Below are 121,896 nucleotides of genomic sequence, written 5' to 3' on the forward strand. Positions count from 1 at the left end.
TACTTCCGCAGCACCAACGTCTGGCACCACGGGCTGCCACGCTGGTGTCGTCAAGATAACTACACGGGTGACGACAGCAGAGGCTTTTGACGTGCGCCGCACCTTTCTGCATCGCTTTGCTTTTTCCTCATCTGTGCGCACGCGTTCTTGCCGAGATGGAAGTCTGCGAGTTTCGACGGTTCGCCAACGGCCGAGCCGCCAGAGAACATTTTAATTAAAACGCAACGAGTCAACTGACCGAAAACGTCATTTTACACGCCCCAGACACCCAACTCCACCCCTGCCGCAAATTAATTTGCTTTATTTAGTCACCTTTGGCACTGCATTACACACCGCAAGCAGCCACTGGCAGTGCCGTGGATTCAATGTACAGTAGTTGATTATATATACTTATTAATAACAACAATATTCGTAGCAATGACAAGAGGCCATTTAAATAGACGGGCCACGTGGCCACCAGACGCCCTGGTGAGGTGGCCGAGGGACCACAGTGGTTCGATGGCAAAGAGCGACCTCTTCCCCACCCCCATCACCCCAACTTCTGTACGACCTCTGACCCCTCTCGCTCCACTACCGCTGCACACAGCAGCGTCCACCGTAGTTACAGGGGCGGGAATCAACTCAAAAGACGACGACGACGATGACAACGGTGACGACACAAACAATGGAACGACAAAACTACAAAACCTGTAAAAGACGTTCGTAAAAAAACGCCCCTCCCGCTCCGCGTTAAGAAGTCACGCTTCGGATCTCGCGGTGGGTTAAGATGCGTTACAGGGTTACGGGGTCAGATGACAGAAGAGGGAGGGGGGTCCTCCCCTACCCCCCCCCCCAGAAGGGTAGACGCAGACCGGTGGCCACTCATCTCGTGTTCATTGTAAACATAGAGTGCGGATGTCTTGCCGCTAGAGGACAGTGGTGGCAGCTGTTACTGCTACTGCCGCCACTGATCATGAGTCCCAGTGGGCAAGGGGCCTGGGGGGGGGGGAGGTGTTGCGGGGAATAGGGGGGCATGTGGTGGGGGATGCGGGGGAATCAACCTGAGGCATCGGTCGCCAGGGCTCCGATCGCTCCTCCTTCTAAACGAGCAACGGGGGATCTCGCGCATCATCCACGGCTCGCGTGCACAGCAACGATCAGAAGTCAGTCTTGTTTTAAAAACAACAAAAAAAGCAGTAACAACCTAGCCCCTACATCGCTCACCACCACCACCACCACCCTTCCTCCCCATGACCCAAACCAAAACACACAAACGACGAACCCTGAACTTCACAACGGCTGGAGGCTTGTGTGACACACAGACGGCGCCGTGCATGCGACGGTGCAGTGGAGGGTCGAATTGGAGAAGCCACAAGGGTGGCCACGAACGCTCCGTGATCGACGGTGCCCGGACAGGGGCGGGGGGGGGCGTCGGTCAAAATGGGGTCCCTTTTTTTCATTCTTATTTCGCGTGAGAAAAAAAATAACAACGAAGCAATAAATAGAAACGATAAAAAAAAACGACTGGTGGAAGGAAATACAAACGGTACAAAATAAACTGGAAAACGTAACTAAACAGAACTTCCAAACCAATGGGTTGTGCACGTCAGTTATGGTCCGAAGGAGCTCGAGGTTTGGTTGGGCATTGTGGGTGTGGCAGAGTAAGTGGACAAATAAATTCAGCACGACTTTCTTGACCAATGCCACCGGCCCGAGGAGTATGGGGCTAGCGGTCGGGCTAGCGGGCGGTCTAGCGGTCGGGCTAGCGGTCGGGCACTGCTGGAGGGGAGACAGTCCAGGCCTTGGCGCTGTGTGCGTGCTGACATTCGGGGGCTCCGGGTTGGGCAGGGCGATGGCCGGCGCTGGCAGCATTCCGGGACGGGGTAACGCAGCTCCCATCATACGTCGAGAAACTTGGAGCCGCCGTTCTTGGCTTGGAAGGGCTCGGACCACATGCGTCGCAAGTCGCCCTGGACAGCAAACAGCCACGCGCAAGCGCGGATGGGTGTTAGGTGCTGCACATGAGCATCGTATCATTGTTGATGAAAAAATGTTTTTAAACAAAGTGAGATTTCTGTACTGCAACGCTACTTTTCTGCACGCCAGCCAATCACCTTGCAAAAGGTCTTGTGCGGCGCCAACGTGCTCTCGAATTGGCAACGAGCGGAAGTTCACGTACGTGTTATGTAGGAACGAAACATTCCTTCCGCTGCTCTTGACATTTAACAGGGGGGGGGGGGGGGGGGGGTGGTGGTGTGGGGGAGCCCGGGAAAAATGACCGAGCGGAAATTACCCCTCAAGTCACTTCGCAGAAGCCGCCCGCCAGAAACGCTCGGCGGTGGCGCTACTGTGCCCGAGCGGGAAAGCTTTTTCAAGAGGGGGGGAGGGGGGGGGGGGGTGGCGTCGGGGGGGAGGGATGGAATTTCACTTGGGCCCAGCACGAGTTGGAGAGAGACTGTTACCATCCCCCCACCGGTGTTCCCAGGGCCATGCCTCCCAGAGCTAAAATGTGCTACATGAACCCTTCCCCAATTCCGACGACGTACGTCGACATCATCAGTTTCTCTTCCGATTTCGTTCAATAGAAATAAAAAAATAAAACAACTTCATCGGTACGCCTTCAGGGTCGGATGACGTACCGAAGATCCCACAAGGTCATGCGGGAGGGCGTGGCACAGTTTGGCGCCAGCTATCGCAGAGTGCAGCAAGCCTTCGGCACTTGACGTAGCCTCAAAGTGCACCTAAGCCTGGCGCGTGCGCCATGGTAACGTCGCCAACAACAACAGCAGCTGTTGCTGTTGTTGTTGTTGAGTGTGTGCGTTGTTGTTGTGCGTGCGTTGTTGTTGTGCGTGCGTTGTTGTGTGTGCGTCCAGAGTGAGAGCAGTCACCTTGAGATAGGCCATCGTGAGCAGCGGCAGCAGCGTGAAGGGCACCAGGTAGAGCAGTGCGGGCTGGGCGGCCCGGTGGATGCGGGACGCGATGGTGGCCGTCAGGAGACCTGAACACCACCCCCCCACCACCAACCCAGCCACGCACACAGAGGCCACCGGACACGCACGCACACCGAGACAATGATCCGACGATTGACAGGGCGTCCCCTGGAAAAATACACTCAATCGCCCACGTGTGTACAAGTGGTAGGGAGCGGTAGTGTAGCGGTCAGTGCGCTACGCTACGAACCCGGTCACCTGAGTTGGATTCCCGCTGAAAACCAATAATAGTGGCGAATATTTTAACCGGTCCTGAGCCTCGACTCAACCTCTAATGAGTACCTGGTGCGGTGTGTAAACATCGCCACTAGGGAGACAAAGGCGGTCGGGCGTGGTGCCGGACACCCACTCCCTGGTGTGACGTGCCGGCCTTCATTAGGCACCCGCTAACAGTACTTGCCCCAACAGTCTGTTAAGCGCCGCGGGCGCTCCCCAACATGCGATGCGGCCGGTGGTTGTTTGCCGAACGACGCGTCTGGACACAGAGGGCTCGCGATTGGTGGTGCGATGCCGTGACTCGCCCGGCTCGGCCAATGGGGGCGCGCGTCGAGTGCGCCAACGGAGAGTTCGCGGGAAGGTAATGGCGTGGCTGCCTCTCGATTGGCTGGATTCCGACACGCCCACCCAACCGCTCAGCGAGGCAGCTCCCTTGAGACCGTTAGCCGATGTCGCGATGCGCTCTGGGCTAGACTGGCCCTTCAATGGAAAGGCGCTCCCCCGAGGTGCTCTGGAGCACTGCTCATCGAACGCAAGCCCGCACAGCATGCTAAGTGCGTATTTGGGAGTAATCACTAAGAGAGAAAGAGAGGGTTGAGTAAAACATTTTGGACAGAACAGTGACCCACCAATTATGCCCGTCATTAAAGCCAAATAAATCTAGCGGGAGACGGGCAGCACGGGTCATGAAACGCGACTGACGAGAGATGGGAGACGACTTCACAGCGGAGAGGAGACCGAGGTAACAGAAGAGAAGCAGGGAGGAAGACAGCGGGAAACGCGGTAGCGGCGAAACGACATCGCAGAGTTCAGAAGCCGCGAATGAACAGGAGCAACTGGGGGAGAGGAGAGCGATGGGGAGACAAGCAGCAGTTGGAAGTTTCAGGCTGGCAACAGCAGCAGCAGCAGCAGCATCCACTGTTGGCTTCGAGCGGCGTTACCGATGAAGTATCCGATGAGGGTGCAGTGGAAGTAGGAGACACGCTGCATGCGGCTGGGGAACGCTGCGTCTGGGTCCACGCCGTTCGCCTGCTTCTTGTAGTTGTCGTAGCGCAGCACGAAGCACAGCAGCAGCCCGGGCATCACGATGTCGCCGATGCCCAGCATGGAGAAGTGGCTTCCGCTCGAACTGAGCACGCGCACACGCACGGAGATGCCACGTGAAGAAAACTAAACTAAACTATCTTCTTGACAGACCTGTTCTTCACCTGAGGATGGCTGCTTGCGTTGTGGCCGAAACGTCGTGAGAATTATTTTATTATGTTTTATTTTTATTATTTTATTATTACCATTCTACGTGACTTTACCGAAAGAACCAAGAAGATGAATCCCTGCAGTCACGAAAGCTTTAAATCGAAATAAACTAAACTATTTTTTATTTTACCAGGGAAGGCCCACTGACCTGGCTATCACAAATGATCGTTCAACGAAGTGGCTTATCATGTAGAAATTTATAGCACCCAAATACTCTTAATGTATGTTGATTCTAAATGTGGAGGGAAAAACCCAGAGGATACGGATAAAAATCCACACGACCACGGGGAGAGAGAATGCAAACTCCAAATATAGAGGCATCAGAATCCGAATCGAACCCACGACCTCCTGTAAACCAGGTGAGGTAGTTAACATCTCGCCACCATAGCGCCCAAGTCTGCTGTGAGCCGGCACTGCTTAGGTGTTGGGTTCGAATCCAGACTTAAGTCGCCTATGATTAACCAGGGTTGTCAAGCGTGGTGCGTTAATGATCTCGGCTCAGTAGTCATTGACTGTACAATTAACCCCCTTATTACACTGCATTCGCTACTGCACTTAATTTCACTGAATTTCAGGCCCAAGGATTAAAATATCAGGTCGAACGTAACGCGACGAGCATTTCCCTCGGGCAGAGTTGGCGGGAAAATAGCCGCCCCGTTCTCCATGAACCGGAGGTCACGTGAACGGATCTCAGAGGCAGCTCTGTGGTATTCCACTTCAAGGGGCTGTTGTCAAACACTACGGAGTCGCGCGCGTCGCTCCGTGGGCGAGATCTTAACGGATTCTTTGTCTCATCTGGTCCAACCCATGTGAGACTAGGCTCTAAGGAAAGCTGTCTCGGGTGTGGACCAATCAACTTCAAGGACATTGCACATTATCAGAGTTATGTTTTTTGTTTGCATTATGACTGCAGGTATTGTGGTCTATGCAAATATGACTCCTTGTAAAAAAGGTGTCCGTTTTGTTGCCAGACAGAAGGGTAAAAAAAAACAATTATCAAAAAAAACGAATTGTACTTGCGTCCAATTTCAATAAATCAATCCGCGCTGCCCATCAATGCTGCTCCCCCCAACCCCCCCAACCACCTCCCTCCCCCACAACCCCCAACCACCACCCCGCCCCCACCTGGGGAAGACGAGCTTTCCGGGCAGCGAGAGGCGGGGGCCATCACGCCCTCCCTGCGGGAAGTGCAGCTTGCGCGACAGCACGTCGATGGGGTTGTCCGCCGGCTGCGTGGCCACCTTCACCATCACGTTGCTGCTGAAGATGTACGCGGAGAAGAACACCTGCTCGCACGCACACACACACACACACAAGACAAAGATCCCCCATTAAAGCCTTGTTGGGGCAAGTGCTGTTAGTGGAGTAGCGCCAATGAAGGCCGGCACGGTACAGCGCCACGCTCGACCGCCTTTGTCTACCGAGTGGCGATGTTTACACACCGCACCGGGTACTCGAACTGGGGTTGTTGGGTTTGTAGTGTAGAGCGCTAACCGTTGGGCGCCATGCACAGGCACACGAGTCGCTACGTCACTCAATTGGGACCATACGTTGGGACTCTTGATACAAGCACCTCTGTTGCCCACGTCAGCAATTGTTTCTTGCTGTGGTTGTCCTACCTGATGACGGACGCTTGTGTTGCGCCCGAAACGTCGTGATTTAATTTATTTTATACCTACGTGACTTTACCGAAAGAACCAAAAGGTATGCGTAGCAATCATCGGACCCTTACTACTGGCAAAACTAATGCTTCAGCTGTCCCTCTAGCAAATGGGACTAACCGTGGTTTGGAGTTCCCGCCTGGTTAAACTACGTCGTTCCTCGGGTTCATATTTCACGATATATGATATATTACATTATATTTCACGGTGTGGCGATTGTCGCGATATCAGCTACATGGCCAACTTTCGCCGACACGCCTCTACTGAAAGAGACAAGCCGCGACGACAATTAACAGACCTCGACCAATCACGAAAAATCGCGGTAACGCCTCGTCGGTAGCGGTGCACGAACACGAAAAAATATTCAACGGAGACAATCGACGGGTGTACAGCGGCGTGCTCGCGAGGACACGGGAGGGTCGTACCCAGAAGACGTCGTAGATGAGCAGGCCGGAGAGCAGCAGGCAGGACACCTTGAGGCTGGGCAGTCGCACGAACGCGATCATCGCGACGCACAGGCCCATCGCTAGTGCTGCGCACGCAGACGCACGGGCGCAAAGGGAAGAAGAGGCATTCGCATCACCCCGACTCTCATGAGCAGGGCTGCCATAAAAGCTCGCATGCTGTGCAAAGGTTTATGTTACCATGAAGAGACATGATGGCAGATTTATTTTCACACACCTCCCCGTGTTTACGGTGTGTTGTTTAAAAGAACGTTTTGTATCTTTTTGGAAAAAGTGCAGTTGTTTCCGTAGTGCACTATGAATCCCGTGCTTTGTGTTTCGACTCCTCCTGGCGAGGGCGATCATCAGTGGCGAGTGATATCAGAACGGGTCCTGGACCGCACCCCACCCATACTAACCCACACTGACCAGCAAGGTCAAGTATATGGTCAAATAACCCACACGACTCTATGCTGTGTTACCACTATGATTTGATATTCATAGTGTAGATTACCCGAATGATTATACATCAGTGTGAATACTGGTAGGAACCTCCTGGTTACACCAGCCCACAGGGGATTGTTGTGTCCGTCGTGCAGGGAGGGGCTGGGTGGGGAGAGAGGGGCTGGGTGGGGAGGGTAGGGCGGGGTGGGAGGAATGGGGTTGGGTGGGGAGGGGCTGGTCACCCCGTGGTGCCCTTATAAAACTCAACATTTAACCTACACACGCCGGCTTGTGCCCGCCCTCACAGTCGGGCATATTTGCGGAATACACTACGCCGCCGTTGACCCTGGAAATTGACCGAGCAACCAAACGTTACTATCAGCTCCCTCCACAGGAATGTGTTTATTATCACAATGATTGTACACAGTGTTAATTACCCCCATGATTGGATATCACAGTGTAGATTACCACCATGATCAAATATCAGTCTTATAAGATTGGACATCACACTCTTATACCTCACCCCCTCACTCTCTCTTCAGTTCATTTGAGCCACGACCCCGACTGTCCCGGGAGATGTGCGTGGCTCGCGAGCTACCGTTTGGCCGCCCATGGAAACCGAGATTATATTTTCTGCCGCCTGTCAGGCTTAGCAGAATCGCCGCGGAAATTTTACTTTCAGGAAAAACTACTTTCGAGCCAGAGCGTGCGGGTGGGTAGGAGAGGGCCGGGCGAGTGGGAGAAGCGATTTGTTGACATTCCACGCCCTTCATGAAACGGTAGGTCTCACGGCGTTGTCCGTGGACTATTCACGGTGCGTTGCATGTGTTCTTCACAAGTTATGTTTTTAATGGGCTCCCATTCACGGAGTCCACCCGGCCCTGATCTGGTATCACAAAACAGGCGGCTGCCACCACTGTCGGAGTGGTACGCGTCATTAACATCAGCATCATCACCAGCAGCAGCTTTTATAGAATCTTTATCGTCTCAAGCAGCTGTAGTAACAGAAGTACCACCAACAGAATCATTAGCAGCAGCAACAGCATCATCAACATCATTTATTCCTAGCAGCGGCTTTTGTCTAGCCATCGAATAAAGACGATCACTGCATTGTGTGCTTTCAGATGCGCTTCTGTGGCTGTCTGGAATGCTGTTCCTTCCAATATTTGGAAGCCACTGGAGACATGCACTTTGACATCTAAATTTAAAACTCATTTTTTTGGAACTGCTTTTTGTGTTTAGTCTGTTGTCCTTCCAACGCCCCTTCGATTTAGCATGGTCGGCTAGGTATTGTGCTAAAGACGTTCAACATACATACAATCATCATCATCATCAGCAGAAGCATTTGTATTATGTTCATGGCCAAAATCATAATCTCCACCGTGAGGCCATTCGCCTCTAACAGGGAGCGCGGTGCGAGAAAGTTCCCAACGGCCTCTCTCCGTCTCTCGAGAGCGAGAAACGATACCGACAGCACGTGAAAACGACTGCAAACGGCGCACGAAGATCAATACCGTCCATGAGCAACCAGTGTCCGGTGAGCACCCAGATGAGGACGAGGGCGATGGAGAGCGAGAACGAGAGCAGCTCGGCCGTTGTGAAGCGACCGCAGCAGCCAAACGAGATCCTGCGGGGGGGAAGGGGGACAACGCACGGAAGACAACGCGGATTAAATCGGACCCAACTCCGGCGAGCGAGACAACTCAGCTCCGCACGCCAACCCATCTCATCACAACCCAGCGGCGAAGCCACCGAGTGTGCAGGCTGTGCAACTGCACCGGGGCCCAAGGGCGGGAGGGGCTGAGACACCGGGGCTATGAGCAGTGGGGGAAATTGGATTAATGGGTGAAGTGGAGGAGGGGGGGGGGTCCCATTCAAGTCCTTGCAGCAAGGCCCATGCCTACCACGCTATGTCACTGTCCTTCACTGACTGAGTGATACAGCGGCCACATCAAACAGAAGCCCGGTGGAAGTCGCAAGGTTCTTTTTCTGCATTGGGATGTTTAGCACGTTCATCAATGTGCGGGAAGAGAGAATGCGCCAAGAAATGTCACAGTGAAGCAAGCTGCCTTGCCTGCTGCTGCACTGCCATATCGCTTTTCGACACGTTGAGCGTCTCCCACACATGACAAGAGTTTGCGCGTTACACGCCTATTCCACCTATCACAGTGCGGGTTTACAGGCAAACGCCGCCACCGCCACCACGGCTGGCTTTGCTGTCGATACCCGTCTACCGCCAATAACGCTGCGACTGGCGCGCACACACTCGCATAACACTTGCGATTACCGTGTCGACATTTTTGGTTTTTACATTTTCCGCAAGAATGTTGTTTTACTCAACATTTGCTTTCAATTTCGAGAGCCATTAGCTTTCTTTGCATTCATCCGAGTAGGAATTCCGGACTGAGCTAAGCCCAGGATTTAATGTCTCCTTGGCAGGCCGACCTTGAAGAGGCGACAGCTGATATCGGCGGCGCGGGGTCCCGCATACCGATCCGCGTGCGACGCCTCCCCTGACCCATCGCGCGTGCTCCAGTCATCATCATCATCATCAGCAGCAGCAGCATCAGCTATGACCAGTGATGCACTGGCAGATTAAAGACCTCATCTAGCCGTTGCTATCGCTCACGATGTTGCGAAATAACGATCCACAGGGCACCTGCGCACGAGCCGATTTCATTGCTCATCTCTCTCTAGTGGATGTGCTCTGGGAATCGTTCCCTCCTTTGGTGGCCACTCCATTACTCTTCTGCCATTTGTCTCCTCCAGCGACAAAGTCGCACTCGAGTCCGCTCACTTTTGTTAACCGCTCGCAGAGTAATTTTCCTGCGTATGTCATCGAATCCATTCGTTCCTTTTTCTATCTATGAATGTGCATCTCCCCATGCGCAGTCAAGTCTAAGAATTTCGGTAAGATACTGCAATGCCATAATTGCCTCTCTCCACGCTTCTTTGCGCAGTTTTCATGCATTTTTTTTTATTGTAAAAGACCGTGTTTCTGAACGATGTGCACGTCACAGCGGGAAGTACGAAATGATTAAGAACTCTTCGCTCGAGGCCACATTGGTATGCGTTGCGGGCGCACAAGTGTGCGAGCACCAGCACGCTCGATGAAAAACGGCCTCCTGTAAAACGCAGGTCTCAACGGTTTTCAGACCGAAATCTCAAGCAGAGCGAAAAGCGGCCGCACCACAAGAGAGCCACTCGAGTGCATCGATAAAACTCGCCTTTGTATTTGGCAGAAAAGTGACATCTGAAATGACTTCTATGCAACGCTCACGTTGGCCAGGTGGGAAAAACGGGCTGCAGAGTACGGCTCGCGAGTGAATAGCGTGCGATTTCAAGATTCCACGATCCATCATCCCTCCCCGGAGTCAGTAAAATGAGTACCCTTTAGTGGAGAGTCAGCAGCGGCCATCCTTATCGAGGCCTGCGACCATATCATGCCGGAAATCTCTCCTGATCGTGTCAGATCTGAGATGCTACGTAAGGAGGAGCCAATCCTGAATGGTGCGTGGACGAGGAAGCGAGCAGTTGCAGGGCTGCGCCTTCACCGTTACCTTTCGCAAAATCTCCACCGGCTACTCGCAGCATGTCATCCCCTTACACGAGGGCACGCGCACACACACTAATCCCGAATCAAACCGCATCCACCGAAATCGCACATCTCACGCGCAGAGTAATCCGCCCGGCATGAATTAACTGAATAACTCACCCCATGTGGATCTTTTTGACCGCTCAAAAAGAATCGGAAATGTATTTTTTTTAAGAACCATGTAATCTTTTTTTTAAGGGATGATGGGAGATTTGTTTTGACCAGCAGCTGTGCTGGGCTGCTACCAAGGCTGTGTGAATCATCACGCCTGATGCTTTCGAGTCTTAGCCAGATCCACGGGATTACTAGGAGGAGGCAAATGTGGGGAGGAGGGTGGGTGCAGGAAACCATAGCATGCAGTGAGGGTGTGTTAGTCTATGGCGAGAGGCCTTCATAGACGTCTCGCTAACAGCACTTGCCCCAACAGTTTGTTAAGGCTATATGGGGGATCTTTTGTCTTTGGCGGCGAGTGGTAGTGTAACGAGTGGTAGTGTAGCGGCGATCCAGGTTCGATTTCTGCTCATGGCCAACACCAGTGACGATTATCTGAACCAGTCCTCGGGCTCCCCTAGATCGACTCGACCTCAATGAGTACCTGGTACGAGGTGTAAAAACATTGTCACTGGGGAGACAAAGGTGGCTGGGCATGGTGCTGGCCACCCATCCCGTCGTGTGCCGTGTCGTCCTTCATAGGTGCTCACGAACAGCACTTGCCCCAAAAGACCGTTAGAGGCTATACGGGGGGTGGTCTTTGTTGCGCGGCGAGAGACGATTGGAAAAGGTGCAGCCCTGCAGTTGCTTGCCCGTGCCACTGCTGGTGGAAGGGCCTCCACTAAAGGGAGCTCTAGAAAGCCACTCGAGTGGACATTTTGGCCTACTCCTCCATGGAGGCCAGGCGTCTTCCAAGAGACGGGAGTAGCTGTCGATCGACTAACCATGATGCACCCATTCGTACCGCTGGGTGGATAACAAGCGGCGGGGGCGGGGTGGGTGGTGGGGATGGGGCATGATTACGAAAACATGCACGATTGTTTTCGACTGCTGCGCCGGGAGATCAAACCAAAACTGGCGGACCAGTGAGATTGCAAGTCCAGCGGCGCTAATCATTACACCGTGGCAGCGTGTGATGGGTAGTGCACGGTACAGCGTGCGCGGTTGCGAAACACAAGCGAGGGAATTATTACGAAGGTCCCTTGACGGCAACAACAAGAGCCGAGAGTCGCAAATTCTCTGTCACGCAACTGTGAGCGAGAAGAGAGAAAAATGTTAATTTAAGAATCCAGCGCCAAGCGAAGGGACGGACCAAGGAAGGTGTCGGTTCAGCCGGGGGATGAACGGAAAGAGGATGGCGCCTCGCAAGGGATTCATCTCCACCCCATTCACTGTTCGCCGACCAAAATTTTGTAAAGCCACATTCGATCACTTTACATTTGTACGTGAAGAGACATTCATCAGATGAAAAAATTAACCCGTAAAAACAAAGTTTTTCACTATAAATCCTTTATATGCGTGGCATCGGTTTTATTTTATTATTCATTTCTGTTTTTCTTGAGTAAGAGTTTCATTTGTATCACATTGGTATTTTAAATTAAATATAAAAAAAAAAACTTTCTAAAAAGTGGAAAATTTTGGAAAAAAAATTTTCACGAAAATAAATTGTCACGCACAACGAGTCTGTGTGCAAAATGTCAGCTCGATTGGATCACGGGAAGTGGGTTAAAAAACGACCGAAAGATTTGCAAGCAAGCAAGTGAACTTAATATAAAGGATTTAAAAAGTGCATGCAGGCTGGAATTAAATAACGGTCGTGATACTTGGGATTTATAGACAAGAGGGCCTCTTGGGAGCTCAATGCTCCCAGCATGCCTTGCACCATCACATGACATCACCAAAGTGCATTATGGAAAAATCTATCGTGAATAATGTAACATTCGGATGTCAAATTCAATCAGCTGGGTGTCTGGAAAGCATAGGCGTAAAAGATATATTTTGATCAAAGCTAAAGATCTGACAGCACGAGCTCAAATGCCAAGTGCCCAGAAAGAATGGACGCTCGAGTGAGAACGGTGGGGGTTCGAGATGGTGAGCTTCTTGAACCAAGCCAGGTTTTACGCAGCGTTAACTACCTCTCCTTGTAGGTAGAAGGTTGTGGGGTTCAATGCCGACCTTGACGCCGGTATATTTGGAGTTTGCATGTTCTCCCCGTGGTAGCGTGGATTTTTCTCTGGGTCCTCTGGTTTTTTCCTCCATATTTAGAATCAACATGCTTCTTAGGAGTATCTGGCTGCTATAAATGTCCACGTGATGAACCGCTTCGTAGAGCTATCATTTGTGGCCAGGTGGCTTCTGAAAAAGAGCTATATAGCTCAGTGGGATTTACCTAGAAAAATAAAAAAGTAAAAAAATAGTCTCGTTTAAAAAGCCCAGCGGTCACCACACGTGTCACCTAACTATATTGACGGTCAAAATCCCAACCGAGCCCCTTCCTCAGGCTTTGTGTGCGGGTGTACCAGAGCGTGCCACCTTCCAGAAAGCAGGCATTAAAAAGTGCCTCCGATGATGTCCTGTATGACGACAGTCGGCATGATGTCTCTAACATGCATAAGTTCTCTAATCCCTGCGATTGCTCTTTCTGTCTCGCAGTGTTTTCCCAAGCGACGTGGACTCCAGCTCGAGTAGGACACATGCCACGGAAAGGGACGAGAGACAATGGCCAAGGCTCATGACGGAGCGACAAGCCGAAGCAAGAAACGTGCCCGGGAGGGCATCCACCACGGATGTGGAGCGGTGAAAGTCAGCTCGCGTGTGTGTGTGTGCGTGTGCGTGCGGTGCCAGGCAGATTGATGCATCGCAGCAACTTGAGAAAACGGGAATGGCTTGTGGAGGCCTTCATCCAACAGTAGATTTGATCGCGGTCGATGAAACGGTCGCTCTCAAAAAATAAATGAGGTCGTCACGCCGCCGGTGCCCTTTGCCAGCTTTCTGGAGAATTGCAAACGCGCCGTTGACAACGGACTGGTGTAACCATGGTTAATCGGATACCCGTTTCCAACGAGGTTATGAATCTCAATGGGCTAAAGCCTTGTTAAGTGGCATTTATTTTAAAAAAATCTGGATTATGTTTTTTTTTTACCCATCAGGTGTCAGAGATCAGGTTATAATAGATTCCACTGTGATTGTTTAGGCAGGGGGAGCACCCAACCCTTCAAGGAAATACACCTCCCCGACAGCCGCCTTTCAAGTGCAAAGGCAGGGTTAAACGCGTCGCATTGAACGTGTTGCGTTATCAGGGAGAAGAAAAATAAATAAAATGAATCAGAAGAGCGTTACATCTTTATGGGCAAAAATATAGGTCAAGCACTACGGGCGATGATGCAGGAGAGAGGGAGTGTGGGCGGGCGGCGATGAGTGCGAAGGTGTTGGAGTTGGTGATTAGCAACGGTAATTTTTCATAAAATTTACGGGCCACGTGCCGGGAGGAAAACCAATCAGCCACCCCCCCCCACACCCCCAAAATAATCCACAGAAAGGACACGGAACAAACTGGGCCGATGCCCACCACATCTTCCCAACGTACACCGTTTTGAAATTAAATCAACTAAGTGCCGAATGTATAATGTGTCGTTCGCTTTTGTGTTTATTCGCAATTTAGATATCGGTAGGAATTCCCGATTTCCTTGACCACCACGCAAAAATCCTAGCATTAGTGATTTGCGGATGCAATAATTCACCCCAGCCCAGTCATTTAATCAATGGTAATGATTCTGCTCTGCCATTGATAATAATAACACCACCAATTACACTGTGCAGGATCTTCTCAAAAATACACCCGAGTTTTCATTACGTTTCCTAAAATAATACACGTACAACTGGAATTACAGTTTACAAACCACAACGAGTGAGCGCGGCATCCACGCTCACACAAAGACGTGTTTACATGTCTTTGTGTTTACATGATCTAAAACTCCCAAACTTCTTTTGGCAGCTAAAATATCAAGTTGTGTGCATGTATTATTTTAGGAAACAATGTGATGAACATTCGGGAATGTTTTTCTGAAGACCCTGAAATGTTTTAGCCATGGGAATAAATTGAAAAACCCAGAGGAAACCAATGCAAAACAGGGGGGAGTACATTGAAACTCGACAAAGAAAGGCCACCCAAGTGAAACATCAAACCTAGGTTCCTTTATCCTGTAAGGCCACGAATGTTACCGCTGCATCACCCGACCATCTCCACTGCTCACGACCGATGATGATGCTGCTGGTGGTGGTGGTGCTGTAAATAACGTGTTTGTATATGCATAGAATAGATGTTTATTTGACGAATCGCTGCACCGCTGTTGCTGCGAGCGATTCGTACAAAACAGGCAAGGAAGGTTCAAAGGTCGTGCCGGAGCGTGGTTAGCGTGGCGATGGTGTCGGCGATGAGCGACGCTTACTTGTTCTGGGTGGAGCAGGGCCGCGTCAGGTACTGGCACATGGGCAGCAGCAGGAACGCGAACGCGATGGTCGCGAGCACTGCAGAGGGGCGCCGGTCAACAGTGGGTGCACAAAAACACACAAAGACAGACGCGTGCCGTTTAGACCAGGGGAACCGGGCCGCACTGCAGGAGGTGAGCGGTGAGTCCGCGCGTGGCCCGCCCCCATTGTTTTATTCACAACTTCCGTCCGCGCCTCTTTCCCGCGCTGCGCACTTGTCTCAGCCACAGTTTTGGTGAACCCACAAGCTGCTAACCCCTAGTAGCCACAGTGAGTAAAAAACAAACGTCGCTGGAGAGCTTCTTTGAAAAGGGGAAAAGACTCAATGGTGACCCCCCTCCCCCAGGTCCGTGGAAAAATTGTCTTCCACGAAACCGGTCCCTGGTGCCAAAAAGGTACCGCTGGTTTAGACCGACGGGGACGTGCGGAGGGGGGTCCAACCGAACGAGTTGGCGAGCCTGCGGCGCAGACCGCGAGCCACGCGCGCGCCACCACTCGCCACACACGCACGCGGGAGTTTTTGCTGTCGTTTCCGATCGATTTCCTTCATTGCTGTACTTAACCTCGTTCGGTTTTGCCTTCGTCGTTTCGGTGACCCAGGTGAGCCTTGCCAAACGAGACCCATCGCGGATCTCCTCTTGAGTTCTCGCCGCGGTCACACGACATCAAGCGTGACCTTGAATCGGACGTAGACCGCCACTCGGCGAGAGGGCGGCAGGGCAGGCGCGCGGGGGGGGGGGGGTTGAGCCGCAAAACACCGCGGGGGCCATCGGCAGCTCGCGAGTTTAGCGAAGCCGTGAACGGAGGGTGTCTCGTCGCCTGTCGCACGGACGAGACGTGCGTCCCCGAGCAGGTGGGAGGATTATCCCCGAGCGGCGTAATCTCCATCTCGCTCGGGCAATGGTCGAGGAAGAGCCTCGGGGATTATTAATTGCGGTCACTCGAGCGCCGGCTAGGGGGACTCGGGCTTCGGCGAAAGGCAGCGGAGGGCACTCTGGTTGTGTTGACGTATTAAAAAAATAAGATTAACGCTTACACAGGCACTCCTTTATTACCACTTTCCCTGTTGACTTTGTCGAAAAAAAAGTCGGATATATGTTTTAGCGCTTCAGTCGTGTTTTTTATTGCACTGTGGTTAAGGCTGCTTGGCTTGTAATCACAACGTTACGGGTTAAACCCCTGTTGGGAGAGGGAGGGATGGGGGGGGAAGTTGACCCAGCTCATCAGCGTATTGGGATCAATAAAGACACTACCGTTTTGTCGGAAGTCAACGGTAATTTTTTAATTTTTTGTTCTACGTGACTTTACCGAAAGACCCAAAGAATATAAAGTGAACGGTAGCCCGTCTTACAAAGAGAATGACCCCTGCCCTGTGGAAATGGGAATTAACGACGACTGGCTTAGGAGCGCCGACGAAGGTGAAGACGCCAATATGTTTTCGAATTTGTTTTTATTCATGGCGCAAACATTATGAGTTGGTGACAATTCTGTTTAAACCAGGTGAGAACCCGTGTCTGGGTGAACTGGTAAAAACAGCTGTGCCCACGCTCAACGCCTGGAGGAGGTTCAGTTATTTAACATGCATCTGTCCGTTGAGCTCAAAGCCAGCACTGCCATTAGAAACAAGCTGGCGAGCAGGTCCATTAAGGGAGGGGGCCTCAATTTGGCGAGGGGATTTGACTGCACTCACAAGACAGGCGTTTTTGCGAAAACACACAGACATACGCACAACCGGACGCAAGCATTTCGCGCACTTGCTTAAAAGAAATTAGCGAAAAAGGCGCAGCCCTGCAATTGCCCCCATCGGCCGGCTCTCCTGGCACCGAGCACCTCGCCAATGAAGAATCGAGCGAGTGAGCGAGCGAGCGAGCAGCCAGCGGACACCTTTATCTTACCCGCGGTGCAGATGGTGAAGACGACCTGCACCGAGTCGAAGAAGAAGAACATGACGAGCAGCGACACGGACGCGCCGATGGGCAGGAAGAGCGCCTGCGTCGAGTCTATTGTCTGGATGCCTGCAGACAGGGGAGGGGGGGGGCAATAGTGGGGGGCACAGTGGGGAAAGGTGGTGGTGGGTGGAGGGGGAGAGCAGAGTGGAGGGAGAGAGAGAGGAGATAGCAACAGGAGTAGAGAGTGGACACGGAAGACGTTAGTGGCGTAGCATGGCCGACTACCAGGATTAATTATCATTAATCACGAAAATGACAACACAGCTGCTTTGGCTGCTGTGACTTGGGTCGGCGGATATGGCGAGTGCATGGGCGTAGCGAGTCTGGAAAGGGCCCAGGTGTATTTAATCAAATGGGCGCCCCCCCCACACCTCAACGCCCACTACCCCGACCCCCCTTTCTCTCCTTAGCCCAGTGCGCCTTGGCACCTTCGGACCGCGGGGGGCCCTGGTGCAATTGCACCGCCTACACACTCGATAGCGGCGCCACTGACGGGACACGAATGCGCTGTCATCGCAAGGCGCGCGCTGTGCGCTGCAAAAGCAGGATGATGGGGAGACTTGTCGACTCTGTAAAAATCCCCGCGGGAAATCTACCCGGCAAAGCTGTAAGCTTTGTGAAGTCGCTCTTATCTGGATGGTGGCAAGTAATCACAGGAGGGAATGGTCCGAGTTGACTGCGAAGGGCGCGGGCACAGAGCATGACGAAGAACAAACTGCAACTCTCCGCCTGAATTACTCACGCGCACTGCCTCGTAACGGGGAAGGAAAAAAAACTGGGAATAAAGTTGGCTAATGTTTCACATGATGGCCAAACCCTTCGGCAGCAGCGTAGGGAGGAACACCGACTCAAACGATAGAGTTGCCGCCGAGACAGATTCTTCTGATCTAAAGCAGCGTCAATAATGATGGAAACATTGGCGAGGGCGTTTTGTTGTTGTTTTTGTCGTCTTGTGCCATCGCATTAGGGTCCACACCGAAGCTGCTCTAATTTATTTTTCCGAAAAATTAATAGGTTTTTTGACATTTTTAAATGTCTCAATTGTAGCGTCTTACATTTGCACAGAGCCAAACACTGACCGAGATTATGTGCGTCGGTGGGAAGGCAGTTCCTGCCCCATTCTTTTTTAACCCAGTAAACCCACCACCACCTGCGCAGAAAATAATAACCGGCCATTTGGCTTTGGTTCATCAGCTGTTGTGCATCGTGGCTTCGCGTCTTGTATCGCGTAGTGAAATGGATATCCTCTGACTTCACTTTGTATCATTAAAGGGTCCGTCTCACAGCTGTTCAGATAAGTTACCAGCCATGTAACAATGAACCCCCCTCCCACCCTCACGCCCAGTGATTGCAGTGGTCCCTCGGTTTACGATGCCATCGATTAACGATATTTCGACTAACCATCCGCCCTCCCATGGGGTCCCATTGTTTCTATGAGCGATACATTTCAGATTAACGATACGTTGACGATATCACAAGGACCCGCCAATTTCGCCCAAACGGAGCGCTCCTAAGTGGACTAGACAGCAGACCTCAGCCAATCAGCGACGCCCTTTTATGAGCGTTTTGAGAGCAATCGGCTACTAAGACTTTCAGTGTTTAATGTGCGTTGCTTATCGAAACAGCAGAAAAGGCGAATCAATCGCTTATCGCGGTGGAAGGGTACGCGGGCTAACCGCGGCGGCCACGAGGTGGCGCATGCCAATACGTCCCGCGATGATGTCACTTGCTAATCTTTTCGGCTTATTCGCGAATTAGAACCGCGGCTCGGTGACAATGCAGCGAGCGACAGCGGAAAATTAAAAACGCCGGCGTTAATTAAAAACACGCGCGGCGCAAAAACGGGGGAGACAAAGCAAAATCCGTTTCATTACAGATGGAATGAAACGCGATTTTTTTTCTCTTCTTACAATTTTTGGCAAATTTATTCAACCGCGCTTTCAAAGATACACCGCGAATGAAATTGACAACGTCGACGAAAAGATAATTGAAAGAGCATTCGCAGGATGTCACGTTACTTGGGAGGGGAAGTACCGTGGGCAGAGGGTGCGGGGCACGCCGTGCCGCCACAAAAACTCTCTCCGCGTCCACGTTCCGTGACCCTCACGGGAATTGATAATTGTCGCGATGGACTAAGTGACCGGTGGACGGCAGCATGGATGGAGAGACTATTTTCGAGGTGAGAAATCCGGCCGCTGAAGGAGACGTGGGGCAGAGCACGTGAGTGCTTGTGCGGTGTGCGAGTGACCGAGCGAGCGAAGAAGGTGAGTAATTGAGTCAGAGAAGGTGAGAGCGAGCGAGCGTGATTTTTTTTATGGACACCATGTGATGCTCGCAAAATCAGGAAACGCGCTCAGCTCTTTCACTGGTCGACTCAAGCTCTCGTAAACTCTTCATTTGCCCGTATAACCCAAGGGGCAAATGCTTTACCGTTCCTCCCGCAAAAGTGGCGATGCCAGCAGAGAAAGCGACTCGCAATTCAAAGGTTCGGGGGTTTCAAGTGCCGCTTGGGTGTCTTACTCGGCCCACCACATCACCCTTCGTGCAACACCTTTGTCAATCCACTGCTGGATGAAAGCCTCGCCATGCCGCATCGGTCGTTAGAACATGCTGGGCAGTGGGTTAATGGTGAATGGGTGGTAGTGGGGGGGGAGAGGTGGAAGGCCAGACCGATTCCGATAGCATTCTGCTACTGATATTAGCCGTGGTTGAGATAAAAATTCAGGTCGCCGGGTTTTTTTTTTGCCGAGTGTGCTGCTACCACTTACGCCAACGGTTTGGCTACGTATGGTGTGAAATAAGTTCACATACGTACATCATCTCCTTGTCCCGTGATGACTCGATGTCATATGTAGCAAAGATAAACAAACTAAAAGGCAGCTCTCACGAGGAGCTATTTTTACCTCCATCTGACCCATTCCTCTGCGCAACCGCTCGTCCGGCGTGGCGCTGCGTTTACGTTCCGTGCGAACGCCACGAATAAAACGGCACCACTCGCACCACTGGACCACTGGGGCCCGCGGGTCACGACGCGTGCGCATGAACGCGCAGTCACACGGGGCGGTGGGGGGTTAACCACGACGGCCTCCCTGCCGTGGTTGACACGAGGACCCCCGCACCAGCAGGTCGTCCGTGGCACGGCATTTTTTTCGGATGCTCGCGATTGCTCGCGGCTGCACGCCGATGCACCCGGTTGCTTGTGGTTATTTCCCAGTGTGTACGCGCGACGTGGAATGTTTTGCGCGAAGCATACGCTGCGTACTGTTGTTGGTGCTCGACGCCCCCGTGCAGTTGGGAGAGTGACCGCCGCCCTCTTTGTCCTTCTCTCCGGGGCCCGGCTCATCCATGTTTAGGGACCTGCCGGTGGAGAGGCGGCGGCACGGGAGAGACAGTGACACAGACGCTCCATTAACAAATGCAAATGCTCAGGCTTAAACAGATGCAGCAGTGAAGTGTGATGGATGAGTGGGGGCTGTCAAAGCAATGAGCAGGCAGTGTTGAGATTCAGGTCGAGTCTGGACTTCAGCCGCCTGTGATTACACCGAGCGCTCAAGTTGAGCGAGTTGATGGTCGCAGGTCCATCGCCCCGACTTCTGGCACTGATGCTCTGCTAACAGTCGTATGCACAAGCTGACGCTTAAACAAACTTGCAATGAAGTGGCGGCACGGCCCAGGTGTCAGAGCTGTGAGTCAGCACAGGTGAGATCGTGGGATAGAATCCTTGAGTTTCAGGCGCACTGTGATTATACCAGGTGATGAAATGCAGCAAGTGGATAGCCTCGGCTCCATCACCTAGTGACTGCAGTATTAACATCTGTATCAACAGCAGCAGAGCTGTTGTGAGTGCGCAAATGTATGCCTTGTCTTATGAACATGATGTACACCAAATAGAAAAATTAAACTAAATAATCTATAATATATTTTTCCAGGTAAGGCCCACTTGATTTATATAGCTTATTTTCAGAAGTGACCTGGCCACAAATGATAGCACAACGAAGTGGCTTATCACGTGAAAATGTATAGCAACCAAACACTTTAAATGCATGTTTATAAATGTGGAGGTGAGAAAAATCCACGTGATCATGGGGAGAACATGCAAACTCCAAATGTACAGGTGAAAGGGTTTGGGATATAACCCACGACCTCTTCCATACCAAGCGAGGAAAATTAACATCTCGCCACCGTGGCATCCTATATTGGGGACGAGACCCACCAAAGCATATGTACATATAACATGCATTAGCACAGCTTCAAAGGAGTTTAAATAGTGCATAGAGTAAAAATATCTTGCCAGGGCAAGTATAGCCAGACCACCTCCATACATTCAGGTCAAGAGTAAATATGTTCAAAAGACTTGCCCCCCCTCCCCCTGATACCCCATCCCCCCGAACCTCCCCCCTCCAACCTCCGCCTCCTCTTCCCTCCCTCCCCCACCCGTGCCTTCTAATCTCCACCAGTTCTGGGTTGAACCTAACAAAGCATATTTAACGTGAGAATTAAGGGTCAGTGCTACGCAAACCATCGGTAACATCGGTAACATCGCGTTCCGTCCGTCTGACAGCGGCTGACGGATGCAACTACAAAACCTCAAAGAGTGGAACCACTGGGACTGCAAGCGCACACACGGGGCGGAAAGTGGGGGCACAACACTTCGGGTAAACAGATTTGCGCACACTAATAGAGAGAGCATAGGGCTCACTGTGAACCAGTTCACCTGCTTCGCACAACGGCCTGCACAGGGGGACAACACAAATAAATCTCCCGAGAGGCGGACGCAAACGTTAGTTAGCGGGGCAAAACGTTCTCGAAGAAATACATGAACTAAGATGTTTGAATTGAAATTGGTGGGGAGGTGGGTGGGAGGGACAAGAGGTGGGCAGGTGGTTCAGAGGTTAGAACGCTGAGGAGCTGGCATTGCCAAAATCCTGGGTTCGAATCCAGGTTTCATTGGCCTCTTGATTACAACCGAGTTGTCAAGTGCAGTCAGTTGACGGTCTTGGCCAGGTCACCAATGACCGCACCAAAAAAACTAAATTTGGCAATGCACTGAATTCAACTAAATGTCCAGATGCGAGAAGAAATCATGAGTTTGATGGTCATGCGACGAACACTTCCCGCACCTCCGATTAGCACGGTTGACTACGTACGGTGCGGAAGAGGTTCAACGTACCATACATGACGAACAACACATGGCACAACCCGAAAAACGCAACCGGGAGCCAAGAAAACTCTGGGTAATAGCGTGCATGTAAAAAAAAAAACCCACCTAAATAATTGCGTCTAAATATTTCCCAATAAAAAGTAGAAGGAATTTTTTTTTCCCCAACACAAGCATGGCCCTTAATTCCCGAGCCAATGAGTATCACCCGCTCCGACAGAAAAGCATTTCGCATGGATCTCGGTGAACAGGAGGTTTAAACGGTTTCCATTACGCGGCAGACAGCAGGCGAAGGCATTAGTGCCCTTTGATGCCAATGGATCCCCTGTGTGGCGGCCAGCTGGGACGGTACGGACGGGGCCCTTGTCCGCAAGTCGCACACACAAACAGGGACAAGTCACCAATGCATACAAATCATAATTGCTCACACACGTACACATACGCACAACAACAGCCACCGTTCGCCACCGAGTGACGGAGATGTCACCCCCACAGCGATTGCGCCAGGCTAGGTGTGCTTTTTCGACCACGTGAGAGGTGTACAAATTTTACTGGCAGGCTACGGGGACAGAGCCAGGTGTTTAAAGTTAACGGAGATGAGTGAACCACCTGTACTCCCCCCACTGTGCCGCACAAAGACAAAGATCCCACGTAAAGCCTTCCCAGACTATTTGGGCAAGTGCTGCTAGCGAGCACCTTTGAAGGCCGGTACGGCACACGAGGGAGTGGGTGGTGGCCAGCACCCTGCCCGGCCACCTTAGTCTTCTTCGTGCTGATATTCAAACGCTGTACAAGATACTCATTTAAGACACATGCACTTATCAAATTTGCACACACATCCCACAAGCGAGCTCGCACATGGATGCACGCATACAAACAAACACACGCGCAGATGCACACAGGCCTGTGCGCACACGCCCCCACACACATGTGCACGCACACACGGCCTATTGTGCTGGAGCCCTTTTGATTAATGCCACGTTTTGGAAATTAAAAAAAGGCAGAAAAAAAACAAAAACGCACCATTGGAACAGGAGAGGGTTGGCTCTCAACATTATAGCTGCTGGTGATGATTACAGGCGCACGCACGACCCCCCCCCCCCACCAGGAAACTAGCTGCTATTACAAGCTGTGAATAGAAAGGTTTATGTAAACCCAGGAAACTAGATGCTATTATAAGCCATGAATTGAGAGGTTTATGTAAAGCAAGACTTTGCGGGACTGCGCCTGCGTCTGTGACGCCCGTGCAAAGTCAACGCGCGCGCGGTCCATGACTTCATAAATTAAACTCAACGACGGGATTCATTGAGCAATGGAGAGGTCCCCGCACAGCCTGACCGGGCCGACTAACTCGGCTTGCTTGAATTTTAGCGGTGGAGGTGTGGGTGGGGTGGGGGGGTGTGAAAAAAAAAAACATCAGGCATAGAAAATGTTCTAGAGGTCGGAAAATATGTTGCCGTCCCAAAAACTCTCTCTCCGTGTCCACGTTCCGTGAGCCTTTCGGGAATTGCTAATTGTTGAGATGAACTAAGTAGACGGTGGGTGTTCGGCGGCATGGACGCAGAGAGATTTTTCGGGATTGTAAATCCGGCCGTTGAAGGAGATGTGGGCAGAGCACACATGGCTGCCTGTGCAATGTGTGTTTGTGTGTGAGCGAGCAAGCATTAGTGCGCGTGAGCGAGCGAGGTGAGTGAGTAATTGCGTGAGAGAGCGAGCGAGAAAGTGAGAAAATGAGTGAGAGCGAGCAACTGAGTGTTAAGGTTTGGTACCTTGATCAAAAACCTATTTTTGTCGTCTATGCCACCGTCCACTGGACACGAGTTCGCCTCAACGAGCAAAACAGCGGACAGCAGCAAAGACAACGAAAAACGGCGAGTGAGTAAATCTCACCGGAAGCTCCCGTAGACGATGAGCAGGATGGAGATGAGGAAGGTGGACACCTGGCTGGAGTCCACCAACGAATATGCCCTGCGGAAACACACACACAAACATTGGTGTCGTCGTCGTCGTCAAAAGGACCAATGCCAGAAACATTACGACGAGCAAATTCATTGATTAGGAATACAACCTGCACAGTGGAAGGGGGGGGACGAGGAGGGTTGCCCTCTGACAATGATGGACCGAGAGCGATGATGCCTGCTGACGACGATCGTTACACTTGGGGTTCACGCATCGCATCACATCACGCATGTGTCAGGAGTTTACCAATTAAGCAAACGGGTAGGTGCGGGGTGGGGGGAGGGCATTGCTACGGTAAGGCTAAAGACACAATAAAAAAATCTATATGACGCTGGCTTACGATCGCGGACCCCCACCCCCCTCCCTCGAATCGCGTCCACGGAGGAGGTGGAGAATTGTCACAAGCATTTAACAAACAAAAAAACATCGCACAATAACTGCAACGTTACGGGAAACTAATCCGGCGATCATCGAAAAAAAAATAGTGGCGACTCTACTAGTTTACCAAACCGTTGTTTGCACACTTATAGCAGTCCTCCTCCAACCCCAGTAAATCCGCAGTGAGTGTTAATGCTTTTTTGTCCGCTTAATTAAGATAAACTAAAGCTGTAGCAAGCAGGTCCTGATTACATCCCTGTACCGCAGAACTATACCTAACAATACTCCAATCTCTTGTTGTTATTTAAGGCACCCAGAGCAGCAAACGGCGAACCCATCGGCCTTATTTTAACCAGGTGTGGGCTAATCGTGTCATCTTGTTATAGTACAATGAATGGAGTATGATGATGGTGGGAGGGGGGGGGTGAGGTAAAGGGTTTAAAAATTACTCCATGGGCATACAATCCTCTAATTTTGGAATTGGCCCAAGGCAGCCGGATACACTGGTCTACTCTTGAAAATTACTTCGCAGAGCCCTTGAGTTAAGCCAGTCAGCAGCCAGTCCATTGAGACAATGCTTTTCTTTTCATAGGAGAGGCCTGGGGAGCTATGAATATAGGGGTCGAGGCCACCTTTTTCTAATGCAGGAAGTAAAATCCCCTCCCCCAATTATAATCCATTTGTCCGAACAGCTTGGGTAGGCTTACACCCCCAGAAGAGGATTTGGCCACGGCTGACGACATCGAAGATGATGTTGATGATGACTCCATTTGCGTATTTCGGTGTTATTTCTATCCTGAGATGAAATAAAAATATATATATATACTGTTGCCATTCTTGCAGCAAGCCGTGTCAACAATCGCCCTGGAAGAGGACATTATTGGACTACCGTACTTCTCGTGGTTTCTTTTTGGTGCAGCAGTTGGCAAGTGGCTTGAGACCATCGATTCACTCTGCCGAAGAACAGAGCCTATTCAACAAGGCATCTTAAAAAAACCTGGATGCGAATCTAGGATCTCAGAAGCGTGGGCCTCATTGCTCCGACGCAATATTTCGCACCTCTCACACAATGTATTTATTCAGCACGAAAAAAAAGAACAGCGGAATAAATAATGAGCACATCAGAATTGCAACAGGGGGCCACTCGAGGCTTAACGCCACTCTCCACCCCCACACGCCGACAAACCGCAGCACACTGCACGGATGTGGCAGCTGCAACTCAGGTGGCAGCGCAGGGGTTAGAGTTTAGGGACGGCGAAGGTCGCCACCGCCAGGCTCGCGGTTCGACTGGGGCCACCAAAATCGTTAAATCGTTCCCGTCGCCGCGGCCCAAACGCGACGTCAGCAATGGTATCCAATTCATCACCCGCGCTTCTGAAGGGTTCTCAATGCGCAGGCATCTAACATGCCTTCACAACCCTTCACCCATCCCCAAACCCATCCCACCCACCGCCCGCCCCACCCCGACAAGAATCTTGAATGTGCATCTCCAGCTATGGCAGCGAAAATGTAACTCGTTTCATATACCAACGAAGTAGCGCTCCCCACGACCTGATGACTTGTTACAAATTCGGTGGGGGGGGGAGGTGGTGGGGAAGGGGGGGGGTCCACGATTCGATTACATCCAAAAACAACTTTCAGAGGCAGAAGCCCGCAAAGAACAGAAGCGACGGCGGGAAGGGTGGAGTGGGAAAACCCATCAATCATCCACACAGCGGCGCCATCGGCCGCACGCACGCGGCCGAGAAGGAAGAGCCCCCCCCCGCGTGGTGCCAACTCATCCCTCTGTGAAAACAGGTGGAGGGCTTTGTGTCAGGCAGGGCCCTGCGGCATCGTCACATCTTGCCTCTGTCACAACCGGGGTGGTGGTGGTGGGGGGGTCGCCGTCGTCTTGCTAGGTTTACCTGCTGCATCGCCGTGACGACACCCACAGCGGACATGTCAGAGATCACTGTGGAGGTTTTAGCGTTTGCGCTGCGGGGTCCGGCTCTCCACCCTGCATTATTTGGGTTGTGCCGCTTTGTTGCTGTCATTGTTTGGCACGATGTCTAACGTTTCGCTGCACATGCCAGCGGAAGAGTCTTGATTCAATTCCCGAAGCTATAATATGCCTTCGTTGCCACTGACCACAACCTTTACTACGGGTCAATTAAGTTGTCTTTTCTGTTGACTGCTTGATGTGAGATATAAAAATAAGTTTTTATATAAACAGAGAAGAGCCCGTTGAGAGCAGCAGTTTTATTTTCTTTCACGGAAGATCTGGGTCAAAATGTATTTATTGTAACAGCAAGGGGTCTAAGAGTGCAAACAATTCACAATTCAGAAAATAAAGAAACGATATGGGAACACAACGCTGAAACAAGACAAATTACTGATTCAAAGTAACAGAATACATTCAATAAATACTTGGGGGAAATACCCATGACACAGAAAACACGATGATAAAATCGACACAAAAATAAAAATGTAAGCGTGGGAGCATTTTGTGGAGGGAACACACTGCCCAAGAGGATACGCTCCGCGGAGATGTAGGCACTGAAATCCGCTGGTGTGTAGGAGCCATGTGGATTGGTGCATCGCGAGAGACCGTGAGAAATGGCGATGGCCTGGGAAGGCTCCATCCGCGTACTCCGAAAAAGGGCCATTGCCCAAAACGTCGCCGACCGTATAAGATGTTTCTCATCAGGCCACAGCGCTATTGACGGACTTGAGTTTATGTTGAGTTAATCGTGGAATGTGACACCACTGCCAACGCAAGATCACCAAATAATTTGTTTCATTTTCATCCAGCAGTGGATCTATCCATCATGGCTGATGACGACAAAGGGCATTGTGACTTAACACAAAAAAAAGGCGACAGGCCACGTGTGGTTTAGTAGTTCTGTCAAATTACGTAACATTATTAGAAATATAACACACCCACACAAACACTGTTTATTATGGCATGATGATTTTTATCGGTTGCATCTTTCGATGTGTGCGTATATCTGCAAATGCGATTCAAAACGTGAGGCGACCAATGTTCCGCTCTCGGATTTGCAAAAACGGTTCGTTTTCCTACTGTAGTACAGTATTTGCAAAGGCGATCCCCAATAGTTTTGGTGACTGCATGCGGTTTGTCTCCATTTCACATCTTCCCGTTTAGGAATTACCCAAGAGAGACGATGGACAGACACACCGACAGATAGGCACACTGACACAGAGACAGATACCAGGAGAAAAACACCAACAGATACACAAATACAGCCTAAACAGACTGTTGGGGCAGGTACTTCTGGCGAGCATCTAGGGAGGCCGGCACGGCACACCTATGGCAATGTTTACACATCGCACCAGGTGCTCATTTGAGATTTAGGCGTCCTAGGGGAGGCCCAGGACAAGTTCAGATAAATCGCCACTGATGTTGGCCTTGAGCGGGAATTGAAACTCGGATGTGGTTGGGTTCGTAACGCGCCGCGCCGTCTTTCCACCCACCCACCCACAGGTACGCGCTCACAGAGATAGACACCAGCAGATGGGCAGCGTCGTAATCGGCCAATCAAACAAGAGGGCAGCCTCATTGAGCTACAGTAAACCATGGCGTGAGAGCCTCGCGTGTCCTTTGCCCACCAGCACCTGCACCACACCCGTGCTCCGCTTCACGTAATCAGACGGGCCGTGCCAGGTTGTTTGGACTACGGGTCACAAATCCACGTATCGTAGCGCGATGCATCTCGCCCATCAATGCCGTGTCCTTGCACGAACCGTTGTGCAGCCATCCCAAAACGTTTGCTCAATCAAAACCAATTCCGCGCGTTGCTGTAATGGTGCGCACGGCAGGTGTCACCATGCTTGATTTATGGACCCTGCTTACGCACGCTCTGACGAGCCCAAGTCAGAGGAATGCATTAATTATGATACTTCGATTCGTCGATTCAAGAGCCGCTGTTATGCCCACCACGCATGTATCAATCGTGCGCAACGCGCGAACAAACCGAGCGTCGAGTTTGGCAAGTTCGGCAGGGTGGCGGCACGGTGGTTGTACCACTGGTGTCTTAACCACAACAAGGGCCTGGGTTCAAATCGCAACTCGTGTGGAGTTTGCATGTTCTCCCCGCTGTTTTGCGTGGGCTTCCAATGTGTTCTCCGGTTTCCTCCCATCGTTAAAAAAAAAGTTAAAAACACACACTCACACACATTATGTAAATGGTATTAGCCAAACATTTCAATGTTTAAAGATTACCTGAACACTACTACATTGGAATAGGACGTGGAAACTTTGCTGACTAATGCGAGAAAAAAGGCCGAAAGAGAATCGTGAGATCCAGCGAGGTTTTCCTGGGTAAACATGCATACATAAAATACAATACGTTGCAGGTAATGTTGTTCATATGGTCCCCTGCAGCCACTAGTGGTGCTACATTCACCACAATGTTGACAAAAATAATAATATTAGATTGACTTGAGATCACTAAAACGTGAAACATTACCAAATTACCAAGTCCAACTTCAAGCGAAGGGATAATGGAAATCGAATGGGCCGAGTGTTAATATAAACCTTGGATTATTCTTACCCTATCTCCACGTGTTAGATCCTTTTGTAATGCATTTACCCAGGTAAGCCTCTATTTTTTTTTTCACCAGGTAAGACCCACTGTGCTGTATAGCTCTTTTGCAGAAGCCACAAATGATAGCTCAACTAAGTGGTTTATCACGTGGAAATTTAAGGGAGCCAAACACTCTAAAGAGCATGTTGATTATAAATGTGGGGGGAAAAACCGGGGGACCCGGAGAGAAAAATCCACACGACCACGGGGAGAGCATGCAAACTCCAAAAGGACAATGACGTGTCAGTGTCAAGGGGGCGACAGATGGTTCAAGCCGTGGCCTTTAGGGTAGCTTCTGGAAGCCACGTGATCGCTGGCAGCAACAAAAGATGGAGACTCTTTTGAAGGGGACCCACATGAGCCACTCAAAGATGAACTTGTGTTACATAAAACCAATTACTGAAACTATTTTTTTTAAGTCGCCCTATTACCATATTCCATTACCGCCATTGCTGAACAGCCGAAAGAGGGTACCATTCCCCAGAGGACGCGCACCATGGTGATGGAATTAATTGACAGTGGCTCAGCATAACGACCACAAGAAAGGTTATAACATGGCTTATAACCAGCACCGCACTGCCTCCTCCCCCCACACCGCCAAGTTGAGTGGCGAATATCTGAGAAGGTACTGGGCCTCACCTAGTTCAACGAAAGCATTGAATAAGTATCCTTTGCATAGTGTAAATGTAGGGGTGTTACGGAGGAGCTGTATGTGTAGGGGTGTTAGAGAGAGAGCCGTTATGCATGGCAGCTTATGGGAAACAAACACAGTGGGCGGGGCTACGTGAGTGCACGGGGGGGGGGGGGGTGCTCTCAACGACGTCCGCACCAGGCAGCCCGAGGCCCCACCCCTCAGCGGGGTGGAGTATAAAGGGGGATGTGTCAGAGGGCTCGGGGCAGAATGTTTAAGTAAACTCTTGAAGACCGAAGACTGCCTAGCTAGAGCCCTGGACTCCCCTGGGACGCCGCCCTTGTCAGGGCCGCGCAGGACCGAGCCAGCGGCGTGGTCCCGTGAACCAGAGCCAGGACTCTGGGACTCCGGGTACCGTAGCCCGACTGACCAGTGTCGGGCCAGACAGCCTCCCCTATCCGGGTGAGGGGGCCGATACCCCCTCCAGTACTGTATGTCCCCAGTGACTGTTGTGAAATAAATACGTGTGCCTCTACTCGGGTGTCCACGCGTCCTCAACGGTACTACATAAACATCAGCACAGGGGGGGGGGAGGGGGGATACAATTGTGGAATAGTGCGGTGCTATCCACACCACCCCCGAGGGCATCGTGCCAGCCTTAATTTGTGCTTGCTAATAAAAAATATGGAGGGGCGGGGGGGGGCCTTAATCTTCAGGAGGATCAACAATTACACATTGCCCGCCCACTTTAACACAGCCCCGGCCCACATGTGCACTAGTCGCCTCCCACAAAGTACGAGGCCCTCCCCCTCTTAATGGGCACCGCCTACTCCTCTGCCAACCACGCCCACTACACAGGGTAGCCCCCTTGCATATCCATCATCGGCTGGGCACCAAGCCAGAAGTTTTGTTTAAACGAGGACGAATTCTTGAAACTGGAAAATGGTTTGGACTGGGCACGTTCCGGCCAAAACAAGGGATCTGATATAGCTTTAGCCAAGTGAAGGTGCGTCCTTCAGGCGCTCACAGATCATGGGGTCAGACCAAATATTTCACCTGTTGGTACCACCGGAGATGTAAAAACTGAAGTCGTACCAACAAATTTAAATCACCAGTGAAAAGTGAATTGTGCCATAACCTCATTTCATAACCAATTTGGAGTAATAATACACTTTTACAAGTATAAAAAAAAGGAATATATAATTACATTCCACCCACCACCATTGTTACCGAAATCTATGCTTGCCCAAGGGCTACCAGTGACTCGTCCCCAGGGGGTGGAGGATCAATGCGGGAACACGTCATAACAACCCGGTTTAAAACCAGTGCCGACTTGCTTGCTTGTTTGACTGTTTAATTTGCTTTCCGCCTCTGTCGAGCGTGCCGCCATCATCCCTGCCGGCCAGCATGTCCGAGCCCAAGCCCGCCGCTCTACTTAACTCAACAGCCAAAATTATATACGTAAGCTGCGTGTGGCGAGCTCTCGGCCTAATCCGGCGGTTCCCAATGCATGGCCCAGCGACCCGCTGGCCCTCCGCAGCGAGCCGGTGGCCCGCAGGCCTGTTGCAGGTTTTTATTCGCATCATGGTTCGTGAAAAAAACCCACGTGTGCCCCTCTCTCTCTGTAAGCCCTGAGCAGTCATCTCGGCATGCTTCTTTGCGCACTTTTGAGCTTTTTATATTGCTATATTTATATCTATTCATACACACCCAAAACGCTAAAACAGCAAACAAACCCTTTTCTTTGGACGACCACGGCCTCGCAGTGTTTTCATGTTGCCAGTTCAGCCGTCACCCATAACCCCTGTGTGTTTACTATCGCAATTGTGCAAGCCCAGCGACTCGGGCCTAATCCCCAATAAGCTTAGCAGCGATTTGTGCGTCCGCCACAACAACAAAAATAGGTGGCAACGGGAATGATTGATCCACAAGACCACGTTCTCAGACGCCGAGATTGGTTTTGCTTCTTTCACTCGCAAGAGTCCCCAAGCGTTTTGTCCCAGGCTATGCGCAGATACGAAATACGTAGGTTTAAATGATGAACGTATAGCTCTCATCACGAAAGATACCAATGTATGGGAGGAAACAAATTGTTTGTGTGTTGGACAGGGGGTGGGGGGCAGCGGGGTGGTTGAGGGGGGGGTCTTAGAGGGAATGAGATCCTGCCGTTGTTTCACGTAAATGTAATTCGCGGGACAAGCCAACGACGATGCTAGAGGAACTTAGCTTTGTGCAAATGTCAGGGTCAGCATGAATCCTATTATTATCATACGTTTGCTTTTAAATTTTATTTTAAGATGACACATAGCTGCGTCAACACTCCATCGTGGCTTCCTTCCATATGCTATCTCCCTTCTCGTGCGCAGCTGATATTGGACCTCCAAAGATCGCTCTTAAGAGCCTGAGCATCACCCCCATCTGGCTTTAGGTCTTCTCCTTCTTATGCAGTTTAAATACAGCTCTTAGTCTTATCTAACATGAATACATGTTGAACTTCTTTCGCACCATATGGAGCCAAATGTGCTAATCGGAAACGTGTTCGCCACCGGTTACAGAAGTTCATAGTTGGAATCCAGTGGCCGCCACGATTATTACCGCGTGTTTTTTAACCATAATAAGATTCTACGCCGTCAAAGGTCCACGGACGTCGTTCGCAAGAGTAGGCCATTGGTGTGCCGGCGTCAGGGTCCAAATTTTCCAAGTCAAATGTCACTCAATTGATATTGTACATAGCAATCATTGCCCACTACCTACAGACTTGTGGTCACTCTTACAAAGAATAATAATCCTTATCTCTGGAGTTCTTTCCTGCAAAACAAACTGGAAGCTCATCGCCACCAACGTCTGGCCATTACGGAATTGCAGTGGCATCTTCGGGTGGCACTCCAATTCCGGTCTTGGTAACCTACCCTGCTCCATCCATATGTAGAGGAGTAAAATGGGGACGTGACGTCAGGTGTGCCGTTCAGTGCGATGACGTCACGTCTCCTAGGGTACTTAAGGGATACCCCGTGACGTAAGCGGGGTCACTGTGGGAACGGGTAGAGTAAGCAGGGTGAAGAGGGAACCAGGGGTAGAGAGAGTGATCGAATAGTGAGTCTGGGGAGAAGCCGGTGGTAGCCATAGAGGTGCTTCTCTCTCCGGTCGGTGGAGTCGGCAGAGTCCACGATCCGACACGAGAGAGACCGGAGCTAGCCGGCAGGGACCCGGACTCAGAGTAGGACCCCTAGCCCCTGGAAGTTGTGTACCCTGTGTAAAATATTGTAACAGCTTTAATAAACCCTGGCGAAAGCCCTTAACTTACCTCCGTCTCCGAGGACGTACGTCAGGAAGAGACTCAACAACTGGTGTCTGCACTGCCGCTACCATCGCAACCGCAACCTTCCCGATTACATCTACAAAGCTTGCCTGTGCCACTGTCGTGCTGTGTGATACATTATGGTTTGTAAGAGTGCTTTTCCGGCCTAAGGCTTTTCATGCCGAATTCCTTTCATGGACTGCATCACGGCCAATGAATGCTTTCAAATAGGAACAACTCCTATTACCCCAACACATTCAACAACCGCTGTCAGCCCTGGTTTGCACCACATAACTCTAACCATTCTCCCCCAATACCCCCCCACCCCAGTGCCCCAGCCCATCCCACACACATCTGAATCACATCCAAGTGACATTTGCAATGAATCGAAAATCAACCACATTATGCTCCACATCAAGGTGTGCTGCTCACAAACAACAAGGTGGCACAAATTCCCATCCATATGCCTTGCATGCATGTCAAGTGACCACCACATGGCATGTGCAATGCTCTCAGAGCATTGCCCAAGTCACCAGCTGGGATGAGCTGCTGGTGTTACTATTTAGGCCACAAACACAACGAGGGTGGAAAAATGTGGCCGTTGCAAACTCGCCTAAATTTAAAACTCATTTCTTTCGAAATGCTTTTTGTGTTTAGTTTGCTCTCCTTACCTCGCACAGCATGGTTTGCTACGTACGGTGCGAAGGAAGTTCAACCTACACACATACATCTTTGAGTTGGTGGCCTAAACAACAAAACAGCCAGACATTGTGAGCTCTGTCGAGCTTCTGGCTCAAGACAATGGCTGAGAACATGACACACTCGCAAGGCCTATGGAGTGGAAGTCGTGCCTTGCTGCTGTTTGGAAGCAGCAGCAGCACCACCTTTTGTGTGCTACCGAATAAAAATGTCTGAAGCCCAAATGCAATTTCCCACTGCGAGGGGCTTTCTCATCATCGACAGAGACAGCGTTGGGAGTAGTTAGAAAGCCGCGCGCTCGACAAAGCGAGGCTCTGCGATTTGGGGAGATGGAACGGCGGTTGATTTTAGACAACTCGCCCGATGACATTCGAGCCGGCCGCATCCGTTTTCTTTTGACATTAATTCTCACCATTGACGGTGGAACGACAACATCTGGCTTTGGCCCCACTTGTTGAGATTTTTTATTTACGGTTAGCGCATTTTCGTTTTACAATGAACATCAAGTGGGAACCCGGATGTGGTTATATGATTCTTTATGACTAATGTTCTTGCCAAATATTTGTCTTATGGTTAGGAACGACTGGAGGTGTTTTTAAGCTTTTAAGAGCTAAAAAAAAAATCGCCTTTATTATATAAAGCACTTTTAATATCGAAATATCTCAGAGCGCTGTAGCATTAAAAGATAAACACAAATTTATATGTGCACTCACAAGTATAGGTACAATCCAGTAGAAACAGTAAAAGTCGATAATAATGACACTAATGATAACTACACTCACAATACAGATAGAATGCAGCAAAACTATGATAAAAGGCATGAGTAATGATAATGATTACACTCACAGTTATGGAAAAATCCAATTGAATGATAATGATTTCCAACATTTTGTCAAGCTAATGCTGGATGGTTTTCCCAAGCCGTGCCACGGTCGTAGGGTTAGTTTGACCGTACTTCAACAAAACGCTGGTTGTGGAAACACAGTTTTTTTGCCGAGGAGAGGTATCAAATTTATGTTGCCGGGTTTATAATACAGCGCGCACTTGCTAACCACTGTTGCCAGCAATCCACCAGAACGTTTTTTAAAATTATATTTTTCCAATCAACTATTAAAAAAATATATATTATTATATATAAAAATATATAAACGTTCTTTCAATGTTGTGCAACCACACAGCAGGAGTTGAAATGTGACAATAATGCCGATCCCGCTAAAGCACAATGCCAACATTTGGTAAAATCGCATGCCGTGGCAAATGGAGCTTTTTTTTAGTCTCCTGTAAAACAAGAAAATCTCTAAAACCATTTACTTCTAGACTGTGCCCGAGAGCCAGAAAGCCACCACCCACAAGATAAACAACAAACACAAAGGTCAGGGCGTGACACGCAAGGGGGCCTTCTCTGCCTCCTGGTCGGCCTGCCCTCCAGACAAGCAATAATATAGAAGGGGCCTAAACTAACCTTGTAACAAAACCAGCCAACTCACTTACTAATAATCCGACCAACCAATCAACTAATTACCCAACACCAAACAGCTAATCAAGCAAGCAGATAACCAACGAAACGAACCAGGCAACAACGTGTGTGTGTATATATTACAACCAACTGTCAAACCTAGTAACCAACCAACTCAAAATCCAATCAAACAAATTAGCCAAACAAGCAACCAGTTAAAAAACCCAATAATCCAACCCGCCAACTAATATTACAACCAGTCTGCCAACCTTCTCACCAATAATGCAGACAACAAATCAATTGGCCAATCAGCTGACCAGTCAGCCAGCCAACCAACCAGACATCCATCCACTGTTATGCACGATTATATTTGCATGCATATCTCTAGCAAAGCCTCACTGAACCTCACTGCTCTTTTTCAAAAGGGCTCCTGTCGAGTTTTCACAGTGGGGGGGGAGGGGTGATTGCTATGCAGAGTGCAACCGAGTAATAGATTATTTTAAAATCTGGACCATGAAGTCGGTACAATGGCCTACTCTTGTGATTGACGTGACGGGAGATCGTTAACATCCACTGTGAGAATGATGGTTTAATGCACCGGCAGTATTCATCACTCTGGCACCTTGGGCAGAATGAGTACAACAAATAAGACACTTCCAGGTTATTGTTCCAGTGTTTTGAGCGTCCTCCCCTTGTAGGTGTATAGTTTGAACTTGCGGTCCCAGTTTGCAATCGCGTGGAAAAATAATTCGGAAGATTGGCGGTGCCTCCCAACACAGAACCAGTATGAAAAGAAATTGCCTCGCTTAAAAATAGTAGTCATGAGTAAACAACGACTGGCAAAGCGGTAAATTATTACACATTCCGAGAATAAAACAATTTGGCCTTTAATTAATTTGAGAGACTCGCGTTACAAAGTTGAAATCAGAGAAAATTTAAAATTTTCATGGGTTTTAAGTCAGCCGCAGTGTTTGTCATTGAAATAAATACATTACAAAGTGATTCAATCCAGGCGAAAAAATTTGCAACTTAGATGCACTTCTAGCATCCATGGCTATAATGTAACAGTCAATTCCATTAGCCACAATGCTGCTGTTGCTTTCTCTCCATATCGTGTCATCCTCCAAGCTGGGGCTTGATGACTATGACAGATGCTTTCCATCTTTTGCGATCTTGAGCGTCTCTCATGGCGAACTCCGTCCGACTGCTCACGCCGTCCCACCAACTCTCTCACGCCGTCCCATCACCATCCCACTAACTTTCTTACACCATCTCAGAAGCAAATCCATTTCCTTCGTCTTTCCCACCTCCTTTCCATTCTCCCTTTGCAGAATCACATCCGTCTATCCTAATTGTCACCTTCATTCTCATCGGTGGGGAAGTCAGCAGTGGTCATCCTATAAATACTCTCCCCTGTCATAGGAATGGGGAATTACCACCACTAAGTCAGGGGATTAAGCACCGCATCTATGCTCATTTGAGCAGAAAATCACTTTGAAAGGTATTTTTTCCCTTTAACATTCTTATCACATTTGTTAGCAATTCCCGCTTGTTGTCACCCATTCTGTCTCGGCAGCTGTCGCCGTGCACAAAACTGTTTCGCGGGTACGAAGGTGCAGAGGGCGACCGAGGTAGCATCGGGCGCGCGCGCAAATGCGCAAGCGGAGCGAACGGCGAGGCCCACGTTGCGATGAGACTCGCTCGAAGGCCATCACGCGCCGGCGCTCAGACGAAGACTGTGTCGCCCGGGTCCACACACGCGGGGTATGCCGCGCGCGTCAGCGCCGCCGATCGCTTCCAAGCGAAAATTGATTCGGCGCTTCGGCAAACAGCTACAAATCAAGTTTGACGACTTACGATTCAATTAGGTGATTTTAAACCGATAAAGGGCTTGCTCTCTGTGTTACAATGCATTACAACACGGACGAAGAGGCACAAACAAACACACGCACATCTTCCAAATCCATTTAACCCAACAATACTATGGAAGGGTTCCAGGTTTTTTTTCGTAATCCAGTCCTTAAACATCGAAAACAACCAAGGGCCCCAAAAGCCAGCTGTGAAATAATTCGAAGATTAGATAATAGCAACAGCACTAGGTCTATCTCAAGCGCAAATCTATCCAGTTTCTCTGTCATGGCCTGGCGAGTCCATTTTATTCTATACTGTCAAGCAGCACTCAAGAGCATGCGCGGTGAATGACTGTAAGGCCCCCCACCCCCCGAGTGCAGACGTACAATTTATTGAAGGACAATGTGGCGAGGCTGTACAATGACCCAGCCCAGGCACGCAACGAGCGTAAACAATGCGGTCCGGCAAGTCGCGTTCGCGCTGGCAGCACTGAACGCCCAGGCCGCACACGGTGGCGGCGACCTCTCACAGTGTCTGGCCCATCTGAAGGAGATGCCCCCGAAAAAAGACAAACATCCCCCGTATATTCTTGCTTCTGTCGGTAAAGTCACGCAAATAAAAAAAAAATTCATAAACCCACGACGTTTCGATGGCAACACAAACGGTAACAGACTTTTGGGGAAGGTGCCATCAGCAACCACCTATGCACGCCAGCATGGCACACGAGAGGGGGCGAGTGGCCAGCATCATGCCACGATCGCCTTTGCCTCCCGAGTGGCCATGATTAGACACCGCACCAGGTACTCATGTGAGTCCAAGTCAACCTCGGGGAGGCCCTGGACCGGTTCAGATGCACGTTCAACTTGTTTGATGCTTTTAAGCAGATAGCCAACGAAGCGGCCAATGAACCCAGCCTCGCAAGCAACCAACCAATCAGCCTCGTGACCAACCAAATAATAAAAGCAACCAGTCTCGCAAATAACTAAGGCCAGCCTAACAACCAATCTATCAACGAAGCAACTTTCCTCTCAACTAATAAACCTGTCAACCAACTAACCTAAGAAGCAAATCAACCTGCCAAGCAACCACCCAACTAAACAGCCAAACTATCTTAACCACGAGCCAGCCAACCATCTAGCCGGCCTAGTAAACAACGAACTCAATCGACTATGCCACCATGTGACAGAGGCCCCCCCCCATCTAAAAGAGGCATGCCTGGAAAGAACTGTCATCGACCTGTTTATTTATCTCCATCAGTTTGCCTTCCTGTGCTGCACGCAACCAATGCGGGAGGCAGCACTTGTCCAAGGCGCGGCTAGGGGGGTCAAGGGGCAATGAAAGTAGGCGGAAGTGGAAAGGTTGCATCGGTGCAGCGAATGCGACGGTAAATGACAATACAATTCAGATTTACGCGTGAACGAAATCACCGGGAGAGCACCACATCTCATCACGTCTCGAAAGCCAAGCAGGTTTTTGAGTACCAATGCTTGGCAGGGTGACGGCCCCTCCCTCCCGATACGTTCCATTCATTGGCTACCATAGTCTGATGAGCTCCCCCCTCCCTCTCCTCCCCCCCTCAACTCGCTTTTAAGGGATTACATCTTGAATCATTGCCTCACTTGATGCAGCTAATCTGGCTGTGACGGTCCCACCTGATGACGGAGACTTGTGTTGCCTCCGAAACGTCGTGATTTTTGTTTTTTTATTTTATTTTATTTTCATTAATTTTGACCTACGTGACTTTACCGAAAAAACCTAAGAAGAAGAACACGCATAACAGTTTGTTATTGTAGGTACGTTGAACTTCTTTCGCACTGTATGTCCCCAACCACGCTAATAGGAGGTGCTATTCGGAGGTGGGTTTCTTTGTCGATTCCTAGGCTTACACAAGTCGTTCTGTACTCAAGCCTCAGGGCACCATTATAGCGTGCTGGTGATGTCACCGTGACATCATTCCCGTACATTGTAATGTCAACAGTGACATCAATACAGCACTACGACTGCGATTTAAACTCCACCGCCCTCTCATCAACGAAGCTTACAAAGTGTGTTTTGAAAGCCGTGGGGCAACTCAATAAGATCTGTTTGTTTTTTGGTCGAGTCTCCCTTTTAAAGATCACCTGCGGTGCGACTGAACCAGTGTGCCACGTGGAGAGAGAGAGATGGCACCCAGCGATCATGGCCAGTGATGCGAGGTGTTGATGACAACGTGTTTGTCAAGTTCTGAGCAAAGTATCTCACCCCGCGGGGTGGCTTACGATTGGGTCATTGTCACCATATAATTTATACGTGCAATTGTTTCAGACACTTTAAATTGCGTGTGTAACTATAAGTAGAATCATGTCGTGACCGATTTTTTGTTTACTTTGGCACAGTATGTCAACCACCTTGCATTGTAATTTGGACAGAAACAATCTGTCCATCTCAACCGATAAGCTAAAATAAAAACATATTTGTGCTTGATTTTACCAGGTAAAACTCACTGAGCTATGTAGCAATTTTTTCAGAAGCAACCTGGCCAGAAATGATCGCTCAACAAAGTGGCTTATCACGTGGCACTTATAGCAGCCAATGTGGAGGGAAAACCCAGAGGACCCGGAGAAAAATCCACGCGTCCATGGGGAAAGAGAACTCGCAAACTCCAAATATACAGGCGTTGGGATCGAACCCACGGCCTCCTGCATACCAGGCGAGGTCATTAACCTATCGCCACCGCAGCGCCCCCGATGAGAGTGATACATACTATGGTGTCTGACGTACACAGACACAGTACTTTTTTTTAACCAAGCTGCGAGGGTGGCTTTATTTTTGTGTGCGTGTCAAGCCAATAAATTATTTAACACATGGCCTATATTTGATTTAAAACAAACATATATAGATACATTACTACCTTGGAAATGTCAGCCAACGTATTATCATGGCGAGTTTGGGACTGTTGCCTATGACGTTACCAAATATTCAGTAACAATAAAAAAAAACACGTAACGGTGAAAATGAAACAAACTAAAAATAATCAACTCCCAAACCCAGAATCGTGTCAATTCATCAAATCGCTAGGGATGTGTAACGCAAAATAATCATTGCGTCGTTACGGAGAATATAAAGAAACAAAATTATGAGAACGAATAAGCAGACAATACTGGGGATGTAAAGAATTACGCAGCATCATAATTTCTCGAAAATACAGCTGACCTTAAATTTCGATTTAAAGCTTTCGTGACTGCAGGGATTCATCTTCTTGGTTCTTTCGGTAAAGTCACATAGAAGGGAAATAATAAAAACAATACAAATAAAACATAATAAAATAATTCTCACAACGTTTCGGCCACAACGCAAGCAGCCGTCCTCAGGTGAAGAACAGGTCTGTCGGAAAGACAGAGTCTGAATGACTTTCCTGTCTTTCCGACAGACCTGTTCTTCACCTGAGGACGGCTGCTTGCGTTGTGGCCGAAACGTCGCGAGAATTATTTTATTATGTTTTATTTTTATTATTTTATTATTTCCCTTCTACGTGACTTTACCGAAAGAACCAAGAAGACAGCTGGCCTTGTCTCCTCATCTTGGCCCAATTAACAGAGAAACAAAGAGATGACCTAATGGCCACTGTTTGTGCGCAACCTGGCACAGGGGATCCTGTGATTTCATCAACCCTTGTTCTTGCTCAACCACAAACCTGGATGGACTCAAAACACAAACAAATCCCATTATAATTCGTCTGCCAGTGTCAAAAATGTCGGCCACGGTTAACAGTTGCCCAAAGTTATTCGGCCTTATCATGCGCGATAAGACGCAGTGGATGAGGTTTCAGGGGGTGCAGTGGGTGGGGTGCAGGGGGCGTCGGTGCAGCGTGTGTCACGGGCGCAACACAAAGCCGCGAGTCTCGTCCCGGTGGCAAAATACTTTCGCCAAATGTCAAGCGGCCGTCAAAAACGGCGGATGAAGTATCTTCAGACTGCAAACGGACAGCGGCAGTGGAATAAGGCCAACGAGATTGTGGGGTCGAGCCATGGTGTAGTGGATGATGCACCTTTGCGGAACCCGCGATGCAATCGATCCCGGCTGGGGCATTACCCGACGTGGTACGAATGCGTGCACGCTCATTGTTCGACCTTCGCGCTACCAAAAAAAAGGCGAAGGGTAAAAAGGTGCATCCCTGCAATTGCTTGGTCATGCCACCCAGCTGTCAGAAGGGCCTCCCCAATTCAGAGTCAGAATCAGAAAATGTATTTATAATGGAGGAATCTAATGAGCCATTACAGCTCTTTTACACAGATATTCATTAGGGGAAAGGGGTCAGAACGTTGCAACAAAAAATACAAAAACACGATAGGAGTGCAAAGTATAGGAAAGGTAAACGAATAACCTAACTTCAAAAAAAACAAATAAAAATTTTAAAAAATTGTAATCTTACCGAGTAAAGCCCACTAAGGTATTACCTGACATTAACTTACTTTTCAGAAGCGACCCGGCCACAAATGGCACGAAATAAAACCGAGTCTTACTTCCACCCCTTCCACACGGGCAAGATGTCTAGGGGAAGAGGTAGGAGGACCCACACTTTAACCGCACGTGACCTCCCAGTCAACTAACTATAGTCGTACCCACTTAGACCACTCGATGGACAGACGAGGTGGTGGGGAGGGGCGGGGGGGGTCAGGGATTTAAGAAAAGTGCGCAGTTGTTTTAACCGTCACTTTGGGAGCAGTGAGAATTGTTTCATTTTATTATGTTTTATTTTTATTATTTTATTACTTCCCTTCTACGTGACTTTACCGAAAAAACCAAGAAGATGAATCCCTGCAGTCACGAAAGCTTTAAATCGAAAAAAAAGCTATAAGGTAGTCTTGTTTTCCGAAAACGCGTGTTTTCATAATGCGAATGGGATATAACGCGACCGAGTGAACACAACTACGACACGCCAATAGGAATAAGCAGTTGTACGGCTGCCTCGGCATAGCATCGCGCAAAGCGGGATTGCTGCTGGATGCTTCAGCCTGCATACGTATCTCACGTGTTATCACGGACTGCGCTTGACCCTGAATTACATATTATAACGCGATTTTTCCACAACACGGTGTTCTTCAGGAATGCAACTACCGCATTATAGGAGAACAGACTGTATGATTGTATTCTAGATTTGAAGCTTTCGTAGCTTTCGTGACTGCAAGGATTCATACCCTAAGTTTTTTGGTAAAGTCACAGCAAATTTATCTGTGACGGTCCCACCTGATGACGGAGACTTGTGTTGCCTCCGAAACGTCGTGATTTTTATAATTTTATTTTTTATTAATTTTAATTTCATTTTTTACCTACGTGACTTTACCGAAAAAACTAAGAGTATGTATGATTGTACCTTGGTGAAAAACGTGTTTTTTACTAGTCGATCGCACCGTCCACTGGTTGCTAGTTGGTCATTACTCAATGTGCTCACCTTGACGCCACGTCAACATCCCTCGCAATAAAATACCCGACGAAAAATCACAGCAGAGGTGAATCCGCCTTTTAAATCTGGACTGAAATCTCATTTCTTGAGAACTGCTTTTTTGTGTTTAGTTTGTTGTCCTTCCCCCGCACCTCCGATTGGCATGGTTGGCTACGTACGGTGTGAAAGAAGTTCAAAGTATGTACACTACAATGCGCATACCATGGCAGCCACAGTTCTAATTTTAGTGCAGGTGCATGAATCCATTGGGCATCCGAGAACCAAAATAGATGCCCTGGCAGGAACCGTGTTCTTTTCTGCATCCAAAGGGTGTTCTATTTGTGAATGTTTGCACCAACACCCCCCATGGGTCCTAACTATACATTTTTCTTTATACTTTGTAGCGCGCAAAGCTTTTTTAAAATCCAATTCTCTTTCCCTAGCATCGTAATTATGATGGATGTTGTGAAATACGATGAAATAAAAGATATAATTACTGGGTTTTCATCACTTTCCATTATCATCATCATCAGCCATGGTCTATCCCCTGCGGGAATAAAGTCAACCCCACCCTCCTCCTCCCAGGCCCCTAGGCCGTCATTGCCCACACGGCCTTTTGGGATACCACGATCCAACTCCCTCATATCTCACGTCAGCTGAGCTCGACGATCCGTCTCTGTGGCGGTCACCGTCTCGGGCGAGTTTCCCTCCTTGGGCTGCCATTCGGTCACCGGCCTCTCTCGCCTCTCGTCCATCGGACTATTTTCTAGTCATGACCTGTCCTGCCCAAATCCATTTACAGTAAAACCTTGGATTGCGAGTAACTTGGTCTGCGACTGTTTTGCAAGACGAGCAATTTTTTTCAACAAATATTAATTTGATAAACGAGCGAGGTCTTGCAATACGAGTAGTACGTGTATAAGCTTTGTCTGCCGAGCGTCACGTGATCACAGCTGATGTACGAGTGCTTTGGATTACAAACACGTTTCCGGAACGAATTATGCTCGCAATCCAAGGTTTTACTGTATATCCATTCGCCTCTTTAAACTGGCCTTTACCTCCAAGGTCTGGCCCGTTTACCCTGGATTTGTTTATTTCCTGCTTTACATGCACACGGGCACATTGAGATCTGTGGATGAAATGCGCCCTACAAATGGAAAGTATAATAAAAATTACAATGTAAACAAAACTATAATTCTAAAAAAAGCAAGATATTGGGCCACCAGAAGGCAGTGCAACAAAATACATTGTTGTACTGTACTTCTATGCTTCCACATCTGGCGCCCCCCTCCTCAAAGCCTGCACTGACCCAGCATGGTAAAGTGTGGTCAAATGACCCCCTTTGACCTGCACGGGTGTGGTGAGGTCCTCATCCAGCAGTGGATCAAAACAAACAGGGCAGCACACACATTGCACCCGTGTGCGAGCGAGACGGCGACTCCACTGTGTACTTACCGCAATATTTATCCATTTCACGTTGTTCTTCACCCCTGAATAATAAACAGTTTGGACAGAAACCCATAAAGAATTTGGCGCAGGACTGGCCGAAACGTGTTTGGGCCACGAGCCCAATCACAGCCCACATCGCCGAGCAGGAAGGGTGCTTGACAGCGAGAGTGGGAGGGGGGGGGAATGACCGTCGAATCGTCCCAACAATTATTCCACGGCCGAATCATGCGTCGAGTCACGCGCGGATGAGGAGGAGGAATCCATACGTCACAGAAAGAAAGTCCACGGGGAGGTGGGGGGTGGAGCGATGGAATAGGCTGCAGGGTAGACGCTCGGCAAATCGCTACATTGTGAGAGTTGGCGGACAGCTTTAGGGGAAGTTTTCATCCAGCAGTGGATTGGCCACAGCTGACAATGATGACAAAACGTTGGACACGAGGTGGAGCGAGGAGTGGCGGTGCAGTGGTTAGGGCACGGCGCTGGATATCCGACCGACCCGAGTTTGATTCCTGGCCACGGCTGGCGTGTCACACGAGCGACATCTGAATCGGTAATGGGAGCTCCCAAAAGAAGCTCCCGCGATCGACGCGGCGTGCATTAGCAGATTGGCAAATGGCCGTAAATGTATTCGTAATTATGTTGCAGAGAATGCATTCATGTGTCTCCTGCAAGCACTGAGAGGCAGCTGTACATGCATTGGCAACAGTGCAATTGAATCGACCATGGGAAATGCATGGAATCGCGGGATCGGTGAGGGGTAGTGGTGGAGTGGTGAGATGGTGAATCATTCCACCACTGCTCTCCCGAGATGTTTGTGGAAAAGACACAAAAACACAGATAAACCACACTGCTCGGGGGCGGCATCAACAACATTATTTACTCGCAACACAAAGGGCCCCCCCCCCCCACCATGCAAATAACAGTGAAATACAAACAAGATGACAATCAACAGCACTTTCCGGTGGATAGTGGATCTTGCCTAGTTCATCATTTGTGTGACAATGTGGAGCCCACCAAGACTGCAAACACAGCCAGAATTTGGCATTACCCCAAGCAGGCTGCATATTTTGGGTGCCGTCTTCACGAAGGGGTGGGGCGGAGGGCACAGGGCAGAGGTGTTGGGCGCGCCGTGCGACGACCGATTCTTGGCTACGGGCTAACATCGGTGGTCAATGATTCTCTGAACTCGGCCATGGCTCCACATACCCCATCGCCAACCGGCACTGAACCAGTGTGGAGAAGTATGGTCAAATATCCCCTATGACCAACATCGTATGGTGAGTAAAAAGTCTGACTTATTTTTACTTGTAATGTTTGGGTTTTATCTGGGCAATCTGGTTCCCTCCAAACACAAACAAAAATGGCCAGACAACCGAAAAATAGGGGCCTGTTGAACATGCGTCTCCATGCCTCAGTGAGTGTTATGGTGATGGGTGTTATACACTTCGAGCAAGAGACAACTGTTTGCGACTGCGAGACTCTCGCAAGACGGACATAGGCACAGCAACATCGCTTAAAACCTTCCGGGGTTCGTGCTGCTGTCACCATCCTAGAATCTCATCGGACAGATCCCGGAAGAACGCTGCTGCTGTGCGAAGTGGAACAACGCGGATGATGGTCAAGAATAAACACCTCCTCATTCCAGACCCAAACATCATCGCACCTCCTGCTGTGCTTTGACAATCCTACCCATTATACACAAAGTGCTTGCTACAAATGATCCACAACACCTTGCTCATCTCGTCAAAAAGCATAGAAAAATCATGCAAACTTCGGTCATCCTCGCAGCGGCTTTTGGCTAGCCATCGAACGAATTCTGCATCGTACGCTTTCAGATGCGCTTCTGCGACTGTCTGGAACCCTCTTCTTTCCGATATTAGGAAGCCACTGGAGCTATGCACTTTTAAATCTATATTGAAAACTAATACTGGTAGGAACCTCCTGGTTACACCAGCCCACAGAGGATTATTGTGTCCGTCCGTCGTGCAGGGAGGGGCTGGGTGTGGAGGGGAGGGTGGAAAGGGGCTGGGTGGGGGGTGGGGCTGGGTGGGGCGGGGCTGCTCACCCCGTGGTGCCCTTATAAAACTCAACGTTTAACCTACTCACGCCGGCTTGTGCCCGCCCTCACAGTCGGGCATATTTGCGGAATACACCACGCCGCCGTTGACCCTGGCCATTGACCGAGCAACCCAACGTTCCTACCAGCTCCCTCCACAGGAATGTGTTTTCCTTAGAAATGCTTGTTGTGTTTAGTTTGTTGTCCTTCCCCCCCACTTCCGATTAGCACGGTTCAACATACATACATCAACAGGCTGATTCACACATCTCCATCATGGATGGAAAATTAAAGACAAGCCACAGTAGTGCGATTGTGGTCATAGACCCACAGAGATACAGAGAGACTCTTTGAGATGCATCGATATCAATGCAGATGCATAGAGATACAATACAGACAAGACAGTGTGACTGGCCATGCAACCCAAACTATGGACCACGTAGTAAATCACTGTAGTCTGCGCTCATTCAACGAAGGAAAAATGGCAAAACTACACGAATCCTCTTTAAGCCCTTTTGTGGGTAGCAAATCTCCACATTGGCATATAGCTCCTGAACATATTGCCATATGCAAGGACAGACTAGCCTTATAAAACAGGCATCTGATGGTGCTAAAAATGACCATCCAGCCATTGGCTAAAATACGGTTTTTGTTGGTACCAGCCAGGGTGGCAAATACTCAAAATGATGTAACCTGAATAATTTTATCTCAAGCTAACACCTCTACAATGTGACTGTGGCAGCCTTTTTGGAGAAAAGGGTGATTAAAGGAGAGAATGTAATTTAATTAACAAAAAACTGTACATCACACCAAACATCCAGAGAATATGAAAACAAATTAGAAGCTTGCACACGACAGGCAGAATATATACGCAAATGAGTAAGTTTCATATTCACGTACCTGTCAACCCATATGGTCTACCCGTATCTTTGTACAGGGAAATTTAGTTCAGGTCTATACGGCGTACAGAAGTTTCAATACAGGCAAAACAAATGTCTATTTGTTTGTGTTTCTCCCCTTGTGATGGGACTTTGTAGGATGAACGTTGATATTTATAAGGGCACGCGGTGACCAATAAGTTCTGAATTGGTCTGTAGTAAGGTAGGCACCAGGAAGGGGTTGACAGGTATGTATTTAAACATTTTTAAGGACAATTTAGGATCCATTTCACATATTTGCATCGTTTCCATTGCAGCAACTGTGACATCACTCCGACGCAAAGCAACACCAATTTTGGCTGTAAAAGCAAGGGAAGCGATGTCACATTAGTGACACCAATTCGGGTTTTCTTATTCCGATAAAAAAAATTCGATCACCGGGAATTTCATAAATAGGCCCGATTTTAATATGAATCTGAAAAAAACGGGCAACAACATCCCTAATATATGCCACCCAAGCTTTCTGCCCATGATGGACACTACCCATGGTGCATTATGGGTAGCATTGCTTCCCCAAGTGGTATGGACCACACTCCTTGGCTCCTGGGAGGGGGGCAGGGGTCCCCTATGGTATCATAGGTAAGGAGGGCACCCAAGTGCCTGTGAGATCTTTCTCGCTCTGCAGAAGGCTAATGTGCTAACAAAGGCTGGGCACCGACAGGTGAGAAAGAATTTGTTCTCAACATGTTTTCACCCGGTTCTAAATAAAGGACACACTGACGTTGAAACTGGGCCACCTTCTGCATTCAACATTTCTTCAGAAATGATTTTCGAAAGCCTAAATTGGAAAACAACAATCTTGATTTGAAGCTTTCGTGACTGCAGGAATCCACGTAGGTATAAAATAAAAATAAATCACGACGTTTCGGGCACAACACAAGTGTCTGTCATCAGGTGGGAAAGCATGATTTATTCTATTTTATACCTACGTGACTTTACCGAAAGAACCAAAGCGTATGGAAAACAACACTAAATTACTTTCGACGTTTATAGTCCACGCAAAAGCAATATCAGCAGTAGTTACTCAGCGTACAGGTGGTGGTAAAGGTGCAGCCCTGCAATGTCTTTCTTTCTCCACTGCTGGAGCTCTAGAGGATATTTGGACGACTTGTGGGCGTACCCACACTTTACCCCACTGCATGCGACCTGCCCATTGACAAACTGTGGTGGACTCATTTATTACTGCTGGGTGGACGAGTTCCGGGAGGATTTATGAAACTTGCACCAGTCTTAAACTGCCGTACCAGGTACACTTTATGCAAATTGCATCTATCAAATTTACAGCTGTTGCAATATGCCAGCAATTGAGATCAAAATGTAAACATTTACAACGAGTGCCTGTGGTACACTAAGGTAGACTGTAAATTGCATTTCGGGCCTTTATTTTTTCTTTTGTTGCAGGTTTATGGCCTCTTTAATCTTTTATTGTATATTTAATGTTTTCCCTCCTCGTGGTAACCCCAGGTCTTTCTCAGAAACGAGGGTTCCATCCCAATACAGAGGTTATGAATAAAACCCTGCACTGCAACGTTCGTCCTCTTCCTGCCATTGCTCTTTTGAAATCTCCCCGCTCTTCTCCTCTTCCTCTCCATCCCCTGTTCACCGCTTCTCCCGGGCGCGATTGTATTGCCATGCCATTGCACAAAGTCCTTGGGGAGATCTCGTAACATTCGAGCATTAACATAACTCTGCTGTGGATATCACGGAGCTAAAGCTGAGGTCCCCCCCCCTTCAAGTGACCTCTGATCTACACGGTAGGGGGCAGCGCTTCCTTGCCCACTATGCAAAGAAAGATTATTGTCCGCCACATGACAACCAAACCTTCTGTTTCAAGAATCCATTATCCCAGCGTAGCCAGCTCAGCGCATTGACCTCTGAGTCACTAGGACGACTCATTATTCAGGGAATCGGCCAGCGGCAGAGCCGTGATCTGTGCTGCTGGTAGCCGGCGACGACGGGCGAAGGCCTTTACAAATGTACCAAATGGCATGGCTCTAAGCAGTGCCCCCCCCCCCTATTTACCCCATTAGGGAACGAGGCATCAGTACGCCTCCAGACGTCAATCCAATTTGTCCGAACGGACACTCTGCGACCCTTAAACAATCCATTCTCTTAGACGGCATCGGATATCACAGCAGGCAGGAGCAGCATCGCCCATTAGCGTGGCTTGAGTTTTTTACATTTTATTTAATTCACCCTCCCCCTACCACGCTCAGACCACAGTTTGTTTTTGCACCGAGTTAAAAACAAATGACAAGACAAACAAGGCGGGGGTGGGGGCGTAGGGGCTGAAACGATGAAAACGCAGAATTATATTTACAAGGGTGAACGCATTTGTGAAGAGAGGTCAACATTTCGCGCTAATTGCCCGCGTTTCCGTTTCACTCCGCGTCTGCAGTCCGCCCTCGAAATGCGTGCAGGAATTTTGCTCGCCACGTTAAAAAATGAAAAAAGTATTCAACGGGGTTGGGGGCACTGAAGTTTGCCCAAACATTTTCACAAGGAGATTAAAAGATTCCTGCTCGCTTAATTCCCAAGTCAAACATACAACACCGCTTAATCAGATTGTGGCTTAACAGACTGCTAACCCCCGAGCACTTGAAGCAGGGAAAGGACTCTCCATAGACATATAGTAATGCAAAGCGACGTATAAAACACAAAGCTAGTAAAAAAGCAGTAATAAAGTGTTTATTTCAATACAGCAAAACTCCATGCTCTGGAGACTGTCTAAAACAGGCATAAGAGGAACAGAATGTTGGTTAATGTCAGTTACCTATACAAGGTAATGCTGGTCGGTAGGTAAGCGATAGTCTTGTTCCCGTTAGGATGAATCATCACCAGATCTGGACGACAATCTATTGTTTTTTAGTCACATCTGTGCAGTTTTTTCCGCTCTCGTGAAAAGAACATGCACGTAGCATATTTATATAATACTCAAAACTCTTAAATACATTCTTAAGACGCACGATTCGATACGTGAAAGCAAGAATCAATACTAACTATTCATGGATTAATACCGAATCTTGCGCTAACAATATACATCGATTCCTGTGCCTAAGAATCAAGGTATTTTTTAAATATCTGTGTACACTGTATTGTATGCGATCGATAGCCACTAGGTTGTTGTCCTTCCCCCGCACCTCCGATTAGCATGGTTGGCTACGGTATGGTGCAAAAGAAGTTCAACGTACATACACATTACAGGAGATGATGCCATTCACTGCAATGTCAAAATAAAAGACTGAACCGTCGGTTCCGATCACAACCCTGTATATCGTGACAAATTGCAGGCATGCAGAAAAGGCATCATTCTCCACGTGATATTTAAGCCAAATTTGACCTTTGAATGCCCTCATCAAAGGATTACAGGATGCCGTGTGTCACAGTTGGCACCTTCCACTGCCACCAGCAACAGCAACAACAACAACAGCGGCAGCAGCCACATTTTCCACCAAGTGGCAGCGAGTTCGCCCACGACGCTTGTGCCAGCCAAAGTGCACCTTGAGGCCACGTGAAGTGTCGAGGATCTCGCTATAAAGGAGGTTATGGGAGAGGCTCAGGTGGCATGGGTTGTCAAGACCCAGTGCACGCACACACACACACTGCTTGGTCGCCAAGGCCCGGCTGCCTGGCACACGTCCACGGAATTCCCGAGATTGCAGTCGCGTTTTCCGACCATCCCTCGCTCTCCCCACGGTGCCAAAATTGCGGGCTCACACGCACATGTGCACATGTGCATCGGAGCAGCGGAAGCAATGTGTGGACCCAGTTCTCTCCGTCTCTGTCCCTCTGTCCGACGACTCGCACACTCGTATTTTCAAGATGGACAACACTCGTGCGTGCGCGCGCGCACACACACACGCACAACAAAAAGATCTCCAGTTGTAGCCCACACCAGGCTGTTGGGGCAAGTGCTGTTAGCAAGCACCTATGAAGGCCGGAACGGTGTACACGAGGGGGTGGCGGGGTCAGCATCACACCCGGCCGCCTTTGTCTCCCTAGTGCTGATATTTATACAGCACGTAGGGTACACGTTTAAAAAAAAAGTCAACCTTGTGTAGGCCCAGGACTGGTTTAGGTATTTGTCACCGATGTTGGCCATAACGGAATTCTGGTTGAATGGTTGGTAGCGCGGTAGTACCGCGCTCACGCACACACACTCGCACACGCGCTCGCAAACACACAACGCAGAGATAATGATAATGCCGACTCGGTGCAGCCTGACTCTCCCGAAGCAGCGTTTAGTCACACAGCAGGACGACAAGACATGACCGACACTTGGGGAGGTATTAATTTTCAGCAGCGGATTGAGCATGGCTGAGGAGCATACCCACGGTGTGTTGCTGTAACGTAACGTTTTGGCCGTGGTCTCCCTTGCCAGGAGCACTTTTGGAATTTATAATAATAAAAACGTAGTCCTTTGTCAATCCACTGGCCTCTACAGATCGTGTTAGTCTCCAAATAGCAATAGCATTGAGATTAGGCGCAGCTCGCCGGCAAGCTGAAAAGCAACAACGCAGCCTCATAGAATGAAATTCAATCTTACTCTGGCTATAGACATGTAGACGTGTGCGTGTGGTCAAGGTCTGTTTTTATAATTTATGCTCATTACACGGTAATATTCCATTTCCGCTAATTGAGCAAAATGGCCAAACATCCATACGCAGAAACATCTTGAAAAAAAAGTCAGAAGACTTAGTGAGGCTTTCCAGAGTAATTAAAGGACATTAATACTGTAAACACAAGCTTTTGCCTGCCAAAAACCTACCTTATCAGCAGTAACCATCAAATTTACAAACAAAATATGTACTGTATACAGAATTATGTTTAGTTTATGTCACTTCCACTGGGCTCACACATTCTGCCAGTGCTCGAGAATGGTTATTTCACCATCACCAGCCACGATAAATCTACTGCTGGATGATGGCCATCGACATCTCTCACGGTCCTGCGCGATGTAGCAATTCACCTATAGCACTCGCACACGAGCAGATGCCATCATTCCATCTCCGCAGTGGTCATCATCATGCGTCAACCAGATTGAATTGAATTAAATGATGACGTCACCCCGATGCTGCTCTATTTAAGACCGGAAGCAACAGGAGAGCTTCACCATTCTTGCCCGATGAAGCTGATTGTAACTATCAGCGAAACGTCGTACTCACATTTTAAAATGCTGTTGATTCTCTCTTCAGCACACCGGTGGGCTAAAGAAGTCAATTAATTTGTCCTTTGAAAACGTGACACATTTTTTACTGTTTGGCCGTGTCGGGTGGTGGAGGGTTACGACACATTTATAAATAATGCGATCTGACCTAAAAACCTATATTATGAATCATCATGTGTGCGAGCCTTCCCTTTTGGCTGGCACTCCCAACGTTAGTCTCTAAGACCGACCACCATCCCTCCATTCTCAAGTGACGAGTCCTGCCCAAGCCCACTTACTTTTCTCAACAATAAACGTGGAGTCTCAAATTTGCGCACGCGCTCTTCCGCTCTCCGTGAAATACCGGTGGCAAACAAAACTTTTTTTTATTATTTCATCAGCAAAGGCCCCACTGAGCTACATAGCTCTTTTTCAAAAGTGACCTGGCCACAAATGATAGCTCAACGAAGTGGCTTATTATCATGTGCAAATGTGGATTCTAAATGTGGAGGGGAAAAACCAGAGGACCTGGAGAAAAAACCCCCAAATATACAGACCTCAGGGTCGGGATCGAACCAACGACCTCCTGTTTACCAGGCGAGGTAGTTAACATCTCGCCACCACGGCACCCCAAACAACGGCAGCCACCACAAGTCGTTAAGCGAAGAGGCGAAGGTGCCTGCAACATTCCGATCGCCGTGCCAGCACCGTCGCCGCCGTAGGTGACGGGCGATGGTTTGCGTGCTGCTAACCGGAGACGTTAATTTAAGATTGTATTTACTAGTCACGGGGCTTTATCGCTCAACCTAACGGCCAACCCTGGCAATGACAGATGCAGCAACGGCGAACTATTCAAAAACTATTTTGATGGTTAAACCAATTATAATCATAATTTCTAACCAGTACAGAAAGGATTGCTGCTGTGGTATAAAAGTTAGCACAATTAGGCTTGCAATCTGGAAGTCATCGTTATAATCTCGACGCGATAGTTGAAACGGTGCAAATGTTGACTTAAAGCTTTTGTGACTGCAAGAATTCATATTCTTTGGGTCTTTCGGTAAAGTCACATAGATAGGTTCAAAGAAAATAACAAAAAACTACGACGTTTCGATCGCAACACAAGCGGTCGTCACCTGATGCGATCGAAACGTCGTAGTTTTGGTTATTTTCTTTGAACCTATCTACGTGACTTTACCGAAAGACCCAAAGAATATACAATGGTGCAAGTTGCTTAAATCCCACCACCCTGACTCGCCTCTGTCCATCCAGCAATATACTGGCAAGATGTTAACTACCTCGCCTGGTATACAGGAAGTTGTGGGTTCGATCCCGACCCCGACACCTGTATATTTGGAGTTTGCGTGCTCTCCACGTGGTTGTGGGGATTTTTCTCCGTGTCCTCCGGTTTTTTTCCGTCCACATTTAGAATCAACGTGCGTTTATAGTATTTGGCTACTATAAATTTCCACGTGATGAGCCACTTCGTTGAGCTATCATTTGTGGCCAGGTCACTTCTAAAAAAAAAGCTATATAGCTCAGCGGGCCTTACCTGGGAAATAAAAAATAGTAATCAATAAATAGTAAATGTCAAAGTAGTCTGGCCAACGTGGAAGAGTAGGCCAAAAATATCCTCTGAGAGGGGGCTCTCTAAAGCTCCTGCCAAGTCGAGGCCCTTCTGCCAGCAGTGGCGTTGAGCCAGCAATCGCAGGGCTGCACCTTTTTACCGTCACAGCGGTGATTGTGCTACGACTGGGGCGGTGTCCAAGACAGGAACTTGGAATTTACGCGAAAAGTTTCCATGTTGGAGAGGACCTTGGGCCAAAACCTGTTTAGAGACTCTGAGATGATTAAAAAAATACAACTAAACTATTTTGCATTTTACCAGGCAAGGCCCAGTGAACAATATAGCTCTGATCAAAACGCGACCTGGCCACAAATGATAGCTCATCGAAGTGGCGGCTTTATCATCATGCGGACATTTACAGCAGCCAAATACTCTAAATGTGGAGGGCAAAACTGGAGGACCTGGAAAAAAATCCACACGACCATGAGGAGACAAACACGCAAACTCCAAATATACAGCAGCAGGCATCAGGGTCGGGATCGAATGCACGACCTCCTGTATACCAGGCGAGGTAGTTAACAGCTCTCCACCGAGACTTGTGAGCAGCCGCGTTGTTTCCGCACACCCTGGTGCTCTCAAGATATAATTCAGACGCAGCAGAGGGCATCATTGCAGAGAAGAGGAGCTCTCGACTTCGAGAGCTGGGACAACAGCCCCCCTCCCCCCTACCAATGAGTTTTTTGTAGGCTATGAAAATGCTCGTTCAAGACGGTTTGGGTGACGTCTTGGCCATTGCCCCCCTGTCGACGCCGTCCAAGTTTTTGAGGCGATTTATTTTGTCATAAACATTTTGAGGAAGTTTCCACAATTCTGCTAAGCTTGGAGAATTTGAAATGTTGCCAAAACGCAACGAACAAAACCACAATCAAGTTCTTCCCTTCAAAACAATACTTTGTTTAAATTACAACGCACTGCTGACGGAATGGCCTCCCCACAAGAGGGGGGTTGCAGGGGGAGGCCTGTATTCGATTTTTGGCCTACTCTTCCACACCGGCCAGACCGTCTTGGAAGAGGTGGGTGTACCTCAACACTTAAGCCCACCACGCACGACCTGCCGATTAACCAACTGTGGAGAACTCATTTTTATACGAGTGAGGGAGTGAGTGTACAGAGGTGGGAAGGGTTCACGAAAAACTTGCACCATTGCCAGTTTCAACTGCTGTGCCGCCGGTTCCAGCTTGCAAGTCAAGCGCACCGACCCGTCACACTGCGGTGGCGTCACACGGCACCTGATTTCCGTACAACTCGCGTAAACCACTTTCATGCTAACTTTAAAAGTTGTCTTTCTGACGCTCGTTTCTTCCAGGTGGATCACGTGACATCAGGGTGTGGTCAACAGCAGAAGTAATCTTAGTCGGGAATAGTTTACTGTGACCGTGCGAGGGAGATCAGCTGACCACACCTCCTGCTCACTACAAGACTACAAAGAACACGCGCCTTGCTACTGACAGGTGTTTAAATAGGAGCGAGATGTAATGCAAACGAATACGGTCTTCGATATTTTGCTCCACCTCACGGGATCTTCATCGTGAAACCGGATATTATTCAGGAATATTCACCACATTTTCTTCAGGAACATTCAGCTCATCAGGAAGCTCCCTGCACGCGGCACGAAAAGCCAGACTTCACGACGAACAACACGCAGTACGGCAAAATTGAGAAGGAGGTCCAAGCAAAATGAAGAGTCATCTCCATCCGTGACATCTGTACGGAATAGTGTTTGCCCCCTCGCACGCACACGTTTTCTCCGGTTGTTCCGGGTTCCTTCTACATGTATACAGTCGCATTAATTGGTTGAAAACATCTTCGTACAAAGAGGACCGCAGAGCTTGGGCAATTACTGGCACCGGCTCATCTCTTGGCTGCTGCTCATCTCGCGTATCTATGGTTCCTGCGAGTCACGCAGTCTCTCCCTCTCTCCCTCTTCGAGAGCAAATAGTCTGAAATTCGGTATTATTTAAAGCAGTCTGATTTATTTATTTACCATGCACTACCCGAAGACACATTGGGTAGCTACCCTGATCATCTAAGCAAAGCATTGAGAATTTATATACTGATACGGGTGCCGACACTAACGGCGAAGTATGTATAACTTCGTGCCGTAAGTAGCCAACCGTGCTAATAAAAAAGGGGGGAGAGGGTGGAGGGAAAACTGTTAACTTTGATAACTGTACTCAGCCAGACATTGGGACCGGTTGCTATGACTCACCTGTATGAAAGCCCAAAAAAACGCGATTTTAAAAACACCTCCAACCAACCAGCCACACACGTGCCCGTCCCTGTGGTTTCCAATCAAACCAAATCAGCCAGGCATTGTGCCAGGCAAACGTCGCAGCGCTCTCGTAAACTGGAAGCGTCGGCCGCAAACCCGGAATCGTGAGCTGCAACCAGCAACAACCGGCAGCAGTGGCAGCAGTGGCAGCGGGGGGGAGAGCGGAGGGGGGCTAAATCAGCACCGACAACGGCCAGCCGGCACACACCAGGCACGTGCCGTGGCTGGTGCTACCCGTGGGACGCGCAACACGCCGCGGTGTTCAATTTTAACGGTTTAGACGCACGCACAGTCACACGGGAAGGTGGCGGGGGTGGGGGGCCTGAGCAGAGTATTTCACTGCGTCAGGGCCACGGTGGGGATAAGTTGTTGGCAGAAGAAGGTTTTGGCAGCGGTGCCATCGCGTTCGCAGAATGCGTTCTCTCCCGCTTGCTGGCATGGAGAATTTTCCTCAGGAAATGAGACCGCGAGGGGACGTCGACGGCTTAGGGAGCAGGCCTCAGGCCTTCATCAAGCAGCGGATGGGGGTCATGGATACTGACGACGATGGGTTTAGAAGAGGGAGGCACATGGGTAAAATTCAAGTTTTCAAAAGAAGCTCCCAGCGCACCGAGCCAAACGGTCAGAGGCATCCCAAAGTTTTTAGTTTTTCTCATCCACGCTGCCGCTTGTGCTTAACTGCACGCCCATTCTCGGCGATGGAGAAGCGCGGCGATATTCTCGAGGCCCAGCCGTCACCATCAGACTCGTGCAACAACAGCTGGGCCCATTTGCAAAAACGGGTTTTGACCATGCACACAACTTGCGGCACCCAGAGGCGTTGCCTCCCTGCCAAACTGTATTGGGCGGCGCTTGTACTCACGCAGCAGACGAGAGCGTCATGAAAGATCTCTTTGTGCCGATACGCTCCGCTGAGACGCCGCGCTTCAAAGAGTTATTCTGGATTTTCCAGTGCGATCTTGGTTCACTTGCTCTCATAATGTGCCGTCGTGGTCGCCCACTTGACACAGGTCGGTGTTGTAAAACAGACTTGTTTCCTTTATTGATTGAATTCTCACCTAGTGAAATAAAGTCAATTATTATCGTTATTATGGGGGGGGGGGGGTGGGTGTGCTGTGTACCCAGTGGTAACCGGAGTTTGTTCGATTCCCAGCAATGTCATTAGTGGCGAGGGAAATCTCAACTGGACCTCAGCACGCCCTTATTTAGCCCATGCCAACCAGCATGGCGAAGTATGGTCCAGATGAGGCCTAACACAAAAAGGCGTTGGGTGGCCTTCACCCGGCGACTCGAGAGAAGGGACGCTGCCTACTAAGGAAGCCACGCCGAGGAATCAGAACACGCAACACGTGCTCATCGTATCGCAAACAACGGAAAGGCACGACTCTCATCCATATTGCTTTGCATGCATGTCACGTGATTACCGTGCTGCTGGTTACAATGCTGTCCGGGCCTTGTCCAGACCACCAGCTTAAAAATGGCTGAACGTGTGGCCACGTTATATTGTTGAGACCGCTAACTCGGCAAGCTGAAAATGCGACCAAATGTGAAGTCACGCTTACCCAATGTTCCCGCGGACACAAGTTTGCAAGGGACCCTTTTCTCTGCCGGTCGCTTTTAATCATGGTGGCCATAAAACCGCGGGGGGGAAGAGAGAGTCGGAGTGACCCCCTAACAATAACCAAACAGCTATAACCAGCTATTACTGCTTTTACACAAATTATGGGGGGGGATTGGCTAACAAAACCGTGCCGACCACAGGAATGGACCGCATAGAACACGGCGCGAAAACTTAGAGGAGCGCCACCTTCCTTCCCCCCAGCCCCTGCCGCGCACAGCGCCCCGTGCACGCTGGTGGTGCGTCACAGCGTACGAATATTGAGCCTGTGGCATGTCGTACATTTAACTTTAGCAGGAGTGGGGAATGTTTTCCTTAACAAAGGGAGAGGGGGAAGTGCCGTATGGGATTTCCAAGTACCTTTCGTGGGCCACAAATTAACACACTCCTTAGCGTGATATAAAAACAACGCGAAAAATAACATGCCAGTCCGATGAGTATGAACATGCCCCTCGCAGCGATAAAAGCGACAGTATTTAAATTAGAAACGCAGGTGGTGCCAGGTGTAAAATTCTCCCTCCCCTTTCTAGCTTCACAGTAATGCGGCTAAGATGCTTGCTGGCGGTGACAGATACATATATGTTGTTTGTGGGCCATTTCGAAGCGGTAGGCCCTCACGTGGCCTCCAGCCACACACAATGAAGTCTCGGCTCTTGTCAAGCTCACGAGCCTCCGGGTTATCCGCCCCCGAACAAAAGCGCATCTCACATTCTCTCTTCTTTATTTACTCCACAGGTTTTTGGCGGTGGTGCTGTGCAGCTCCTCAACCTGCACTCGGGCTGTGCCGCGTGCCGATCGGCGCGATTCCCCACGTTTTCGCCCCCGACGCGCTGGGGGGAGCTCCTTCAGGGAAACCGAATACAAGCAGGCGATGTTTCGGACACCAAGACGGACCAACGTGCGGCACGGTCCGAAAATACAATCGGAGTGCCCTCTATTTCTTTGACCAACTGTCACCACGTGGAGTTGCGTACACTCCCCGAGCGGACGACTCGCCACCACCACCACCACCACACCATGCCGTCCACCTCAAGGGAGTAACATGTGCCCATACCACACATTCCGTGTAAATCGAGTGCACAACCGATCGCCCTGTATTCGCCACAATGTGACTCGGTGTAAAACGAACACCGCACAGCTGCCATTGATGACATTTAAGGAGAAGGCCACATCACGAACGGACGTTTCTTTTTTTTTGCGGCAAAGTACAATGGCGCTAGGAAGGATGGTGATTTTTCTTTCTCTCAAATCCATTTTTAGCTGTTGTTCAACCTGTTTTCTTGCTTCGTCACAGTTGAGAAACGGTTTAAATTCCAAGGTCATTTGAAATAGCTTAAGGTTTGCACACACACACACACCAAGATAAAAAAAACCCCCATATAGCCTTTTCAAGCTGTTGGGAAGGATATGCTTTTAGAGAGCACCTACGAAGGCTGGCACGGCGCACAAACACACAATATATTCTAGCATTGGCACCGCCGCTCTGCCACGTTTATGATTTAGGTATGGCTCATAAAGCGCCACATTTTTGCAGTGGTCTGATGATGTCACAGCACCTTTGCTTGTGGAAAAAATTGGTCTGAGGGAATTTCTTTCATCCCTCCATGCTCCTGATTATAGAAATGCGACGACGCGGTGTATGTTACCGAGCGCGCAAACTTAACGTAACTTTTTTTTAAAATATACGTTATCGCACTGTACATAGTAAAGCATTGACTGCGATATTCCACAAGTTTATAAATGCATCCAAGGCGGAGCGCTGACGCAGTGGTGACACGGTGCTAGGCCGCGACGATGACGAACAGGAGTGGACGGTTATCTGAATCGGACATGGGTGCCCCACAATTCACCAGTCTATGGTGACTAGCGTGGTGAAGTATGGTCAAACCAAACCACTATGAGACAGGGGCCGACATCTGGTGGGAGAATGACATGCATCCATCAGCCTAAAAAAAAATCCCAGAAACAGTCACAACAAAGTCAATGGCAGTAAAAAAACGTGACATTTACAAATGATCCCCATCCATAAATGTGCGTGTTCTTTACAGCTATATTGGTACGTGATTTAATTGGTCCAAGTGCACAAGGAGGCCAACCCAGATCGTCTGTCTTGAAATTACCACTCAAGTTACCAGCCAGGCCACACCAGGCTGCGGTGATTCACTGCACACGGATCTGTGTAATCCGACACAGATCACTGAACTCAATTGAAACGGATTCCCGTCATCGATTCCGATGCAAAAACCTGGACGCATCTCATGCAGAATCATCATCTTATCTGATGCAGAAACCTTTGTCGTATCCAATACAGAACCATCAACCCGTGCAAAAGAAAATCCGATTCATCCGATTTGGAACATTTGGCCGATGGCATAAAGAACCCCTGTGCAATCTGTGGCCTATTATAAAAATCACTGGAGCGACGTCAGTGGCATCACCAGCGTGCTATAATGAGGCTCCAGCCCACAATTTTAAAGTCCCTTTATTCCCATCGTTGAAATGCAAGCTCGTGCTTGACGACCTACGACACACAGGAATTCATGTGATACCAAGCTCCGAAATTGAGATTGAATGTGATACCAATTCGATTAGCAGGTTGACTATGTACGGTGCGAAAGAAGCTCAACCATCCATACATATCGGTGATTGTAAACAATTTTGCTCCGGCAGCCCACTGGTCCACACGCTCCCCCACACCCCCGAAAAAACAACGAAGCTTGTTCGGACGACCATCCAGAGATCATGCGTTCACGCGTTCAGTCAAAGCAGTGTCACGAAGGCATGAGTTTCACGCTGTGTACGAGCGTGTTATCGCCGCAAACACGGCACCGACGCTCCCCGCGCACACTCAGAATATCTCCTGCACAGGATCCATGCGCCGCTCTTTCTGGTGGGTGGCGTGGAGGGGGCGGTTATGCCACACAGGTTGAGAACCACTGGCGATGGAGGTTCTCTCATGGCTTCATTCGATTCTTAGAGAGAAAACCCTGGAAGCTGACTGACGCACACAAAAGCCATGCGCTATGACCGACTTTGCCATTGCATCAGCAGTGGCTGCATGGATTTGCAATTTACAATTCTCTTTTAAACTGGGATGGGAGGGGAGACAAAATACCTTAGCCAGCTGGCTGGCACAAAAACAGATTTCCCTATCAGCATTTTGGCCATACAAACAAGGACCAACCCAGCTACACTTTTGTATTACATGAGAACATTGCAATTTTCCGCTATTCTGCAATCTCTTTCCGCCAAATTGCAGCCCCTCTCCCTCTCCTGCCCCGCACGGACCGCAAATCACATAGGGTTGTTTGTAATTGCATTAATTACTGGGATTCAAAGCACCTGTATAGTGATTTGAATATGAATAGCAAGGCGATGATGTCGATCAGATATTCAGTTGAAATATGCAGAGGAAACGTGGTTGCCGACATACGAAATGGAACAAAAACTCACAAGTGGACAAAGAAGCGGGTGACAGATGGTTACTTGGGATTACAGTGAGACGAAGACACACCCTGGATTACAGACCACGCACGAGTTAATGATATCGTTGAACATTGTGAAAAATTACGCGCGGTGGTCTTGAGCAACAAACGTCTTGGCTGGAAGGGACGGTGGCCGATGGTCAAGAAAATTCACGGAGCGCCAGACGCGGAATCGAAAACGTGCGACAGTGCGAGTCCGCCGACGATCCAGAGCGATGAAATCGACTCGTGCGCCGGTGCTGGGTGGATCGTTACATCGCGGCCGATTGCCGAGGGCATCCATCCAGCAGCGGATCGACAAAGGTTAACGACAGCCGCACCCAAATGACGTCTTATACAATTTTTTTGATCTCATTTGGACAAAGAGGCGAGGGACGTTTCATGTTTAATTCAACAAGCGCGGTTTTGCGTCCCACACACAACACACGCCCTATCGCCAGGGTTTCACGTCGACGTGAAATGTCACGCTATTAATTTCAAAGTCTGCTTACAAATTACGACGTTTAGCGAGGCCCATTCAGCTCAGGCGAGCCATCAACGTCTTCCTTTTCAGCCACGATGGCTTATTAAGCTCCATTTAACCTGCCTTGATGAGGACCCGGTGAGTAATCGGCTCGCCACCGTGCATATCTGTTGCCGAATGACACTTTAATTGCCGTGTAGTTACACCGAGTGCATAATATACAATACTACTATAATGAGCCAAGAATGTCTGTGTGTCCCGCGCGTGACGTCACTCCACGTCGGCCATCCCCCCTCATTAATAATCATGAGCAGGTGACGTCACTCCACATGAAGCACCCTACATTAATAATCATAAATAGGTGACGTTTTCCAAATGGACACCCCCCCCCCATTAATAATAATTAGCGGCTTATGTCGCTCCACATAGGGGGGCCGAGGTGCCTCCTCACTACAAAGGCAGAACCCTCACGTCACGCGATCTCCGTAACGCTGTTGAGACATTGAAGTAAAAAGGACGTCATCTAAATTAAATAAGTCTGTCTCACCGTGGCCTTACAAATTGCACACTAATAGATGCAATGAATATCACGTCTCGGTCTGCTTTTCGCTTTCAAGTTTCAGATTTACTGCAATACACCCGTCCTTGGATGGGCAAAAGGCGAGTTAGAATTACTTAACTACTCCCAGGAGAGCCGCATAGGGTTCCAAGACTCTTTTTCAGGAGGGTCCTGCAATTGGGATGTTTGGCCAACACAAATTGCATTGTATCTGTTTTTTGCTATATCGGAGGAAACCAGAGAACCCCGAAGGAAATGCATGCAGAACACGGGAAGAACACACAAAAGTCGCACACACAAAAGGCGCCCAAGTCGGGGATCAAACCCAGGTGCTTCTTGCTGCGAGACTCCAACGTTATCACCACTGCGTGCCACCCTGCCACCATAGGCCACCGAGAGCTAAAATCACAGATGGAGGTACTGCAGGAGGGTGGTACGACCGACTAAACGGGCACACGCGCGTGTGTGTGTATGTAATCCAGGTGGGCGGCGCTGTGGTGAGAGCGCGTGCTGCTCGCCATTGGCAGCTCTGCGGCTTCAAATCTGGGTCATGGGACGATTTTGAGAACCATTCCTCCGGCATCGTCATCATCACCAGCCATGATCTCTCCAATGCTGGATGATGCACAGTCACCTTCTCGCGGTCCTGTGATCCAATAATCCAACAAGCGCCTGCGGAATGGCAGATTTCATCGGTTCATCTCTGTGGCTGACATCCTCTCGGGAGTAGCGCAAGAATTGCGCTCATTCAAAAATTACACGACTCATGAAAAGAGATCTGTAACATTTTCACAGGCATCCACATTCGCTGACCTAGCGACGCTCGTGTGGGGCCATTTCATGGTGAACAACTGCACACGAAGAAATACAGAAGACAGATGTGTGAGTGGGGGAAGCTCGTATGCTGCTGGTTACATCTAATCCAATTATGGAGATTACTGTGGTAGGGGGTCTCGTCTCTTATTTCACTGGCCCATAATTAGGCAACAATGACATCTAAGTCTTCACAGACCTCGTAATACTGATGCCTATTCGCCACGCTAGTCGAGGGGTGTGGGTCCCCCTAGTAGAACCCCCCATGCTCGTAGATGTCAGGGGTCCAGTGAAGTATTGGATGCTGTTCTGAATTGGACTGAACCCTGCATCTGAGATCATCCAGCCAATAGTTCCATGGTCAGAAGTGGAAAATGTACATTCAAGTGACAATGTTCAAGCCAAGACAACTGTGTTGACTTGTAGAGTTAAGCCGACTTTGTCTTCACCAATAAGACAAGTGATGAATAGATCGGTAATGAAAATCCATTCCGAAAGCAAACATAATTTCATCAAGTCGTGCATGTGAGAGTCAACTATGTATTCCAAATATATACAAAAGACAGGTTGTGGGCAGATTACAGCTCAAGCAAAAAGGGACCAATAGGGACGGATTCTTGAATGGGATTGTGACTGCGTGACTTGGGGCAATTCATCGAATCCTCTCGCGTGGGTGTTTGCGATTGCTCCGCACGGCGTCCGCTGCACCGCGTGCACTCCAACACGATGAACGCTTCACTCCCCGAGCTTCTTCAGGAAGTTAAATCAGTTCCTGAAGAAGCTGCAGGATCAGTGATGGGGACGCTGCGATGGCGAGATGTTAACTACCTTGCCTGGTATACAGGAGGACGTGGGCTCGATCCCGACCCCGACACATGCATATTTGGAGTTTGCGGTGTCGAGCTCCCCGTGGTCACGCACATTTTTATCCAGGTCCTCCAGTTTTTCCCCTCTCCATTTAGAATCAACACGCATTTACAGTATTTGGCTGATATAAATGTCCACATGATAAGCCATTTGATTGGGCTACCATTTGCAGCCAGGCCACTTTAAAAGAGAGCTATATAGCTCAGTTGGCCTTACCTGGTAACATAAAAGTTTTTTTGTAATCCGGGAGTGGGGGAGGTTAATCTTTAACTACATGTGAACCCCTTTGGCACATTCCCAATGCCACATTCCGGGACCCCCCCACCCCACCCCCGGCCCCACCCACGAATCTCCTGAAACCTTTGCGAATCCGAATCCCTGCCCCCCCGTGGGTCCATAAGAACCTGATTAGGTCGCTACGATTCGGGCACAGCTACCTACACCTTGGATGTTTAAATGCCAGTCTGCCTTCATTGAATTTGCCAATATTCTATATTCCCATGCCGGTTGGATCTACAACATTGGACACACTTGACTGAGCTGGTGAACATTCGACACTGGAGTTTAGGGGCGAGGTGTGGGTCATGCCCTGCCTCACGAAGATCAGTGGGCAGATAGCACTTAACACCCCTTATTACTGCACATTCATCAGTGGCTTTGATAATGGACTAAATTAAAGTTACTAAAGTAATCATTCACAGCTCTTTGTGAATTCACTGTAATAAATGAAGGCTTCCCCATTACTCGTGGGGTTAGTAGAACTATACTTCACCAGTTTGGGCTGGCCAGTGCGTGTTGCTGAAAGAGAGGTCCAGGAACCGATTCGGATATCACCCGCCATTGATGTTAGCCGATGCCAGGAATCGAACTCAGGTGGCCTGTGTCAGTGCGCTGTGTTAAACACTCTTGTCGTTGATCCAACCACCTGATTGAACGACTGCCAGCCATGAAATTGAACTCCAAAACTATGCGGTCAAAAAGCAGTCTTCCTTGCAAGCAGCTGCAAAATTCTACAGAACTGTACATATGTTCAGTCTTAAGGCCTTGTTTGTGTACGATGATTAATGTAACGTACTTTTAGAGACTGTGCTTACGCATCAGCTGTAACACAGTCTCTCATATTTAATTACAAAGATTAATAAATGTCCAAAGGGTTGTTATGGTGTATCTTGGACAAAGAAGGTCTATTTACAAGGTGTCACACACATGTGCACACGCGCGGAAACATCTTCGAAACTAGGGCTATCCCAGGTAAAAAGTCCGACAAAGTATTTGTTTAAAGACAAAAAATACAACAAGACCCTGGAACATGTTTACGTATCGCATAATAAAACGGCAAAAGAGCAAGGTTTCATTCGGAGTAAAATAATGCATCAATTATGAGCTTACAGGACTTGTTTAACAATCAGCCGCTGGACAATGGCCTCACCACGCCGTGAGAGCAGCAACGGGGACAATTGGACCCGACTTCACCACACTGAGGGTGGCCACACAAGTCACGTGATTTACTGGAGGCTTGAACCTCTTTTGATACACGGTCAAACATCGCAATGGAGGAGTCTTGAGAGTGGGTGTTGATTTCCTGGATAGACACATTTATTCCTTCATTCATCCATCGACGAGTCGTTGACCTATAAGGCGTTCGTACGCAACTGCCAATTCTTCACCCAGGGGGTGCCTCGCCGAGTCGCCAACGATGAGATCATCTCACGCGCTGGCCGTTAAGAAAAGCGGTTGCGAGTGGGACGGACCGTGGGAGAGGGCAGGAAGCTCTGACCCGCGTGCCCTACTGGACACCTGTCAAAAAGAGCTTCCAAGCTCATCGGATTTCTCCAGGATAAATAGAGGTTTTGATTCTACGATGGTGCAAGATGGAGGCGGATGGTTTCCCGCTTGGGGCAGGGCTTCATCCAGCAGTGGGTAGATCATGACCAATAACGTTGTAATGTTGCTAAACTTCCTTCGCACCGTACGTCGCCAACCGTGCTAATTGCAGGTGCTAATCAGAGGCGATTGATGATGATGATGATACTTGAATCTGGTTTCAGAATAATTTCACTACAAGCAATGCTGGTGGCGGAGGAGGGGATGAGGTAACGTTGGCCATGATTCTACAACAACAACCGTTGCAGCCTTTTGTACCGAGAACACAACGTTTAACGTGGCGAAGGGATAACGTGACTGGGAAAGGAAATAATCCGATAATGCGAAGGCTTCTCATGTTGCCACTTCAATAAACACTCGCACAGACCTGTCAGTGATTCCGAGTACATTTTCAACGTCGTTACCACAACAGAACAACCCTTTCCACCACCTGCCCCGCACAAGAAAAAAATCCCCTCCCTTCCCTCGTGTAGCCTCTATGGACTGCTGGGGGCCAAGCGCTGTTGGCGAGCACCTAGGAAGGCCGGCACGGCACACGAGGGGGGCGAGTGGCAAGCACTACTCCCGACCTCCTTTGTCTCTGCAACCAGGTACACATTTGAGGCAGAGTTGACCTACGGGAGGACCCGGGCCGGTTCAGAAAATAGTCATTGGTGTTAGCCGTGAGCAGGAATTGGAACTCTAGGTTCATAGCGCAGGCCGGCGGGCCAACCAGCCAGACGACAGTCAGCCAGGCAACCAGTCAAATGGCTAAATCTACTGCACCCACGCACCCACACAAATATCCGTGCCAAGCTTTTATTACCTAATGGAAATGGAGGCTGCAGTCAAAATTACAGCGCTTCTAAATTATAGATAAGCCCTTCACACACTGCTATTGAGCAAAGGGGAAAATACCCGAGGGTGGAATTGAGGACTTTGGGATGCTTTTTAATGTTTTCTTCTGTCTATTTTTTTAAGATTCAGTCTTATGACCACATTATCATTGGACATGTCGGATTTTTCAGGGCATTTGTATCTGTGTGTGTATGTGTGCGTGCATGCGAGTTCTGCGCGAGGGGTAGTGTAGCGGTTAGCGCACTGCGCTAGACCGGTCCTGGGCCTCCGTGAGGTCGACTCCGCCTTAAATTAGTACCTGGTGTGGTGTGTAAGTGTAGTGGCATTTCAGAAGCGACCTTTCCACGAATGATAGCTCAATTAAGTGGCTTATCACGTGGACATATCTAGCAGCTAAATATGTTAAATCCATGTTGATCCTAAATGTTGAAGGAAAAACCAGAAGTCCCCGAAGTAAAATCCACACGACCACAGGAAGAATATGCATACTCCAAATATACAGACATCAGGGTCAGGATTGAAAACATGACCTCCTGTATACCAGGTGAGGTAGTTAACATTTCGCCACTGCGGCATCCCGGTAATTTAAGGACTTCCTACTCATGCGCCAAAGTTCACCATACATACCGAATCGGATTCATCTGAACGAGAAAGGCGCTTGTCAATAACATTTCAGCTTCTTACACGCCGCACTTGGAGGACTGAACGACAGACAAGCAGGAAGGCAGCCGGCCGGTGAATCGGTGCCAACAATTTCCAAAACTTCATGGTCCAATATACATGAAGATATTTGCAGCCAAGCCAAATGTCTATGTATGTGGGCAGAAAATGAAGTGCCTAGGGAAAACCTCATGTGTGCAAGGGGGTAACATTATCCCATACAGATGGAACAGATGTAGTCCACATAGGCTGTACCCCCTTCTCCTGGCAAGCCAGGGGTATTGCACCTCTTCAATACCCACTCACAGTAAGGGAGTTTCACAACATTTGAAAAATGCCCCACGTGACGCGCTAAGCAATTAACGTTGCGTCACCTCCAATTAGCACGGTTGGCTACGTACGGCGCAAAAAAAGGTTCAGCATACATACATGGAACACGTGTGCTCACACTGAGATCTCAATCATAATTTTAATCGGTCCCATTACCGCAGACAGCGTTAATTGCTTAGTGGGTTTTGTCGGACGTGTTTAACAATAATCGAGTGCGTGCAGCGTGGAACGAGTTCATTTGTATTTGAACGGGGGGGGGGGGGGGGGGGGAGTAAATTGGTAAGCGCTGGTGGGTCATGAGGAATGGAGTTTGGGAAATCCTGAACTGCAGGAAGGTTGCATCAAAGACCACACATGCTGAAATGACCTGGCGGGCTACCCCAGCATTTGGCCTGTGCACCCCATGCCACAACTGGAGCTTTGTCCGGTGTCCCAAAATGCGTCACAGTCACTTCAAAGCGGCAAACACACGCGCTGTGGAATGTGGGATGACTTCGTGCAAGCCTCAGAAAATCACCATTGCAGAGATTGTCGTCTGCGAATCGCATAGGTTCATTCGAGTCCAACGCAGAAAACTATTTGGACTATTTTTTATTTTACCAGATAAGGCCCACTGAGCTATAATAGCTCGTTTTCAGAAGCCAGCTGGCCACAAATGATAACCAAATTAAGTGGCTTGTCATGTGGAAATTTAAAGCAGGTAAATGCTCTACACGCACGATTCGAAATGTGGAGGGGAAAAACCAGAGGACCCGGAGGAAAATCCATGAGACCACGGGGAGAACATGCAAGCACCAAATATACAGGCGTCAAGGTCGGGATCGAACCCACGTCGAACCCATGTTCTCCTGTACACCACGCCACCCATAAGGAAGCAGCACCACCACTGAACAATTAACTGCAACAGAACTGGCGCACTACAAAGAATGACCAACGATCAAATAATCATTGGACAAACGCAGGAAGTAACAACCAGTCCAGAGTTTGTCTGCTTCTAAACGAATGGCACTGGAACCCACTGGAACAAAAAAGACTGCAGGCTATTTGACTCGTATACAGCACTCGTTGATTTTTGCATGGCTATAAGCTCTTGTTCATTTATTATTTTGTTATTTTATGCACAAACCACTACAGCAGCACAGAGTAAATTATGCATGGTTTCGAACGTTTAGATTTATGCGGTTGACATCATCGCTACCACCTACGTTGAATTAATGCCGACTAACACCCAAAAGGCCGTGCAAAACATCTCGCACATGCAATTCAGCACAATCAGAGTCTAGGAACCTCCATTCGAGATAATCCACACAGAAAAAAACCACAGGCACCCGACTTGCACAGGCCATGCTTAACACAAGGTCCCGCCGCCACTATAATTTATTCTCGTTTTGAAGTCAATGTCTGACAGTGCATGGCCCCGTGTCATTGCCCTGACCACGCTTTGGAACAAGACATTCCACATTCCACTCGGGAGACATGCGGGGTGGGGGGGCAGCGCTTCCAACGAACCACTAACCAAATTTAAGGCGCAGGCGAACGGTAATCAATGGAAGGCGACGCCCGGTGTTGCCGCTGGGACATCGAAATCTGCCTTTACCACATACCACATCCCCAGAGAATATCATACACCCCCCCCAACACCACGAAGGCAAGCATGCAGAAACACGGCAGCGCCTTGGAACCCGATGCGGCCGACTAGAACAACGGGGTCGTTGCGATTCAGCAAGCATCCAATAAAATACTCACGTAAATTTTGGCAGACACTGCGAACGTATTTGCTGGAGTCTAAAAACAAGCGAACGACAATTGGCGCACCGGCGTCTGCTCATGCGCTTTTTTCCCCTTAACCATCATTAGCTCCGCTGCCCCAAGAGGAAGTCGCATGGCGTTAAGTGTCCACGTCGCGTGGCAAGGACGCGCCGTGATCGGTCAACAGGTAAAGGTGCAGCCCTGCAAATTGCTTGATCAGTCCACTGCTGGCGGAAGTGGCCTCCGCTATAAAGGAGTTGAGTGAGGCCCTCCAGAGAGGGTATATGTCAAACTCTTTCAAAAATGCTAGACATCCTAGAAGTGGTGGCGGTGGCCCCACACTTTACCCCACCACACACGCCCTGCCGATCGAGTAACCGTGGTGTAGCCACGCTTTATTGACAGTGGATGGGGATTTAAGAAACCTGCCCATTGTTTCATCGGGAGATCAAAGGGGGGCAACCTCTGGCTTACAAGTTCAGTGTGCTAACCATTGCCCCGTGCCAGCATCCCGCTTTGGTTATTACAGCAGCATTCCATTGAGCACAGGTGTGTGGCTATACTTGAATGTGGGGAGTCGCAGCGCACCGTTTAGCACACCGCACTACAAATTCAATGGCCAGAGTTTGATTTCCAGGCACGTGGACAAGTGATATCTTAAGCGGGCATGAGCCAGTCACCCCGACACCATTCCACAGACCAGTGGGCTCATTATGGTTAAAGAATCATGTTGGTAAAAAAGCATGGATAGGCCTTAATCCTGAAAGAATATTGACAAAGCACTGTAAAATATTATTATTAAATAATCTTCAGCTTCATAATGAAGGTTTTTTTTGTTATATCGCGTAAATATAATTGTGTTGTTAAACCCGCCACCACCCAACACAGCCAATTAGTAAGGTTTGTCACGTAAATAAGATGTGCCAAAAAAACTTTTATGGACAATATTGGTCACGAAAGCCTACGTGTAAATCTCCACCTTGCACACAACCTATCTCTCGTTCAGCGTTCATTCTCAACGAAACTCTACAGCTCAGCATGTTTTTACCCCCTACCCCCAATCTACCAAGGAATGCAACCTTTGCCACAACCACGGCTCAAGCTCTGTCAACTGCGATTATTGCAGAAAAGGAAAAACCAACCATAAAAACGATCAACTATTTTTACTTTACCAGGTAAGGTCCACTCAGCTATATAACTCTTTTTCAGAAGTGACCTGGCCACAAATTATAGCCCAATCAAGTGGATTATCATGTGTACATTCATAGCAGCCAAATAATTTAAATGCACGTTTTTAAATGTGGAGGGAAAAATCGGAGGACCCGGAGAAAAATCCACCCGCTCACGGGGATAACATGCACACTCCAAATATACAGGCGTCAGGGTCGGGATCAAACCGAGGACTTCTTGCATATCAGGCGAGGTATTTAATATCTCACCACCGGATATCGATGGAAAGCACATACGGAGAGGCAGAGGTCGTTGGGGCGCCGTGGTGGCAAGAGGTCAACTCCCTCGCCTGTTATGCAGGAAGTCGTGGGTTCGACCCCGACATTGACACCTGTAAATTCGGAGTTTGCATGTTGTCCCCACGGTCGCTTGAATTCTTACTCCGGGTCCTCCAGTTTTCCCTCCACATTTAGAAACGTGTGTTTTAGATGTATTGGCTACTTAAAATTTCCACATAAGCCACTTCATAGAGCTATGATTTGTGCCCAGATCTCTTCTGAAAAAGAGCTCCATAGATCTGTGGGCCTTACCTGGTGAAAAAAAAAAGGTTTACTTTTTTTTTTACATTCAGTTCAGCCTCTACGAGATGCACCATCAGACCCGGGCAGGGACGCTCCATCACGTCACGTGGGCTAAGGTGCGCACCCCGGTTGGATTCACTCGACCCAAATTGACAGCACACGCACGAGCGCAGTGGCCCGTCACGCCCCGCCGAATGGCCCAACGTGACAGGGCCGTGCATGGGATGGATAGAGAGAGGGGGTGGGGATGCCTAAACTGTGTTTGGATGCTGCATTTTACACCAAATCCATACGGATCAGAGGGAGAACGAGCGGCTCGCGACTGGAAGACGCAAGTTGAAATCCTGGTAAGATGTTGGCAGGCCAACATCGTCCCTCTGGGGGTTCATATCATGAGTACCAGGTTTGTGGAGAAGTCAAAAGCGTTTGCCACGTCATAGGAATGTCGAATTTCCACCATTGGGCTGTAAACCGCCTCAATAAGTCACTTTGGCTTATCTGGGGTGGAACACCCAGTTCCTGCCTCACTGTACGTGACAGAATGCAGCCAAAAAGCAGTAAAATTGATTGACGATGCATAACTCACCAATTCACTCCAGGCACTCTTGCCGGCGGGCATACGCCTGCTTATAATTCTTCTATCGCTTCTACCGTGGTTCTGTTCACACAACCTTCACTTCTTGATTCTGCCACCTATGCCGAGCACTCGTTCCACCAGGCTGACTGGTTCGTCTCATCCACACCATTGTTCAGCCACCACACTGCAGGACACAACACTTCTCTCCTTCAGCTCATTCCTCACAATGTTCGACTTTGGAATTCCCGCCCATCCTCTCTTTTGCCAAGTTCTTATATTCGTGTTCCAATTTTTAAAAGAATGTTGTTACTCTTATTAAACCTTCAGGAGCACGGTGTTGTTGGCTGCTTGGCGTTTTTTGGGCCGGTGCTCAGCCAGCCAGAAGGTTCATTCTGATCGGGGTCAACTCAGACCCTCATTCCTCCACTGTCGATAATGGTAAGTAAAAATGTGCTATTCCTATTCGGCAGACGCAACTTACCAAAGCAATCTGACATTTCTACCAGTAGCTCAGGGCTGTGATGACGAGCATCTTCCCCCAAATACATTTGAGTGGGAAACAACTTCTGACTCCTCGATAATCAAACGAGATATTTGAATATTACTCAATACACAATGCAACCGATGCCCTTCAAGGCCTTTTCTCTGTTACGACATAGACGTGTGTACATGTGCTAAACATAGGTTTTTAAAGGGAAGAGGGGTCTGTTGCTGCGAGTCGCACATTGCATTATGGATCTGATCACCCGAGTTTGATTTCCCGGCCACGGCTAACATCAGTAGAGAGTGATGTCTGAACAGGTGCTAGGCCCCACATCACCTTCACCAAACCTGCACTGACGGGCATGGTTAAATATTGTCAAACAATTCATATGAAGGACCTGACTGAGGGAGGCCTTAATCGGGCAGTGGATTGACAAAGGATAGTAAACATGTAAAAAATATATATGATTCTCTGATATAAAAATATAATGTTCTGATAATGGGTCTTCCTTCCAAGTTAATGCATTCCCTGCAATATGCATTTGCAATGTGACAACATTGTACAAAACTCATCATCATCATCCCCTTTATTGATCAACCAGGTAAGAACCCATGTAACAAATTAATAATAATTATGGTTGACTTCCCTTTTGGTAATTTCAAATGATATGGTGATAATACATTTAGATACATGGCACAAACAAACCTGTACAACGAAAGTAAAAACAAGAAACAGCAAAAACAAGATGGTAAAAATTACGGCAAAAAATAGATATTCTTTAACCTAATCGTAGCCCTGAAGAGCGACAATTAATCGAATCGCCAGACTGATCAATCATTACACCCCGAACACAGTGGCTACGTACGGCGAGAAATAAGTCCAACATACATATGCCAGAGATTGTGTTGGAAGAGTTCCTTCATTTGACCACATTTCCCTGAGCGAGCAGGTGATAACAAAAAACAATCATTTGTTTGTACGTCATGAAAATAGTTTTTTGCGCTCCCATTTTTAAAACAACCCTCAACAGGTGAGCCACGTGACGAGGGTGACTAAACAAACACCTGGCGTGAGGAGTGACAGGTGGGATTATCTCTTGTCTATTCTAAGTTCAGATTTGTTTCTATTGTTATAACGACTCAAGCTTGAAGAGCCAGAAAAGCCTCTCAGTCTCGAGACTATTTCTAGATTTGAAGTTTTCGTGACTGCAAGGATCCATACTCTTTGGTTTTTTCGGTAAAGTCACGTAGGTGAAAACAAAATAAAAATTAAAACGTCTAAATTAAATGACGACGTTTCGAAACGTCGTGATTTAATTTAGTTGTTTTCATTTTTATTTTGTTTTCAGTCTCGAGAATATTTACTAGGAAAGTCATGCCATGTGTTTTTTTGCAGTTGGGGGCGATGTTTGCTTCGTGTAATCCCGAGTGAGTTAATTAGTCGGTTATATTTCAGCATGAGGATGTTTGGCCAATCCAGGTTACACTGTGGATTTAAAATAAATACGACGGAAGGAAAGCGGAGAGCCCACAAGAAACACACGTAGAACATGGGGAGAACATACAAACCGCAACACAGAAAGGTGCCCGAGCCGGGAATCGAACTGTGCTCCTTCTAGCCATGGGGCAAGGAGAGCCAATCCACAAAACCAAACAAAAAAACAATCCAGCAGCCTTAGGAGGGAGACAGGGGAACAAAATGGAACATGGATCTTATGTTTTGAATTTCCATCAGCAAAGAAGGAAATGGCATTTTCTCAACAGAGCCGATCCAATTCCACAACACTGCCCCTGCAACAAATCTAAAAAAGGACAACTCTGGCTCAGACCATTTATGAGCAATATATACAGCATACAGTACACAGCACACAACTGCCTGATGAAATGAAACCATCCTCCTCAATCACGTTCAACAACTGTCATTGGGAGAGAAAAGACCCAAATAATACACAGCATCGTTGCAATTAAGCCTTATTGCTAAAATGCGACAGCAAGTGAGGATTCTGACGCTGATATATCCTGCTGTAGGTGAAACGTTCCTTCCAGCTGGTGCAACGATTATGGGATTAACCGGACAAATAATGTCACCGATGAATATTCTCATTGAACCTCAATCGAGTTCAGGCAAACTTTCAAACGCAATTTGAAAAATATTTGTGTGCCGTGAGCTCATTGTACTGGAACAGTAAAGCAGGCTCAGACACCCATCCCTACGAATACAGCACTAGAGACACATGAATAAATTATAATTTTAAACCCTTAGTGAATTCCCTGATACATGAAGGCCTCTCCATGTAATGTCGGTCGTGGGGGTTGTTTGACCATACTTCACCAGTACAGGGTTGGCAAAGGGAGGGTAAAACAGGACCAGTATAGCTATCAATCACCAACCAGCTTAGTCGTGGTTGAAAATTGAGCTCGGGGTGGCAGGTATTACAATGTGGTGTGCTAACCACTGTGCCACCACTCCCCTTAAATTGAGCCGTATTATTATAAATATTGATACATGCGGCTCAAATTGGTTCCATTGGTTCCACAAACCACCCAAAACCCTGAGAATGCCGTTTTCTGGCAAATGGAATTTAGGACGGGTAAGTGAGAATCAATTTAGCATGCAGGCTTTGTCGCAGACACTTGTAATACCAGTGTGGTCTTCCTGAAGATGCTCACAGGAGTGCATGCCAAAAGCTTCGGTGAAAATATGCTCGGCACACAATCTAACGCGTGACATGGCCAAGTGGTAGCACGCTCGCCATAGAAGTTGACGGTTCGAATCCAAAGGCCGCCCTGAATATGACTGCGGGTGTTAATAAAATAATCTTTATAATGTGCGCCGCCTACTTACCCAGCGGACGATAAGAAGAGGAGGCCATCGTGTACCGGCGTCAGGGTCCAAATTTGCCAAATTCCAAAATTACACCGGAAAATTGGACAACAATCACCGCTCTTTTACAGACAGGCTGATGCCCCCCCCCGTCACTCTTGCAAACAAAGCTATCCTGTTCTATCGAGTTCTCAACGGTAGTAAACAAAACAAAAAACCTTGAACCTCACACTTTGGGTAATTTAAAAAATCAAAGACGGTAAGACAAGCAACCAGATGAAAATACAATAAAGTAAATACAAGGGTTGGGTGGGCAACTAGATTACATGGTGTAAATTGTTGTACATGGCATGCAAATCACGATCATTGGAAGAGATAACAAGGTGGGGGGGGGAGATGCCTAAACATCTTATGCTATCCGCTACACACACCATTGACAATCGATAGTAGTTGCTTCTCCACAAGCCGGGCAGCCTAGATCAGAAGTGTGCACGCACACCTCAAAAATGGGCCAATTTGTACCAAAGTCCACAGTTGCATTCCTGGCAACGTCAAGGTAATTTGGTAATGAGCACTGTAACGTGTGCACGAGCTTGCACGATAGGGAGCCTGTGATCATTCTTCACAAGGGCAGCTCAATGCTTGTCAGTGTCACAGCAGAAGATGAATAAATGATAGAGCACCAGTTGAACACCTGCATTGCAAGCCAGCCATGCTCAGGTGAGGCGTAACAAAAGACTGAACAATGGGAACCTCACGTGGTCAAATACAGGGCAAGGAATTGAATGGAACGTCGGCAGTTGCCATGATAGCACAATTCAACTGCCAGATGGAGAACTTAAGATTACTATTACTGCATTGTTCACACAAATGACAACCCCCCCCCTCTGCCCCACGAACACTCCTCCGCCCCCGCAAAACGCCTCAAACAAAACAATTAAAACACGGCACCCATTTGCACAATATCAATGGCACAACTTCGCAAAATGGATCACCGAATTAATGAACAACAAAATGAAAACTGTGCTGATTTACGATGATGTATGTGCTGCGTTCCATGATTTTCAGGAAAAGTAATGAGAGTATTACTTTTCACATTTTTAAAAAGAACCCTTTCTTGACATGTAAACCCCAATAGTTTCGGTTGGTTGTGTCATGGCTTGGCAAAGTCAAGAAATATAACTCCAATCAAAACACAGTCAAGCGTAATTTAATGCTTTCCCACCCAAGCCGAGAGAATTAATGCATTAGCTCTGTCCGTCCGCCTGTCTGTAACATGAGGTAGATAGAACTCTCCTCATAATGATATGTTATGAACAAAACGTGTGTTTCACGTTGTGTTGCTATTAGAGATTTGCTCTGGTGAAAATCGGCCAAGTTGGTCAAAGGGTTACTCAAAAAATTGGGAGACAGAAACCCGAGCCAATATTGCTTATTTGCCCTGACCGGTACACATCAGTTTTCATCCTGTGAATTAAACGCTTCGGAAGACAAATTGCACGTTGGAAAGTGTCACGTAACCCATGTGTTTATATAAGTTTTGTCCTTGCTTGAATTTAACTCCAGGAGTCTGATTCTCAGCTCGGGCTAATATCAATGTTAAGCAACATTTCAACCTTTTCCTGGCACCCACTCTCCCTACACCAACCCATTCTCACCGTCTTGGTGAAGTATGGTCAAACAATCCCGATTACAAACATGACTTGGGGAGGCCTTCATTCAGAAGTGGATTGCCAAACGGCTTGACATTATGATTACATTACATACAGAATAATAGCTTATATTTCATTGTTATTTCATATACTGATAATCAGTTAAAACGCCCAGTGAAAAGTCGTGAGCCCTCAAGGTAAAGGGTCATTAGATAATTGCATAATGTTATCAGTTTAGTGGCATCCTTATTTAACCATGGATGGCATCATTGCTATTTAATAGCTCTCATGCAAAATGATCTGTCCGTCAAACGCGCATTACATGCGGCACCTTATAGCTTGTACATTTTACATACGGATAATTCTAAATACGTAACATTTGGTCCGTCATCATTGGAACAAAGATCCATTATCATCACGGGTTTGACACCTGGCATTACAAACTGCACAAACAGGCAATGGCAATGCAGGACCACGGCCCACGGATTGCAGCTACAGGGCAGTTCTAGCAAAACAACTTTCAACCCGAGGCACTTCTTACTGAAGGTAGAACAATTAAAAGGTGCAGCCTTGCATTGTATATGACTCATGCCCACTGCTGCCAGGAGGGCGTCCACTGGTGGGAGTTTAACAGAGCTCTTCTAGAGGAAGGTACTTTGGCCTAGTCTTCCATGCTGGCTAAACGTCTTGCAAAAACGACGAGAAAAAAGTATTCAACACTAAACAGGAGAATTTGTCTGGCTGTCGCCTGATGGGGCTGGCTGTAGCCTGATGGGGCTGGCTGTAATTAGCGGTGAAACGTCGTACTCGAATTGTCAATGTTGTGGGTTTACTCTCCAACACACCGGTGTGCTGAACTAATAACTAACTGCATGTTTTGTTTAATTGACTAACCTTTACTAATTGTCTGTCGGGTGGTTGCAGGTTCAACGACACATTTATATTTACACAATCAAACCCAAAAATCCCTATTATGAACAATAATAACGTGTACAGCAATCCTACATGTATCCGTTTAATAGCTAATGAGTCAAAAGACTAAATTTTAAGAGGGGCCTGCTGGCATATCTGTGGCTGATTTAAATGGGTTTGTGCCTTTTTTTCTGTGGCTTAGATAGGAAACTAGTGGAATGTATTGCACCTCTAGTTGCTGTATGCAACCGTCCTCCGTTCCCTAATCGATTTTTTTATGCACGTGGGATGCAAATGGAGCGTCAGAAGAGAAACCAAATTTATCGAAGACATGCTCAACTTCATAGATTCCAAGAGACGGTGACAACCATTCCTATACAACCGCGCATGGGCCCTAGTAATTTTAATTCAAATACATTACTGTAACCGGTGCCGACAAAATAGCTTTTACGGCTACTGCAGAGACGCGTAAAGGCTGTTAATTGTAGCAAAAACAGCCTTGGAAAATCGATATCACAGATAGCATACCTCGCTTAAAACAACGTAGAGTTTGCATACTGCGCAATGAAGTATGAACCCGGTGACCTGAGTTGTATTCCAAGCCACGGTTAGCATTACAAATACAACAGCGGAAAAATGAAATATGAACCGACCATGCAACCCAACTCGCACGGACCCAGCACATTGAAAGTCCTGTTGCTGTATGGTCACACATCCAGCAGTGGCTTGACGGAAGGGTGCGAAATATACCATCGTGAAACAATCGTGTAACATACGTCCCACTGGTATTTGGCAATCCACCACTGACTACACTGTACACGGGCAAGTAATAATGGTGATGACAATTATCATTTTCATAGCGGTGGTAATGATGATTATTATGATAGAGCTGATGTCACTGCTACGGAATAGAACGGTGACCGTGGTTAATGATGATGATGACGATGAGCGTGACACGATTCTTACCCGATTCTGTTGTTAAATATCGTCGTTTTGCTGCTGTTTAACGATTATGATGGTGGCGACATTGTTACTCATGCTGACGGTGATGACGGTCATAGGCCATGGCCACGGTGAAGATGAAACTGCTGCTGCTGATGATGATGGTGGTGGTCATAGCTCTGGTGATATTACTTCTGAGTAATTATTGCTTCTGAGTAACGACTGCTGCTCACGATTGCCGCTATTGCTCCTGCTGATGGTGATGGTCACGAGCAGTTGACGAATTTGCTGCTGTTGCTGCTAGCTGATCACCATAATTACGATCGACATTGCTAATGATTGTTGCTGCTGATGATGATGAAGGTGGTTTTGGTCATAAGCGCGGCGATTGTGCTGCTGCTGCTGCTGACGATGATGATGATGGTGGTCATATCTATGGTGATGTTCCTTCTGAGTAATGAATGATTGCCGATGACGATTGCCGCTATTGCTGCTGCTGATGATGATAATAAGCAGCTGATGAAGATACTGCTGCTGCCTGATGACCATCATTACGATGTTGCCGATGAAGATGTGTATGGTCATAAGCACGGCGATTGTGCTGCTGCTGCCGATGATGATGGTGGTCATATCGATGGTGATGTTGCTTCTGAGTAATGAATGATTGCCAATAACGATTGCCGCTATTGCTGCTGCTGATGATGATAATAAGCAGCTGATGATGATAATGGTCACGAGCAGCTGATGAAGATGCTGCTGCTGCTTGATGACAATCATTACGATGTTGCCGATGAAGATGTGTATGGTCATAAGAACACGGCGATTGTGCTTGCTGCTCACGATGAGTGTCATGCCAATGGTACCGACGAAGAAGAAGATGTTTGCCGCGTCTCTTTGCTTACCACGAGTACGTCTGCTCCGTCATCGCGATGGTCTCGAGTCGCGAGGGATCCGCGCTCGCGATTTCCACCGACGCCGCCACCACCACGACGGACAGAAGTCCCTCGCAGACTTTACGCAACCATGCCGCCCGGCTTCGCTTATACATCAATAAATTAAGAATGCGGCAGTCCTACTGCTCCTGGTGATTAGAAGATCGAGTTGAAAACAATGACGTCTTGACCGCACACGGAACTCAACCCTAAGCTCCTCCGTTCGTTGCTATCGCATTTAGACGTTTTGCTTGGGCAGTGTAGCGTCGAGATAATGAAGACGGACACCTATCAGCTAGTAATGTTATCGTTATAGAGACCGTATATATTGACGGCTTTACTATAACAATAACATTAATAGATGTCCCGCAACATGGCGATTAGCGAAGGCAGTAGGCCTGACCCGTCCACCCGACCCCTTTGCAGCCTGACGCCGCCTCCGACAGAGGCGCGCACTGGCCCGCAGGGTGTTCAGGCAAGGGGCGGTGGTAAGCCCGGCGTACGTTCTCGTCTCTCTCTCTCGATCTTCGTCGTAACTACGAAAAAGACAGCCGCTCGAGAGAGACGGAGCCTGCGACTGCGGAGACGATTGCAAAAAAAGACGTCGCCGGCCTGATAAAGCCTACGGCGAGAAGAAGTCGGGTCCGACTCCGCGGTGTCGGGACTGCCGGGGTCGGCAGCGACTGCGGGGAACGCGAAGCCGAAGGCGGCGGGGGCTTCTAGGCGAGAACGAAGGCTGAGGCCCGCACCCGGGAGGGGGGGGCAACCTTCAAAAGCGGTGTCTTCAATATTTCACCTATGCTTTTATAAAACAATAAATAATACACCAACGCTTCGTAGCATTCCGTATATGTTCTATACTCGGTACATCGCGATAGAAAGGCAACGGCGAGAACTGGAGGCTGCCTTTGATTGCATCCCGAATGGTGACGGCGATGATGATGGGGTGGTGGTGGTGATGGATTCCTTGCAGACGTTTGTCTCCTTCAATTAAAATCAAAACCGCGATTCTCGAGTTCTCTTCCACTGTGAGCCGGGTCGCGTCTTGCCACAGCTGCTGCCTTGCTCACGAAGCCATATTTGTTTTCTTCACGCATCCAGCCTCCCTCCCTCCTCCTCCTCTTCCAGCCACAGCCGCTCACCTCCCTCTAACGCTCTCCTTGCTGTTCTTTCTCCCCTGCTCGCTCTCCGTCTCCCTTCCCGTCTTCGAATCCTCTCCGCGAAAAGCGTCTCTCCAGGTCACCGGGCAGGCGACTGTGTCTACAGCATCACGTCTCCTCGCTGTGTGCGTGTGCGTCTCTCTCTCTCTGCGTGTGTAGTAGCTCTGTGTGTGTGTGCTCCTCTCCCCGTCTCTCTCTCTGTGCCTCTCTCTCTTTGTTGTGCTGCTCTCTCTCCTCTCTCTCCGTGCTCTCTCCTCTGTCTCTCTCTCTCCGTGCACTCTCCAGCGCCACCGCTGTAACGCACGCCCTCTCTCAAACCCACCCACCCAGTGGATGTGATGAAGGAGGGCGAGGTGACGACGCGTTGCGTCACAGTTTGTCGCGGGGTTGTGGAGGTAGGGGGCAGGATTATGAGATACCCACCATCGTTTCTGTGTTTTTTTTAGAAGCAATCAGATTTATCAGCCCCGGACAGCTCCGGTTGAGACTCAGCCATGAATGTGTGTTGAACTTCTTTCGCGCCGTACGTAGCCAACCGTGATAATCGGAGGGTTTTTTTCTTTCAGTTTCATTGATTTGGTAGAGCCATGTGAGCCAGTCGGCTTTTGAATCGGGTGCAACTGCAACAAACTGAAGTGACGTTGCGCAAACAGAGGGTGGGGAGGGTGGGGCTGGGTGGGGGGTGGGAGGGGAGGGGCTGGTCACCCCGTGGTGCCCTTATAAAACTCAACATTTAACCTACTCACGCCGGCTTGTGCCCGCCCTCACAGTTGGGCATTTTTGCGGAATACACCACGCCGCCGTTGACCCTGCCCATTGACCGAGCAACCCAACGTTCCTACCAGCTCCCTCCGCAGGAATGTGTTAAATAATGCATACATCATGGCACACCAGTGATGTGTTGAGACACAGTGCCATGGCACAAACTGCGAACTTGTTCGGCAAGTAACAATGTAATAACTATTGTATGGTAATTGAGAAATTGTAATTTTAACCAAAAAGAGTCTTCTTTGTACTTATATCTGCCCCACTGATTCACGTTCAATTAAATCCAACGTTAATATATTTGAACACTAAGTTCAAAATGTACCCATAAAAGAGTTGGTTATGCTTTTTGCAGTTCAGAAATGATACGCACACGCTCTTCTACGATATTTAACCGGCTTGGGTCATTGCCAGTAATGCAATAGAAAAATATATATTATATTATCTTTCATGACAAATTAGCTGTCAATAGTCTGTACAACCTGAGGATTAGTGCAATTCTTCCAGGACCCCAATGAAAAGGAACTGGAAATCGCAAAAGATTGTCCTAGTCTAATGAAGTTTTTATATCTTGTAGCTGCGTTAGAATATAATTTAAAAAAAAACTGTTCCGGTAATACTGTATTAATAATTTTCTATTACCGGTATTTAGAGAAAAGTTGTAGCTGTGATGTGCAAGTGTTGCTACAGCCCCACGGTAAATGTTACATAAAATAAAAAAACATGTTTACAAAAACAATCCTAATACATACATTTCAAATATATCCATATATTTCAGAAAATGGCATGATTGTCTCATTAGGATCCCATCTGGTTATGAAAATCACGAACATACTAATTGATTAACATTCTAACACCGGTCGACATAAATTCCAATTGATAATTAAACTATCATGAACACAACCAACGTAGTATTTTTCAAAAACTAATATGCTATTAAATCAATATGGCTATTTGTCAACAAAATTTGCAACTCGCAATTGTCAGCTCGCGAAATTAAAAAATGCGTGGACTTCACGAGGGGGGAGTCGAGCTTTCGTAGACTGCATCGATTAACAATGCCTGGCCACACCCATCTTCCCCACCCTCCCCACGATACGATCGAGAATTCTCCTCCCATTCCATCCAACTCGTGAATGCTTGACCGAGGGGGTGGTTCTTGAGCGTCTCGGAGGAGAGGAGAGGGGGGGTTTCTCGGTGATGTGAGATCACAGCGGTAGGTTTTCCCTCTAAATCTCTGAGGTTTTTTTTGTAGGCTAATGCCGCTCACTAGCCAGGGAGAATCCCCATAAATTGGTGAGGAAATAAATAAATATATACACGTGTGCTGGCCAAGCTTAAAATATAACTGCAAGCTACGTTAGCTCATGGAAATCGGCGTTCGACAGCTTTCATATGCAGCGTTGAAATGTCAGCCAGGGGATTGCAGAATTTTGGTTGCTTGGGCCAGGTCATAGCTATAGCAGCGAGTTTATTAAATGTTCCTTCAAGCACAGGCCTGCTTCGAGATGAAACTGGTTTTCATCTCTCTTGATGGAAAACCAGTTTAGGGGCCGTCCATAAATGATATCACACACCTAGGGGGGGGGGGGGGGTCACACATTTGTGACGATGTGTGACGAGGGGGGTGGGGTGAAAAATGTGACTTCACATCAAAATGCGCAACTTTAAATAAATATAGACAACACGTTCTACTTAATTAAATAGGCTGTTTACTAAATGTGTTCTCCTACAACATCAGAATGCAGCAGTACATTAAATACGTACTACAATGAAAGCGATTTGAAGCATGTTTATTTTTTTTGGGGGGGGGGGGGCAGAGCTTTGTGACGTCATATTTGAGGGGGGGCTGACTTTTTGTGACGATGGGGGGGGGGGGGTCAAAAATCTTCCATAATCACGTGACGTCAATTATGGACGGCCCCTTAGCTGGAAAACCGACTTCAGCAGTTGTTTCTTGCTGTGGCTGTCCCACCTGATGATGGGCGCTTGTGTTACGATTGAAACGTCGTGATCTATTATTGTTCTACCTACGTGACTTCACCGAAAGAACCAAAGAGTATGGATTCCTGCAGTCACGGAAGCTTCAAATCAAGATTGACCCTCATGTATACTGGTTTAGACTATCACATATGTAGTGTTCTACACTTAATTGCATAATATATGTTTTCTATCGAATGATGAAGTGGAAAAAAGAACACTCTCCTGCTTGTGACTGCAGCTAAGAACACCAAACAATGGACCACGTATTTCGATTTAAAGCTTTCGTGACTGCATGGATTCATCTTCTTGGTTCTTTCGGTAAAGTCACGTAGAAGGGAAGTAATAAAATAATAAAAATAAAACATAATAAAATAAAAAAAATTCTTTTTATTATTTTATTACTTCCCTTCTACGTGACTTTACCGAAAGAACCAAGAAAATGGACCACGTAACTTCGCACCGTTGGACCAACGTTTAATGTTTACTGGAACAGCCCAACATATAATTTTGAAGGCATGCGTATCTACAAAATCATGAACTCTCAGACAAAGCAACTGAATGGCTAAACGCTGTCATGTAAAACTGGTTGCTCTTCAAAAACCAAACAAAGCAAAAAATGTAATTTTATACATTTTTTTATTCGGATATGCCTAGCAACGGGTGGGGTCTTCACAATGTTTGGCGTGTCCCCATCTCCTCCTCCACCCCACCACCAACCAGCTGCATGAACTGCAAGAACTGTATGGGAAAAACGCCCAATGCAGCCCCCACTTGGCTGAGGTGACAGGCGACTAGCCAATGGAATTGCGCAACCGGCGAACAGCTGATCAGCAAACGCCCACGCGCGCGCACGTGGCCATACAGGGAAATTCCAGGGTCGTCTTATCCTAAAAGTCTCCTGCTGTGTAATCTTATGTGCTCAGCATTAAGATACTGTTCCTTTTTTTTCTTTGGATAATCGCAATTCAAACCGCTTTTTTGTTGTTGTTACTACAACTTTTTCAACTTCGTTCCAGAATTTTTATTTTTTTTGTACCGCTTACGTGAGCTCGACTTTCCGGGGTCACCTTTCTCCACTCATACCTGTCCTGGGCCATCCGTCTGCAGTCCTGGTTGAAAGACTTAGAACTACCCTGGTGCTTCCATGTTCATTACCTTTATGGGTTTCTATATACGTCCCATGGGGGGGGGGCGTCCATAAATGACGTCACGCGATTTTGGACGATTTTTGACCCCCCCTCCCCCCCTCGTCACGCGGCGTCACAAAAAGTCAGACCCCCCTCAAATATGACGTCACAAAGCTCTGTCCCTCCCCCAACCATATTTCCATTTTGAAAATAAAACATGCTTCAAATCGCTTTAAACTATTGTCATTGTAGTGCGTATTTAATGTGGCGCTACACTGATGTTGTAGGAGAAAACTTGTGTAGCGTCATTATTAAAGCGCTACGTGAACGTTAGCCTGCTATTACGCCCATAGGGGGCGGATGGGAGGCTTAGTAGGTTGAGTGGCAGTTAAGCCAAGGTATCTCGTGACCGGAGGAGTGGACCCCGACTCGGGGTATAAAAGCCGGTCCCCTCTCTACGGGACCGGCAGTTGTCGTCCACTCGAAGAACCGAAGGCATCTCAAGCCTCGAGCCCTGGGACCCCTCAACCGAGGCTCTTGTCAGAGCCAGGTTCGAGTGGGCCAGGGGTGACAGACCCAGAGACCCTGGCAAGGTCGGGTCAGAATAGCCTCCCCTAGGTCCCGATAGCGAAGGAGCCGATAGAGGAGTGTAGTCCCGAGTTGAATAGGACACGCTATTCTGCATATCGGGTGGAAGGGGCCGTATCCCTTTGTGTCAGGGACAACTGTGATTGCGTTAACTGTTAATAGTTGTGTTGCCTCCAAGAGGAAGTCTCCTACAAGTCTGTACCCACTACACACGTATTAAAAAGGTGGCGTTGGAAAGCTGAAATTTTGCATGAAATTCACTTGAAAATATTCAACGTCTAACTAAAACTGCAGATGTTCAGAATATATTGAAATTCTGTTATAATTATAAAATATTAAAAGTAATTCTAACTATAAAAAAAACTACTTGAAACTTTGTAGTAGAACGATGCAAGATAGAGAGTACAATTATAACAATCACATATTAATGCCACAAAATTAAAAGCCCTGGTAGAATCATTAAAATAAAAATGTTGAATAACAATCATTCAAAAATATTTCAAAATGTATGCTTCTCCATTCTCCCATGGAGAAGCAAAATGCTCTTTCATGGAATAAATAAAAGGTGAACTTAGTAAATGTAAATAATCAAATAGTTAATAATGAAAAGTAATCAAAATTAGTGTTGTTATAACAATTCTATGTAAGTAGAACGTGTTTATATTTAAAGTTGCGCATGTGACGTCACATTTCTCAAACCCTACTCCCTCGTTCCACATCGTCACAAATGTCTGACCCCCCTCCCCCCCCCTAGGTGCGTGACGTCATTTATGGACGTCCCTATGGGGTCGCTTTGTAAGTCGAGGACATCTGTATAAGTGTACACGTACTGGTATGTAAAGTTTGTGTAAGTCTATGAATCTCTATTCTTTATGGCATGTCCCACTGTTTACTATTTTAACAATTTTTCTTATTTGACCAGATAAGGCTCACTGAGCTATACAGCTCATTTTCAGAAGCGACCTGCCCACAAATGATAGCCCAATTAAGTGGCTTGTCATGTAAACATTTATAGCAGCCAAATACTTGAAACATATGTTGATTCACGTGATCACGGAGAAAGAGGGAACATGCAGTCTCCAAATATACAGGCGTCAGGGTCGGGATCAAACCCACGGCCTCCTTGTATACCTGGCGAGGTTGTTAACATCTCACCACCGTGGCGCCCATATAGAGATCTGTATTCCTGGTTATCTCTACTGACTGCACGTTGTATGTCATCATCACCTCGTCCACTCCAAGTCGTTGCCTTCATATCATGCTTGACCGCCTCTCTCTCTCCAATGCAACTCTTGGATTCGATAAATATAATTTTAAAAGTCGCGTGCATTGATATTCGTTCTGTATTTTTGTTCTTTTCTTCCAGATCTGCTGCAATCATTCATTTCCCTTGAATGTGCCTCTCTCGCGTGATGGGACCGCCTCCACAAACAGGACTAACTTCACTCTTGTCATGTGAATAGCGCGCCAGGCAGATTCGTATAACCATTAAGCTTAGGAAAAAAATGGAACGTGCGTGACTGCCTTTATTAACTTGATTTGCCTTTATAAAGATAATGGGAAAAAACGATCTGGAAACAGTTAGAGATCAAAATTGTAATTCGGTAAAAAAAGAAAATGTACGCGCACGAACCTAATTTTAATTCTAAACTATAAATCTTGCTCCCAACTATACAATGTGACTCGTTTTAAATACGTTTTTCTTCAATGGGAAGCACAGTACAAAAACGAACGCGAACATCTATTAAAAAAAACCGAAAAGGTAGTTTATTGATGCGCTTAGCAACTCTGTTACAACTGAAGTATTCTAGTAACATCAACACGAATCCCCTTCATACATCGCTGTGAAATCAAAACAAAGTCGCAGTTTATTATTATTCACATACGCACACCGCGCATTTGCAGTTACTCTGGGCAAATATCCGAGAGCGGTGACATGGGTTTGACATTATTACCGCAACACGCCAAACACAAGGCACTTTGTGAGCTTTCTGATAAAACGACGGGGGGGAGGGGGGGACCACTGCCTTCTGATACAGACACTGCAAGTCTGATCGCCTGTGGAATTAGCCGAAGCAATGTTACGCTGTATGGGCCATTACGCAATTGCCTATTCCGTAAATGTGCCACTTCCCTGCCGTTTGATTGAAACGAAATGCCGCAAAACACAATGCTCAGCACCACTCTTTCTCAACTCGTGACTAAAGCCGTTATGGATTCAGGTGTTTGGGATTTTTACCATAATTGTTTTTCTTTCTCCCCACTCGCAAAAATCACTGTGGCAGAAAACGAGCAGAGGCACACTCAATGCGTTGTTAAATGAAGTGCACACAAACTATAGACAGGGTGCTTCAAAAAAATGTTAACACTTCCGAGAATTTGCAACAATACCACAGGAAATGTGCCTTCGCGCTCTGGAGACCACCTGGAGAAGATTCCAGGCCATGTGTTGACAACGATGGAGACTGACTTTTTGAAGCTATTAACATAGATTTGTTATCGTGTTACAGTGTAGTATTCGTTCTTTTTCCAATAAAACGATAATCCCATATAAGTGTTAACATTTCTTGAAGCACCCTGTATTTTTTTTTTACAAACGGCGCAATTGTTTTGTACCCCAGTGCCACGTCTTCCAAAGGCGTCTGGAGAACATTGATCGCACCTTTAGCATCCTGTGACTTTCCCAAAACCAGTACAGTGGTCCCCTGCGGTTTACGATGACATCGATGAACGTTATTTCGACGAACGATCCGCCCTCCCATGGGGTCCCATTGATTCTATTAGCGATACATTTTCGATGAACGATACGTTTACGACATCACGTGGACCCGCCAATTTCGGCCAATTGGCAGCGCTCCTCGGCAGAACTCAGCCAATCAGCGACGCACTTTTGAGCGTCTTGAGAGCCATTTATTCGTTAACCCATGTTTCTATTAGAGTTAACGCCTTAATGTTCGTCTAACGTGTATTTATTAAAATTGCGTGTTTAAATATTATAAACTATCTTTTTGGTTCTTTCGGTAAAGTCACGTAGAAGGGAAATAATAAAATAATAAAAATAAAACACTAAAATATTTTTATTTTATTATTTCCCTTCTACGTGACTTCACCGAAAGAACCAAGATAGTCACGAAAGCTTTAAATCGATATTATAAACTATGTTCATAGGATGAATAGGTTTAACTTCGGATCGTCTTGGAACAAATTAAGCCTTTAACAAGTACTTCCTATATTCGATGAACGATAGTTTTCGTGGAACCAATTAATATCGTTAACCAGAGGACCACTGTACTGCGGAAGGTATCGTCTTACTGCGAGTCAACGGGGAGAATTGGGTTCTCGCATTCAACATGTCCTCTCGTGAAGTTTAAAACGACAACAGTGGCTTCATCGTAACGCACTGAAATGCAGGATTCCCTCGTTATTCGCGAGAGCAGACTTTGCGGAATAATTCGCTTAATTAAAAACGTAAATAAGCTCTCTCTCTCTCACGTAACTTTATCTCTTCTCACTTTCTTTGTGCAGCCATGGAGAGCTGCAGATGCGATTCGCAGATATCAAGTTTGTGAATAATGAGGGAATACTGGTACCAAGTTTGGAATGTTCATAAAATAAAATGGGTGTTCCACCCCGCCCACCGCTACTAATTATAGTTCCTGTGGCCACCACGGCAGCCGCAACCACCACGCTCCCGACTGTTCATGTCTACCAGGCGTAACAGTTGCGTTTGATAGACGTTCATCACAATCACCACGTTCGCCCACAAAATTGGCACGAGGGGCGCGTTCGTGCCACACCTGATTTGCCAGACGTGTACGGCCATGCCGGGGCGTGGTGGTGGTGGCGGCACGATAACTGGTGCCGTCACTGAAAAAGTACAATTACTTGAGCAAACAGCAGTAGGTTTCTCGAGTTCACTCACTAAAGTCGCCCTGGACACCGACGCAAACGATAAAGTATCGTGCACAAAAAAACTACTTCAAACTACGTGTTGAATTGTTTGTCCTCCAGTAAAACTAAACTCGCGGACATGTCTCGAACAAAACATTTTTTGCGATAAAGAATACAAATCAATTAGTGAAGCCTTGGGACACCGTAACCCATGACGTTTAGAGCAGGGTTCCTAAACTGGGGTTCCTTCAGTCAGATGTGGCCATCAAAGGGCTCTCAAGAGTTTCCCCGTTGAGCAATAGTCCTCGTGAAAATGTCGACTCGCGAAATAAGATGTAAGATGAGAAGAGTAATCAAGGTGGTGCAATCCACGAGTGGTTATACGTACAGGCATCGAGACGTCACAACCCCTTGTAATATCATAACTTACGTCACGTAGCCAGAAGACGCTTATTTTATTGCGGTCCGCCGGAAAATAAGTTGAAGAACTCAGACCAAAACGGGATAAATAATAACAAACACGCACAACGGACATCGAACAAAAAATCCGAGACACCATCGTCGCAACTGCCATTAAGAAAAACAATTGAACTTGGACGGAGAAATTTGAGTATAGCTTGCAGGACACAACTGGCATCAGCATGCCTTCAGTCAACAGTTGACTGAGAATGGCTGACGGTAATGCAGTCTCTAAGGCACATGGCACCCACGTTGCACCAGCCTCGTGGTTAGTTAGTTCGAGTCCGTTTCGCTTCGGCTTTTGAGTGGGATCCGTTAACCATGCAACCGCGTTCCCCCGTTTCCTACGTCGTGTATACACAATGAAATGATTACGGCCGTGCTCACAGATGCAGTGTGCACAAATGTGAAGAGCGTACGACCAATGTCAGCTGTCACTTGAACTATCTTTGGAAGGAAAAAATAACTGACCCTCTTCAAGAGGTGAAATTGCTCTCAGATTGCTGATGCTTTTGAAGGGGACTTCAGGGGGCGGCAAACCATAACATTTCGTATTGTCTCGTGCAAGTACACCTCGGGCAGTTGAGCTAAGACGCGTCGTTAGCCATCATAACGTCTCCTTTTTCACGATCCATAGTCGCTCCATTTTAAATACATACATAGCACGCACAGGTACAGGCCTGCATCGATTGCAAGTAAAAAGACTCAAATTGAAGCCGGGCGCTTCCTTCGGCGATTTACGGTAATGCTTCACGCAGAGCGGGCGAGAAAAAACCAAAGCATGCATTTTAACGCAACTTCTGCTACAGCACGGACACATTCTGCGTCACCGGCTATCGCTAAACGCAAGACGTGCCATTAACCCAAATCGTTCGACAGATGGCCCAATGCGAGCGCTAATAAAAACCTAATTCACTTCGCGATCCAAAGCAACGACGCCGATCGTTCCGATACGGCGAACGTTGTTCACAGCCGATAATGTAAACGTAACTATTGTGTTTTCACGAGTAGCTCGGGTCCCACGACCAGTTTATTATACGGAGTGTTAAGCGGAGAAGGGTCGTAGTGCGGATAACATTGAGCGAATGCGTAATGGCTGATTTGATTTTCCGCGTTGTTTTTCTTCACCGTATTTTTCCCCCCGGGATATGCGTTGTTTTAAGAGGCGGCCCCTGCAGCCGCCCAGTTTTGCGTGTCAATCGTAATTCGTTCTAAAGACAAAATTGTTCACATTTTATTCCGAGAAATATTTAAAAGCTACAAAAAACCCTCTATTACAGACAGAGAGACCTCTACAACAACAACAAAAAATGCATTTTCCATATTTCGTCAACGGAGAACAGTCGTGAAGCTCCCATTGGAGCTTTTCTCCGCGAATTATGAATATAGTCGATACATAATTTCAACACATGGCTCGCTGCCATTGAGCGTACAGTATTTGGCATCGGATGGCTGATTAGCGTTATTATTTTTAAATAAGTCTGCAGTCACTTTTCGAAATAGGGTAGGTTGAAGAATCGGAAACCCTTCTTCCCCTTGACGGCGCAGACGATGAAGATTACGTGATAGACTGTGGTGTTGGAACGGGTGGTGGGTGGGGGGGGAGAGATAAAAAAAAAATCACATCCACAAGACACTTCACTGCAAACATCGGGAATGCTCTTCTTGGTTCTTTCGATAAAGTCAAGTAGAAGGGAAATAATAAAATAATAAAAATAAAACATAATAAAATTCTCACGACGTTTCGGCCACAACACAAGCAGCCGTCCTCAGGTGAAGAAACAGAGCTGTCGGAAAGACAGCGCTCCAATGATTTTTACTATTTTATTATTTCCCTTCTACGTGACTTTACCGAAAGAACCAAGAAGATGAATCCCTGCAGTCACAAAAGCTTTAAATCGAAACATCGCGAATGCTGTTGCCGTTTACGTAAAACAACCCTCGCCCTAAACCGACGCGCAAACACCACGGGGGCAGCGCGATGTGCAGCGAACGCAGCTGGAAACGTCGCCACTCACCTCCCGGAATAAACAGCAGGAATCCAGGCACGAAAAAGATCGCGCTCGACACCACTGCAAAGCACAAAACCAGAGGTTAACAAACGTCAACGTACACGCACGAACCCAATACTTTCAACGCACTGGCGATGCTGCAAACGCGCCGCTGCTTGGCATCGTGCACACTTGCCCTCAAACAGGGCACGGTGGCTCTCAGGAGAGAGACACACACACACGTGCCGAGGGTGTGAAAGGGGGGCAAGAGGGGTCCCCGTTCCATTGCTGCGGGAGCCCAGCGATTTTTTTTTTCGCAACGCAAGCACCGGCGCTACCCATTCATCAGACGGCCCAGAAAGCGGACAGCAGTTTTTCACCGGGGCTCTTTTTTACGAGACAATAAGGGCTCGCGCATTAGACTGGATATGCTCGGTTGACTGCAGCTTGAACGTCGCTAAGCAAGAGTGAAATCCACCCCTATTTCTGGCAACACTTAAAACCGCCGAGGCGGGCATTAAAACGTGCGCGCCGCAGCGACGTAATCTCGGAGGTAAAGTGCTGCCGCTGCCGCCGCAGCCACTGCAAGGAATTTCACGCTCGAGCCGGCAGTAATCCCCAGCTGTGCCTCGCTCCGAGTGTCTGGCACGAACCCCTTGGCGTAAACCACGGCCGCAGACCGTGACGCGCGGAGTCCGTCACCGACAAAACGAAGAGGAGGAACGGGCGTGAGAAACTAAACCATGTTTTTGTATTTTACCAGGCAAGGCCCACCGAGCTGTACAGATCTGGCCATAAATGAAAGCTCAACGAAGTGGCCTATTACGTGGAAATTTACAGCAGCCAAATACTCTGGAGGCATGTTTCTAAATGTGGAAAGACGGAGGACCCGAATAAAAATCCACGCGACCACGGGGAAAACATGAAAACTCCAAATATATAGGTGTCAGGGTAGGGATCGAACCCATGACCCCTCCTGTATACCAGGCGAGGTAGTTGACGTCTCGCCACCATGGCGCCACAACAACACTTGGCAAAGTGAGGTGTTGCCCCAGAAGAGAACACAGTAGGAGTGATGGGAAACCTATGACGTTGCAACCCACGGGTCATATACAACTCGCGGTCACATGATCCCCGCCACTTTCCTATGTACCTTCTCCAATCCACTTGTACATGTGTGTTGAACTTCTTTCGCACCATACATACGTACATACGGTTAAAATTTGAATGAATACATGATGCCACGACAGAGGCAGCGGTCCCCCACTTTTTTTAGTTTTTACGAGCCGGCTGTTTTGTTCCCAGCTTCAGATGTAATTAAAATGCGCGTCTCGAGGATGGAGCCCAACGACAGCCTCCGTTGCAAGAGAGAACAAAACCACACACCGCGTGCTTACGTCAATGAGAGACACATTCCCACGCGGGGTCTGACAAACCCACGAGGGGGGTGACTACTGCAAGAGCGGCGTTCTGGAGAAATGTCACTCGAGGCTGAAAGCGATCCGTAGCCTCCGCCGCCGCCGCTGGTTCACTGGCAGCCGACATTCTTTGCGTGCGAGGTTATGTTGCTTTGGAGGACGAGAGCGTTGTGTTGTTTTAGCACGAAACAATTAGGCAATGCTTAAAGCGGTATTCATTATTGCAAAGCCTGCAGGGGGCCCACTGGTGGGCCCTTGCGGCCTTCAGTGTGGGCCCCTTGACGTGCGGCCCCCCTGATAATACACCCCCATCGTCGTGCAGTCAAACAAGAATGGCGGAAGCTCACACTGGTGTCTCATCGGCGAAAGTGTGCCCCCTCTGAAAATGCGTGAAGAACACTGGCTTAAAGAGGACAGCTCATCCCCTACTTCTCCAACCAGCGTGCCGAAATATGGTCAAGCCCCACCCCCCCCTCCCCCCGATGCGGTGGCATGGGGAAGCCTTCGTCCAGCAGTGGATTGACAACAAAGGCACATCAAATGTTATTGATATGAATAAGAGTACCTGCATTGGGGTTCACCTCCAAGGCTATTCCTGTGATGATCAAGGCTGTAAGGATCAAAGGAGCAACTTCAATAGAGTAAACTTGCAACGGTTGACAGTCAGAAACACACTTAAACATGCACAAAGACAAATAGCCCCCAAATAGCCTTTAACACGCTGTTGGGAAAAGTGCTATTAGCGTGCACCTATGAAGGGTAGCATAGCGTTCGAAAGGGTGTAGCGAACACCACCCCCGGCCAACTTTATGTCACACCAGGTAATCATTTAAGGCTTAACTTTTCAATCAGAATCAGAATATTTATTGAAACTGAAGGAATCCGATGAGCTACGAAGCTACTTTTCACAGATGTTCAGTAGACTGAGCCATCGCCGTGACGTGTCACCGGACGGCAAAGCCAGTCGCAACTCCCGCGGCGAGGCGTGCGGTTACTCCTGACACCCTCCCCCCCCCCTTCGCGTTAGGGAAGTCACCGGGTAGCGTGACTCACCGATGCCCACGATGAGGAAGACGAAGGAGGCGATAACCACCTTGCGATTCTTCAGGATGAGCGGATGCCTCGTCCAACTGTGAGAGTGACAACAGAGGACGTCAGTGCAAGTGCGCAGGCCAGCCGGCTCGCAAAGAGCAGCGCCGTAGCTCAAGACGGCCTCGATCGGGAGAAAACCCAACGTTGATTTTCTCGCCAGCAAGTTGCCTCAATATTTAGTCTTGTCCTGTGCACGCACGTGGCCACCCCATACCCGCAACACCAAGATGTTTAAGTTTCAGGGCTGGAATAAGTCGAATTAAGTGATAGAGCAAGTGTTCCGTACTTCTAGGCAGTTATTGGTGAACAGGGTGAGACCATCAACTTGAGCAATCGTAATCAGCCAAGCAAATCTGGTCTCCGTTCCCCATTATCACCGCCGCCTCAAACTCATCTTCCTCCTCGAGACTCCCCCCCCCCCGCCTACTCATAGCTTCCCCCGGCAGGTTTCTAACACGCCAAATTGACCACGTTCTAATAATTACCAGCAGATTACTCAATCGGGGCTACACGTAGCAATCGTCGCCCCCCTACTTGCTGACTAATACTCCAGGTCGCTCTTGCAAACGAGACTTCATCCTGGCCTCTCTCGAGTTCTCACCTGGCTAAACAGAGAATCAATGGCAAACAGATGGTTCACAACAGCCTGCAGTTTTAACTGCTTCACTCCGCACCATGTCTCTTGCCAAAATGATTGATTAAATTTGTTGACGCGGATAACAAACATTCGGCCTTAAGTCGTTTGACCAGAAATTATCCAGAGAACCTTGGTTAACGAAAGGAAGTTACAGCAGCGTGCAAATCATAACATTGCAGACGTTGAGGAGCAAACACATTGCATGAAATTAACGTTCAAGTCATGCACCATTCGAGTAACAGTGGTAGCGGGCGACACAAAAATATAACACCAGCTCGCGCAGAGCTCGCTAAGCACAGTGCAAGAGAAGGGAAATCTTAAATTAGGGAATGGAAGGAGGGGTTTAAACAGAAACCACGAAGTGAGGGGTCGCAACTCGAGATGACTTTACACCGTACATGGATCTCACTCTGGAGGCACAAAGGAAACTAAGCGGGGTTAAATGAGAATCAGAATTTTTATTTATCCTGGAAAAATCCGATGAGCTATGACACTCTTTTTCGCAGATGCCCAGTAGGGGTGGGTCAGAGAGTTACAACAACAAACAATGCAAGAAACAATTGGGGCACAAAGTATAGGAAAGGTAAGCAAATCACTAAAAATAAATACGTAAAATAGATAAAGTAGAAAAGATGAAATTGGATAAGTACACCAATTCCCAAGCTTGGGAAAGGCAGAAAACTTCAAAAACAGTCTCAGACCACACCAGGACAACACACTCTCCTTCAATAAAATTGCACATTAAAATTTTACTATCGATACACGGGAAAGGAGGGGGGGGTAAGAATGAAAGTTGAGCCCGGACAGTGCTCGGACGGGCGACCGACCGTGCACAACAGGTCGCTAGAGGCTTCTGCCACGGCACTACGTGGTGGGCGGAAGAGAGCAGCGCAGCACAACCCATTGTTGTACTGCACCTCTACGCTGCCACGTCTACAACAACCCTGCCTTTCGCCAGCCCGGCAACTCTGACCAGCGTGGGTGAAGCATGTTCAATCGAGCCTCACGATTGGCGCAACATGTTGGGCGGGGGAAGACCTCACACAGCGCTTGGGATAGGCACGCTACGTAAGTAGGCGCGCACGTTATAGATTAAAAACTCAACGCATTTTGTCAATGCTATAGATCAGGGGTCCCCAACCCCCGGGCGGCGGACCGCTACCGGTCCGTGGCCCGGTGAGAGCGGTGAGACCACGCGTGGCCCGCCCCCATTGTTTTATTATTCACCACTTCCGTCCGCGCCTCTTTCCCGCACTGCGCACTTGTCTCAGTCACAGTTTTGGTGAGCCCACAAGCTGCTAACCCCTAGTAGCCAAAATGAGTAATAAACAAACGTCGCTGGAGAGCTTCTTTAAAAAGGAGGAAAGACCCAATGATGACCCCCCCCCTCCCACAGGTCCGTGAAAAAATTGTCTTCCACGAAACCGGTCCCTGGTGCCAAAAAGGTTGGGGACCGCTGCTATAGATTATCTCATCTTAGCAGCGCGGCCCCTCGCCAGGTTTAGTTAGGTTAAATTCCCTGGCGTTGACACGCTTTGTGCCGCCGTAGATTTATTCCTATGGCAGATGGCTGTGATTGGCCCAGGGGGTGAATCTAGCATCGAGGGCATGGAGCCAGTATCGTCCAAGTGCCAGGTTCAAATCTGGGTTGTTGTCCAGCGGTAATTAAGAGCAGCTACTCAAGTGTGTAGCGGCGAGATTATGGGCTCAGCCTGTTCACCAATGACTGCACAAAAGCAACATAATAAACTGTAAACTTTTTTTTACCAGGTAAGGCCCACTGAGCTATGTAGCTCTTTATCAGAAATTACCCGGCAACAAATGATAGCGCAACTTAGTGGCTTAACGCAAAAACTCGACCAAGGTTTATAACTTCACCTGCATTACTCGGCGACACGACCAGTGACGTGGCCTCTCGCGGCCGCGCTTTCGTCACTTAATGTAGAGGTTCACGGTTCGAGTCCAGCTGTCGCCCCCATCAACATAACCATCATAGCGCTACGCGCGGTCTGCTGCACAGCAGACATTAAAGATCCCCTGATGCCACTCGCAGGAGTAGGGCCATCGAGCAGCCAATTTAGCCAAAAATTACGCCGCAAAAAATGACTCAATTAGGATTGTACACAACAGAAATCATCGCCCCCTATTGATAGCAGACAAATTTTTCAGGTCACTCTTGCGAATGAGATTTATCCTGGTCTCCCGAGTTCTCTCTCTGGGTTAAACAAGAATAAACTTGAAACTTACACCACCTTAGACCATTGGCATAGGAGAACTGGCGTGGTAGACATGCTTACATACAACTCGCAGCCACAGATTGCTTTAAATTATATATTTTTAAACTGCAATAGAATTGTTTCTTTTTATGTTTAACTAGCTGTACTACCCGGCTTCGCCCGGGACTTGGATCCACCACGCCCGGCCGCATTTGTCTCCCCAGTGGCGATGTTCACACACCACACCAGTTACTCGTTTGAGGCTGAGTCGACCTAGGGGAGGCCCAGGAGCGGTTGAAATAATCGTCACCGGTGGTGGCCGTGAGCGGGAATCGAACTCGGGTCGCCGGGTTCGTAGCGCAGCGTAGCGCTAACCGCTACACTACAATGCGTGACGCTTCCACATGCGCGGGTCACGTGACAGATGTGACGTCACAGCTCACTTGCCGTGCAAAAAATAAATGTATTATTGAGCTCCCCCCCCCCAAAAAAAGTATTTTTTTTATAATGTTTGCATGGTGCACAGTCTGGAAAGTACCCACATGGCAAATTTCCAGTTTGTTGCATGTCGGGAAGTACGCTAAACATTTTGAACAGACACATAATCACAACTTTGCCTTTTATATGTATGGAGATGATGCGATGGCGCTTTGGGTGGCAGTATTTTGTGCCATAAAGGTGCCACGTGTTAACCAACAAACAAATTGACTTGACTCGAACCTTAACACTCTTCAAAAAATAAATCAACTCAAGTTGCCTCCCTATCACGGCTTCCTTTAAGAACTAAAGCAGGGACACGAAATACATGTGTTTGTTCTCTCTTTATGTATCTCTGTGATATCTGTCTGCTTATATGTCTGGCGATCTCTCTCTCAAATTTAGCATTCTCAGGAAGAACGTAATCAACCAGGTAGGGTGTTGACTGTTATGTTATCCGACTCTCTGTTGTATTACATTACATTTCTAAGTATACTAGATTTGTGTTTCTATTTCATTCATACCTGATGACGATTGCTTGTGTTGCAATCGAAACGTCGTATGCTAGTATTTAATTTATTATTTTATCTTCACACGTGACTTTACCGAAAGAACCAAAGAGTAATTCCTGCAGTCACGAAAGCTCCAAATTATGTTCACACGAAATAAATGTTGACGAGCGAGTCTGCCCCCTGTCGCTCGAGCAGTGTATTGCACGGCTGGGTGACTGCGACTGTCCTCCACTGTGCTCCGATGGTCATCTTACCGGCAAGAGCAAATGACAGTGAAACCTGAGCAATGGAAACGTGACTCACAAGCCAATCGGATCACAGGCTTGCATCGTCGAGAGAGAATCGCCGCATCGTCCCAATCTGGCATCTTGTTGAAGTAATTTATTCTCAATTTTTTAAACTGCATAGCGATCCGTTGCAATTGGGAGGCCTCTTGGCCCAATCGTGTCAGTTTTCATTTCATTTCATTTTTTTTCATTTATTAGGTATAGCCCTGTGAGCCATTTGGCTCTTGAATCGGGTGCAACCGCAACAAACAAAAAAACAAAAACAAGAAAACATCTAAAAGTGACTATGCGCAAACAGAAAATCCAAGAAAAGACAGCAAAATATTGCATCGTGGTGGGGGTAGTTTGACCATACTTCACTATACTGGTAACTGTGGTTTGGTTAAGAGGTGGGGGAGGGGGCACTATGGCCGTCTCAGACATTAAGCGGCAACTCATGTTAGACATGCCTGGGAATCGAACTCGGGTCACTCGGTTCTTAGTGCAGTGCGCTAACTACTGCACTCATCAGCTCAACCTTCTTGCCAAGAATAAGACACCCATACTCTTAGGTTTTTTCGGTAAAGTCACGTAGGGAAAAATAAATAATAAAATAAATAATACACTCATAGAAATAATAATAGAAATAAACTAATAAATCACGGCGTGATTTTTAACGTCGTGATTTATTATTTTATTTCTGGTATTATTTCTATTATTTGTATTATTTATTTTTACCTACGTGACCTTACCGAAAAAACCTAAGAGTATGAATCCTTGCAGTCACGAAAGCTTCAAATCTAGAATAAGAAACCCCTCTTTAAATCTAAAAAGTCTTTAAAAAAATATTGCCAGCTTTGACGCTCAAAGCGATGGTTATTCAGAGAACTTTGTTAATACGAAGCTAATTATTAAACAGGAATAATAAAACAAGGGGAACGCCACGCACCTCAAGCAGGAGCGGTAGGAGAGCTGCGTCGTGTTGCTCACCGTACTGAACGACAGCTCCGAGCTTTGCCGCGAGGGCGGCCTGCGGGCAAACGACAAGGGGACGGACGCCTTTATCAACGTCGCGAGCAGCCCATTTCCCGTTCGCAATCCGCCCACGACGATCGGCGCCACAGGGCGGGCCTGGTTGCCGTACGAAACAAATTATTTTTTATTTTACCAGGTAAGGCCCACTGAGATATATAGCTCTTTTTTCAGAAGCGACCTGGCCACAAATGATAGCTCAACTAAGTGACTTATCGTCACGTGGAAATGTATAGCAGCCAAATACTCACATCGATTCTAAATGTGGAGTAAAATCCACGCAACCATGGGGAGAACATACACACTCCAAATAAACAGGCGTCAGGGTTGGAATCGAACCCACGACCTTCTCTATACCAGGCGAGTTAGTTAACATCTCGTCACTGTGGCACCCATAACCAGGGCAGCCTGGCAGATTTAAACCACGAATCAAAGCAACAAACGGCGTTGGCACTACCGCTGGGTCTTATCCCGGTCCTGTTATTATCATCCTCATAACGACAACAACTGCATCCATCACGATGCCATTAACAACCCTTTCAATGCCACAGGCCTCCTGCGTGAGGACGAAAGTCAATTACCGTATGCGGAGGTCACCGGGCATCGCTCCGTTAGTCCTCACCTCATCCTCATCATCTTCCAAGTTCTAAAGTGAAAACATTTCAGGACAGCACAAACGTAAGCGTCACGCGAGCACAAGATGAAAAACTTCTGGACACGGGCAGGCCACTGGTTCATCACCAGCATTAGAGGCCACATGAAAAATACAATTAAAATTTAGGAAATTTTTTTTCACGAAAATTAATTGTTAACAACGAGTCTGCGTGCAAAATGTCAGCTCGATTGGATCACGGGAAGTGGGTTAAAAAACGACCGAAAGATTTGCACGGTCGTAAGCGCGCAAGCAAGCAAGCAAGTGAACTTAATATAAAGGATTTAAAAATAGTTACAATTTTTAAAGGCAAATCCTGCATTTGGATGTTTGGGCAATTCCAGAAATGTAGTGTTTTTTTATAATAACGGTAGGACTCTTTTATGTTGACTCGAACAGGGGCTTTACCCAGTTCAAACAGAGAACACCGGGGGGCTGGACAGGCCATTTAACCGGTTTTGTCCTCGGGGAAGAAACTGGTTGTGGGCTTAAGGGACAGACCACGGATTAGGCAGACGATTTAAATGTCAAGCAATGGACCACACGATCATTATTATTTTATTGCGACAAAACGCGAGCACGGTACAGTACGCCGATCGATATTGGAGAACAGAAACTCTGCGAAAAGTCGAATTCGGCGCCACGAGACTGTACGTAGAGGGGGGGGGGGGAAGTTGGACTCGCTGCCCCAACACGTAGGGGGGGTGGGGGTGTGTGAAGCTTTGAATGGGGGAGGTAAGGGGGAGGGGAAAGGTAACTAAAAGACTGAGGGAAGACCGAGGGCAGGACCACACATTTATTTATTTTTTAATGCCATGGTTTATTCGTTGCATGATGGTCAGACCGATATTTCTCAAGAGCTATAATTTGGCCAAATTAAGCTCAGAATCTAATTTAATAATGAGATGTTGTTGTTTGGTGCGCAGCCATTGGTGGCCGGGCTGAGACAACCAGCAGCTCACGTCACACGGTGGCGAGATGTTAACCTCCTCGCCTGGTATATAGGTCGTGGGTTTGACCCCGACCCTGACGCCTAAAAAATGTTCTCCCCATAGTCACGTGGAATTTTCTCCGGGTCCTCCGGTTTTCCCCTCCACATTTAGAAACGTGTGTTTAGAGTATTCGGCTGCTATGAAAAAAAAATGTCCACGTAATAAGCCACTTCGTTGAGCTATCATTTGTTGTGGCCAGGTCGCTTCTGAAAAAGACCTGTATAGCTCAGTGGGTCTTACCTGGTAAAATAAAATACGTAGAAATTGTAACCTGGTTTTAATCAGAGGCAGCCAAAACCTGGAGTCCAAACCAAGAATCTGAGAGCGGTGTCGGGGCTCAGTGCTCCGACCTCTTAAACTGCCGGGCCACTGCGATGCACACGCTGCGCTTGCGAGCCAGACGAGGGGTTATCGAGATAGATGCGTGTCGGTCGCATTGATAAATGTCAACCGGTGCTTCAGGACGCAGCCACGAGCGGGCGGGCGTTGCCCATAGCAGTCCGAGCAACGGCCGCCGCAAAGGCGAGGCTGTTCCGCTTGGACGAACGGGCAACCGGCCGTAAAACCAAAACGAGTGAGGGTTGTCCGTTGCACCGTTTGTGACAAAAGCCCTCTCCCGCTCCTACCACTCACTTAAGAATAAATATAAACTGGCCGCCAAATTATCATCTCAATCGCATGCCAATTACCCTCGCCTGCTCCGCCTCGCACATTTAGCACCTGTCCTGCACTCCCAGCCCAAATCGCTTAAGCCACTCATCCACTACTTGACCAATAAATGTACCACCTCCCCCCCTTTTTGCCTAAAAGAGGGCTCGCCTCTAATTTAGTGCCAGCTCCTTCGATGGGGGAGGCCAAGGCATTGTTGCAACCACCTGCTCAGACGCAGCCACACTTACCTCACCTACACAACACAACAATCACCATAATTACGACGCACTTTGCTTACCACTTCCTTCAATGTCACAGTGTATGACTCACTTGCTAGTCATCCAGCAACCCAGTATCCATCACGATCAGTTTCCTCCTTCCGTTTCTGTGTCACTAGCTCCATACCGATGTGTCGGACTAGTTCGTGGGCTGTGCCACCAACTCGACGAGCCGAGTTTTATTCCTGGCCACGTCCAACATCGTTGCCGAATAATTGAGCTGGTTTTGGCCCACCTCGAAGTTGACTCGGCTTTATAATTAATTTAAGATGTGGCCTGTAAACATCAGCAGCGGAGAGCCAAAGCAGCTGGGTGTGGTCCCAGCCATACGATCAACAAGTGCGCCACGCTGGCCTGAATAGGTTCTTGCTAACAGCATTGACCTCAACAATCTGCGTAGGAGGTGGATCTTTGTCTTAGTGACAAACTAACTCGTCCGGTGTCTATCTATCTCACAAACTCAGTGTCCAGCACTCCAGACAAGCTGAGCACTAGGCATAATCATAAAAAATATAAATTAGGATGGGCACTTACATTTTGTGTGCAACACTACGCAGAGCAAGTTTGCTGTTATTAAAAGACCGCACTTTTGTACTTTGGCTTTAAAGTAACATGGTGGTTAAAATGTAAGAATAAAGTTAATGCATACCCCGCCCCTAGATTAGCCGTCAAGATTGTACAGTATTTAACAAAATTACTCAGCCATTCATTCAACAGTCCACCTGCCAATACGAGCATCTGCCTGCCCGCCCACTTATTCACACCCACCCAAAGATGCACTCAGCCACCCACGCACCCACTTATTGACTCACTTCATTAACTCACTAACTTAGCATTTTAGATGTTCTACAGTATTGAGAGAACTACTCAGACCCAACCACCCACCCACTAACCAACCCTACACCCCCATTCATTGACCCATACATTTATCCACTCACTCAGTTATTTAGCATTCCATATTGTAGAGTATTTAGCAAGTTTACTCACTGACCCAACCACTCCCCGACTCACCAACCAATGCACACACTCACCCACCCACTCACCTAGCCACCCACTTATTCACCACTCATACACCCATTCATCCATCCATGCAGTCACTTACTCATCCACCGCCTCACATGTATCCAGCTCTCACCTACCCACTTACTTACTCACTCACCCCCCAAATCAACCCACTCACCCACCATCCACATTCACACACTCGCACATCCACTCAATCTCTCACCCACCCACTCGCCTATTCACTCACTCACCAACTCACCCACCACCCACACATTCACTCACTCACCCACCTATGTATTCACCCCCCCCCCACCCGCACATCCCCCATCTCTCATTCACTTACTCACTCACTCAACTACCTACCTCACTCACTCACCCTGTCCCCCCTGTGCCCACGTACCCGGTACTTGTGGCCCGATTCCCTGGGCCCGACATCATCGGCCCCGGCCGCCTGCCCGCTGGTCCGGCTCAGGTTCACCTTCCTCTCGAACTTGAGGCTCCCGAACCTGGGCGTGGTAGACTCCTTCTCCTCCAGGCTGATCTCGAAGGCGTCATCGATGGTGAAGGAGCCCGGCTGCTCCGCCATCGGACAACCGTCTAGCCTCACCCCCTTGCACCCTGTGGTGACCGTGGTGGATGTTGCTGCGATGACAATAAAAATAAAACACAACGCAATGCGGATTCATATACAGCCGTAGCGCTTCCTGCTTAGAACGCTGTACGATTATAACAGGTCCCTGCGGGGTGGGCTGGTAGGAACGAATAACCAAAGAATATAAACATAATGTATTATTACACTTGTTTAGCCAGGAAAGCCTCACTGAGTGTAAAGGTTTTTGTAGAGTCCTGCCAAGTGTTTGCAGTAGGGGGCGATGTTGCTACACCTAATCGGACGATACGAAGGGAGAGTTTGAGGCCTAGTTCTAGGCTTTAGGCCTAGCTGTAGGCTTTAGGCCGCTGTGAGTTAATTTTTAATTTAAATGTTTTAATTATTAATGTAAAAGCTTTAAATGTAAATGTTTCTATTTAAAAACATCAGGGAATGTAAAATTGTTAAACATTAACTCCCTTTCACACATGCGGGGGTACGATACGAACGGAGAGTTTGAGGCCTAGTTCTAGGCTTTAGGCCGCTGTGAGTTAATTTTTAATTTAAATGTTTTAATTAAAAGCTATCTCAGGGAATTATAAGGGAATGTTACACTTGTTTAGCCTGGAAAGCGTCACTGAGTCTAAAGGTTTTTGTAGGGTCCTGCCAAGTGTTTGCAATAGGGGGCGATGTTGCTACACGTAATCGGACATCGGACGGACGGACGATATAATCTATTGTAGGCTGGTTCACTTCGTTCCTACCAGTATAATGCTCCTTTTACCAAGACCGCTTCCTGAGCGCTATTTTAGGAGGTATGCCTGCAGCGTGTAAATGGGACCACTTCTGATGATGCTATATAAACACGTAGTGGGCATAATCAATTTTCTTTCAAAAGAGAGGCACTCAGTAATTGGCAGAAGAAAAGAACTAGAGACCCAGAGACCCCTAGACATACAAAGAGCCCCACAGGATCCACTTATAAACCAATAAATACCATACGGATTTGTGTAGCGTCTAAATGCGACCGTATCTCAAGATAATGTACATAATGTGGGCATAATTATAAAAAGAAGCACTCAGCCATTGACCACAGAAAATATCCATGGATCCACAGAGACCCATATATTCACATAGTGACCTGCAGATTCACATAGCGAACCACGGATTCAAACAGCGCCGACACAGATTCACATAGCAACCTGTGCAATAGAAATACGGATTTTACGTCGCGTTTAAAAGCGACGGTATAATTTCGATTTAAAGCTTTCGTGACTGCAGGGATTCATCTTATTGGTTCTTTCGGTACGTGACTTTACCGAAAGAACCAAGAAGAAGCGACGGTATCTCAAGACGCCGCACCAGATATACCGGGCATGTTTATTTAATATAGGGGCAGGCAGCCTGTCAGCAGAGAAGATGTAGGAGGTCTTTAGAGCATGGACTGTAATAATGGCAGGGAGCCGACAACACAAACGGCAGGGGAGGAAAAACAATTCCAGACTCTGGTGGGGGGGTAGTAGAAGAAAATGAGCAACCTCCCATTGAGCAATGGTTGATTGGGGGCTTCAATTAGCGTGTGATGAATGACGCAGCAAATTCCATTCTAGCGACGTGCCCTGCCTGCCCAAAAACGATAGGGTAGCTATAGGGTATAGGACTATAGGGTAACTGGTATGGTGCACTGTATTATGCTGTCCCGCGGTTATATTGGTACGTTGTCTATGTTATTGTAGTTTTTACTAGTGACTCAAACCCCACCAGTACTAAGCTGCGTATTACACGCTAATCATATAAAAGCTATGTTATAAACAGTATATTATGAGGTTAGATATTGTTTATGATTTGTGTGACATGTTCGTCATGTTGTGCAGTATAAAACAATACAAATTCTCACGACGTTTCGACTGCAACACAAGCAACCATCATCAGATGTGAAATCCACAGCAAGAAAATTAGAATTTTTTTTTCAAATTGATTGCTGTGGATTTCACACCTGATGATGATTGCTTGTGTTGCAGTCGAAACGTCGTGAGAATTTTTATTGTTGTATATTTTTATTGTTTTATTATTTCCCTTCTACGTGATGACTTTACCGAAAGAGCCAAGAACATAGTGATACAGTAGTTATTGTATTTCTACCTAAGTGACTTTACCGAAATAACCACAGAGTTTAGTTTACACAGTAAGTTATAATGACAGTGATAACAGCAGCATGACTCACCCCGGGGCTGGACTATGACAGCGTTAGTTATGTATTAGTTATGTGACGTATATAGATTTGTAACTATACAATTGCCTACGTTATCTATACTGTATTATATAACTACTGTGTAAGTAATTATACTTACACAGTAGTTATATTACAGCGATAACAGCAGCATCAACGTGAACTCACCCGGGTTGTAGAGTTAGCGTGTGTTTTGTTAAGTACAGAGAATCTAACTACACTGTGCCCTTATATTATCTATACTTCTGTGCTATTGAAATAATAGTTGTAGATTTATAGATAATTACGCAGTAGTTACATTACAGCGATAACAGCAGCATCAGCGTGAACTCACCCGGGTTGTAGAGTTCCCGTGTGTTTTTAGTGAAGTATAGATAATGTAACTACGCTGTACCCTACGTTATCTATACTTCTATGGTATTGTGTAATAATTGTAGCATTATCGATAATTACACAGTAGTTAGATTACAGCAATAACAGCAGCAGCATCAGCGTGAACTCACCCGGGTTGTCGAGTTCCCGTGTGTTTTTAGTGACGTATAGATAATGTAACTACGCTGTACCCTACGTTATCTATACTTCTATGTTATTGTATAATAGTTGTATAATTAATAGTTACACGGTAGTTATATTAAAAGCGATAACAGCATCATCATCGTTAACTCACCCGTCGTGACTTGCTCGCTCCTCCGCCACAGGGCCGAGCCGAGCCGTCAATAACCTCCCTTACGACGACGGCAACCAACAACTACCGCGGCACGCAACAACCGCACAGCCTCAACAACAACACCACCAGCAACAACAACAGCCACCGTTGTTGTTGTTGTAATTCGTGTAATTTGTGATTATTCGACTGCGATTCACAACGCCGCTTGTGTTGACATAGACTCTCGGCCACCCCCGTGTGACGTCACTCATCACGTGGGCCCAGGCACGAGACTGGGGGCGGGGCTAGTGGGGGCAGTGGGGGGCGGGGCGAGAGTAGTGGAGGGGGCGGGGCGAAAGCAGCGGGGGGAGGGGTGGAGAGAAGGGAAGGGGCCGGACCAGAGCAATCGATCGCGAGCTGTGCAATCGACTCCGACCAGAGCAATCGATCGCGAGCTGCGCAATCGACCCGGACCAGAGCAATCGACCCCGAGTCGAGCAATTGATCCCAAGCAGAGCAAACGAAGCCGAGTCATCGACCCCGAGACGAGCAATCGACCCCGACCAGAGCAATCGATTCGGAGCTGTGCAATCGATTCGGAGCTGTGCAATCCACCACGACCAGAGCAATCGACCCACGAGTCGAGCAATCGACCCACAATTCATTGACCCCTGACAGTTGTTTCCCCTTTGCATGCTAATTTCTGATTTAAAATAAACCTGACTTTAAAAAATTGATAATAATGAAGTTTTAGATACATGTCCTTGGTTATTTCGGTAAAGTCACGTAGAAGGGAAATAATAAAATAATAAAAAATAAAACAAATTCTCACGACGTTTTGATTACAAAGCGCTTCGATTCCGCGTGATAATTTTATTGTTTATTTTAAATCTTTTATTATTTCCCTTCTACGTGACTCTACCGAAAGAACCAAGAATATGAATCCCTGGCAGTCACGAAAGCTTTACATCGAAAAGTTGTTTTATATAATTAAATTGGGGCGTCACAAGCCATCCGGACCACCCTCGTAGCGTGTGCCGTGTACATCCGGTTCATACATCAGGGGGTTCATATCCGGGGTGAGAGGTGACATCCGGTCCAGGCTGCCCCGCCCCCAGCAACGCACGTGGAGCAGCAGCAGCAGCAGGAGCAGCAGCAGCCGGGAGGTGAACCAGACTGGTGAAGTATGGACGCTGCGTCCCTGTTCGCGCGCCTCCGCGGGGGAACGCGCTTCGACTTCAAGAGATTCCGCGCCGAGGCGGAGAGATTCCAGGTGACGGGGACACGGGGGTCGCGGTGTTGTTGGTGATGATGTGGGTGCGATGGGTGGTGACGATTATCGTGAACCGCTCCTAGGCCTCCCCTAGGTCGACTCGGTTTCAAATGAGTAGCTGGTGCGGTGTGTAAAGACATCGCGTTGCCGGGCAGGGGGGGGGGAGACAAAGGCTGTCGGGCGTGGTGCTGGCCACCCACCTCGTGTGCCGTGCCGGCCTTAATAGGTGTTCGCTAACAGCACTTGCCCCAACAGTTCTGTAAAGGCTATACGGGGGATCTTTGTCTTCGATTTGGGTGTGATGGTGATGTGAGTATGGTGGTGATGTGGCTGCGATGATGGAGATGTGGGTGTGATGATGATGTGATTGTGATGTGGGTGATTGAGCCCGTGTAATTTAGAGGTATGGTGATGCTATGGGTGTGATGTTGACGTGGGTGCAATGGTGATGTGGGCTAGGTGATGATATGGGCGTGATGTGTGGGTATAATGGTTTTGGAGTGGTGGTTATTGTGCAAAAAAAAATCAAAGAGTGGTGATGAGATTTTGGGATTGGTGATGGTGTGCACCTAGCCTGGTGTCACGCCACTTGGTGGCGATTGGCGGTTTTTATGATTGTGAAGTTGAGGGAATGGTGATAATGTGATTGATGACATGAGTATGATGATGTGGGTTTGATGGGTAGGGAGTCATGAGAGAAGTGATGACGGCGTGGGAGGTGATGATGATGATGATGCGATGATGAGTGGTGATAATGTGGAGGAGGGAGTAATGGTGAGGAGGAAGGTGATGTTCAAGTGATGGTCATTGATGTATGCGTGATATGCGAGGCAGTTACGAAGCTATATAGATGAGTGATGATTTTTTATAATTAGTGATGATCGCATTGATGGGTGATTGATGATAAAGGATTTATAACGTGTGATGACGAGGTAGGTGGTGATGGCAATAATGATTAGGAATTTATTATGATGAGGGAGTTCTTGATGATGAGGGGGTTAATGGTGCGATATGAGGTGTAACGTTGATGATAAAGCAAGATTCAGTGTTCCAGTAATTATAGAAATATTGCTGCAACGGTTAGTCCGCAGGATGAACGTAAATCATTCTCCCGCACTCTGCCTTCCAACAGATGGTGAAGCCAAACAGCGATGTCCAGAAATCTCCCGTCGAGGCAGCGAGTGCACTCGACTTCTTCGGATCGAAACCCAAGCAGGCGAACCGCGACGGCTCGGTGAAGAAACCCCCCGCCGGCCGGGGTAGCGGAACCACGGCACCAGCGGTGCCAGGCACGGCACAAAAACGGAAGCGCGGTGAAGGCTTGGGGCCGTCGAACGGGAAGAAGGGAAAGCAGAGTGGGAGGAGGAGTGGGAGGGAAGTTGAGGACACGGCCGGCGGCAATGCGGATGAATGCGGTGAGCGAGTTCCCGCGAATTAAGCTGGAAAGTTGTGCGGTGCAGTTCTGCAGCATTGTTGTTGCGTAGGACAATGTTGTCGTCGGTGTTGTCCGCGTTGCGCTCTGGTTACCATTGGCTGCAGGGGTGTGTAAATATGGCGAATAGGTAGGCTTCATAATTTTAAATCTAAGCAGTAACTGTGACGGCCAGGGGTTGGGAATTCCAGACAATGTTGGCTGCATTCAGGAAGCCAGCACGTGTTCATTGAACGCACAAGGTGGGACTTCACATTATCAAGGGCTATGTATTCATCTCACGACTCTGCTCGCTCAATTAAGAAAGTTCTGTGACGTACATTTCTGGAGCCATTTTTTTTTCACACTGTGGTGCGTCTCTATCTGAAAGGGTTCCAGGTCGATTGTGGCTTTGCAAGACCGTGACAGATGGCGACGGCGTGGGGAAGCCTTCACCCAAGCAGTGGCTGTTGGGTATGGTGGTGATGAAAAAAACGCAACCTCTCTCTTGCCAGCAGACATCGACACAGACCATGAGGAGGAGGACGTAGAGGAGGTGGTGCAAGAGGATGATGAAGAGGAGGAGCAAGCAGTTGAGACACCGGCAGATGCGGCCATCTGCACGGAGAAGGAAGAGCCCGAGGAGGAGCTGGGGATTCAGCTGATGTCGTCGCTTGGAAAGCTCCCGCTAAAGCACAAAGTGAAGAAGAAGAAGAAGCCCTCGGCTGAGAAGGCGGAGAGAATTCGGCGCGACCAGGTGACCGCACCGCCCGATTCCACGTGCCGCCAAATCATCCGTGGAGGTGGTGGCAGTGGCAGCAGCGGAGATCCGAATCATGCTGCCTTCATACAGATGCTGTATAAATACAAACTGTTGTATTGGGAAAGCTGCTGTGGAATTGGAGGCAAAGACACACTCTCAAGGGGCTCTGGAAAACTGTCTCCAGCAGTGGCCTGAGCAATAAATTGCAAGGCTGCACATTTTGCCTTTACCTTCGTACCTTCAGCTAGCTCGCTCTTATCTCAGCCAATCTGCTGCTCGTTAAAGGTTGGTTGCCCGACCTCAGGCTGCTTAGACATTCGTTACTTTATGGGCACATCACGAATGCAAATAGCTATTGTGGTAATTGTATAATTGTATTCACTGGCTAGGTGCCTTCCTATATTATTCTCCTGCCATCATCACCATCATTGCCGCTCCCCCCTTATCCCCCCTCCGCCCCCCCGATCCCGCAGGTCAACGCCCTGCGCAACTCGTTCAAGGTGCACGTGTCCGGCACAGACGTGCCGCCCCCGCTCGCCTCGTTCGAGCAGCTGCGCTCCGAGTACGAGATCCACCCGCGCATCCTGAGCAACGTGCTCGAGGCCGGGTACCTGCAGCCCACGCCGGTGCAGAGGCAGGCCATCCCGCTCATGATGCAGGTGGAGAACGTGTGGCGCCTCTCGTCTTGTAGGCCTGTCTGCCTCTCTCTAAACGTGTGCGTCTATCCGAGTTTCTGCCCCTCTGTAAGCCTCACTGTCTGGCCTGTCTGTACACACGTTTGTCTGCCTCGCTGTGCACAGGTCTGCCTGTCTCTGTGTACGTGCGTATGTATGTAAATGTCTGCCTGATCATCTGCATGCGGCTATATCTGTAACCCTGTCTGTTTGCATGCCTACTTATCTGCCTGCTGGTTTGTCTGTAAACCTGTCTGCCTGCTTGAATGTCTGTCTTTCTGTTTATTGCCTATCTGTCTTATAAACCCGTATCTCTGCTTGCTTACCAGTGTTCCTGTAATATGAACCCATCTCATCTACCTGTCCTGCCCTGCAAAGCTCTTTGCCTACCTGTAAAACTATATGTCTGTCTGCCTGTTCCGCCCCCCCATCTCTCCTGTCCTCCTGTGTGTGTGTCCCCCCCCTCGTCCACAGCGGCGGGAGATCCTGGCATGCGCACCCACGGGCTCGGGGAAGACGGCCGCGTTCTGCATCCCCATACTTCACCACCTGCAGCAGCCGCGCAACTGCGGCTTCCGCGCCGTCATCGTGGCCCCGACGCGCGAGCTCGTGGCCCAGGTGCGAACGTGCCCCCCCCCCGCCTGCTTTGCCTCCGCCATGGGCGGACTGGCCCCGGCCACGGGGATGTGGAATTTCCACTGCTGCCCCAACGCCAATAATAATATTTGCGATGACCGAATCAACTTAAAGGCGCATGATCTCATTAGGCCTTACGAGCTTAGCAGGGATTCTGACCAGGCTCAACTCTCGCTTGGCTTCTGGCGAGCTGCGGGCGCACATTCGTGGTACATTCGTGGTTGCTGTGACCACTGTGGGGGGAGGTTTGCGGCTGGGGGTAGAAAGGTTCCGCGTGCCGGAGGTGATCGTTCCGCGGCCGTGTCCCTCCCCCTCTCCCTCCGCCGACGTCCGCGTCAACGCAGACGCACCGCGAGCTGAGCAGGATCGCTGACGGTCTGGGCTTCCGCATCCACATGATCACCAAGACTTCCGTCGCCGTCAAGAAGTTTGGCCCCAAATCCGCCAAGAAGTTTGGTAAGAACTAATGGGTGGGCGGGTCCTGTGCGTGCATGCGTGAGACTCTCGAATCACGACCAGGGCCCCTTCTTTGCCCCACAATGCTGTTTGAGTGAAGAGGGTCTACCCTGAATCCTCCCAAAACCTCGTATATAGAAACCAAAAAGTACAAATAAAAAGGTCGCCCTGTTGCCTAGACGGGCTGTTGCAGCAATTGCTATTAGCAAACACCTATTAAGTAGCGAGTGATATCTGCACTGATCCTGGGCCTCCCCTAGGTTTACTGAGTGTTAAACGAGTACCTGGTGCGGTGTGTGAACATCGGCACTGGGGAGACAGAGGGTGGCCAAGCATGGTACCGACTGCACCCCTCCCTCTTGTCAGCTGTGCCAGCCTTCGTAGGTGTTTGCTCACTGCACTTCCTCCAACCGTCTGCTCAAGGCTACACGGGGAACCTTTGTCTTTGTGTGCTTGTGCACAGACATACTGGTGACGACCCCTAACCGGCTGGTGTTCCTTATCAAGCAAGAGCCTCCGGTCATCGACCTGAGCAGGTGAGTCCCACTGTGTTCACACTACACTCACAGCATTCGCCTGGCGCTCACTGCAGTGACACTAAGGTCACACTCGCTGAGGTCACACTGTGGTTACACTCACCGGGGTCACACTCACTGATCGCAGTCACACTCACTGACCATACTCATAATTTTTCACCTTGTAATTGCTTGCTCACACCACTGCTATCCGAAAGGATGTCCACCAATGACAGCTCTAGAAACATCTTCTAGAGCAGGGGTCCCCAACCCCCGGGCCGCGGACCGGTACCGGTCCGCAGCCTGTTTTGCTAACCGGGCCGCACAGCAGGAGGTGAGCGGTGAGTCCGCGCGTGGCCCGCCCCCATTATTTTATTATTCACAACTTCCGTCCGCGCCTTTTTCCCGCACTGCGCATTTGTCTCAGTCACAGTTTTGGTGAACCCACAAGCTGCTAACCCCTAGTAGCCAAAATGAGTAAAAAACAAACGTCGCTGGAGAGCTTCTTTGAAAAGGGGGAAAGACCCAATGATGACCCCCCGCCACCCCCGCCGGGTCCATGAAAAAATTGTCCCTGGTGCCAAAAAGGTTGTGGACCGCTGTAATGTAGAGGGTACTTGGCCTACTCTTCCACGCTGGCCAGATGTCAAGAAAGTGGTGGGAGTACCCACACTCTACCGCACCACACTCGACCTCGACCTGCTCATCGCCTAACTGCGGTGCACTCATGTGTCCTGTTGGGTGGACGGGGGCGGTGGGTATTTGACCGGAGCTAGGTTGCCGCGCCGGGAGACCAAACCGAACTGGCCACCGCTGCATTCATTGCGATTCCAACGCGCTGCTGACCACGGCATAGAAACGGAACCCCCCTCCAAAAAAACTATCAAAGTCGATTAGAAACCACCGCAAAATGAAACTCCCACGCGTTGTTGCTGCTGCCACTGCTTCTGCTGCTACCTCTGCTTCTGCCGCTGATTCTGCCGCTGCTTCTGCCGTTGCTTCTACTGCTGCATCTGCTGCTTCCTCTGCTTCTGCCATCGCATCTCTCGCACGAGCAGCGTGGAGTGGCTCATCGTGGACGAGTCGGACAAGCTGTTCGAGGCCGGATCCAGCGGATCCAGCGGCTTCCGCGAGCAGCTCGCCGCCATCTTCCAGGCGTGCACGTCGCCCGCCGCGCGCCACGCCATGTTCAGCGCCACGTTCGCCCAGGACGTCGAGCAGTGGAGCCGCCTCAACCTCGACAACCTGGTGTCCGTCGGCGTGGGGACTCGGTAGGTGGGGGGGCGGTTGGTGGGGGGGCGGTTGGTGGAGGGGGGTCGACGGGTCAACAGATCGTACGATTGGCTGCCGCAGGGGAAGGGGCAGCGCGATAACAGGAATGGCAGGTGGCACAGTTGTGTGATTTCAAATGGAACGCTTCCGGCGATGTTGATGCGGTCCCCGTGTTGTTCTGAAGAATGGTTTAGAGGGCAGCGGAGTGCAAGGGCTGAGGAATGGGTGACGGCGATAGAGGGTGTGTAGGGGCCAGAGGTCGCAAACGGGTTTTGATTCCTTACCCGTACCCGTACCCGGCCGCACCAGGGTCGCAAATGGGTATCCGCACCCGGCCGGGTACAGGTACCCGTTCCCTACCCGTACCCTACCCGAAATGAGTGACAAACGGTTGCTCACCAGTGACTCACGGCCTACCCGTACCCGGCCGCACCAGGGTCGCAAACGGCTACCCGTACCCGTACCCGGCCGGGTACGGGTAGCCGGATATCGGGTAGGGTACAGGTATCGGGTACCCGGTTGCGACCTCTGGTAGGGGCTACAGGAGGGTAGGGGAGGGATGGCAAAGAATTGGAGGGAAGAGGAAGAGAATGGGCAATGGAGAAGAGGTGAGCTTTAATAGAGGAACAGAAGGCGGTTAAGGAGTTTGACTGCTTCGCAATTTCTTTCAATTGTTGGTTAGCACGGTTGGCTACGTACGGTGCAAAAAACGTTCAACATAGATACATACATCTGTGATATGTGCTCGACACGATATGTCCGCCCATGCTCTCTCGAGGGCGCGCTCTTATTTGTATGCCGGCTGAATCAAAAAAGTGTCACGTTGCCTGCAGTGTGTCGGTGTCGCCATCCCAATTTTCCTGAATTTGCAAGTTCCTTGGAAAAAAAAAAATCACCAAATCGTTTAAAACCCCGGAGCAACGTTGGCCGCTGCCGTGAAACCACCGCAGACCGCGCATCCCGTCCGTCAAACGCGCAGTGCCTTCGCCGGTACGCAGCCCCGCGCCGTAGTAATGGGGCGACAGTGCCAACGTGCAACGCGGTGTGTGTGACGCGCTGTGGTCGGCAGCAACACCCCCGTGGAGACGGTGGAGCAGGAGCTGCTGTTCGTAGGAGCCGAGTCGGGGAAGCTGCTCGCCATCCGTAACATCGTCAAGAAGGTGAGGGCGGCCCCAACCCCACGCCGTGACTTTGCTGCAGCAGCGTTTTTACGCCCCGTGCCCGGCGGCCGAAACGTTTTTTTGACTCTGGTGCTCAATGTGCTGTTTGCGGTCGGGGTCGGCAGGGCCTCACGCCGCCCGTGCTGGTGTTCGTGCAGTCGATCCAGCGAGCCAGGGAGCTCTTCAACGAGCTCGTCTACGAGGGCATCAACGTGGACGTTATCCACGCAGACCGCACCAAGCTGCAGGTACTGGCAGCCGCAAGTGGGGAGGTGTTAACTCTGTGTTCTAGATTTGAAGCTTTCGTGACTGCAAGGATTCATATTCTTAGGTTTTTTCGGTAAAGTCACGTAGGTAAAAAATGTTAATTAATAAAAGTAAAATAAAACAAAATAAAAAATCACGACGTTTCGGAAGCAACACAAGCCTCCGTCTTCAGGTGGAACCGTCACAGCCACGACAGCTGTATCTCTCATTTACTTGATACAGCTGTCGTGGCTGTGACGGTTCCACCTGAAGACGGAAGCTTGTGTTGCCTCCGAAACGTCGTGATTTTTTATTTTGTTTTTTTTTACTTTTATTAATTTAAATTTTTTACCTACGTGACTTTACCGAAAAAAAACCTAAGAATATAACTCTGTGTTGTAACTTTCTGACCCACCCCTACTGGACAGCTGTGGAAAAGAGCTTCATAGCTCATTGGATTTCTCCAGGATAAATAAAGATTCTGATTCTGATCATTACCTCCCCTGGAGATCTTGGGTTCGATCCGAACCCTGGAGTTTGCATGTCTCTCTCTCTTCAACGTGCGTTTCGAGTATTTGGCTGCTATACATTTTAACGTGATAAAAGCCACTTTGCCGCGCTATTATTTGTGGCCACGTCGCTTCTGTAAAAGAGCTGTATAGCTCGGTGGGCCTTACCTGGTAAAATAAAAAATAGTTTTAGTTTCGGTATGCGCGCTCCGCTGGGGGACGGCAGTGGGGCCTTGAGACGGCTCGCCGCCCTTTTACCACCAGGAGAGACCTCTGACAAAAAGCCCCGTCAAAGTAGTTTAAATAGCGGCTAAATGCCATCGAATCGCAAGACACTTTACCAATACCAAGAACTACATTGGAGTAGCCGTGGTGTGGTGGGGGGGAGGGGTGGTAGATAGGTCATGGCTTGTGGGGGGCAGCAGCAGCGTCGAGTCCCGGGGCGTCGAGGGGTGGAGGGGCGGGGGGGGGGGCTGGTGTAAGGGGTGTGGGGTTGGAGCCATCAAACAAGCGACGATAGTAATTGTTTAGCTTTCATGACGAGTTGATGACCGAGGTTAGGGGTTGGGTCTCGAGTGAAGGTTAAGTGCTTGACGGATTGGTCATTTCACCAGGCTGGGAGTGGGGATCTAAGACCGACCTGTGGGCCGGATACGGCCTGAAACTTAATTTCATACATTCCGCGGGCCAGATACAGCCCGCGTCTTGTAGCCCACGGCAGCATGAGGCCTCCCGCGCCACAAGAGTGGTCCGACATAACGACATTTATCCGTTACGGCCAGCGAGAATCTTAGCTGCACTGATCGGGCACCGCGCTTCTAATTTTAGCGCAAGTGTGTTAATACGTGGCCCGTCACGGGGAATTAACACATTCCTGCGGAGGGAGCTGGTAGGAACGTTGGGTTGCTCGGTCAATGGCCAGGGTCAATGGCGGCGTGGTGTATTCCGCAAATATGCCCGCCTGTGAGGGCGGGCACAAGCCGGCGTGAGTCGGTTAAACGTTGAGTATTGTAAGGGCACCACGGGGTGACCAGCCGCTCCCCTCCCACCCCCCACCCAGCCCCACCCTCCCCACCCAGCCCCTCCCTGCACGACGGACACAATAATCCCCTGTGGGCTGGTGTAACCAGGAGGTTCCTACCAGTAAAAAGTCCTCTATCATATGCATCTTTGTATGTTGAACTCCTTTCGCACCATGCATAGCCAAACCTTGCTAATCGGAGGTGCGACTAGTACTTATTCCGCGAATGACGTCAACGTTTTAAACGCAGCGCGACAACATCGTGCGGAGCTTCCGTGCCGGGAAGATCTGGGTGCTGATCTGCACGGAGCTGATGGCCCGGGGCATGGACTTCAAGGGCATCAACCTCGTGATCAACTACGACTTCCCGACCAGCGCCATCGAGTACATCCACCGCATAGGTGGGTGCACGTCCCGGGCTGTTTGTCTCGGGTATTTCTAGCCTTGTCGACAATCCCATTGTGAACACTGACGAACAAAATATGTTCGTATTATTGTTCGCGATTGCGGCAATCGTCACAAACGCGCCAAACCTGAGTTCAATTCCCGGCAACAGCTAACGTGAGTGGCGAGCGGTGTCTCAGTCGGTCCTGGGCCGGCGTGGTGAGGTATGGTCAGACATCCTCCATGACTGGCACAGCGTGGAAAGCTTTTCATCCAATGGTGGCCGAAGGGCTGTAAGTTTTTGAGTTGATCGAGTCGAGAAGTTGTTGTTGATCAGCAGTAGAAAATAAGAAACGGCCGTCCATGGTCACGGTGCTCTTCTCACGATCCTCCTGCACTCGGAGAAATCGGTAATCTGCTCCTTTACGTCATAATAAAATGCCATCATGATACATATTGTGAGGGTATTTTTTAATACCCTCCAGGATTTAAAGAATATTCTGGCGAAAGAATTACGTTAAGAGGAGCACAAATTAAAAAGCAAGGGCAAATTTGTATTAACCGACAGTGTTCTGTTATTATGTCATCCAAACTTCTTCTTCCGCCATTTCAGTCCAACTAAATGTTCCATGTAAAATCCTGTGTAGCCAGATAACCGGCTATATTCGGTGACAATGGCCGACAGGAACCACTAAGAACGGAGTTACCGCTTTTTCTGGTGCAGAGGAGCCCAGCCAGCAGCCAGCCAGGAAACTCAAGGCATTTTTAATAGCACTGTAATAAGACCTCAATGTACCTTGAGGATACATCCCTGTATAATGCGACGTTCGACGAAGCGACGTAAACCGAAACGGATTATACCATTGACTTAATTATGTGAATACATGAAATAAATACCAACAAAAAAATACCGTAAAAGATGTTACGTAATAAGTTTCAATACATCGCATGAGTTCGTGCAGGGTGCTCACCGGAGATGGTGGCTGAGGTTGCCTTGTAGGGGCGGCCCAGCGTGGGGAGTTCTGAGAAGTTGCAGTACGGCGATGTTGTGAACACTGCCGAGGCTTGATGAGCTCCCCCTTGATGCGGTCGTACAGTCCGAACGATCGCTGCTAGATCCGAAGAACTGGATTTGAATATCGATTCCAAAGGTGGTTTTCATTCCACTTGGGTGACCGCCCGCCGCCCCCCCCCCAGTGAACGGCCCGATTGCGCGTGTTGTGTGCTGAATGCGCGTGTTACGTGCTTCACCCAGGGCGCACCGGGCGTGCGGGGAAGCGAGGCAAAGCCATCACCTTCTTCACCGAAGACGACCGCCCGCTGATCAGGAGGTTGGTGGCCGCCTCGCTCCGGCGTCGCGCGCTGCGTTGAATTCTCCGCTGCTGCTTTTTGCGCGAATTGCGAGGCGGGGTTGGTGGGGGGGGGGGGGTTCCCGGTGGTGGAAATTCCACATTCCTACGACAGGGACCGGTTGCTTCGTTCGATAACTAACCGATGACGTTTCTTCATGTGGTAGCTACCTGCTGATGATTAGTGGTGTCGTGTGGTTGGGAATGGGGCCCCGGGTGCAAGAAATGCCCAATTTCTATTCGGAGCCTGGTGCCCGGGACCCTCCAGTCCATGGGCCCCCGCCAGAGGTCGCAACCGGGTACCCGATACCCGTACCCTACCCGATACCCGGCTACCCGTACCTGGCCGGGTATTGGGTACGGGTACGGGTACCCGGCCGGGTACGAGTTTCCCGTTTGCGACCCTGGTGCGGCCGGGTACGGGTAAGGAATCAAAACCCGTTTGCGACCTCTGGCCCCCGCAGTCCGTGTGCCCCAGTGCAGTTTCACCGCCTGCACACGTAAATAGCTACGCCATTTCTGATAATAACAAGGCCGAGCTGACCCGATTTCTAAATAACAATTTAAGGCTCTTTGGTCCATTAAATAGATTCAGTGGTGGTGGAATAACCGGTGGTGGTGTTGGAGACCGATCCACACAACATTTACGTTTTGCTGGCTGCTACAACCAGCATCATTGGGAAGTTGCCAGAGTTTGCTGTCCAACCACAGCAGTGGTGCTGCTGCTGCTATAATAAACGGGCACGTTTGTTGATCATGTGACAATTGGCTGTGTCAGGTGGAGGAGGGTGTACGACATATTTTACTCACGCCACTTAACCCAAAATTAATCGCCAATCAATAATGTTGGTTGCGGAAACCTTTGTGAGAAATGGACACTGCGTCAATGTCTGCTCTTTGTTGATCCCCCTGCGTCTCCCCCCTGCGAACCCCCCCCCCCCACCCCTGCATCTCCCCCACTGCGTCTTCCCCCTGCGCCCACCTCATGTGTCTCCCGCACACCCACGTCCTCCCCCCTTGTATCTCTCCCCTGCAGTACGGCGGCGGTCATCAAAAAGGCCGGGTGCCCTATTCCGGACTACATGATGGGACTCGAGCGAATGCCCACGTGCGTAACCCTCACCCTGACTGCAATTATTATAATTATTTTTTTACACACAACACGCGTCGTGGCAAAGCGCGGCACTCCACCACGCGTGGCAATTTCGCGAAGCTAGAGAAGCCGGGAGAGACGCTGGCTTGGGATCGCGCTGAGGGGGGACAGTCAAGAGGAACCCCGTAGGCTGAGGATGCCCACGTGTATGAGACGTCACAATTGGCTGTTTAATTTTGTCAACTTTTAGGGTCTTAGGACACAGATTTGGTCAGATAATTACGTGGCCTCATCCAAAGATCAATTATGAACGAATATATAATTTTTTCAGTTTTAGCCCACTGTGTAAAGTTTAATCCTCAAGCACAAGTCCGTTAATCAACCTCTGCCTTTCCTGATACGCTTTGAAGAAGGGTCATATCCCTCTAGCACCCGATTAGTGCGACTGCTATTCTTGCAGTGACCGATGAAAGTCGGTTGTGGGGCCATTCTGAAGTAGGTCTCGTGTAGCTGTAGGTCCCTTGCCCTGTTTTATATAGGGGGGGAGGGGGGGTGGTGGGGGGGGGTGGCGGCATGGGCAGCAGAAGTGTAATGGTTAGGGCTCTGCTACGCACCTGGTGACCTGAGTTCGATTCCCGCTCACGACCAACACCAGCAACGTTTATCTAAATCGGTTCTGGGCCTCCTCTAAGCTGAAGCAGCCTCATATTATGAGTACCTGGTACGGTGTGCAGGTGCAACTCGCCATCAGCATTTGCCCCAACAGTCTGTGAAGGCTATCCTGGGGGGGGGGGGGGGGATCTTAGTTTTTTTGTTGGAGGGATGGCACGACTGTGGATTGCTTGTGTGCGTGACGTGCGCTTGCAGAAAGACTAAGAGGAGCCTCGTGAAGAACCCCCCCAAGAGGGAAACCATCCGCACGATGCCCGAGCTTTTCTTGCCCAACGCTGCGCGGCACAAGTGAGGAGAGAGGCGTCACACGTGCACGTGACACACGTGACACATGCGCTCGTGCACACACGTGTACGCGCTCGTGCACACACGTGCACGGCCGGATCGAGGGCCTGTCGTTGGACTAGCGCCGTCCCCGCGCCGCGCCGACCGTGCGGGAGAGGGGCCGTGCGGCCATCTCCGTCACAACATCGATCGCACGTACCACCGTGCGATCAATCCAAAGTGCTTTGGAGGCGAGGGTTTGCGGATCGCACAGCGATCTGCGATACTCCCAAACGCCCCCAACGCCTCTGCATGCAACGCACCGTCTCGGTCTCCTCTGTAATGTGGCGAGCCGTGCTTGGTAGAGTGGTGCGCGCACACCTGTGATCCAGCGCTTAGGGGGAAAAGGGTTGGTGGGTCGCGCAGAGATTGATTAAACTCCCACGCCTGCCAGATCGTGGAAGCTAAGCCAGGTTGAACCTGGATAGTGCTTGGATGGGCATAAACAGGTTGCCGTTGTTTTCGCTCCACGTGCGTGAATGTCACGCGGTGAAAAGTGCTCAACAATTCTGAATTAACACAAAACCTATTGCCATTCTGCCTGACGCAGATTCATAGAAATTCAACTGGCAATGCCGTCGAAGCTTAATTTGGTTTGTGTATATACATATTCAAACAAATTACTGTTCTTGTGTTTACAGAAAAACGACTGCTTTTCAAAAGCGGGGTGGAAAGAGCAAAGTGAAGACCAGCAGTTGACCCCAGAGGACGTTTCGAAGGGACGCGCTCCCACGTTCACGTTATATACTGCCCAGCACCCCTGAAGCACCATCGTCCATGAGCACATCGCCTGGAATGTGGCCGCTCTCATCGTCACATCTCGGAAGCCAAGCAGGAGTTGAGCCCGGCTAGAGCTTGGATGGGTGATGAGGACCACGCGCAAACAGTTTTGTCATCGGGGGTAGCTGCAGGGCTACGTGTGGGCAAGCACAGCAAACATTCATTGTTGTGCTTTACTGTTCTTCAATGTCTATGCTCCCCCCCCCCCCCTCATTAAAACATCACCGAACAGTATGGGGAAATGTATTTCATTAACCACCACGAACTACACTCATCATCCAGCAGTGGATCGGCAAAAGGACGGCACATGCAACCACGGGTGTTCCATGGTTTGATATTGGCCACTTAGACGCAAGAGACAAAGAGCTCTTGTAGCTGCGAAGCACCGATTTATTCCGTGACAATCGACCCTTGTGTGCTCGCGATACACGAATGGGGTCGTGCATGTGAGAATCGATACATTTACGATTCGTATCCATCGGTAAGAAGTTGTGGTTTTTTGAGTTGCATTATTTTTATTGAATGCATTCCCCCCCCCCCACAATCACCACACCACCGCGTGCAGGTTTAGGGTGACCTCCCAACGCCTCCAGGCTGGGTGACGAGGGCTCCGTTTCACCTTGGTGGGTGCAGCGGCCAGTTTCTCCACCTCTTCACTGCTCAATTAACCCTTTTACCGTTCAGAGACGTGTTGCCAGTTGCAATGGGTCCTGTTCACCCGCTGAATCTCGGAACGCGCAAGCGGTTTGTGTCACGTTTATTTAGAGGGGCATAGCGCTGTTGTTTTTGAAGACATTGTACTCACCGCAGAGAACTGCAGCTACACAACCACGCTATAATCGCTGGTGCCAAACTGTTCCACACGTCTTCCCGTAACGCCTTGAGGTAGCCACTGGAAAGGTGATGTGTTCACCTTGTGACGTGCAGGGGCAAGGTGACATTCTGGAGTCCCCTATGCAAAAAAAGCGATTTCTTTTTTAGATGAATGTATTTTTATTAATCGTTATGGCCCGAGATGTGTTTGTATGTTTACTGATGCGCGAGAAAATAAACGTGGAAATTGTAGACACTGCTCGGTTTCCATTGAAGCGCGTAACGCGAGAGTGCAGGTACATTTCCATCCTCGTCAGCCATGATCGATCCACTGCTGGATGAAGGCCTCGCCAAGCAGTTGCTATCTCGCGGTCCTGCGATGTAACATCGCCCGATGTGTGTAGATGGAGAGATTTGTTATTTGTTTAGAACATGTTTACGGTGGGTTTTTAAGAGGCCGCTAATTCACAAAGCACAGCACATCTCTCATTGTCTTTCAAACGGAGCAGACTTTGTAAGAAAAAAAACCGTACTTCACGTGTAAAGCTCAAAACAAGAAACAAAAGTTCAACAAAATGGTTGAGCAAATGTCCCAGGATGCATTGCATCGGTGCTACGTT

General features: G+C 48.6%; 3 protein-coding genes across 6 annotated transcripts; 1 reads left to right on the forward strand and 2 right to left on the reverse strand.

Moving 5' to 3' along the window:
• Positions 1-1,769: 1,769 nt before the first annotated feature.
• Positions 1,770-80,580, reverse strand: SPPL3 (signal peptide peptidase like 3). 2 transcript variants are annotated; one of them, XM_078611898.1, is made up of 11 exons: positions 79,242-80,580; positions 24,059-24,136; positions 20,264-20,367; positions 16,957-17,076; positions 15,022-15,100; positions 8,502-8,614; positions 6,526-6,632; positions 5,565-5,725; positions 4,127-4,314; positions 2,868-2,977; positions 1,770-1,949 (listed from the first exon to the last, which is right to left on the reverse strand). In XM_078611898.1, the coding sequence occupies exons 1-11, from the start codon at positions 79,385-79,387 to the stop codon at positions 1,878-1,880; spliced, it is 1,278 nt and encodes a 425-aa protein (XP_078468024.1). In that variant the 5' UTR covers positions 79,388-80,580; the 3' UTR covers positions 1,770-1,877. The 2 variants fall into 2 exon arrangements, with proteins under 2 accessions (XP_078468024.1, XP_078468025.1); XM_078611899.1 differs by having other exon boundaries at positions 20,273-20,367; positions 79,242-80,227.
• A 6,058-nt stretch (positions 80,581-86,638) lies between these two features.
• TMEM134 (transmembrane protein 134) lies at positions 86,639-106,212 on the reverse strand. 2 transcript variants are annotated; one of them, XM_078611901.1, is made up of 8 exons: positions 105,947-106,210; positions 102,861-103,102; positions 99,467-99,531; positions 98,803-98,883; positions 93,707-93,783; positions 93,219-93,263; positions 91,263-91,316; positions 86,639-90,814 (listed from the first exon to the last, which is right to left on the reverse strand). In XM_078611901.1, exons 2-8 carry the CDS (start codon positions 103,044-103,046, stop codon positions 90,732-90,734), a joined length of 591 nt encoding a protein of 196 aa, XP_078468027.1. In that variant the 5' UTR covers positions 103,047-103,102; positions 105,947-106,210; the 3' UTR covers positions 86,639-90,731. The 2 variants fall into 2 exon arrangements, with proteins under 2 accessions (XP_078468027.1, XP_078468026.1); XM_078611900.1 differs by having other exon boundaries at positions 86,639-91,316; positions 105,947-106,212.
• Positions 106,213-107,006: 794 nt separating this feature from the next.
• On the forward strand, positions 107,007-121,528 carry DDX52 (DExD-box helicase 52). 2 transcript variants are annotated; one of them, XM_078611902.1, is made up of 15 exons: positions 107,007-107,198; positions 108,331-108,613; positions 109,125-109,366; positions 109,846-110,031; positions 110,521-110,664; positions 111,027-111,138; positions 111,602-111,674; positions 112,712-112,924; positions 113,995-114,085; positions 114,211-114,333; positions 116,112-116,262; positions 117,501-117,576; positions 118,631-118,702; positions 119,555-119,647; positions 120,325-121,528. In XM_078611902.1, the coding sequence occupies exons 1-15, from the start codon at positions 107,112-107,114 to the stop codon at positions 120,380-120,382; spliced, it is 2,004 nt and encodes a 667-aa protein (XP_078468028.1). In that variant the 5' UTR covers positions 107,007-107,111; the 3' UTR covers positions 120,383-121,528. The 2 variants fall into 2 exon arrangements, with proteins under 2 accessions (XP_078468028.1, XP_078468029.1); XM_078611903.1 differs by having other exon boundaries at positions 107,008-107,198; positions 109,128-109,366.
• The last annotated feature ends 368 nt before the right edge of the window (positions 121,529-121,896 follow it).

The sequence above is a fragment of the Lampetra planeri genome, chromosome 37, assembly GCF_965212315.1.
Source record: "Lampetra planeri chromosome 37, kcLamPlan1.2.h2, whole genome shotgun sequence".
NCBI classification, from domain to species: domain Eukaryota; kingdom Metazoa; phylum Chordata; class Hyperoartia; order Petromyzontiformes; family Petromyzontidae; genus Lampetra; species Lampetra planeri.

Bases quoted from the DNA above. Each gene is read 5' to 3' on its own strand.
- SPPL3 (XM_078611898.1), bottom strand. From the start codon at position 79,387: ATGTATAAGCGAAGCCGGGCGGCATGGTTGCGTAAAGTCTGCGAGGGA. The intron at 2,978-4,126 runs GTAACGCCGCTC...GGTGGTGTTCAG, and splicing joins CCTCATCGGATACTTCATCG to GTCTCCTGACGGCCACCATC. The intron at 1,950-2,867 runs GTGACTGCTCTC...TTTGCTGTCCAG, and splicing joins TCACGATGGCCTATCTCAAG to GGCGACTTGCGACGCATGTG.
- TMEM134 (XM_078611900.1), bottom strand. From the start codon at position 103,046: ATGGCGGAGCAGCCGGGCTCCTTCACCATCGATGACGCCTTCGAGATC. The intron at 99,532-102,860 runs GTACGTGGGCAC...TTTTCACTTTAG, and splicing joins AATCGGGCCACAAGTACCGG to AACTTGGAAGATGATGAGGA. The intron at 98,884-99,466 runs GTAATTGACTTT...GTTTGCCCGCAG, and splicing joins CCCGGTGACCTCCGCATACG to GCCGCCCTCGCGGCAAAGCT.
- DDX52 (XM_078611902.1), top strand. From the start codon at position 107,112: ATGGACGCTGCGTCCCTGTTCGCGCGCCTCCGCGGGGGAACGCGCTTC. The intron at 109,367-109,845 runs GTGACCGCACCG...CCGATCCCGCAG, and splicing joins AGAGAATTCGGCGCGACCAG to GTCAACGCCCTGCGCAACTC. The intron at 110,032-110,520 runs GTGGAGAACGTG...CCTCGTCCACAG, and splicing joins CCATCCCGCTCATGATGCAG to CGGCGGGAGATCCTGGCATG.